The 118,425-nt window shown below is 53.3% G+C and overlaps 9 protein-coding genes, 1 long non-coding RNA gene and 1 pseudogene across 29 annotated transcripts; 6 read left to right on the top strand and 5 right to left on the bottom strand.

Annotated features, from left to right (window-relative positions):
* Positions 1-452: 452 nt before the first annotated feature.
* On the top strand, positions 453-3,418 carry KCNA7 (potassium voltage-gated channel subfamily A member 7). The gene is given in 3 exon segments (XM_033223958.1): positions 453-1,295; positions 1,298-1,407; positions 2,566-3,418. Coding segments are annotated over 3 exon segments (1,368 nt in total). The 5' UTR covers positions 453-853; the 3' UTR covers positions 3,382-3,418.
* An 8,253-nt stretch (positions 3,419-11,671) lies between these two features.
* NTF4 (neurotrophin 4) lies at positions 11,672-16,614 on the top strand. 8 transcript variants are annotated; one of them, XM_033223973.1, is made up of 3 exons: positions 11,672-11,812; positions 12,878-13,001; positions 15,659-16,614. In XM_033223973.1, the coding sequence occupies exon 3, from the start codon at positions 15,671-15,673 to the stop codon at positions 16,208-16,210; it is 540 nt and encodes a 179-aa protein (XP_033079864.1). In that variant the 5' UTR covers positions 11,672-11,812; positions 12,878-13,001; positions 15,659-15,670; the 3' UTR covers positions 16,211-16,614. The 8 variants fall into 8 exon arrangements, with proteins under 8 accessions (XP_033079864.1, XP_033079860.1, XP_033079866.1 ...); XM_033223969.1 differs by having other exon boundaries at positions 12,878-13,124; XM_033223975.1 differs by lacking the exon at positions 11,672-11,812 and adding an exon at positions 11,923-12,075.
* A 2,589-nt stretch (positions 16,615-19,203) lies between these two features.
* On the top strand, positions 19,204-21,417 carry LOC117091547 (annotated as a pseudogene).
* Positions 21,137-23,210, top strand: LOC117091543 (choriogonadotropin subunit beta). Of its 2 annotated transcripts, XM_033223967.1 has the most exons (3): positions 21,706-22,122; positions 22,475-22,642; positions 22,879-23,210. In XM_033223967.1, the coding sequence occupies exons 1-3, from the start codon at positions 22,108-22,110 to the stop codon at positions 23,191-23,193; spliced, it is 498 nt and encodes a 165-aa protein (XP_033079858.1). In that variant the 5' UTR covers positions 21,706-22,107; the 3' UTR covers positions 23,194-23,210. The 2 variants fall into 2 exon arrangements, with proteins under 2 accessions (XP_033079857.1, XP_033079858.1); XM_033223966.1 differs by having other exon boundaries at positions 21,137-22,642.
* Positions 23,211-23,265: 55 nt separating this feature from the next.
* Positions 23,266-44,826, bottom strand: RUVBL2 (RuvB like AAA ATPase 2). 2 transcript variants are annotated; one of them, XM_033223957.1, is made up of 15 exons: positions 44,700-44,826; positions 38,974-39,028; positions 35,619-35,674; positions 34,550-34,691; positions 31,846-31,975; positions 31,625-31,691; positions 29,314-29,420; positions 29,130-29,223; positions 28,585-28,708; positions 28,113-28,207; positions 27,896-28,014; positions 24,583-24,702; positions 24,036-24,165; positions 23,500-23,614; positions 23,266-23,372 (listed from the first exon to the last, which is right to left on the bottom strand). In XM_033223957.1, the coding sequence occupies exons 4-15, from the start codon at positions 34,677-34,679 to the stop codon at positions 23,347-23,349; spliced, it is 1,257 nt and encodes a 418-aa protein (XP_033079848.1). In that variant the 5' UTR covers positions 34,680-34,691; positions 35,619-35,674; positions 38,974-39,028; positions 44,700-44,826; the 3' UTR covers positions 23,266-23,346. The 2 variants fall into 2 exon arrangements, with proteins under 2 accessions (XP_033079848.1, XP_033079847.1); XM_033223956.1 differs by having other exon boundaries at positions 44,625-44,762.
* A 405-nt stretch (positions 44,827-45,231) lies between these two features.
* Positions 45,232-71,227, top strand: GYS1 (glycogen synthase 1). Of its 2 annotated transcripts, none has more exons than XM_033223954.1 (16): positions 45,232-45,551; positions 47,099-47,280; positions 52,854-53,045; positions 54,133-54,318; positions 54,561-54,705; positions 57,320-57,437; positions 57,784-57,904; positions 58,532-58,638; positions 62,569-62,628; positions 62,724-62,802; positions 64,175-64,288; positions 64,563-64,689; positions 68,339-68,434; positions 68,654-68,817; positions 69,526-69,606; positions 69,740-71,227. In XM_033223954.1, exons 1-16 carry the CDS (start codon positions 45,434-45,436, stop codon positions 70,061-70,063), a joined length of 2,214 nt encoding a protein of 737 aa, XP_033079845.1. In that variant the 5' UTR covers positions 45,232-45,433; the 3' UTR covers positions 70,064-71,227. The 2 variants fall into 2 exon arrangements, with proteins under 2 accessions (XP_033079845.1, XP_033079846.1); XM_033223955.1 differs by having other exon boundaries at positions 45,392-45,551; positions 47,044-47,280; positions 69,740-70,560.
* LOC117091548 lies at positions 57,232-65,719 on the bottom strand. Of its 2 annotated transcripts, XR_004440447.1 has the most exons (3): positions 65,661-65,719; positions 57,763-57,916; positions 57,232-57,460 (listed from the first exon to the last, which is right to left on the bottom strand). It is a non-coding gene; the product is annotated as an uncharacterized LOC117091548 (long non-coding RNA). The 2 variants fall into 2 exon arrangements; XR_004440446.1 differs by having other exon boundaries at positions 57,232-57,916.
* A 1,913-nt stretch (positions 71,228-73,140) lies between the features above and the next one.
* On the bottom strand, positions 73,141-75,928 carry FTL (ferritin light chain). Of its 2 annotated transcripts, none has more exons than XM_033223977.1 (4): positions 74,729-75,928; positions 74,421-74,567; positions 73,926-74,051; positions 73,141-73,437 (listed from the first exon to the last, which is right to left on the bottom strand). In XM_033223977.1, the coding sequence occupies exons 1-4, from the start codon at positions 74,828-74,830 to the stop codon at positions 73,285-73,287; spliced, it is 528 nt and encodes a 175-aa protein (XP_033079868.1). In that variant the 5' UTR covers positions 74,831-75,928; the 3' UTR covers positions 73,141-73,284. The 2 variants fall into 2 exon arrangements, with proteins under 2 accessions (XP_033079868.1, XP_033079869.1); XM_033223978.1 differs by lacking the exon at positions 73,141-73,437 and adding an exon at positions 73,444-73,473.
* Positions 75,929-78,668: 2,740 nt separating this feature from the next.
* On the bottom strand, positions 78,669-86,629 carry BAX (BCL2 associated X, apoptosis regulator). Of its 7 annotated transcripts, none has more exons than XM_033223961.1 (6): positions 85,980-86,629; positions 85,342-85,393; positions 85,108-85,254; positions 84,611-84,746; positions 79,539-79,643; positions 78,669-78,984 (listed from the first exon to the last, which is right to left on the bottom strand). In XM_033223961.1, exons 1-6 carry the CDS (start codon positions 86,011-86,013, stop codon positions 78,697-78,699), a joined length of 762 nt encoding a protein of 253 aa, XP_033079852.1. In that variant the 5' UTR covers positions 86,014-86,629; the 3' UTR covers positions 78,669-78,696. The 7 variants fall into 7 exon arrangements, with proteins under 7 accessions (XP_033079852.1, XP_033079855.1, XP_033079854.1 ...); XM_033223964.1 differs by having other exon boundaries at positions 78,669-78,935; XM_033223963.1 differs by lacking the exon at positions 85,108-85,254.
* An 11,169-nt stretch (positions 86,630-97,798) lies between these two features.
* Positions 97,799-113,211, bottom strand: DHDH (dihydrodiol dehydrogenase). 2 transcript variants are annotated; one of them, XR_004440445.1, is made up of 7 exons: positions 113,062-113,211; positions 112,541-112,652; positions 111,734-111,897; positions 105,874-106,126; positions 100,355-100,479; positions 98,190-98,577; positions 97,799-98,096 (listed from the first exon to the last, which is right to left on the bottom strand). XR_004440445.1 is itself a non-coding variant. In XM_033223952.1 (7 exons), the coding sequence occupies exons 1-7, from the start codon at positions 113,149-113,151 to the stop codon at positions 97,987-97,989; spliced, it is 1,005 nt and encodes a 334-aa protein (XP_033079843.1). In that variant the 5' UTR covers positions 113,152-113,211; the 3' UTR covers positions 97,943-97,986. The 2 variants fall into 2 exon arrangements, 1 of the variants encoding a protein (XP_033079843.1); XM_033223952.1 differs by having other exon boundaries at positions 97,943-98,096; positions 98,427-98,577.
* Positions 110,769-111,204, top strand: LOC117091537 (small nuclear ribonucleoprotein G-like). Its single transcript, XM_033223953.1, has one exon. It carries the CDS (start codon positions 110,844-110,846, stop codon positions 111,072-111,074), a length of 231 nt encoding a protein of 76 aa, XP_033079844.1. The 5' UTR covers positions 110,769-110,843; the 3' UTR covers positions 111,075-111,204.
* Positions 113,212-118,425: the final 5,214 nt, after the last annotated feature.

Genomic DNA, 118,425 nt, shown 5'->3' with positions numbered 1-118,425 from the left:
AGACACACAAGAGAGAGACAGAGATGCAAAAAGGCAACTCCAGGCCGGGCGCGGTGGCTCACGCCTGCAACCCCAGCACCTTGGGTGGCCAAGGCGGAAATATCACTTGACGTCAGGAGTACCAGAACTGCCTGGCCAACATGACGAAACCCCGTCTCTACTGAAAAAAAAAAAAGAAAAAAGAAAAAAAATTAGCTGGGCTTGGTGGCACCTGTAATTCCAGCTACTAGGGAGGCTGAGGCAGGAGAATCGCTTGAACCCGGGAGGCAGAGGTTGTTGCAGTGAGCCGAGATCCCGCCACTGCACTCCAGCCTGGGCAACAGAGGGAAACCGTGTCTCAAAAAAAAGAAAGGAAAGAAGGAAAGAAGGAAGGAAGGAAGGAAGGAAGGAAGGAAGGAAGGAGGGAGGGAGGGAGGGAGAGATGGGGGTAGGGAGGAAGAAAAGAAAAGAAAAGAAAAGGCCACCGCAACCGAAGGCTCAGATTCTGACGAGACACACACACGTGGAAACTTGGAGAGACGCAGGACAGGATCCCGGCGGCAGAGGGACAGAGGGAAAGGGGACCCCGGGACGGGAAAGGCGCAGAGCAGGTGCGGGCGGCGGCGGCGGGGCAGGTCGGGTGTCCCGGCAGAGGGCGCGCGGTCGCCCTGTCACCCTCCGCTCCGCCGGGGTCACAGTGCCCCCTCCCCCGCGCCCTGGCCGCCCTGCCGGGCTATTTTTATGCGCGGACACCGGACACCGGGCTGGGGCTGGGGCAGCGGCGGCGGCGGCGGCGGCGGCCGAGGCGGGGCCGCACCGGGGCCGGGCATCGGGGCCACACGTCCGTTCGCGGGTCGCCGGGGCTGCGCGCGCCATGGAGCCGCGGTGCCCACCGCCGTGCGGCTGCTGCGAGCGGCTGGTGCTCAACGTGGCGGGGCTGCGCTTCGAGACGCGGGCGCGCACGCTGGGCCGCTTCCCGGACACTCTGCTAGGGGATCCCGCGCGCCGCGGCCGTTTCTACGACGACGCACGCCGCGAGTACTTCTTCGACCGGCACCGGCCCAGCTTCGACGCCGTGCTCTACTACTACCAGTCGGGCGGGCGGCTGCGGCGGCCGGCGCACGTGCCGCTCGACGTCTTCCTGGAGGAGGTGGCCTTCTACGGGCTGGGCGCGGCGGCCCTGGCGCGCCTGCGCGAGGACGAGGGCTGCCCAGTGCCGCCGGAGCGCCCCCTGCCCCGCCGCGCCTTCGCGCGCCAGCTGTGGTTGCTCTTCGAGTTTCCCGAGAGCTCGCAGGCCGCGCGAGTGCTCGCCGTAGTCTCGTGCTGGTCATCCTCGTCTCCATCGTCGTCTTCTGCCTCGAGACGCTGCCTGACTTCCGCGACGACCGCGACGGCCCGGGGCTTGCTGCTGTAGCCGCAGCTGGCCCGGTGAGAGGCGGGGCGTGGGTGGAGATGGGCGGGGTTTGGGAGGAGATGGGCGGGGTCCAGAGGGGACCTGGCCAATAATAAGGCAGGGCCAGGGGCTGCTAGGGGTGGGCCAGCCAAAGACAGGGTGGGCGGGAGGCGGGGCCTGAGGATCCGAGTCAGAGGACCGGCCCCATCAGAAGGTGGGGTTGAGGTCAATGAGAAACCCGGTGAGCAGAGAGCAGGGCCCTTGGTGCAAGGGGTAGGAGGACAGGAACCTTAAAAATCAGAGCTGAGGGGGCCCAGGAGAGCCTGAAAACTCCGGGGTCTGTGCGGTTGGGAAGGATGTGCTGAGGGTGATGAAAGCCAGGCCCTGAATAACGCCCGCTGAGGGTGCTGGAGCCCGAGGGGTGAGAGTATGAGAAATCTATGGAAAGAAAGCCAGGCTTAGGGGCCAGAGGAGGGGCCTAGTGCTCAGCTTGCAGAGGTCTTTCTTTCTTTCTTTCTTTTTTTTTTTTTTTTCTGTGCCCAGGCTGGAGTGCCATGACGCTATCTTGGCTCACTGCAAGCTCCGCCTCCCGGGTTCAAGCGATTCTCCTGCCTTAGCCTCCCAAGTAGCTGGGATTACAGGTGCAGGCCACCACGCCCGGCTAATTTTTGTATTTTTAGTAGAGATGGGGTTTCACCATGTGGGCCAGGATGGTCTCTATCTCCTGACCTCGTGATCCGCCCGCCTCAGCTTCCCAAAGTGCTGGGATTACAGACGTGAACCACTGCGCCTGGCCTCATTGTAGTCTGGGCTGGGACTGGGGAGGGCAAGGAAAAGCTAGGCACAAGGTGGTGGGGCCAGGGCAGGGACCCTCCCCATCTAGAAAATCAACACTGGAGGCGGGACTTTCAGAGAGAAGAGGTTGCACCCTACTCAAACATGAGTTTCCACGCATGAAGGGGCAGGAGCCACCTCTCCAGCCACCCACCAGGTCAGGAAACCAGAAAGTCAATGGCCCAGGGATGATCCCTGGGATCCTGGGAGGAAGTCTGGAACAACCAGGTCACCGAGGGCCTTGGTGCAGCGGCTACTGACCAATGTGTAAAGAGGAGCTGGGTATTTAAATGATGATTAAGGCTGTCCCCGTGTCCCAGCCCCAGCCTGACCCTCCCTGAACACTTTCCTCCCTGCAGTTCTCCGCTCGGCTGAATGGCTCCAGCCAAGTGCCTGGAAACCCACCCCGCCTGCCCTTCAATGACCCATTCTTCGTAGTGGAGACGCTGTGTATTTGTTGGTTCTCCTTTGAGCTGCTAGTACGCCTCCTGGTCTGTCCAAGCAAGGCGATCTTCTTCAAGAACGTGATGAACCTCATCGATTTTGTGGCTATCCTGCCCTACTTCGTGGCGCTGGGCACCGAGCTGGCCCGGCAGCGAGGGGTGGGCCAACAGGCCATGTCACTGGCCATCCTGAGAGTCATCCGATTGGTGCGTGTCTTCCGCATCTTCAAGCTGTCCCGGCACTCAAAGGGCCTGCAAATCTTGGGCCAGACGCTTCGGGCCTCCATGCGTGAGCTGGGCCTCCTCATCTTTTTCCTCTTCATCGGTGTGGTCCTCTTTTCCAGCGCGGTCTACTTTGCCGAAGTCGACCGGGTGGACTCCCATTTCACTAGCATCCCTGAGTCCTTCTGGTGGGCAGTGGTCACCATGACTACCGTTGGCTATGGAGACATGGCACCCGTCACTGTAGGTGGCAAGATAGTGGGCTCTCTGTGTGCTATTGCCGGCGTGCTGACCATTTCCCTGCCTGTGCCTGTCATTGTCTCCAATTTCAGCTACTTTTATCACCGGGAGACAGAGGGCGAAGAGGCTGGGATGTTCAGCCATGTGGACACGCAGCCTTGTGGCCCACTGGAGGGCAAGGCCAATGGGGGGCTGGTGGATGGGGAGGTACCTGAGCTACCACCTCCACTCTGGGCACCCCCAGGGAAACATCTGGTCACCGAAGTGTGAGGGACAGTTGAGGTCTGCAGGACCTCACACCTCCCTAGAGGGAGGGAGGGAGGGCAGGGTGGAGGGCAAGACTGGGGGGAGGGGATTGGGTTTAGGAAGAGCTAGGTTAAGTGGTAACAAATCGGGAAACACTGAGTCTTGTTGGGTCTTGGGTTGTGTGGTTTGGTAGCTCCTGTGGGTATCTCCTGAAGCAGCAGCGAATGGCAATGGGTTGTGTTGTGTTAATGAAGACTCAATTGGTTCGTATTACACTGAGTTGTGCAAAGCTCATGGAGCCTTTTGGGGTAGTGTTGAGATAGGTTTGGTCATATCATTTTGTGAGTTTCCTCGTCAGTGTGGGGTTTCGTTGGGTTGTGAGTCTGGGTGAGGGTTGTCTAGCTGCATTGTGTAGGATTCTGTGGTTTGGTGGGTCCCCTAAGGCCATGTTGGGTCAAGTTAGATGGTCCCCCATGGCATGGTTGAGATTGATTGTGTGTGGTGTTCAGTTTCATTGAGACATGATGGAAATTGTGTAGCTTTGTGATTCTTCTAGGGCCATGTTATTTTAGGTTCTGTGAACTTGTGAGTCATGTAGAAATGTGAAGAGTCAAGCGGTAGAATTTGAGCTTTCTAGGTAACAATTGGGTTAAGTATGTATGACCAAATTAATCTTGTAGAATTCTACTGGGCTGAATTGTGTAGAGGTGTGTGGCTGGACATTTTTCACGGCCACAGTGAGTTGTGTTGAATTGTACAACCATATGAGACTTGTAAGGCCAGTTCAGTTGGGTCATGCCACTGTTTGAGTCTCATAGGGCCACGTTGAGTTGAGTTCCATTGAGTTGTGTCACTATGTGAGTCCTATAGGAAGTTGGGTTGAGTTGGACTGTGTGAATGAGTTCCATAGGGCCACGTCGGGCTGTTTTGCGTTTAGTGGTAGCACCAGGACCCAAAGGTAATAGCAATGAGGAAGCATCATGTATCAGGGAGCAAATGCGGTGGCGAGGGCTCTGGGAGATGTGCTGAGCTGGCTCCCCAGCTCACTGTAGGGGGCGGGACTGGATTCTGTATCCATGGGATTGGGTGTTCATCCAGAGGTGATTGGGGTGAACTAGGAAAAGGTGGATGCTCCTCCTGTTTACCCCACATCCACTTTATTGTGCTGTTCACCCCCAATCTCCCCTACAGTTTTATGCTCAGACACGGAGGTCAGAACCACAAGGGAAGGGGGAGAGGGGGAGAAAACTGTACTCTGTCCAGACATGATAGAGGGACAGAGCCAAAAGGATGGGGAAAGAGACCCAGAAAAAAGAAGAGATGGAAACCCAGAGAGACAGAGACCCAAAGGGAGCAACATAGAGACTCAGGGAGAGGAAGACAAAGACCTGGAGGGTGGGGTATGGCAGAGATGCAGAAAAGGGGAACAGAAATCCAGAGGGAGAAAGTGACAGAGACCAAGAGCGGGGGATAGAAGCCGGGCGAAGTGGCCCACTCCTGTAATCTCAGCACTCTGGGAGGCCAAGGAAGGGGGATTGATTGAGGCCAGAAGTTCAAGACCAGACTGGGCAACATGGTGAGACCCCATCTCTACAAAAAATACAAAAATTAGCTGTGGTGGCACATGCCTGTGATGCCAGCTACTCAGGAAGCTGAGGCAGAAGGATCCCTTGACCCTGAGAGATAGAGGCTGCATTGAGCCATGATTGCACCACTGCACTCCAGCCTGGGTGACAGAGGGAGCCCCCATCTCAACAAACAAACAAAAAGAGTGGGGGGACAGAGACCCAGAGGGCAGTGTCAGGTGCCCAGAGTTGGAGACAGAACAACAGAGTCTCAGGGAAAGAGAACCACAATAGAAAAAGGCAGAAAAGGCCGGGCGTGTGGCTCATGCCTATAATACCAGCACTTTGGGAGCCCGAGGCGGGCAGATCACGAGGTCAGGAGATCGAGACCATCCTGGCTAACATGGTGAAACCCCATCTCTACTAAAAATACAAAAAAATTAGCCGGGTGCGGTGGCGGACGCCTTTAGTCCCAGCTACTTGGGAGGCTGAGGCAGGAGAATGGCGTGAACCTGGGAGGCGGAGCTTGCAGTGAGCTGAGATCCGGCCACTGCACTCCAGCCTGGGCGACAGAACGAGACTCCGTCTCAAAAAAAAGAAAAAAGAAAAAGGCAGAAAAAGTTGGTGCCCGTGAACCCAAGAGTGACATACAGTCTATTCCATAGAATCACAGAACGATCCTGAACCAGGCCTGTCACCTACCCTCCCCACAGCTCAGGAAGGCTGTCAGACAGGCTGGGGGCCTCACTCTGTTTTCCAGGGGAGAAACCTGAGTCTCAAGAGCAGGGGAGTGGCTTCCCAAGGTCTTGCAGCTTGTCCCCAGGGGCCAGGCAGGCTGTCTGTCTGCTTCACATGTCCCTGTCAGCCTGCTGGGGCACACAGGTCCTCCTGAGTTCCATAGTCTCATTTTTTACAGACAGGGAAACTGAGGCTCAGAGCGGCGGATGTTACTCAAGGTCACAAGGCCGAACATTTTCAGAAGTCTTTCAGAACTCAAAGGGCATTTAGAGGAGAAGGAAGGCTGAAATCACTAACACATATAGGGCTTCCTTTGGTAACAAAGTACTTTACTTGGATTAATTTATTAAAACCTATCCAGTGGTTTACAGACTGTTGTTGTTATTTTTAGCCATACCCACCCCTTTTTTGGGTCAAATAAATCTTCCTTAGAGACACCAGTGGGAAGCATGGGAAGGGAACTGGTTGGAGGAGAACACGCCTCCTCTTGGCAACTCAAAATGCAGCTCAGGAATTCAGTGCGGAAACCCCTGGTTTCATCTGAGCACCTTTTCATACAGCTAAAGAGAAGAAGGCACAGAAGGTGGGAAGAGTTTGATAATGGTGGAAATTAATAGAAGCTTTAGGTAGTCACTTGTCTCTGAAATGGAGAGAAAGCCACATTTAGGGACAGAATGGAGACGGACCTCACCGTGACAAGAGACAAGTCGGACTCCACACAGAGACCTAAAGAGGAGATGCAGAGAGGAACTGAGGCCGGGAGGGAGGAGGGGCCCAGAGCAAAAGAGAGAAATCCAAGGGCGAGGGGGAAGAGGGCAGATGGCCGGGAGGGGGGACAGAGACCCCCACAATGGGAAAGAGAAGCAGTGACCCCAAGAGAGAGGATGCAAGAGACTCAGAGAGAAGGAGACTGCGACCCAGCGAGGGAGGACAGATATCCAGAGAGAAGAAAACTGGGACCCAGAAAGAGGGGGGGACAGACACCTGGGGGGGAACAGAGACCAGAGAGAAGGGGGACAGAGACCCAGAGAGAGAGAGGGACAGAGACCAGAGAGAAGGGGGACAGAGACCCAGAGAGAGAGAGGAACAGAGACCAGAGAGAAGGGGACAGAGAGACCAGAGAGAGGGGGACAGAGACCCAGAGAGAGAGGGGGACAGAGACCACAGAGAGAGAGGAACAGAGACCAGAGAGAAGGGGGACAGAGACCCAGAGAGAGAGAGGGACAGAGACCCAGAGAGAGAGAGGAACAGAGACCAGAGAGAGGGGGACAGAGACCCAGAGAGAGAGAGGGACAGAGACCCAGAGAGAGAGGAACAGAGACCAGAGAGAAGGGGGACAGAGACCCAGAGAGAGAGAGGGACAGAGACCCAGAGAGAGAGAGGAACAGAGACCCAGAGACAAGGGGGACAGAGACCCAGAGAGAGAGAGAGGGACAGAGACCCAGAGAGAGAGAGGGACAGAGACCCAGAGAGAGAGAGGGACAGAGACCCAGAGAGAGAGAGGGACAGAGACCAGAGAGAAGGGGGACAGAGACCCAGAGAGAGAGAGGGACAGAGACCCAGAGAGAGAGAGGGACAGAGACCCAGAGAGAGAGAGGAACAGAGACCCAGAGAGAGAGAGGAACAGAGACCAGAGAGAAGGGGACAGAGACCCAGAGGAGAGAGGAACAGAGACAGAGAGAAGGGGACAGAGACCCAGAGAGAGAGAGGGACAGAGACCCAGAGAGAGAGAGGGACAGAGACCAGAGAGAGGGGGACAGAGACCCAGAGAGAGAGAGGGACAGAGACCCAGAGAGAGAGAGGAACAGAGACCAGAGAGAAGGGGACAGAGACCCAGAGAGAGAGAGGGACAGAGACCCAGAGAGAGAGAGGAACAGAGACCCAGAGAGAAGGGGACAGAGACCCAGAGAGAGAGAGAGGGACAGAGACCCAGAGAGAGAGAGGGACAGAGACCCAGAGAGAGAGAGAAACAGAGACCCAGAGAGAGAGGGACAGAGACCAGAGAGAAGGGGACAGAGACCCAGAGAGAGAGAGGGACAGAGACCCAGAGAGAGAGAGAGGAACAGACCCAGAGAGAGAGGAACAGAGACCAGAGAGAAGGGGGACAGAGACCCAGAGAGAGAGAGGGACAGAGACCCAGAGAGAGAGAGGAACAGAGACCAGAGAGAAGGGGGACTGAGACCCAGAGAGAGGGACAGAGACCCAGAGAGAGAGAGGAACAGAGACCAGAGAGAAGGGGGACAGAGACCCAGAGAGAGAGAGGGACAGAGACCAGAGAGAAGGGGGACAGAGACCCAGAGAGAGAGAGGGACAGAGACCCAGAGAGAGAGAGGAACAGAGACCAGAGAGAAGGGGGACAGAGACCCAGAGAGAGAGAGGAACAGAGACCAGAGAGAAGGGGGACAGAGACCCAGAGAGAAAGAGGGACAGAGACCCAGAGAGAGAGAGGAACAGAGACCCAGAGAGAAGGGGGACAGAGACCCAGAGAGAGAGAGGGACAGAGACCCAGAGAGAGAGAGGGACAGAGACCAGAGAGAAGGGGGACAGAGACCCAGAGAGAGAGAGGGACAGAGACCCAGAGAGAGAGAGGGACAGAGACCAGAGAGAAGGGGGACAGAGACCCAGAGAGAGAGAGGGACAGAGACCCAGAGAGAGAGAGGGACAGAGACCCAGAGAGAAGGAGCACAGAGACCCAGAGAGAAGGGGGACAGAGACCCAGAGAGAGAGAGGGACAGAGACCCAGAGAGAGAGAGGGACAGAGACCCAGAGAGAGAGAGGGACAGAGACCAGAGAGAAGGGGGACAGAGACCCAGAGAGAGAGAGGGACAGAGACCCAGAGAGAGAGAGGAACAGAGACCAGAGAGAGGGGGACAGAGACCCAGAGAGAGAGAGGGACAGAGACCCAGAGAGAGAGAGGAACAGAGACCCAGAGACAAGGGGGACAGAGACCCAGAGAGAGAGAGAGGGACAGAGACCAGAGAGAGAGAGGACAGAGACCCAGAGAGAGAGAGGAACAGAGACCCAGAGAGAGAGAGGGACAGAGACCAGAGAGAAGGGGACAGAGACCCAGAGAGAGAGAGGGACAGAGACCCAGAGAGAGAGAGGGACAGAGACCCAGAGAGAGAGAGGAACAGAGACCCAGAGAGAGAGAGGAACAGAGACCAGAGAGAAAGGGGACAGAGACCCAGAGAGAGAGAGGGACAGAGACCCAGAGAGAGAGAGGAACAGAGACCCAGAGAGAGAGAGGGACAGAGACCAGAGAGAAGGGGGACAGAGACCCAGAGAGAGAGAGGGACAGAGACCCAGAGAGAGAGAGGAACAGAGACCAGAGAGAAGGGGGACAGAGACCCAGAGAGAGAGAGGGACAGAGACCCAGAGAGAGAGAGGAACAGAGACCCAGAGAGAAGGGGGACAGAGACCCAGAGAGAGAGAGAGGGACAGAGACCCAGAGAGAGAGAGGGACAGAGACCCAGAGAGAGAGAGAAACAGAGACCCAGAGAGAGAGAGAGACAGAGACCAGAGAGAAGGGGGACAGAGACCCAGAGAGAGAGGGGGACAGAGACCCAGAGAGAGAGAGGGACAGAGACCCAGAGAGAGAGAGGAACAGAGACCCAGAGAGAGAGAGGAACAGAGACCAGAGAGAAGGGGGACAGAGACCCAGAGAGAGAGAGGGACAGAGACCCAGAGAGAGAGAGGAACAGAGACCCAGAGAGAGAGAGGAACAGAGACCAGAGAAGGGGACAGAGACCCAGAGAGAGAGAGGGACAGAGACCCAGAGATAGAGAGGAACAGAGACCAGAGAGAGGGGGACAGAGACCCAGAGAGAGAGAGGGACAGAGACCCAGAGAGAGAGAGGAACAGAGACCAGAGAGAAGGAGCACAGAGACCCAGAGAGAGAGAGGAACAGAGACCAGAGAGAAGGGGACAGAGACCCAGAGAGAGAGAGGACAGAGACCCAGAGAGAGAGAGGAACAGAGACAGAGAGAGAGAGGGGACAGAGACCCAGAGAGAGAGAGGGACAGAGACCCAGAGAGAGAGAGGAACAGAGACCAGAGAGAAGGGGGACAGAGACCCAGAGAGAGAGAGGGACAGAGACCCAGAGAGAGAAGGGGACAGAGACCCAGAGCGAGAAGGGGACAGAGACCCAGAGAGAGAGGGGGACAGAGACCCAGAGAGAGAGGGGGACAGAGACCCAGAGAGAGAAGGGGACAGAGACCCAGAGAGAGGGGGACAGAGACTCAGAGAGAGGGGTGGACAGAGACCCAGAGGGGGCAGGGCAGAGACCCAGAGAGAGAGAGGGACAGAGACCCAGAGAGAGAGAGGAACAGAGACCAGAGAGAAGGGGGACAGAGACCCAGAGAGAGAGAGGGACAGAGACCCAGAGAGAGAAGGGGACAGAGACCCAGAGCGAGAAGGGGACAGAGACCCAGAGAGAGAGGGGGACAGAGACCCAGAGAGAGAGGGGGACAGAGACCCAGAGAGAGAAGGGGACAGAGACCCAGAGAGAGAGGGGGACAGAGACTCAGAGAGAGGGGTGGACAGAGACCCAGAGGGGGCAGGGCAGAGACCCAGAGAGAGAAGGACAGACCCAGAGTTGGAGGGAGACAGAAATCCAGAGACAGGAGGACAGAGATCCAGACAGGGAGAAGACAGAGATCTGGAGATAGGGGGACAGAGACTGTTTCTCAGCCACTGTGTTTGGAAACCTCATCCCTACTATCCCCTCCAGGACTAGAAGCTAGAAGCTAGAGTCCTCCTGCTATGGGGCAGGATGTAGTGGGTGTTTAGGAACAGGGAAGTGTGGACAAGCCAGAGTGGTGACCCAAACACATACCCAAAGCCTGGGAAGTGCCCCCCCCCCGCCGCCAATAAATAACTGGAGCGGCCTTGTGTGTGAGGAGCAGGAAACACCCTAGCGGGGGACACCCTCCCGCCACCTTGCCATGCTATATTTAGGCAGAGGGGGTGTGGGATGACCCCCGAGGCAGGTGTCCATTTTCCTTCTGAAAATAGCACAGGCAGAGGGAGGCAGAGTCTCAGGGTGGAGGTGTGGTGGGGTGAGGAGCCCGGCTGCCTCATGACTGTCCTGGGACACTCTAGCTCCGATCCCATCCCTGTCTTTCTGAGGGTCTCTCAGGGGCTCTGTCCCCTTCAAGGGAGGGTCTGCCCTCACTCTCTCTGGGCCTCTGTCTTCTCTCTGGGCTTCTGCCCTCCCCCACTCTCTCTAGTCTTGATCCCCCTCTTTCTTTTGGTCTCTCCCCACTTTTCCATGCCTTCATCTGTCACCGCGCACCATTTCTGGAAGGAGCTGATTGTTCTTAAGACACATCTGTCTATCTCTGGGTCCTATGTACCTTGCATGTCTCTTATCCGAGCTCAGGACAAGACCCTCTCCCCGGTCCCCATCCAGGAAATTCCAGGGGAGAGGAGTATGCGGGAGCCCCCACATCCACTGTCTCCCCGGGCCTGGGGCCTTATCACTGCCCAAGCCCAGCTGGTTAATGTCTGGCGTGGAGCTCCTGGGAAGTGGGGAGGAGAGCAGAGAGTGGGAATCTGCCCCGGGATTGACACGCAATTGGCAAAAGACGGCAAAGGAATCTCAGGCCCAGACTCCTGGGGCTAATGGAGGAGGAGGCTGGGGGCTGGACTCCTGAGTCTGAGACGGGGCGGGGTTGGGAGGTGGTGGGGGGAACTGTGGGCTTAGTACTCAGGCGCCTGGGGCTCGGGGGAGAAGTGGCTGGGGTCGCAAGTCCTGGGTCTGAGGGAGGAGGGGCTGGATGCCTGGACTCCGGGGTCTGAGGGAGGAGGGGCTGGGGGCCTGGACTCCTGGGTCTGAGGGAGAAAGGGCTGGGGGCCTGGACTACTAGGTCTAAAGGAGGAGGCGGCTGGAGACTGGGACTCCCGTGACCAAGGCGACCGGGTTGAACGAGCCAGGCCTGGCTTCCAAGGTCCCGGCACGCCTGTGCAAGGCAGGATCCCCCAGCCCCTCCTCTGCCGTCCGGCGCCGCCCCGCCCCCGCCCCCGACCCGGGCCCTGCAGAGCGTGAGCAGCTAGCAGCCGGCGGGCCAGCGAGCGTCCCTGCAGCCAGCGAGCAGGAGGAGGAGCTGCTGCTGGGCCGAGGGCAGCTGGGGGAGCCAAAGAGGGCGCCCCAGGTAAGAGCTCCGAGCCTCCTCCCCCGGGATTCCGGCGTCCTGGTCGCCCTGCCCTCGGGTGGGGAGGGACGGGGGCGGGGCCGACGGGGGCGGGGCTTGGCTGAGGAAACTGAGGCAGGAGGGAAGTGTCCCAGATACGCAGCCGGTTTCCTCTGAGGGGTCTCAGGAGTCCAGACCCCCCACCCAAATCTGGAGGATGAGGAACCCAGAGTCTGCATTTCTTAGTACCCGAGAAGGAGGAGCCTGAATTCCAGAACTCCTGGGTCTGAGAGAGGAGGGCGCTGGGAGCCTGGATTCCTGGGTCTCAGGGAGAAGGGCGCTGGGGGCATGGACTCCTGGGTCTGAAGGAGGAGGGCACTGGGGGCCTGGACTCCTAGATCTGAGGGAGAAGGGCGCTGGGGGCATGGACTCCTGGGTCTGAAGGAGAAGGGTGCTGGGGGCCTGGACTCCTAGGTCTGAGGGAGAAGGGTGCTGGAGGCCTGGATTCCTCCTGGGTCTGAGGGAGGAGGGCGCTGGGAATCTGAACTCCTGGGTCTGAAGGTGGAGGCCCTGGGGTCTGAGGGAGAAGGCAGTCCTGGTTGGGTCAGCCTGGGCTCCTTTCACTCTCCACCCTTCCCCTTTCCTGTACGGAGGAACCAGGGCAGGCAGTCACTCCAGGTATGTGCAGAAGTCTTGGGCGGGCCCTGGCCTGTCCTGTGAGGAGGGAACATTCCAGGAAGCAGCTTGGGGAACCAGGGCTTCTTGAGTGTGGGCCCTCAGGGACCCAGGTGTCCAGGTCAGTTCCGCCCCATCTGGGAGATGAATGGGCTGAGAGGGATGTAATCTCTTCCAGCCTGCTTCATCCACTGCCTCTCCCTTCCCCTCTTCTCCCCTCCCCTCCCTCCATCTGCTTCCCATCCCAGCTAGGAGCCATCACCTGAGTAGAAAAGGGGCCTCTGAAAAGGGGGCGGGGCCTTGACTCCTGGGTACCCTGAACTTCAAGAGGAACTCTGGGGAGGGGGTGTTCAGGGATTTGGCCCCTTCCCCACCTGCCTCTATAACCTGTCTATTCTTTTCTTCCCCTAGGTGGTTGCCCCCTCCCTCTCCTGAGATGTCAGGAAGGAGGGGGCCACCTGTGTCCTCCACAGGGACCCCCGGAAACCTGGGGACTCCCAGCCCCAGAGCTCCGAGGTGGAGGAGGTGCTGACAGGTCTGGTAACCACTGACTGTTTCCCAGTCTTCTCCACGCTACCCTTTCCCAGAACCGCAGGCTTCCAGAATGTTGTAGAGAAACTGCGACATCCACGCCTCCACCAGCCTCTCCCAGCGCCAGGTCAATTTCACACACGGGAAAACTGAAGCCTGTCTCAGAGGGGCAGCGTTTTACCTCCTTAGTGGCAGTTTTGAGGTGAAATGGGGTCTCCCTAGGATTCCAGATTGTGGCCTTTCTCCAAATTGTGGAATGTGGCCAGGCATGGTGGCTTGAGTCTGTAGTCCCAGCTACTCAGGAGCCACAGCAGGAGGATTGCTTGAGCCCAGGATTTCAAGTGCAGTGGGGAAATATAGCGAGACCTGGTCTTAAAACAATTTGTGGCCGGGCGCGGTGGCTCAAGCCTGTAATCCCAGCACTTTGGGAGGCCGAGACGGGAGGATCATGAGGTCCGGAGATCGAGACCATCCTGGCTAACACGGTGAAACTCTGTCTCTACTAGAATAAATACACAAAAAATTAGCCGGGCGTGGTGGCGGGCGTCTGTAGTCCCAGCTACTCAGGAGGCTGAGGCAGGAGAATGGCGTAAACCTGGGAGGCAGAGCTTGCAGTGAGCCGAGATCGCACCACTGCACTCCAGCCTGGGCGACAGAGCGAGACTCCGTCTCAAAAAAAAAACTTTGTTTGGGACCAGGTGCCATGGCTCATGCCTGTAATCCCAGCACTTGGGGAGGCCAGAGTAGGAGTATCACTTGAGGTTGGGAGTTCAAGACCACTCTGACCAACATGGCGAAACCCCATCTCTACTAAAAGTACAAAAATTAGCTGAAAAACTGGCAGGCACTTTTAATCCCACCTACTCAAAAGGCTGAGGCTGGAGGAGAATCCCTTGAACCCAGGAGGCAGACATTACTGTAAGCCGTGATTGAGCCACTGCACTCCAGCCCGGCCAACAGAGTGAGACCCTATCTCAAAAACAAAACAAAACAAAAAAAAGTTTTGAACATCCTCCAAGATTCAAGACTTGAATCCTCCAAGATTCAAGATTCAAGATTCGGTTCCTCAGAGTTGTACAGGAAGGATGGCAGAGTGCAGTTGCCCAGAGTTTAAGTCCTATCTCTGCCATTTGCTGGCTGTGTGACCAGGCACAAATCATTAACCTCTCTGAGCCTGTATTTCAACATTTGTTGCTATTAAGTAATAGTAGTTGAATTTATTTTATTATTATTATTATTTTATTTTATTTTATTGAGACGGAGTCTCGCTCTGTCGCCCAGGCTGGAGTGCAGTGGCGAAATCACGGCTCACTGCAAGCTTTGCCTCCTAGGTTCACGCCATTCTCCTGCCTCAGCTTCCCAAGTAGCTGGTATTACAGGGGCCTGGTACCGCACCCAGCTAATTCTTTGTATTTTTAGTAGAGACGGGGTTTCATCGTGTTAGCCAGGATGGTCTCGATCTTCTGACCTCAAGATCCACCTGCAGGCTGGGCGCGGTGGCTCAAGCCTGTAATCCCAGCACTTTGGGAGGCCGAGGCGGGCGGATCACAAGGTCAGGAGATCGAGACCATCCTGGATAACACGGTGAAACCCCGTCTCTACTAAAAAGTACAAAAAACTAGCCAGGCGAGGTGGTGGGTGCCTGTAGTCCCAGATACTCGGGAGGCTGACGCAGGAGAATGGCGTGAACCCGGGAGGCGGAGCTTGCAGTGAGCTGAGATCCGGCCACTGCACTCCAGCTTGAGCGACGGAGCGAGACTCCGTCTCAAAAAAAAAAAAAAAAAAAAAAAAAGAGCCACCTGCCTCAGCCTCCCAAAGTGCTGGGATTACAGGCCTGAGCAATCACGCCTGACCATTATTATTATTATTGTGGTTTTTTTCTTTTTTTTTTTTTTTCTTTTTGAGACGGAGTCTCGCTCTTTCGCCCAGGCTGGAGTGCAGTGGAACCATCTCGGCTCACTGCAAGCTCCACTTCCCGGGTTCACGCCATTCTCCTGCCTCAGCCTCCCAAGTATCTGGGACTACAGGCACCTGCTACCACTCCTAGCTAATTTTTTTTTGTATTTTTAGTAGAGACGGGGTTTCAATGTGTTAGCTAGGATTGTCTCGATCTCCTGACCTCATGATCTGCCCACCTCGGCCTCCCAAAGTGCTGGGATTACAGGCGTGAGCCACCTTGCCCGGCCTTATTTTTATTTTTGGGACAGAGTCTCACTCTGTCGCCCAGGTGGCAGGGCAGTGGTGCGCTCTCGGCTAACTGCAACCTCTGCCTCTCAGATTCAAGTGATTCTCCTGCCTCAGCCTCCCGTGTAGCTGGGATTACAGGTGCGCAGCACCATGCCCGGCTACTTTTGGTATTTTTAGTAGAGACAGGTTTTCACCATGTTGGCCAGGCTGCTCTCGAACTCCTGACCTCAAGTGATCCACCCACCTCAACCTCCCAAAGGGCTGGGATTAGAGGTGTGAGCCACAGTGCTGGCCTGTAGTAGTTGAATATTTATTATTAATCTACAAGTTGGGCATTACGAAAGTCCTAGATATAGGGTCCCCCAAACTTCTAGAACAAGGACTTCCCCACAATCCTGGAAGGCAAGCCTCCCCTGTCCCCACTGAAGTTTTCACCCCCTTCTCTAATCCCAGCCTCCTTCTCTCTGTCTCCAGGTGCTCCGAGAGATGCTCCTCCTCCCCTCATGCTCCCTCCCCATCCTCCTCCTTTTCCTCCTCCCCAGTGTGCCAATTGAGTCCCAACCCCCACCCTCAACATTGCCTCCTTTTCTGGCCCCTGAGTGGGACCTTCTGTCCCCCCGAGTGGTCCTGTCTAGGGGTGCCCCTGCTGGGCCTCCTCTGCTCCTCCTGCTGGAGGCTGGGGCCTTTCGGGAGTCAGCAGGCACCCCGGCCAACCGCAGCCGGCGTGGGGTGAGCGAAACTGCACCAGCGAGTCGTCGGGGTGAACTGGCCGTGTGCGATGCAGTCAGCGGCTGGGTGACAGACCGCCGGACCGCTGTGGACTTGCGTGGGCGCGAGGTGGAGGTGCTGGGTGAGGTACCTGCAGCTGGTGGCAGTCCCCTCCGACAGTACTTCTTTGAAACCCGCTGCAAGGCTGATAACTCTGAGGAAGGTGGCCCAGGGGCAGGTGGAGGGGGCTGCCGGGGTGTGGACCGAAGGCACTGGGTGTCTGAGTGCAAGGCAAGCAGTCCTATGTACGGGCATTGACCGCTGATGCCCAGGGCCGTGTGGGCTGGCGATGGATTCGAATTGACACCGCTTGCGTCTGCACACTCCTCAGCCGGACTGGTCGGGCCTGAGACCCATGCCCAGGAACTGATCAGGCAGAAAAAGAACAGAGCTGGATGCTGAGATACCTCAGGGGTGGCCCAGCTACTCTAAGGACTCCAGTTTGGGAACTCATCAAATAATCACAAAAGCACAGTTCTCTGATTTTGAGCTCAATCTCTGCAGGATGGGTGAAATCACATGGGTTTTTGGAGGTTGAATAGGAGTTCTCCTGGAGCAACTTGAGGGTAATAATGATGATGATGATAATAATAGCCACTATTTACTGAGTGTTTACTGTTTCTTAGCCCTAATACATAACTCCTCAGATCAACTCTCATGGATTTGATCATTGGTGGCCTTTGGTGTTAAGTGGCTGACTGCTCAGTCTCAGAGGACACCACCTTGCTCATCCTGGAGAGAGGGAGGGCACATTTCATTATGTGGATGGGGAAGGAGAGGAACTGGAACATGCAAGCAGATGGCCAGGGGACCTTGAGAACGTGGTCCACAGAAGGCCTTTAAGTATCTGGGAGCTGGGGTTCAAATGGGAAATCTTCCTTGGTGAGAGGGGGCAGGGGTTGGCTTAGAATATTCTGTTGTGAGGTAATGAGCCCCTCATCACAGGGGGAGTACAAGCAAGGTTGAATGAGAAGTGATCAGGATGCTGGAGAGTTCAGCCCTGGGCGGGGAGCTGGAGTCAGGTTTCTAGCCCTCTTCCCTGTCCCAACCTCTACCCTACATTGGGAAAGAAACAGACCTTAAAATTGTCCAGCTTGATGGCCGGGTGTGATGACTCACGCCCGTAATCCCAGCACTTTGGGAGGCTGAGGCGGGCAAATCACCTGAGGTCAGGAGTTTGAGACCAGCCTGGCCAACATGGTGAGACCCCTGTCTCTACTACAATTACAAAAAGAAATTAGCTGGGCGTGGTGGCGGGTGCCTGTAATCCAAGCTACTCTGGATGGTGAGGTAGAATAATCGCTTGAACCCAAGATGCAGAGGTTGCAGTGAGCCAAGACTGTGCCACTGCTCTCCAGCCTGGGCAAAAGGAGCGAAACTCCGGGCCGGGCTTGGTGGCTCACGCCTGTAATTCCAGCACTTTGGGAGGCCGAGGCATGCGGATCACTTGAGGTTAGGAGTCTGAGACCAGCCTGGCCACCATGGCGAAACCCTGTCTCTACCAAAAAATACAAAAAGTAGCCATGCGTGGTGGCACACACCTGTAATCCCAACTAAGGCAGGAGAATCACTTCAACCCAGGAGGTGAAAGTTGCAGGGAGCTCAGATCGTGCCACTGCACCGCAGCCTGGGCAGCAGAGCTAGACTCCATCTCAAAAAAAAAAAAAAAAAAGTTTTTGGTCAAGGCCTCTGCCTCCTCAACCCCCATTATCTCATCCCACTAGCCCATTCTTCAGACAAGGAAAACTGAGGCTGCCTTCTGCAGCCAGGCCCAGGATCCTACTTACCCCTCCTCCCCCATTCAGGCTTCTGGGGCCCTTCTGTTGGATTTTGCTGGCCCTGTTCAAGGGCCCTCAGTGCACAGTGTCCCCCTGATCCTAGCCAGCGGGCCAGCAAGTTAGAATCTCATGCCCCCACTCAAGCTGGACAACTTTTTTTTTTTTTTTTTTTTTGAGATGGAGTTTCGCTCCTTTTCTTTTTTTTTTTCCTTTTTTTTCCTTTGAGACAGAGTCTCACTCTGTCACCCAGGCTGGAGTGCTGTGGCGCCATCTGGGCTGCAAGCTCCGCCTCCCGGGTTCATGCCATTCTCCTGTCTCAGCCTCCTGAGTAGCTGGGACTCTGGGCGCCCACCACCACCATGCCTGCTCGGCTAATGTTTTGTATTTTTAGTAGAGACAGGGTTTCACCGTGTTAGCCGGATGGTCTCGATCTCCTGACCTCGTGATCTGCGCGCCTCAGCCTCTCAAAGTGCTGCGCCTGGTGACCTAAAGCTCTTTATAGTGAAGAAGTGCCAAGGGAAGCCAGGGACAGACCACAGTCCTTCACTATAGCCTGTCATGTGTTACCCATCACCTCACATGCGTTGTCAACTCTCTCTCTCTCAGGTCCAGCTTTGAGCAAAGGACTTAGGCATGCCCTCCCCCCATCTACACAGACCAGGCCCTTGGGCGGGGTGGGGCATGGCTGCCTCCGTTTCTACATCTCCTTGTTTTCCATCTGTGATTTTGGTCTTTTTGCCACCTTCCTCTCTGTCTTAACTTCCAGTGTCTCTCACCTCTGGGTTAGTACTAATAGCTCCCTTTCCATCGTGGTCTCTTTCTTCCTCCCTGTCTCTCCCCTTTCTTGTTGTATTTCTTTCTCACTCATCAAAGCCCATCTTTTTCACTATGTCCCTGTGCACTTCTCTGTGGGTCCTTCCTCTTTCCCCACCCAGCCTACCCAGTTGGAAGTTTTCAAACAAATCAAAGGCAGACAGGACAGCCGACGATGCCAGCGTGCCAGGGCTGACTCTTTGAGCATGTGCGGGAAGGGTTGGGGAGCCCCGGGAAGTCTACCCCGAGGTGGGCAGGCATGGCAGAGGGAGGAAGCAGCTGGGAGGTTCTGGACACTGGAGCAAAGAGGGGTGTTTCTCATGGATGTCCTGAGGTGCTGGGTGTAGTGCAGGGGGCTCTGTCTCTCTGTCTGGATCTCTGACACCCCCAGGTCTCTGTCCCTCTTTCTGTGTCTCTGTCTCCACCACCCTCTGTGTCTCTGAAATCCTGAACTTCTCTGTCCCCTACTGCCTGCCTCTCTTTGAGTCTCCATCCCCCTCCCCGTGTTTCTCTGTGCCCCTCTTGGGGTCCCTGTCCCTCTGTCTCTGGGTCTCCTTCTCACTCCATCCATCCACATGTCTGCAGGCCCTTCATTGGCTGGGTTCAGAGTGGCGGGTTCTGTCACCTGGGGCAACAGCAACAAGCCAGCACCTGCTTGGCTACAGGGAGGGGGAGGAACCATGGCCAGTGGCACCCTGGCTCTGGGCTGTGGCCCCCCCGCCCCGTGGTCTTCCATCTCTGCAACCGAGATGCCTGGATCCTGGCCCAACTGGCATCTCACCAGCACCTGCGTTGCCCACCGCATTATCCCACCCGTGCCCTTCCCCCCGCCCACGGTGTAGGTGAGCAGACCCTAGGCTGAAGCCCTGCGGGGCCTGGGGACCCAGAAAGCTAGGTGCTGAGTAAAGGGGATTGGGAGCTTGGACTCCTCTCTGAAGGAGGAGGGTCCTGGAGCCCTGGGTCTGAGAGAGGAGGCACCAGGGAAGCTGAATGCCAGGGATTGCAGAGGAAAGGGCTGGGGGCCGACTGGAAGAGGTCAGAGTTTGGGGTGGGGGGTGATACCGACGCCTGAGTCTTTCTAGCTGATGGGCAGCGCCTACTCTCCAGTCCACGGTCGTGGACCCTCTACCTCCGGCTGCAAAGCAGGATTCTCGCATCTGGGCTTTGGACGAGGTCCTCAGCAGATGGGAGACAACCTCTGGCTCGGCCTACGTGCCCAAGACCCATGGCGGGCCCTGCGCCCAGCCCAGAGCCCAGAGCCTGCAGACCCCACGCGGACTGTGGGAATCAAGGATTTAGGAGAAAAGGTAAGGTTTGGGGAGTGCCGGAGTCCGCGGGGGACAGGGCGGGGGACTGCATTTGAGTCCCCTGCACCTTCACATGGGTCTCCGGGTCGCCTTTCCGCAGCTCAGACGCCGCGGCTGGCGCCTCCCACTGACCACAAAGTACCAGCGCAGCGAGACGAGGGCGCAGTACACGGGCTCTCCCGACCCGGACGCGCGCGAATATGTCCGGCCCCAGCCCCTACAACTCGCAGACCACCACCGCGGGGGGCCTTCCCAGGTGGCCGGGTAGAAGCCGGCGCTGGCGAGACGGGGCAGAGTTCCGGGAGCCTGGGACGGGGCCAGAAGAAATCACCGCCTTAGGGCGCGGCTAAAGGGTCTGGGGCGGGATCTGGAGGTTAGAGGGGCTGGGGGAGGGGCTAGGCATTCAGGCCAGGCCAGAAGGACCAGGGACTAGAAATTCACCTTCAGGGCTCCGAAGCTGCTGCGGGGCTAGACCTAGGGCTTTGAATGGGGTAAGAAATCTATGTCTTGGGTATGCCTCCTCCCCCAATCTTGCTCAGGCTCTAATCCCCTGGACGAAGAACCCCGAGCTGTCTGGCCGGCCTTTCACAGTATCCGACCGGGGCGTCCTGGACCGCCGACAGCTCTATCTGACCACCTCGGCGCGGGACTTTCGGTTCTATTCCAAGTAAGCCGGGCTCTCTCTCGGCACCGCCTCCTGCCTTGGCCGGTGCACGCCGAGCCCCTGGGCTGGCTCCCATTCTCTGACCCGGTGGTCTCAGCCTCGAATCCTGTAGCAGCAAGAACCAAAATTCAGGCCCCAACCCCTCCCTCTTTTAGCACCCAGGAGTCCTTAGTGTCAACTCTCAGGAACCGCAGTAGGGACAAGAAGCCTGCACAGCGACTCGAGGGGATTCTGGATCAGAGGGCAGGGCCTGTTTCCGTACTTGAGCCCCCACATACTCCTTCCCAAGGAAGCGAAAGCCCCCGTTTCCTTCGCTAGGATGCGAAAGCTCAGTTTCCAGGACGTTAAGTACCTCGAGGACCCAGGAACGCAGGCTACGGTCCTCACTATCCTGCCCTGCTCCCACAGGACGGAGCTGTCCGGATACCCCCGCAAGGACTCCCTGACCTACTGGAGCTTCGAAGAGACGCCCCAGGTCCGGGGCCACGGCCCGCAGCGGCCGCCCTGTCCGCGCTCCTGCCGGCCGCCCCGACCACCGCGGGTCCGCGTGCCACGCGCCAGGCCGGTGACCTCGGCCGTGCCGCACCGCGGAGCCCTGTCTCTGGCTCAGGAGTCCTACAGTCCCCCGTTGCACCCGCTCCGCCGGCTCGACCGCTTCCGCCCGCTGGAGGCGCCCTGGGGTGGCCCCCACTGGAAGCCCTTGCCGGGCATCCACAGCGTGCCGAAAGCCTACAGCCCCAGAACTCCGGCTCCGGCAGCTGGAAGCCGGCGCTAGTGGGAGCCGGCCGGGCCAGCCCCACCCCAGACACGCCCCCTGGCCTCGGGGCGGAGCCGAGCTCGGGACCTCCGCTCACTAAGAGGGGTCCGGACTACTGTCTATTGGCAGTGTGGGGGCGGGACTAGCCCACATACGCCCACTCGGCTGCGGCATTGCGGGGAGGGGACTAAGTCCAGATAATGTCCTTGGAGGCTGTGGCCCTGCGGGCAGGACACGCACCCTGCGGGCGTATTAAATGAGTTAAATCACCAGAACCACCCACATTTCCGGGGACCGCTCCGGGCATCCTGGCTTGAGGGTAGGGTGGGCAGAGGTCCCTAAGGCTGAGGTGGAGCTCTGGCTGAATCCCTGGTTGGGGGGCATCTGGGTCAAGTGGCTTCCCTGGCAGCACAGTCACGGTGAGGACTGTGGCACAGGAATGCCTCAAGTGGAGGAAGGTTGAGGCTTCAGTCCCGCACCTTTCTCGGGTCACCGCCTCCTCCTGGCTCCCAAGACCGCAGGATAGGCAGAGACAGGTTTTCCTACACCCTACTCCCTGTGCCTCCAACGCCGACTAGACCCTAGCACTCGACCACTGAGTCTCTGAGGTCACTTCACCGTGGTCTCTGCCTCACTCTTGGCGCTGGACCACTGAGGAGAGAGGGCTGGGGCGCTCTGCTGAGCCACCCCTGTGCCTCCCTGGCCTTGTGCACCTCTCGCCCCCGGGGGGATTAGTGTCCAGGTTACCCCAGCATCCTACCACCTCCTGGTGGCCTTGCCGCCCCCACAACCCAGAGGTATAAAGCCAGGTACAGGAGGCAGGGGACGCACCAAGGATGGAGATGCTCCAGGTAAGACTGCAGGGCCCCTGGGCACCTTCCACCTCCTTCCAGGCCATCACTGGCATGAGAAGGGGCAGACGCGTGTGAGCTGTGGAAGGAGGCCTCTTTCTGGAGGGGCGTGACCCCCAGTAAGCTTCAGGTGGGGCAATCCCTGAGGGTGGGTTTCTAAAATGTTGGGGTATCTCAGGTCCTCTGGGCTGTGGGGTGGGCGCTGAAAGGAAGGTGTCCTGGCGGTGGGTCCTGACTAGGAGATGCCGGGAAGGGTCTCTGGGTCCTTGAGGGTGGTGTACCCCAGGGCATGGGAGGGCCAGGGCACGGGGCTGCGGTCTCAGACTGGGCTGAAGCAGTGTCCTTGTCCCAGGGGCTGCTGCTGTGGATGCTGCTGAGCATGGGTCGGGCACGGGCATCCAGGGAGCCGCTGCGGCCACTGTGCCGCCCCATCAATGCCACCCTGGCTGCCGAGAAGGAGGCCTGCCCCGTGTGCATCACCGTCAACACCACCATCTGTGCCGGCTACTGCCCCACCATGGTGAGCTGCCCCGGGCCAGGGGCAGGTGCTGCCACCTCAGGGCTGGGTTCACAGAGGCAGCGGGGGAGGAAGGGTGGTCTGCCTGTCTGGTCAGGGGCTGGGGAATGGGGTGTGGGAGGGCAGGAACAGAGGGCTTCCTGGACTCCTGAGTCTGGGACCTTTGGGGGCAGCTTGGGAGCTCAGCTGAGGCGCTGGCCCCAGGCACATGCTCACTCCGCTATCCACATGTCCTCCAGATGCGGGTGCTGCAGGCGGTCCTGCCGCCCGTGCCCCAGGCGGTATGCACCTACCGCGAGGTGCGCTTCGAGTCCATCCGGCTCCCTGGCTGCCCGCCTGGCGTGGACCCCGTGGTCTCCATCCCCGTGGCTCTCAGCTGTCGCTGTGGACTCTGCCGCCGCAGCACCACTGACTGTGGGGGTCCCAAGGACCACCCTTTGACCTGTGATGACCCCCACCTCCAGGCCTCCTCTTCCTCAAAGGACCCTCCCCCCAGCCTTCCAAGTCCATCCCGACTCCTGGAACCAGCAGGCACCCCGTTCCTCCCGCAATAAAGGCTTCTCAATCTGCACTCTGGGGGTGTCTTTCTGTGGGCTCAGGGCAACCACACACACACAGGGTGGGTCCAGCTTCAAACCATTTTATACAAAGTCACAGTGTCAGAACTCTGGTAGAAAACAGGGTGGGGACAGGGGATGACATCCAGCTCAGGAGGTGTCCATGGTCTCGCCTTCTGTGGGGAGAAGGAAGGCCACAGGGTCAGTGTGGCCCAGGGGCAGGACCTGAGCCTTCTAGGCCGAGCTCCCTCTTCCTCCCTGAGGTTGGCTCTGGCAGTACAAGTGCAGGGTAGGGATTCTTACTGAGTTCATTGAAGAGGAAGGCGTCCTGGTACTCCTTCATGTACTGCGTGGAGCGGGACTCGTCCAGGAAGAGTGAGTAGACCCGCTTGATGTCATCCACCTGCACTTCCGTACCCTGGAGGGGGAGGGCAGGTCCTGAGTTGGGCCCCTCTCCGTGAGACTCACGGCACAGACCCCAGCATATGCCACCTCCATGCTCTAGGCAGCAGAGGGTGGCATGTGAGGGGAGGGCATTCTGGGCCAGATCGCCTGGGTCCAAATCCTGCCTGGCCATCTCCTGGTTGTGGGCACAGTCTCTTCATTCCTGTTTCTTTATCTGTAAGGTGGACCTAACAGCATCTACTTACAGTCAACAGAGATTTACTGAGCACCTACTGGAGGCCAGGTGGGGAGATACAGAAGACAACCTGAGGGATGAAAATTCACTGCCTCTGAAAATGTACATCCTAGGTTGAAATCGGAACCCTGGCAGCCCCTGAAGTAGTGCGTCACTCACTGCCGCCATCTGGCCCTGCTGGCTAATTCGGCCGGCTGACCTTGCGTTTCCGGCACACCAGGCTTGCAGCCGTGATGAGCTGGATGGCGTAGCGCAGTGACGTCTCCAGCCCGATGCGGGTCAGCACTGTGTAGGCGTCCTCACTCATCTCCACATCTTCCTCCTCGCACCTGCAAGCAGTGGGGGACGGGGGTGGCTCAGCCAGGGCCCAGCCTCTGACTGTAGCAAAAGTGGCCACAGCAACCCTCTGGCCCTTCCCCACTGGGAATATGTGGCACCTGCATCTTAGAACCATAGAATGCTGAGGCTAGAAGAGCCACGGAGACAGGGGCTGGGCTGGACCTAAAACCTAGGCCTCCTGACCACCCCCAGGGCGCTGGCCCCCACACCAGTCACGGGTACCTTGCCTCCCTTTCCCACCATGGCTCCTGCTTCCGGATCGGCGGCCACTGTCTGGGTGCCAGATCAGCCCTCTCTCTTGCAGGCCCAGCCACCATGCCAGTCCGCCAGACCTCAGTGTCGGCATTTGTCAAACAGGGTAGACCCCAGCCCCGCCTCTCAGGCGCACGGCCTGGTCCTGCACGCACCGGATGCGGAGGATCTGCTTCGTGTCTTTCTCGCTGTAGGGGGTGGTGGAGACGATAAGCAGCCGGTCCAGCAGGTCTATGGGGATGCCGTGGGGGCTCTGGTAGCTGGTGCCCCGGATTCTGAGGAAGAGGGAGAAAGAGGGGGCTGTCGGGGGATGCTCCCTTTTCATTCCCTTTGCTGGGAACACTCCCACCTCCCATCACCACCCACTCACTGGGCCCAACACCACTTAACCTTTAGCTCATGTCTCCTGTCACATGATGACGTCACCCCCTGATGACGCAGCCTTCCACAACTGTGTCAGTCCCCCAAGGGCACCTTTCCGCAGAGCTGGGCTGCTTTAAGCTAGCTCTCTGCCTCCAGGATTACTGGATCAAGGTCCCACTCCCATGCTCAACACGAAGCTTCACAAAGGAGGGGACAACACCTGTCTTGTTCCCTGCTGCAGCGGGGCCAGCCCAGGGCCGGTGCCAGGGTATACAGTCAGTTCCCCTTATTCACCGCAGTGAGGTTCTAGAAAGTCACCGTGAACACTCCAATTAGCCGATCCTGAGCCACTGCTCCTAGTGGAATACAGGGTTAGGCTCTCTTGAGCCTCTACTCACGGTATTTTCGTCAATCAATATATATATAATCTGGGTCTATGTGTGTTTTCATTTGTGTGTTTCTGTTGTTTGTTTTTGAAGACGGAGTCTCGCTCTGTTGCGAGGCTGGAGTGCCGTGGTGTGACCTCGGCTCACTGCAACCCCCGCCTCCCGGGTTCAACCGATCCTCCTGCCTCAGCCTCCCAAGTAGCTGGGTCTACAGGCACATGCCACCATGCCCAGCTAATTTTTTCTATTTTTAATACAGACGGAGTTTCATCATGTTGGCTGGGATGGTCTCGCCATTCTCTTGACCTCGTGACCTGCCCACCTCAGCCTCCCACAGTGCTGGGATTACAGGACTGAGCCACCGCGCGGCCTCATTTATGTGTGTTTCTGTTTTCATGTGTTTATGTAATATCACTGTTTATTCTCTAACGTGGAGCTCATGTCAACAGCATTCTAACTTGGGCTCAGCGAAGCGTCTGTAACACGCTCTTTCCTCCGTCAGGCATCACAGCCTCCCTACACTTACAATACCAGACAGCACTTCAGCACTGTGCACAGGAGACATTTCAAACGGCAGGATCACCAACAAATGGCCCCAAAAAGTTTTTTTTTGAAAAAAGGCACAAAAACATGACAACACTTTGGGAGGCTGAGGCAGGCGGATTGCTTGAGCCCAGGAGTTTTAGGCCAACCTGGGCAACATGGCAAAACCCCATCTCTACAAAAAAAATACAAAAATAAAAAATAAAAAATAAAAAAATAAAATTAGGCCGGACGCAGTGGCTCACCCCTGTAATTCCAATGCTTTGGGAGGCCAAGGTGGGCAGATCATGAGGTCAGGAGTTCGAGACCAGCCTGGCCAATATGGTGAAACCCCGTCTCTACTAAAAATACCAAAATTAGCCAGGCATGGTTGGGGGTGTCTGTAATCCCAGCCACTCGGGAGGCTGAGGCAGGAGAACTGCTTGAACCCGGGAGGCAGAGCTTGCAGTGAGCCGAGATCGTGCTAATGCACTCCAGCCTGGCAAGAGAGTTAGACTCTGCCTCAAAATAAAAACAAAAATTAGCTAAGTATAGTGGTGCACGCCCATGGTCCCAGCTGATGAGGAGGCTGAGGCCAGAGGATTGATTGAGCCCCAGGGGTGGTGTGTGTGTGTGTGTGTGTGTGTGTGTATGTGTGTGTGGCAGGCACTGAGGCTGCAGTGAGCCATGATCGTGCCTCTGCACTGCAGCCTGGGCAACAGAGCAAGACCCTGTCTCAAAAAAGAAAAGTGAAAACGTAGCACTAAATAGAATACAACAAGGACACTTATTTACAGCATGAGCGCTAAAGGGAGCAGGCAGTGTTGCCTCGTTCACACTCAGCTAGGAAAGTGGGTGCCAGGTGACTTGAATTTGTGGTTGAAAGCAGGGCAGATATTTACTTGCGGATTACAAATAAATCTTAGCAAACGAGGAGATTCTCAGATACGGAGTCTACGAACCATCAGGGCTGCCCGTAGCTGCTGCCTCCCACAGGAGGTGCCCCTGGGCAGTCCCCAGGCCCTGACCTGCAGTTTCTGTGAAAACACCATCAGCCCTGGGGGTCTCTTCCAGTGTCCAGCCACCGAGAGACCAAATTCGGGCTCTGCCACTTTCTAGACTTGTGACCTGAGTAAGTCACTGGGCCTCACTGTCCTGCCCTGTAAAATGGGGCTGAGGTGATATTTACCTTCTGAGCTTCTTCTGCAGATCCAAGGAGTTAAAAGAGCCAAACACAGAGCCAGGCACAGCGGCCCACCATCCTCTGTAGGATGCCCGCTTTGTCCCTTTTGTGGTGCCCACCCCAACCGCCCAGTTTTAGCTGGGCCCACAGCTGCAGTGCTGCAGCTGACAGTCCCCAGCCTTCTTTGCCACCAGGTACAGCCCTGAGCCTGAGCAGTGCCGGGCAATGGGATGTGGGTACAAGGGTGGGGTGCAGCCTGTGGATCACAGCCTATGGGGGCTGTCTGCCTTCCACATCCCCCTGCTTCCTGTGGGCCAAAATGTGGCGAGGTGGAGAAGACAGCCAGCAGGCATGGTGGCGGGTGCCCATAATCCCAGCTACATAGGGTGCTGGCAACACCTGGGAGACCAGGTTCCCAGGCTTCAGCACAGCACAGTACCCTCTGTGTCACAGGAATCTGTCCCCGGCATCCTCAGACCAAACACAACACTAAGAGTTCCCCACGCACAGGGTGCTGGCAACACCTGGGAGATGAGGTTCCCAGGCTTCAGCAGAGCATGGTACCCTCTGTGTCATGGGACTCTGTCCCTGGCATCCTCAGGCCAAACACAACACTAAGAGTTCTGTGAATGAAGTTGTTGGGTCGAAGTAACTGAACAGTGGTAGTTTATGTCGTGTCTAACAGATGTCACTGTGCTGCCCTCAAGATCAGAAAACATCCCACAGCACGCCCGTGAGTGTCCTGCAGCACCCTGGGGCGCTTCCGCACGCACTTTCAAAACTGCAGCCTTGGGGGCCCAAGGAGTAGCAAGACAGAAAGGCAGCAAGAACACAGTCTCGGGCTTCCTCGGGAGCACAGCTGCCTCCCACCCACCTTTTGCGAGGGAAGAGCGCACACCGCAGTCACCAGTCCCTCCCTGACCAGGTGTCAACACAGGCTCCCTGTGGACCCTCTGACCACATCCACTGCCCGGAGCATCCCGTTTTCCCCAGAGGCCCCTGTAGCTGGCTCACCGCGTGATGCCACGGTTGGTGGCCATGATCAGGACGGGCGCCATGTCACTCTCCAGGGCCCGGTTGAGGAAGGAAAAGCTCTCGATGTCCAGCATATGGACCTCATCGATGAACAGCACCTGGGATTGGGGTGTGTGTGAGAGTCGCCACCCATGTCCCCGCTTCCCCAGCCCACCCCCATCCCGCCACCTGCTCCGGCCACGTCCCGGGTCCTCACTCCAGGGATGATCTCTGCCTTGCCCTCCTCACGCCACTCTGCCACCTTGGCATTGATCTGCTCGCGGACTTCTGACTTGATCTCCCCTGTGTCACCTACGTGAGGCATAGGTTACATCAGGGAAGTCAGAGAGGAGGTGGGTTCCAGGGCCACAGTGTGACTAAGACAGAGAAGGATGATGCAGGGGTGGAGAAAGGGGAGCGAAACAAGGAGGGACGAGGAGAATGAAACATCCCCAGAGAGGAGGAACAGAGGCAGAGAACACAGGATGGGGAGAGGGCAGGGCGACACCCCCATCACAGCACCAGCAGCGGGGGACGAAGTGGACTTGCAGGTGGAGAACAGAGGCAGCCACGGGCCAGAGTTACAGGAAAGGGTGCGGAGCAAGTGGGCCACACTCGGAGCTCAGGAACAGAGGGGCCCCGAAGGAGGCTGCCAGGCCTGGGGCAGGGCAGGGCAGGAGGGGCCTCACCTGAGAAGAGCGCCAGGAAGCCCTGGGTGCGGGAGTTGATGACGTCGATCTCGTGCAGGGACACGGTGTGCACCACCTCCTTGCGTTTCTGGAGCTCCCCATCCGGGCACTGAACAAACTTGGTCTATGGGGCGGGGGTGGGAGAAGAAGGGAGAAGACAGGGCAGGGAAGGGTATGAAGGGGGCCCCTAAAGGCCTCTGTCTGGGGGAGATTGGAGCTCCAGGAAATGGAGCTGGGAGGCTAAATGGGGTCATCCGGAAACCCCAGGCCCAGGAGGTAGTCAGGACTAGGGGTGTTCCAGAGAGCTAAGGGTCATGGGGGCTCCTGGAGGACCTCAGAAGCCACAGGCCACATGTGGTGATGTGAAGCTACAGTGCCAGGCTGAGGGGCCCAGCTGTCCTAGGGTTACAGGGAAGACCCAGGAGTACCAGGACAAAAAGTCAGAGTGACAGGAAGATCCAGACCCCATGGGTCACGGGGGTGATGGAGGAGGTGAAAACACCCCAGTGCTGGGGGTGAGGGGATCGCAGGAGTCCCGGCCGCACCTGGGAGCCCATAGCGTCGTAGTCGCGGGCGCGTGTGAAGGAGCGGCCCAGCTTGGAGATCTTGCCTGTCGCCTTGTCAATGGTGATCACGTCCCTACAGAGGGATAGGGGGTGGAGTAAGGAAAGGAATGGGCCCAAGCTTGCCCATTCCCCTGGCTGCCTGGCATGGCCCCTGACTGCTCACCCGGCCTGGACCTTGTCCTTGGTCAGGGACTCAATCATCTTGGTGCCCAGGTCGTAGATGGTCTCCATCTCTGTGGTCTTGAGGGTCAGTTTGCCCACCTTGGAGCCCTGAGAGTGGGGACAAGCCAGGGAAGGGGATCAGAGAGGGCCCTGCTGTTGCCCCAGTGCCCCCAGTGTCCCCAGTGTTGATAAGCTTCTGGCTGTGCTCTGGCCTCTGCTTACACAGCTTCAAAATGGGCACGACACAAGGAAGCTCTTTGGGGAAGAGATATGGTGTGCTCACCAGCCTGACGTGGTGATGGCTCCGCGGGTGAACATGTATGTCCCAATCGACCATACTGGACACTTGCAATGTGTGCAGCTTTCTGTATGTCAATTAAAACTCAATAAAGCTCTTTTTTTTTTTTTTTTTTGAGATGGTGTCTTGCTGTCACCCAGGCTGTAGTGCAATGGTGCAATCTCGGCTCACTCCAACCTCCACCTCCCAGGTTCAAGCAGTTCTCCTGCCTCAGCCTCCCAAGTAGCTGGGATTACAGATGTGTGCCACCATGCCCAGCTAATTGTTTTGTATTTTTATTATTTTTAATGTTTTTTGAGACGGAGTTTCACTCTTGTTGCCCAGGCTGGAGTGTGATGGTGCGATCTCGGCTCACTGCAACCTCTGCCTCCTGGATTCAAGCAATTCTTCTGCCTTAGCCACCTGAGTAGCTGGGATTACAGGCGCCTACCACCATGCCCAGCTAATTTTTTGTATTTTTAATAGAGACAAGGTTTCACCATGTTGGTCAGGCTGGTCTTGAACTCCTGACCTCAGGTGATCCACCCACCTCAGCCTCCAAAGTGCTGGGATTACAGGCGTGAGCCACCGCGCCTGGCCATTTTGTATTTTTAGTAGAAAAGGGGTTTCACCATGTTGGCCAAGCTGGTTTTGAACTCCTGACTTCAAGTGATCCACCCACCTCAGCCTCCCAAAGTGCTGGGATTACAGTCGTGAGCCACCACACCCAGCCAAAACTCAATAAAACTCTTAATAAAAATAGTAAACAAAAAACATGCCTAAAAAATAAAGTCTATTGGCCAGGTGCGGTGGTTCACACCTGTAATCCCAGCACTTTGGAAGGCCGAGGCGGGTGGATCACGAGGTCAGGAGATCGAGACCATCCTGGCTAACACGGTGAAACCCCGTCTCTACTAAAAAAACCAAAAAATTAGCCAGGCATGGTGGCGGGCACCTGTAATCTGCCCAGCTACTCGGGAGGCTGAGGCGGGAGAGTGGCATGAACCCAGAAGGCAGAGCTTGCAGTGAGCCAAGATCGCGCCACTGCACTCCAGCCTGGGCAACAGAGTGAGATGCCGTCTCAAAATAAATAAATAATAAAGTCTATTATAAACAACATGGCCCAAGGTCTCGCAAAATTGCCAAAGGCCACACTTTGACATTCCTATTTTATACCCAAATAAAAGGTGTTTTTGTTGATCGCGAAATCAGAAAACACAGCTATACAAAAAGGAGAAAACAGAAATTGAAAAAACAAAGAAAAGAAAAGAAAAAGGCCAGGTACGATGGTTCACGCCTGTAATCCCAGCACTTTGGGAGGCCGAGGTGGGCAGATCACGAGGTCAGGAGTTCGAGACCAGCCTGGCCAACATGGTGAAACCCATCTCTACTAAAAATATAAAAATTGGCTAGGCCTGGTGGTGCACACCTGTAATCCCAGCTACTCGGGAGGCTGAGGCAGGAGAATCACTTGAACCCGGGAGGCAGAGGATGCAGTGAGCTGAGATCACACCACTGCACTCCAGCCTGGGGGACACAGAGAGAGACTTGTCTCGGGGATAAAAAAAAAAAAAAAAAGAGCAAATCACTTGTATCACGTAAGCTGGACAGGACATGCCTTTTGGCCACAGAATGGGTTTTGAAGTCTGTTGAGAATTCACTAACAGATCTCTCTCGTTATTTCACTACCTCAGTTTCTATTGCTTATAATGTCCCTCATGAGGGGATAAGTCACTGTCAAGTTAACTGACCTCCTACTGTAGGTCAGTTTATTTATACCCAAATAGAAGTTGTTTTTGTTGATCGCAAAATCAGAAAACACAGCTATGCAAAAAGGAAAAAACAGAAATTGAAAAAAAAAAAAAAAGAAAAAGGCCAGGTATGGTGGTTCATGCCTATAATCCAGCACTTTGGGTTCTAGTCTGCAGCTAGAACATTCCATGGGATTCTGACCTCAGTGCACACCTGACATCTACTGTCTCCAACCCTGGCGCTGGAGGTGGCCTCAGCAGGGTACAGACTCACGCAGACTCACCGTTCCTGTTGCCGGTCGATCAATCTGGATCTCCACCACCTCGCCTTCGATGATCTCCGTCTCCTCCCTAGCCAGAGAGCAGATCTGAGGAGACAGCCTGACACCTGTGCCCTCGGGAATCACAACCTTCCCAAAGCTCCGGGACAAAGGACAAGCCGCCCGGGGCGTGGAGTTGCTCCCAGGCTCTGGGGACTGGCACCCGCCTCGGGTCACCTGCTTACTTGATGCGAACGCCGATGGACCGCCGGAAGGCCTGCGTTAGCGCCTCAGTCTTGCTCATCTCCAGGGAGAAGATTTCACTGCCGGCAATGGCTGTGAATGGTGTGTCGGGACCCAGGGCCTGCGCCATGCCTGGGGAGGAGGCAGTCCGGGTAGGTGAAGGCGCTCTGGCCCTAGGTCCCCGACACCTGCTCTGTGGCAAATTAGCTCTTCTCCCACCCCAGGAAAGAGGGTTCAGTGCCATCCTACATGTAAGGACTTGGCTCTGAGCTGAGCAGAGCCCTGGGGAGCGGGAACTGGAGAGAGGGGTTCAGCCACGAGGCAGACAGTGAAAGAGAAGCCAGGGAGGGCAGGTTGCTCTGGCAGGCTTGGCTTAGAATCCCACATTGCCCAGAGGGTACACCCTAGAACCTCGCCACATCTGTCTCCCAGCCTCTATGAGCTGTTTAGCCTCAGAGCTGGGCAATGGGGAGCAGGGACTAAGGCTAAGGGGCTGCCACAATAGTTACAAGTGATGAAGGCAGATTGCCTGGGTTCTGATCCCAGATCTGCCACTTAGTGCAGTCGGCACCGTGTGATCTGGACGGCTCCCCGAGCCTGTTTCCCCCTCGGTCTAATGGGGATGATAACAGAACAGGTGCCGGCATGGCATGACACCCTGCTTAGGAGCAACTATGGGCAGGCAGGCAGGCAGGCACTGGTGCTCAGTGGTAACATGATTGCACAGCCTGAAACCGGCACAGGGCAGGGCGCTCGACCGCCTGTGGCCTGGGGTGGCTGGCAGGAAGCAGGGCTGTCTCCAGCAACGGCTCTGAGCGCCAGACCTTTCCCTCCACCTTCCTGGCCACAAGGTTTGGCCCAATGTGGGGCATGCCCTTACAGACAGGCTGTTGCCACACCCTCCTGCCCAGTGTCAAGTGGTACCTCTTCTTGGTCCCCTTTGCGGATGCACAATGGCCGTCATCACAGAACTCAGCAAGTATCTGCTGAGGACTGAGTGGACGAGCATGGCCCATGCCACCTGGGGACACCAGGGGTCCTCTCTGCCTCCTTCACTAGACTAAAGAGCGTCCCCCCCAGGGCGAGGCCGGCCTCACCCCAGTGCTGCCCAGCACAGGGTTTGGCCTGCAGGAGGCTTTGCCTGGGAGACACAAGAAGAGGAAAGGCGAGGCCAGGCATGGTCACAACATGCCTAAAAAATAAAGTCTACAGGCTCACGCCTGTAATTCCAGCACTTTGGGAGGCCGAGGCAGGCGGGTGGATCACCTGAGGTCAGGAGTTCCGGACCAGCCTGGCCAACAGGGTGAAATCCCATTTCTACTAAAAATACAAAAATTAGTGGGTGTGGTGGCACACATCTGTAATCCCAGCTACTTGGAAGGCTGAGACAGGAGGATCACTTGAACCCGGGAGGCAGAGGTTGCAGTGAGTGAAGATCACACCACTGCACTCCAGCCTGAGCAACAGAGTGAAACTCTGTCTCAAAAAAAAAAAAAAGAAGAGGAAAGGAGAAAGGATGGAGGGAAGGAAGGCACTGTGTGTGCCACATTCTGGGCCTGGACATGCTGTCCCCAGTGTCCGCCCAGGAGCCTCCTGGCCATCCTACTAGGCTTAGCTCAGGTATCCACTTCTCTGGAAGCCTCCACCGACAAATGCCACCACATGTCCCGTTTTCCTACCAAGGTCAGGTGCCTCCTCTGTCACATGCTACCTCCGCTGTAACACGTCACCTTGGAAGGGATCATGTCCATGACCACCTCCTCCAGACCAGGAGCTCTTTGAAGTCAGGCCTTGGTCTAACTCATCTATGGGTCCCCAGTGTCCAGTCCAAGGCCTGGCACCCCAACAGGCACTGCTTTATCTTCACTGAAGACCTGCCTGTTATTCTGATTCTTCCTGCCTGGCCCCATCCTCAGCACAGAGGTGGGAGTGAGTGGGAAGAGCAGTGGGTTAGGAAAAGCTTCAGTGGGGCAGAGATGCTGAAGTAGGGTTTTGAAGGATAAATAGGAGTTCAACAAGGAAGAAGAAGAACAGCTGGGAGTGAAAAAATCATAAAGCACTAGTGGACTGCAACAGAGATGCTGGGTGACTCCTCAATACCCACCTTCCCCTTCTTCCTTAGTTCCAGAACCCTCATTTTCTTTCCTGTTTTCTTTTTTAACATTTTTTATTTTTACAACCTGTTGTCCAACAGAAGAATCTTCATTTTCTTAAGGCAAAAATGGTCCAAATTATGAAATTTTAAAAAACATTTAATGTCCCAGCCTCCCCAAAAACAGAGTGTGATCATATGATTAAATTCTAGTCAATGAGATATAAGCAGAAGCATGGAGGATTTCCAAGATGACTGCTTAAAGGAAGCCAACTCGAGGGGGTTCACTGTCATGCTAACTCTTTTCTTCCTGCTGCCTGGATTATGAATGGGAAGGCTGGAGCTCCGGCAGCCCTCTTGGAACATGACGTCCTCTTGACACTGGAACCAAGTGCAGAGGATGATGAGGCAGGAAGATGGAAGACTTCCTGGAACTACTTAATAAGCCCCAATTGGCCTACCTCTAGATTCTTCCACAGCCGAGAATGAATTGAGTGTTTAAGCCACCGTCACTTTGGGTCATCGGTTAAATGTGGCTGATCCTGACCCTGACCCACATAGGAGGAGTTATTTACCAGGGACTAGGAGAGTTCCTGCCCTGGGAGGTTTCTTACCCATGGCGATGGCCGTCTTCCCCGTCCCTGGCTGGCCAGCAATAAGGACTGCCCGCCCGGCAATCTTCCCCTCCCGGATCATCTCCAGCACCACTCCAGCTGCCCGCCGTGCCGCCAGCTGACCCACCATGCCCTGCGAAGCCTGTGGGTGGGAGGCAGCACATGAGGTGATTTCCTACGGGGCTACCACTGCATTTCTACCACATCCTGGCTAGTGAGATGGAAGCACATATTACTAGCAGGACTTCTGGGAAAAGCCAAAAAAGCTTTCTCCGTTTTTTTTGCGACAAGATCTCACTCTGTCACCCAGGCTGAAGTACAGTGGTACAATCATGGCTCACTGTAGCCTTGACTTCTAGGGATCAAGAGATCCTTCCACCTCAGCCTCTTGAGTAACTGGGACCACAAATGTGCGCCACCATGTCCAGCTAATTTTTAAAATTTTTTGCAGAGATGGGGTCTCATTATGTTACCCAGACTGGCCTCAAGCTCTTAGGCTCAAGCAATCTTCCCACCTTAGCCTCCCAAAGTGTTGGGATTACAAGCATGAGCCATTGCACCCAGCCAATTTTTTTTTTAAGGTGGCAAAGCAATTGCTACCCAATTCCAATTCTTTTTTTTTTTTTTTTTTTGAGCTGTCACCCAGGCTGGAGTGCAGTGGCACAATCTCAGCTCACTGCAACCTCCACCTCCCAGGTTCAAGCGATTCTCCTGCCTCAGCCTCTTGAGTAGCTGGGATTACAGGCATGCACCACCACGTCCGGCTAATTTTTGTATTTTTTGTAGAGATGGAGTTTCACCATGTTGGCCAGGCTGGTCTTGAACTCTGACCTCAGGTGATCCACCCACCTGGACCTCCCAAAGTGCTGGGATTACACGCATAAGCCACCACACCCGGCCTAACCAATTCTTTAGTACCAAGAAAACCCACGTGTGGCTGAAGTTTATGGATATGTAGCCAAAGGTCCAGAAGACCGTAATGTAGTCCCCACACTCCCCAGGGCCCTGGGTACCCACCACCCAAGACCTTCATGGAGAGGCCCTCACACCCCAGCCTCCTCTGCTCTACCTGCCGAGGCTCCAAAGCATCGTCCAGCCCCAGTCCCCGAATGTGGGAGTGGGCACCTATATGAAGGGAAAGAACAAAGACTCAGTTACTAGCCAGCTTGCTGCACGTGTGGCCTGACCCCTCTGAGCCCTGGTTTCCTTCTTTGTCAAAGGGGTGGGTGGGAGTAGGGAGTAGGGGGTTGGGGGAATGAAGGGGCACAGGGGAAGGATATCCCAAATTGGCACCTCCCTAGCAAGATGGCTGAAGGTGGTAAATACTCAATGAACTGGAGCTGCTCTGAGGATGCATCCTAGTTAAATGAAAGTCAATGAGACCTGATTAAGCACATAATCGTACTAAGAACTAACCACAAGGGCTAACGATCACAATTACTTCGTGTTTATGGCTTACACAGCACCCACATGTTCTCAGTTTATTCCATATGACCCTGCAAAAAAAAGAGCCCTGGCCGGGGCCGGGTGCGGTGGCTCATGCCTGTAATCCCAGCACTTTGGGAGGCCAAGGCAGGCGGATCACTGGAGGTCAGGAGTTCGAGACCAGCCTGGCCAACATGGTGAAACCCCGTCTCTCTTAAAAATACAAAAATTAGTCAGGCGTGGTGGCAGATGACTATAATCCCAGCTTCTCAGGAGGCTGAGGCAGGAGAATTGCTTGAACCTGGGAGGCGGAGGTTGCAGTGAGCCGAGATTGTACCACTGCACTCCAGCCTGGGCGACAGAGCAAGCCCTGTCTCAATAAAACAAAATAAAATGAAACAAGAGTCCTGGCTGCTATCACCCTGAAAACACTTCTGGGTATCAAAATGGCGAGAGTCCCAGGACCTATTGATATGAATGGGGAGGGAGCTCACAGAGGTTAGGTCCCAAGCCCCAGCCACACAGCCAGCGAGAGGGGAAGATGGGATGCCAATGCTTTACATTAGCTAAGGGTTAAGCAAACCTCAGCCTGTAGATCAGCCACCTATTTTTGCAAGCACAATTTTATTGGAGCTGGGCGTGGTGGCTCATGGCTATAATTCCAGCACTTTGGGAGGCAGAGGCAAGCAGATCACCTGAAGTCAGGAGTTTGAGACTAGCCTGGTCAACATGGTGAAACTCCATCTCTACTAAAAAATACAAAAATTAGCCTGGCATGGTGGCATGCACCTGTAGTCTCAGATACTTGAGAGGCTGAGGCACTAGAGTCGCTTAAACCTGGGAGGTGGAGGTTGCAGTGAGCTGAGATCGTCCCACTGCACTCCAGCCTGGGCAACACAGTGAGACTCCATCTCAAAAAACAAAACAAAACAAAAAAAACCCAACCAAAAAATCTTTGTGTTGGAACACTGCCATGCCAGTTCATTTACATACTGTCTGGGGCTGCCTTCGCACTGCAAGAGGAGAGTTGAGTAGTTTCAACGAGGAAAGATTTACCATCTGACACTTTAAGAAAGATTTGCTGACACCAGTGCTTGACTATGAGCACCCCAAGGGTGGCTCCTGGGTGCAGTTAGTCTCTACTGGGTCCTCAGCTCCCAAGTAGTGCTTGGCTGTTCATCTTTTCTTTTTTTTTAATTTTTTAAAAATTTTTATTGTTTTTTTTTGAGAGAGGGTCTCACTTTGTCACCCAGGCTGCAATGCGGTGGTACAGTCACATCTCACCACAGCCTGAACCTCCTTGGTTCAAGCAGTTCTCCCAAGTAGCTGGGACTCAGGCATGCACCACCACTGTCTGCTAATTTTTTCATTTTATTTTATTATTTTTTTTAGAGACAGGGTCATGTGACTATGTGACTCAGGCTGGTCTTGAACTCCTGATTCAAGCAGTCCTCCTGCCTCCGCCTCTCAAAGTGTTTGGATTACAGGCGTGACCCATCGTGCCCGGCCATACTTGGCACTTTTTGTTTGTTTTTGAGATGGAGTCTCACTTTGTCACCTAAGCTGGAGCGCAGTGGCATGATATTGGCTCACTGCAACCTCTGCCTCCCAGGTTCAAGCCATCCTCCCTAGTAGCTGGGATTACAGGCATGCACCACCATGCCTGGCTAAGTTTTGTATTTTTAGTAGAGACGGGATTTCACCATGTTGGCCAGGCTGGTCTCAAACTCCTGACTTCAGGTGATCCACCCGCCTTGGCCTCCCAAAGTGCTGGGATTACAGGTATGAGACATTTAACCTAGCCTCAGCACTTTTATTTATTTATTTATTTAGAGACAGTTTCACTCTTGTCACCCAGGCTGGAATGCAATGGCAATGATCTTGGCTCACTGCAACCTCCGCCTCCCGGTTCAAGGGGTTATCCTACCTCAGCCTCTGAGCAGCTGGGATTACAGGTGTGTGCCACCACGCCCAGCAAATGTTCATATTTTTAGTATAGACGAGGTTTCACCATGTTGGCCAGGCTGGTCTCAAACTCCTGACCTCAGGTGATCCACTGGTCTCGGCCTCCCAAAGTGCTGGAATTACAGGCGTGAGCCACTGTGCTCAGCACCCTGGTACTTTAAATAGATGAAACAGTGTTGGCACACAGCCCCGAAGTATTTTATATCAACTACTTTATTGAATCTTACATTAACTGATGAGGTGAACTGTCTTGCAGATTAGGAAACTGAGGCACAGAGAGGAACTAGTCCTTGGCCACATGGTGGAAAAGTGGCAGAGCTAAGCTTCAGGAATCCAGCACTGGGCTTCTAAAACCCATGTTCACAGCCAGGAGCCCTTACTGCCTTGCTCGGAGGCCCTGAATGAGTGAGTCTGCTGCATGAATGAATGCCGTCTCTTTTCTGCCGGTAAAGCCCTTTGTGAGAGCGCACCCTGCTGGCCTCACTGCACCTCAGCTTCCTGCTCTGTGAGCTGGGGCCAGTGATTTCGCTGTTCTGAAAATTCAGTTCCGTCAGCTAACAGTTGTAATATGCACCTCATGGGGTTACTGCAAGGGTTCCACGGGACGCAAACTCGTGCATTCAATGGTTATCTCTTGATCATCTGCTCTGTCAGGTCCTGTGCTACGGACACAGCTAGGAATGAGACAGACCCGGTCCCTGCCCTCAGGGAACTCACCCCACAGTGTGTACTGGGTATACGAGGTCAAACCCAGTAAAGCACCCAGTAAATATCTATGACCTCCAGGCAAATACACCCGGGAACCCTATCAGGATAGCCAAGCTAGCAGCCTGGCCCCCACTGCATCATCTGACCCAACTCTGGAACTGAGGATCCTCCTCCCCCAGCAGACAGAGAGAGAGGGGGAACAGTAGTGGGGGGCAGTTGGTGTGCAGGCCACCTCCCTCTCCATCTTAGGGGTCCTCCATAGGTTTGCTCAATCAGGGCATATGGCAGGCAGGGCTTAGCTCCTATTCCTGACCCAACTCACTCACCGATTCGCTCAATCCTTGTCACGTCACGGATCTCCGGGACTTTGGTTGTGGCTGTCTGGGGGTGCAAGAAGATGTGTCAGAGGACTAGTGTGGTCCCAGCTTTCACCAACGACCCCTCTGTCCCTCCCATGAGATGGTCCTTTCCACTCCTTCCCCTCACAGGTAGGCGATGGGTCAGGTGCCAGTCACCCCCACCCCTCTTGCCTGTTACAGCCTAATGGCTGCTTGGTTGAGCCCCAGGAAGACAAGGACTGTCTGTCTCATCCACAGCTCGGTCCTCAGGGTCCAGCACGTATTTGGTTATTTGGTGAAAGAATTAAGTCCTCCCTCTTTTCTTTTCTTTCTTTATTTCTTTCTGTCTGTCTTTCTTTCTTTCTCTCTTTTTCTTTTTTTTTGAGACAAAGTCTCACTCTGTCACCCAGGCTGGAGTGCAGTGGCCCAATCTCGGCTCACTGCAACCTCCGCCTCCTGGGTTCAAGCAGTTCTCTGCCTCAGCCTCCTGAGTAGCTGGGATTACAGGTGTGTGTCAACACACCTGGCTGATTTTTGTATTTTTAGTAGAGATGGGTTTTTGCCATGTTGGCCAGGCTGGTCTCAAACTCCTAGCCTAAAGTGATATGCCAGCCTTGGCTTCCCAGAGGGCTGGGATTATGGGCATGAGCCACTATGCCTGTCCAAGTCCTCCCTATTTCTTTATTTTATTTTATTTTTTGAGATGGAGTCTGCTCTGTCACCCAGGTTGGAGTGCAGTGGCCCAATCTCAGCTCCCTGCAACCTCTGCCTCCTGGATTTAAGCGATTCTCCTGCCTCAGCCTCCTGAGTAGCTGGGCCTACAGGCACACACCACCACATCTGGCTAATTTTTCTTGTATTTTTAATAGAGATGGGGTTTTGCCACGTTGGCCAGGCTGGTCTCAAACTCCTGACCTCAAGTGATCTGCCCGCCACGTCCTCCCAAAGTGCTGGGATTACAGGTGTGAACCACCGTGCCCTGACAAGTCCTCCCCATTTCTAATAACTGTGAGCTCCATAAGGACAGACACCAATGAGGAGCAGGCATGAAGCTGGACATGGTCTGGCCCCTGCTAATTTCCCAGCATCTCTTGTACCAGGCGGCCCCAGTTCTCAACCACCAGGCCTTGCACATGCTGGCCTGAGTCTAGACTGCGCTCCCTGCTTTCTCGCTGAATTAGATCAAGTGCTGCCCCCTAGAGGAGGCCCTTTCTGACCACCACCCCTGCCACCCTAGTTTTAGGACCTCTAGACATTCAGACAGTTGAAAGTCCTCCCCGGGAGCCTAATCTCACATTCCTAAGGGAGATGGATGGATCAACATTCTCAGCTCCAGTGGACATGAGTCCCATGAAGGGCACAGCCTGTGTCTCTCTTGTTCACCTCGGGGACTCGATGTCTGTGGTTTGCATAAGTGATACTCTAAAGTGTTGAGCTCATTCAACAAGAATACACTGAGGCCTCCCATGTTGACAGTTCTCCAAAGAGAGAAGCCAGCTACCACGCCTTCTCACATGGGAGAGGGAGGTGAGTAAACACCACCTGGGACAATTCAGGAGCCCCTCTGGAGGTCCACACTAAACATGGACACTAGTATTCACAGCAGCCAAAAGGTAGAAACAACCCACATGTCCATCAGCTGATGAATGGTGAACTAAAACGTGGTCTATTTGTGCAACGGAATATTATTCAGTCATAAAAAGGAATGGAGTTCTTTTTCCTTGTTTTTGAGACAGAGTCTCACTCTGTCACCCAGGCTGGAGTGCAATGGCACAATCTTGGCTCACTACCACCTCCGCTTCCTAGGTTCAAGCGATTCTCCTGCCTCAGCCTCCCGAGTAGCTGGGATTACAGGCACCTGCCACCACACCTGGCTAATTTTTCTTTTTTTTTTTTTTGTATTTTTTAGTAGAGATGGGGTTTCACCATGTTGGCCAGCCTGGTCTTGATCTCCTGACTTCAGGAGATCCACCAGCCTTGGCGCCCCAACGTGTTGGGATTACATGTGTGAGTCACCATTCCTGGCCAGGAATGGAGTTCTAATACATGCTACAACGTGGATGAACTTTGAAAACGTTATGCTGACTGAAAGATGCCACACACAAAAGACACGTATTGTATGTGGCTACATGAAGTAGCCACAATAAGCAAATCCATATACAGAGAAAGACTAGTGGCTGCCTAGAACTGAAGAAGGGAGGTATGGGAGGATTAGCGGTGACAGGTAAGTAGCATGGCATTTCTTTTTGGCGTGATGACAATGTTCTAAAATTGACTGTGGAAATGGCTGCACAATTGTGAATATGCTAGAAAACACTGAGCTGTATACTTTAAATGGGTGAATTATGTAGTATGTGAATTCTATCTCAATAAAGCTATTAAGAAGAAAAACAACAGGCTGGGCGTAGTGGCTCCCACCTGTAATCCCAGCACTTTGGAAGGCTGAGGCAGGCAAATCACTTGAGGTCAGGGGTTCAAGACCAGCCTGGCCAACATGGTGAAACCCTGTCTCTACTAAAAATACAAAAATTAGGCCAGGCACGGTGGCTCACACCTGTAATTCTAGCACTTTGGGAGGTCAAGGCAGGTGGATCACTTGAGGTCAGGAGTTCGAGACCAGTCTGGGCAACATGGTGAAACCCAGTCTACACTAAAAATATAAAAAATTAGCCAGGCGTGGTGGCGGGTGCCTGTAATCCCAGCTACTTGGGAGGCTGAGGCAGGAGAATTGCTTGAACCCAGGAGGAGACAGTTGTAGTGAGCACAGATCGCACCACTACACTCCAGACTGGGCGACAGACAGAGCAAGACCCTATCACTAACACATGTGCACACACACACACACACACACAGATACAAAAATTAGCTGGGCGTGGTGCACCTGTAGTCCCAGCTACTCAGGAGGCTGAGGCAGGAGGATCATTTGAACCTGGGAGGCAGAGGCTGCAGGGAGCCAAGATCACACCACTGCACTACACCTGAGAGACAGAGTGAGACTCTGTCTTGAAAAAAAGCAAAACAAAAAAACAATCCTGGATGCTGGATCTTTGCACATCTGTTACATTATTTTCTGACACTTCGGAATGGTTCATAATTTCTTTCTTTTTTTTTTTTTTTTGAGATGGAGTCTCGCTCTGTCACCCAGGCTGGAGTGCAGTGGCCGGATCTCAGCTCACTGCAAGCTCTGCCTCCCGGGTTTACGCCATTCTCCTGCCTCAGCCTCCCGAGGAATAGTTCATAATTTCTAATGAGGAAAAGGAAGCCTAAGAAGCCAGCACGCTAACCTAGGCCACCTATCCCCAACTCTCCTTCTTTCCCACAGGTTTGTGTGTGTGTGTGTGTGTTTTTTTTTTTTTTTGAGACAAGATCTCATTCTGTCACCCAGGCTGGACTGCCGTGGCCTCCACCTCCCAGGCTCAAGCAATCCTCCCACCTCAGCCTCCCAAGGAGTTGGGACTACAGGTGAGTCCCACCACACTTGGCTAATTTTCTTTTTTCTTTCTTTTTTTTTTTTTTTGAGACAGAGCCTCACTTTGTCACCCAGGCTGGGTCGACCCAGTGGCACGATCTTGGCTCACTGCAACCCTTGCCTCCTGGGTTCAAGCAATTCTCCTGCCTCAGCCTCCAGAATAGCTGGGACTACAGGCATGTGCCACCACACCTGGCTAATTTTTTTTTGTATTTTTAGTAGAGATGGGGTTTCACCATATTGGCCAGGCTGCTCTCGAACTCTCGACCTCGTGACCTGCCCACCTCAGCCTTCCAAAGTGCTAAGATTACAGGTGTGAGCCACCATATCCGGCCTAATTTTCTTTTTTTTTTTGTAGAGACAAGGTTTCACTATGTTGCCACGGCTTGTCTTAAATTCCTGGGCTCAAGCAATCTTTCTACCTCGGCCTCCCAAAGTGTGGGATTACAGGCGTGAGCCACTGTGCCCAGCCCACAGGTCTTTCTTTTATTCTTCCACCGGAGAGGACATACAGTTATCTAGCCCAGAGGAAGCCTCCTCCCTCTGGAGCCAATCGTTTAGACTTTCTGGCCATCAATGGTCACAAGCTTTCCCTGTCACTGTGTGAACCTTCCCACCTACTGTCTCCTATAGAAAGCTGGAACGCAGGAACATAGGATATTACCCCCAGACTACAACCAGAAGACTAGGCATCCCCACCCAACAAAAAAGACATGAATCCAGGAATCCCAAATTTAGCTCTGTCAACATAAACAGGCCCCTTACCAAAGACTGTCTGCTACAGAGACTTTCTCTTTCACCGTAAGTCTCTCCAAAACCTTGCTGCCCGCTGGCCCCATGAAAACCAAGATCATTTCAAAACTTAGTACCCACCATCCCCTCATACTTCCAATACTTTCTCCACAGAAGTTCTGGTCATACCCTTTCTCTTCTACTTCCCTATCCACCTTCTCCTCCTCCTCACCCTGGTGACAGCAACAGACTCAAATCTCACCCCCAGCTACCAGCAACTTTCTCTCCTCCCTTCCGCCGTCTTGACTGGGCTCATCATGGAAACTGAGGCACCTGGAAGCCCAGCCCAGTCCCTAAGTTCAGGTCACATCACCTTTTTCTTTTTTTTGGAGACAGAGTCTCACTTTGTTGCCCAGGCTGGAGTGCAGTGGCGCGATCTGGGTTCACTGCAAGCTCCGCCTCCCGGGTTCACGCCATTCTCCTTCCTCAGCTTCCCAAGTAGCTGGGACTACAGGCGCCCGCCACCACGCCTGGCTGATCTTTTGTATTTTTAGCAGAGATAGGGTTTCACCGTGTTAGCCACGATGGTCTCGATCTCCTGACCTAGTCAGCCCACCTCGGCCTCCCAAAGTGCTGGGATTACAGGCTTGAGCCACCGCGCCCGGCCAAAATCATTTCTTTATTCAGGTATTTCTTGCGCAGGTGCCAGGCCGTTTCCTGGCCTCTACTTCATTCACGTGCATTCATTCATTCAAATATTCAAGTGATAATTTATTGAGCATTCACACCGAGACATAGCCCATGCGAAATACTGGAAATATGAAAATGGCCAAAACGGTCGCATGACAAGATCCCGATTTCTGGGTCCCTGATCTTTTAGTCCTCTCCACGAAGACTCTCTTGTTCCTCGACAATTTCTTCCCATTAAAGGCTCACTAGGCGACCTCGCGCTCTCAGACACACACAACAGGTACCCGCCTGTGCTTCCAGCTTGGAACTCAAGTGCCATTAGCACCACTAACAATCCAAGGCTCCCAAATGGCTCGAAGCGCAAGGTCCTACAATATTCCTCATCACACTGGCGCCAAGGACTGCGGAACCCGCCGTTGCGCCAAGAGGATTTTGAAAGTTGGAGTTCCCTATAGCATGATGGGGCAGACCTGAGATTCCGGGATCCCAGCCCCTTCTTTATTTCACTCCCTCAGACCCAGGAGCCCTGGTACCCAGCTCCCTCCTTCCCTCAGATCCAGAAAGTCCAGCCCCCATGTCTCCTTCTCCCCCAGATGTGGGAGGCTGAGCTTCCTCCTCCTTCAGACTCAGGAGTCTGGACCCCCATATCCCTCCTCCCTCAGACCCAGGAGTGAGGGCCTCCAGCGTCCTCCTCTCTCAAACTCGAGACTGCGAGCTCGCTCCTCACCCTCCACTCACCCACACTTACCACGGTTGCCATGATGCTCACCAACCGCCAGTGTCCTAGCGGAAACGGAAACGCGCGAGGAGCGAGATGTTCTACCTCCTCTAGGCTAGCTAGTTCTCCAAAGATCTCGATGGTTCCTCATAAATATGTAAATCCTGTGGGGGCGTGACGGGACTTTAGGTCCTGCCCTCCCACAGAGGCTGCGCTGGAAGACGGGTGTCCGGAACTCCTGGGTCCATTCCCAGTGCCTCCTGGCTCCTCCTCCTTTTGCTCAGCCCCACCACCGCCCCGCTCAGGCTGATTGCAAAATTCTTAGCTGTTCTTTGAGTAACCACACGTCCTCCACGCTCCTTTCCTCTTTATCCCACCCTCCTCCTCCCCCCAACTTTGAGGCCTCCAGCTTCATATTGACAGAGCTCAAGGCCAATCGTTTACGTAGAGCGCAGCGGCAAGCTCCGCCCCCCTGGAGCTCTCACGCCCGAGGCGGGGCCGGGACACAGCGACTCCAACCCGTTTCACCAATGAGGACACGCGGAAATCCCCGCCCCCGGGCGTGAGCCAATGGCGCTGGCTGCGGGGGCGGCCACTGCCTCCTGACGGCTGCGAGGTTTCACTGCAGGGGTGCCACTGGGCTCAGTGACGCTGCGGCCGCCTTCTGCCTAGGTCCGAAGGCTTCGGGGCGGGGGTGCGGTCTTGCAATAGGAAGCTGAGCGTCTTGCAAGCTTCCCGTCGGCGCCAGCTACTCGGCCCCGCACCCTACCTGGTGCATTCCCTGGACACCTCCGGGGTGCCTACCTTGAGGTCCCCGGAGCCCCCTTCCTGTGCCAGCCATGCCTTTAAACCGCACTTTGTCCATGTCCTCACTGCCAGGACTGGAGGACTGGGAGGATGAATTCGACCTGGAGAACACAGTGCTCTTCGAAGTGGCCTGGGAGGTGGCCAACAAGGGTGAGCACGCCAGGCGTCGGGGCCCTTGACGAGAAGGACAGTAGTGGATGCGGGCCCAGAACTCTGAGTTGTAGGAGAACGGGGCTACTAGGGGAACCCTTGGGACCAGGGCAAGGAGGCTGTGACTCCTGTGTCCTTGAGGGGCCGGGAGGCCGGAGGTGGGTGGGAGAACGATGGTTAGTTTGACTTGTGATGAAAGGAGGCTGGAAGCCCAGGTTCTGGGTCCTAGGGAAGAGGGCGCTAAAATGAGACTCCTAGGTCCTGGAGGGAGGCTTCCGAGAGACTAGATACCTGGGTCCTGAACAGGGAAGGGGATGGAGGGATGGGATTTCTGCGTGCAAACCTGGGAAGCTGCCGGGGTTTCAGACCTGTGACCCTAACAGCATAGTCTAGGGGATAAAACTCCAGATTTGAGAGAGAGCTGACTGGGAGATAGGAGGCCTGAGCGGCGATGGGAGGACCTGAGGACCTGGCTGCTTAAGAATAAAGATGGGACGGGCTGGAGACTCTAATCCTTAGATCCTACGGTGGGAGAGGCTTGCGGGCCTGAATGCCTGGGCTTTCAAGGAGCTGAGGGCCTGAGCTATTAGTTCCTAGGAGCAGAGGAGCCCGTGGCCTGGGACACGTGCATGCTGGAATAGGGGAAGGCTGGGAAGTCCTGAGTTAGTCAGGGGCTGGGCCCTAGGATGGGAGGGGCCAGGAGCCCGCTTTTCTGTGTCTTGGGCTTCAAAAAGCTGAGGTTCTGGCCTTGGAGAAGGCTGGGGCTGAAATCCGCAGGAACAAGCCAGTCTCACACCTCAAAGAGCAGGGTCTGGGGGGTTGTTTTGCTGGGTCTTGGAGGGGAAAGGGACTGTGTCTCCCAGGAGCACAGGGGGCCAATGAACACACAGCCAGATATCGCCAGGGCCTGGGCTCCAGGAGGGGAGGAGGCTGGGGGCTGGGGCTCCAGGGTCTGGGATGGGGTCATGGGAGAGGCAGGGCCCTGCATGTTCGTGTCCCTAGTCAGGGAGAGGAAATTGGGAGGCAGGTCAGCAGGGTCCCTGGGGGCAGGGAATGACCATGCAGGCTTCTCTTGGGCAATGGTGAGACGCTGAATTGGCCATGAGGAGGTCTCCTTCATGGGGTTTTGGAGCCTGGCTGTGATTTAAACCGAGCTCCTGTGAGCTGGGAACTCGAGAACCTGGGTCCAGGTAGTCCTCAGGTCTGCCATCCTTAGAGCCCCAGTACCTAATTCCCTGTAACCCAGGGGTCCCAGCCCCCAGCTCCTTCTCTCTCACACCCAGAAGTGTAACCTGAGCCCCTTCCTCCCTCAGAGTCCTGACCCCAGCCCCTTCTCCCTTAGACCCAGGAGGACTGCCCCCCAGCCCCCCTGTTCCCTTCATCCAAGCCTCCAACCCCTACTCCAAACTGCGGGCTCCCAGTCCCCTCTTCCCCCTGAGCTAGCCGTCTGGGGCCTGAGTGCCCCCTATATCCCCGGCCCACCCCACCCCAGGCCCCAGAACTATGGACCTCGGCCGGGGCCTGCCCTCACACGCTTGGGCCCGCAGTGGGTGGCATCTACACGGTGCTGCAGACGAAGGCGAAGGTGACGGGGGACGAATGGGGCGACAACTACTACCTGGTGGGGCCGTACACGGAGCAGGGCGTGAGGACCCAGGTGGAACTGCTGGAGGCCCCCACCCCGGCCCTGAAGAAGACACTGGATTCCATGAACAGCAAGGGTTGCAAGGTGGGACATGGCCCAGCCCAGGGCAGAAGTGGGTGGACAGCCTGACATCCGGGTGGGAGCCACAGACAGAGAGGGGCCAGGGTGGACAACCCTAGCCAGAGAGTGAGGCAGGCTTGGACACAGGCAGGAGGTGTGATAGGACACCCAGACAGATGCAGGGCCTGGAAGTGGGCGGGTGGATCCCAGACATGGGCAAATGGACAGACAGATGGCAAGTGTGAGGCAGACTGAGACGGAGATCCAAGAGGCCAAGGTCCTCACGCACAGAGAGAAAGAGAGCAAGATCGAAAGACAGCCTGGTCGACATGGCGAAACTCGTCTCTACTAAAAATACAAAAATTAGCCAGGCGTGGTGGCGGGCGCCTGTAATCCCAGCTACTCGGGAGGCTGAGGCAGGAGAATCGCTTGAACCCGGGAGGCAGAGGTTGCAGTGAACTGCGATTGGGCCACTGCACTCCAGCCTGGGCGATGGAGCGAGACTCTGTCTCATAAAAGAAAGCCAGTCAGCCAGGCAGAGCTGGGGAGAAGTGGTCCTGGGTTCAGGCAGGAACAGGATTCTGGAGCCTGAAGTTCAAGTTCACCCCTCCACTTGCCCCGTGTGTCCTTGGCTAAGGGACATGCTAATAGCATCTACCTTCTAGAGGTGCCAGGAGGAGGAAGCAGTTAATAAGGATAAAGTGGTTAGTAGAGTTCTTGGCATGAAGTTAGCACAGTGTGCGGACCGTGATTGTCATTGTTATTATTATTATTATTATTATTTTTGAGACGGAGTCTGGCTCTGTCGCCCAGGCTGGAGTGCAGTGGCGCGATCTTGGCTCACTGCAAGCTCTGCCTCCCGTATTTACGCCATTCTCCTGCCTCAGCCTCCCAAGTAGCTGGGACTACAGGCGCCCGCCATCTCGCCTGACTAGTTTTTTGTATTTTTTAGTAGAGACGGGGTTTCACCATGTAGACCAGGATGGTCTCGATCTTCTTACCTCGTGATCCGCCCGTCTCGGCCTCCCAAAGTGCTGGGATTACAGGCTTGAGCCACCGCGCCCGGCCGTCATTGTTATTATTATGATCATCATCATTATTGTTACTAACAGCCAAGCTTGGAGAGTGAGGGGGCCAGGCAGACAAAGGGAGAAGGGTGGATGGAGCCATGGGCAAGAGTAATAGACAGACTAGGGACAGAAGAGAGGCCGCCAGATGTTTCAGAAAGTCAGCCCTTGGCCAGGCGCGGTGGCTCAAGCCTGTAATCCCAGCACTTTGGGAGGCCGAGACGGGCGGACCACAAGGTCAGGAGATCGAGACCACCCTGGCTAATACGGTGAAACCCCGTCTCCACTAAAGAATACAAAAAACTAGCCGGGCGACGAGGCGGGCGCCTGTAGTCCCAGCTACTCGGGAGGCTGAGGCAGGAGAATGGCGTGAACCCCGGAGGTGGAGCTTGCAGTGAGCTGAGATCCGGCCACCGCACTCCAGCCTGGGCGACAGAGCCAGACTCCGTCTCAAAAAAAAAAAAAGAAAGTCAGCCCTAGAAGGAGAGAGAAGCATGGAATATCGGGGAAGAGAGGAGAGGTCAGTGGACAGATCCACAGGACAGAGTCTGAGATGGGCAGATGAGGGATTAGAGAGGAGGGGGAGATCCAGGGCCCCAGGATGAAGATGGAAAGAGACACACTGTTGTCCAAGGAGAAAGCCATCGGGCAGCAGGCTGAGGGACAGACAGGTCCGGGCCGGGGACGGAGAGGCACTGTGATTCCTTCACTCATTCACAGCCTCTGGTTTGGGGTGGGGTCTGGAATCCATTCAGGCCCGACTGTGTCCCTAAGGGAACCCAGAACAGCCCAGTCCCTTCCTGAGGGCAGCTGCTTCCCACGTGCTGGGGGCCTAAGAATATCCCCCCCAGCAAAAGGGCAGACAACAGCTGGGAGGGGGAGGGACCTCAGAGTGAGGCTCCGGGCAGGAAAAAGCCAGGTCGGCGAGGAGTGGGGCTTCTTCGCTGCTGTGGCAGCAGGCCCAGAACCAAGGCCACAGTCTCAGGGAGGAAAGCAGCCAACTGGAGAAATGTGGTAGAGGCAGAAGTGAGACAGCAAGTCTTAGAAACATGGCAGTGGCTAGAAAAATGCAGCCCTTGCCGGGCATGGGGGCTCACGCCTGTAATCCCAGCACTTTGGGAGGCCGAGGCGGGCGGATCACAAGGTCAGGAGATGGAGACCATCCTGGCTAACACGGTGAAACCCCGTCTCTACTAAAAATACAAAAACTTAGCCGGGCGTGGTGGCGGGCGCCTGTAGTCCCAGGTACTCAGGAGGCTGAGGCAGGAGAATGGTGTGAACCTGGGAGGCGGAGCTTGCAGTGAGCCAAGATTGCGCCACTGCACTGCAGCCTGGGCGACAGGGCGAGACTCCATCTCAAAAAAAAGAAAAAAAGAAAAGAAAAGAAAAATGCAGCCCTGGGGCATGGACAGAGGATGGGCTATGTTAGAAATGTGCAGCATGGCCGGGCGTGGTGGCTCGTTCCTGGAATCCCAGCACTTCGGGAGGCCAAGGTGGGAGGGTAGCTTGAGCCCAGGAGTTCGTGACCAGCATGGGCAACATGGTGAAACTCCGTCTCTACTAAAAATACAAAAAATTAGGCCAGATGCAGTGGCTCAAGCCTGTAATCCCAGCACTTTGGGAGGCCGAGACAGGCGGATCACGAGGTCAGGAGATCGAGACCATCCTGGTCTACACGGTGAAACCCCGTCTCTACTAAAAAATACAAAAAACTAACCGGGCGAGTTGGTGGGCGCCTGTAGTCCCAGCTACTCAGGAGGCTGAGGCAGGAGAATGGCGGGAACCCGGGAGGCGGAGCTTGCAGTGAGCTGAGATCCGGCCACTGCACTCCAGCCTGGGCGACAGAGCCAGACTCCGTCTCAAAAAAAAAAAAAAAATACAAAAAATTAGCCAGGCGTGGTGGTGCGTGCCTGTGCTCCCAGTTACTCAGGAGGCTGAGGTGGGAGGATGGGATGTCAAGGCTGTAGTGAGCCATGATTTTGTTTTTTTTTGGAGCTAGAGTCTCACTCTCTCACTCAGGCTGGAGTGCAGTGGTGCAATCTCGGCTCACTGCAACCTCCGTCTCCCGTGTTCAAGCAATTCTCCTGCCTCAGCCTCCCGAGTAGCTGGGACCTCAGGCGCATGCTGCCATGCCCGGCTAAGTTTTTGTATTTTAGTAGAGACAGGGTTTCACCATGTTGCCCAGGCTGGTCTCAAATTCCTGAGCTCAGGCAGTCCACTTGCCTCAAGCTCCCAAAGTGCTAGGATTACAGGCAGGAGCCACTGTGCCCTGCCCAGTGAGCCACGATTGCACCACTGCACTCAAGCCTGGGCGACTGGAGTGAGACCCTGTCAAAAAAAAAAAAAAAGGAAAGAAAGAAAAAGAAAGGAGAGACGGAGGGAGGGAAGGAAGAAGGAAGGGAAGGAGGGAGGAAGGTGGTTGTGTACTACAAAATGGGCCTATGGATAGAGGAAAGAGGTCACAGGTGACAGATATGTGACGAAAGGAAGAGAAACAAGGTGGTAAGGGGAAGAAAAGTGGCAGCGTGGACAGTAAGAGAATAATTACAGGCCGGGTGCAGTGGCTCACGCCTGTAATCCCAGCACTTGGGTAGGCCGAGGCGGGTGGATCACTTGAGACCAGGAGTTTGAGACCGGCCTGGGCAACATGGTGAAACCCTGTCCTTATAAAAAATTAAAAATTAGCCGGGCTGTGGTACCGTGTCCCTGTGGTCCCAGCTATGTGGGAAGCTGCGGTGGGAGGATTGCTTGAGCCTGGGAGGTCGAAGCTTCCGTGAACCATAATTGCACCACTCCATTCCAGGCTGGAGGACAGAGCAAGACCCTGTCTCTGAAAATAAAAAAGGGCCTGGTTTGGTGGCTCACACTTCTAATCCAACACTTTGGGACGCTAAGCAGGAAAATTGCTTAAACATAGAAGTTCACGATCAGCCTGGGCAACATAGTGAGACCCCATCTCCACAAAAAATTGAAAACTTAGCCTGGCATGGTGGCCCACACCCATAGGAGGTGAGGTGGGGGAATGGAACCAGGGAGGTTGAGGCTGCAGTGAACCATGTGCACACCACTGCACTCCAGCCTGGGCAACAGAGTGAGACCCTGTCTCAAAACAAAAAAGAAGCATCCCATGGAAGGAATTAGCATGAGAAAGAAAAGACAGTGGGAGATGCAGATGGTTGGGAAGAGAAATGTGGCAGCAAGTACAGAAACCAGGCAGCAGGTAGGAGAAATTATTTGCAGAGTGGTCAGACAGGGCAGTGGGGGCAGAGAGACAGGACATGTGACATGTGTGGTTATAAGCAGAGAAAGGAGGCAGCGAGTGGGAGAAGGGTAGCAGTTATAGGAATTAAACAGGAATTAAACTGGGTGTGGTAGCTCATGCCTGTAATCCCAGCACTTTGGGAGGCTGAAGCGGGCGGATCACAAGGTCAGGAGATGGAGAATATCCTGGCTAACACTGTGAAACCCTGTCTCTACTAAAAATACAAAAAAAGTTAGCCAGGCGTGGTGGCAGGTGCCTATAGTCCCAGCTACTTGGGAGGCTGAGGCAGGAGAATCACTTGAACCTGGGAGGCGGAGCTTGCAGTGAGCCAAGATCATGCCACTGCACTCCAGCCTGGGCGACAGAGCAAGACTCCACCTCAAAAAAAAAAAAAAAGAAATTAAAGATGAGGCCAGGTGCGGTGGCTCAAGCCTGTGATCCCAACACTTTGGGAGGCCAAGGAGGGCAGATCACTTGAGGTCAGGAGTTTGATACCAGCCTGGCCAACATGGTGAAACTCCATCTCTACTAAAAATACAAAAAATTAGCCAAGTGTTGGGGTGGGTGCCTGTAATCCCAGCTACTTGGGAGGCTGAGGCAGGAGAGTTGCTTCAACCCGGGAGGCGGAGGTTGTAGTGAGCTGAGATTGCGCCACTGCACTCCAGCCTGGGCCACAGAGCGAGACTCCATCTTAAAAAAAAAAGAAAGGCCGGGCACGGTGGCTCAAGCCTGTAATCCCAGCACTTTGGGAGGCCGAGACGGGCGGATCACGAGGTCAGGAGATCGAGACCATCCTGGCTAACACTGTGAAACCCCGTCTCTACTGAAAAATAGAAAAAACTAGCCGGGCGAGGTGGCGGCCGCCTGTAGTCCCAGCTACTCGGAGGCTGAGGCAGGAGAATGGCAGTAAACCCGGGAGGTGGAGCTTGCAGTGAGCTGAGATCCAGTCACTGCACTCCAGCCCGGGCGACAGAGCGAGACTCCGTCTCAAAAAAAAAAAAAAAAGAAAGAAAGAAAGAAAGTAAGCAAGGGGCAGGGAAAATATTGCAACAGAGATGGAAAAAATGTGTGGCAGGAATAAATCATGCAAATAGAAAAATAAAGCTAAGGCAGCAGGTGAGAAATTAGCAGCAGATACGGAAACAGAAGGTAAGGGAGCTAAGGCTTAAGTCTAGACATTTGCCTGCAAATGGAAGAACCACAGAAGCACACATATGCGAGGTTGAAGCCCTGAGCCTCCCTATGGTGCCCACCCCACCCCCTTCCAGGTGTATTTTGGGCGCTGGTTGATCGAGGGAGGCCCTCTGGTGGTGCTCCTGGATGTGGGGGCCTCAGCCTGGGCCCTGGAGCGCTGGAAGGGAGAGCTCTGGGATACCTGCAACATCGGAGTGCCGTGGTACGACCGCGAGGCCAACGATGCTGTCCTCTTTGGCTTTCTCACCACCTGGTTCCTGGGTGAGGTAGGCCCCGTCTGACACGGTCCACCCATACCTGAAACTACAATGACCACCAACCCCTGGGCCAGAGGCTGGGGTTTCTCCCTGGGCATTCTGGGAGCCACAGGGTCCTTTAATCCAAGGATTAGCCCTGGCCTTTGGGGACGTGGACATCCAGGGCCCAGGCTCTACTCTCGATGCCAACTTCATTTACTCCAGTCTTCCAAGCGCAGGGATTCTAGTGCAAAGTGAGGCAGGTGGGCTTATCCAAGGAATTCTGGGAGTTGTAGTTCTCTAGTGTGATATTGCTGGGCTCAGCTCTCAGATGCTGCCCTGGATGCTTATAAATCTCCAGACTGACCTGGTTTTGACCCCCTTCTAGGTTTTAAAAGGCTCAAGAAGCTTAGTTTCCAGGCTGGATGTGGTGGCTCACGCCTGTAATCCCAGCACTTTGGGAGGCTGATGGGGGAAGATCACTTGAGGCCAGGAGTGCAAGATGGCCGAACCTCGTCTGTACTAAAAATACAAAAAAAATTAGTTGGGCATGGTGGTGGGCACCTATAATCCCAAATCCCAGCTACTTGGGAGGCTGAGACAGGATAATTGCTTAAACCTAGGAGGTGGGAACTGCAGTGAGCTGAGATCGTGTCACGGCACTCCAGCCTGGGTGACAGAGGGAAAAAAAAAAGCTTAATTTCCCATGCCCTGAGACAAATAATTCAGGAACTGGCTGCTCCTATGGCATTCTGGGAGTTGTAGTCCTTTTTGCCAGTGTTGCGTGCCGACAGCATACCCTTGAGACAAGGGTTCTTTAGGGATTTGGTCTTTCCAATCTTACCCTGCCAGGACTTAGAAGGCTGGCCAAAAGATCCTCAGTTCTTGTCAATCCCTGGAGGGGCAATTACTTGAGCCCAGGAGTTCAAGACCAGCCTGGGGTGGCTCAGAGATTTACAGGTCCCCATCCGGTGGGGATTGCTGCAGTGGGCCGCCGCCCACTCTGTGCAGTAGTGGTGACAGATTTGCCTCTCCCCGAGTGCTTGTCCCTATTGGGGATTACCAATTCTCTTCCCGACACTCGTGGAGACAGCAGCCCTGTCCCTGTTGCCCACAGTTCCTCGCGCAGAGTGAGGAGAAGCCACACGTGGTTGCTCACTTCCATGAGTGGTTGGCAGGCATTGGACTCTGCCTGTGTCGTGCCCGGCGACTGCCTGTAGCAACCATCTTCACCACCCATGCCACGCTGCTGGGGCGCTACCTGTGTGCCGGTGCTGTGGACTTCTACAACAACCTGGAGAACGTGAGCTGGGACTGTGGCAGATGGGGGACTGCGAGTATGCCAGGGAAACCCAAAGCTCCAGGGGGCCCAAGGGGATGGCCCCCTCTTCTCCCAGGATCCAGGAGTCCAAGTGCCCAGACCCTTCCTACCTCAGACCCAATAATCCAGCCGCAGGCACCAATTTATCTTAGGACCCCAGTGTCTGGACCTCCAGACTCTTCTCCCCAGTCCTTCTAACCTGAATGCTGTCACCTCCCACCCAGTTCAATGTGGACAAGGAAGCAGGGGAGAGGCAGATTTATCACCGCTACTGCATGGAAAGAGCGGCAGCCCACTGCGCTCACGTCTTCACTACTGTGTCCCAGATCACCGCCATCGAGGCACAGCACTTGCTCAAGAGGAAACCAGGTAGGGGCTGGGCTGAAGTCCCCAGACATGAATGAGGTAGGCAGCTGTCTATGCCAAAGCCAGTTGCTCGTCATTCCAAGAAACCCACTGTAAGCTGAAATAGCAGAAACCGAAAACGTATTTCGGCTGGGCATGGTGGCTTATACCTGTAATCCCAGCACTTTGAGAGGCCAAGGCAGGAGGACCACTTGAGCCCGGAAATTTGAGACCAGCCTGGGCAACATGGCGAATCCCTGGCTAAAAAATTTGCCAGACATTGTGGTGTTTGCCTGTATCCCTAGCGACTCAGGAGGCTGAGGTGGGAGGATTGCTCGAGCCTAGGAGGTCAAGGGTGCAGTGAGCTGTGATTGTGCCATTGCATGATTTGGGTGGCCCAGAGAGACCTTGTCACAGCCTGGGTGACACAGTGAGACCCTGTCTCAAAAAATAAAAAAATGCATTTAATATACCTAACCTAGTGAACATCATAGCTTAGGCTAGTATACCTTAAATGTACCCAGAACACTTTATGTTAGCCTACAACTGGGCAAAATCATCCAATACAAACCTATTTTATAATTTATTTATTTATTTATTTATTTTTGAGACAGAGTCTCACTCTGTTGCCCAGCCTGGAGTGCAGTGGCACTATCTCGGCTCACTACAAGCTGCGCCTCCCAGGTTCATGCCATTCTCCTGCCTCAGCCTCTCGAGTAGCTGGGACTACAGGCACCCACCTGGCTAATTTTAATACAAATGTATTTTATAATAAAGTGTTGAATAGGCCGGGCACAGTGGCTCACACCTGTAATCCTAACACTTTGGGAGGCCGAGGCGGGCAGATGGGGAGGTCAGGAGATCAAGACCAGCCTGGCCAACATGGCGAACTCCATCTCTACTAAAAATACAAAAATTAGCTGGGTGTGGTGGTGGGTGCCTGTAATCCCAGCTACTCGGGAGGCTGAGGCAGGATAATTGCTTGAACCTGGGAGGCAGAGGTTACAGTGGGCTGAGATCACACCACTGCACTCCAGCCTGGACGACAGAGCGAGACTCCATCTCAAAAAATAAAGTGTTGAATATCTCATCAAAATTCAAAATTGGACACATGTGGATGTGTGTAACTTTCACACTATCATAAAGTTGAAAAATCATAACTTGGCTGGGTACGGTGGCTTACATCTGTAATCCCAGCACTTTGGGAGGCCGAGGTGGGCAGATCACCTGAGATCTTGTGCTCAAGACCAGCCTGGCCAACGAGGTGAAACCCCGTCTCTACCAAAAATACAAAAATTAGCTGGGCATGGTGGCCGGCACCTGTAATCCTGGCTACCCAGCTACTTGGGAGGCTGAGGCAGGAGAATCTCTTGAACCCAAGAGGTGGAGGTTGCAGTGAGCCAAGATTGTGCCACTGCACTCCAGCCTAGGCAACAAGAACGCAACTCTGTCTCAAAAAAGAAAAGAAAAATCATAACTTGGACCATCCTAAGTCCTAAGTTGGGGGCCATCAGTTACCATTATTTTCCTGAAGAATAGAGAACTACAGCTCCCAGAAGGCTGTGGGGGTTGTGACCTGTATTTGAGGCCCTCTGACTATATACTCTGGAGGCTAATGGGAGGTATAATTTCTTTCATGTTAATTTCAGATATGATAAAATTCTATAATTGACTAATGTAGATTGGTCTTATGAAAGGGAATGGAAGATCAGTGGACTTTGTGTTTGAAAAAGGTAAGGTCGGAACTGGGCATTCTTCCCAGCCCTTGGTATCCCTTCTCAGTGAGTATAAGGTGAGAACTACAACTCCCAGAAAGCCTTTGACTGGTTAGCTCCATTTGTTCCCAGAACTTTGCCCTAGGAGCTGATGGGGGTTGTAGTTTTTCGTTGATATACTTTAATTTCTGTGAGGAAAAGAAATGATTGGGTCCCTGTAAGAAGCTTGGAAGTAGAGGATATATCCTAGGAGAAGCAGGACTTTGGGGATGTTTAATCATATCCATCTCAGAGTGGACTAAGGGGAAACAAAAGAACTACAACTTTCCCAGAATCACCAGTGTGGATCAGATCCCTGGAAGCCATTTGCAGGAGCCAAGGAGACTTATACTTGTGCTTATGAACTTGTGCAAGTAATATTAGGCAAGAAGGCATCTCAGAGTCAGGGTACGTGTGTCACCAAGGTAACTGACCAGCCATGGTGGTTCACACCTGTAATCCCAGCACTTTAGGAGACCAAGGCAGGAAGACTGCTTGAAGCCAGGAATTTGAGATCAGCCTGGGCAACATGACAAGACCCCATCACTACGAAAGTAAAATAAAGAAATTAGCCGGGTGTGGTAGTACACGCCTGTAGTCCCAGCTACTTGGGAGGCTGAGGTGGGAGGATTGCTTGACCCCAGGAGGTTGGAGATGCTATGAGCTGTGATTGTGCCACTCACTGCTCTTCAGCCTGAGCGACAGAGAAAAACCCTGTCTCCAAAGGAAAAAAAAAAAGGCAGGAGGGGGGACCTCAAAGGAACGTTATTAAAACAAAGAAATTGCAAAAGGCAGATAAAGGGTGTTTTCTTCATGTATTCATTCAACCACAACATTGATCTGAATGAACAAATAAAACATGGGACCCTCACCCCCAATCCCAGATATTGTGACCCCCAATGGGCTGAATGTGAAGAAGTTTTCTGCCATGCATGAGTTCCAGAACCTCCATGCTCAGAGCAAGGCTCGAATCCAGGAGTTTGTGCGGGGCCATTTTTATGGGTACGTGGGGCATATACCTAGGTCTTAAGAGAGGAGGGCCTTGGGAGCCTAACCATCTAGGTCTGGGGGAGGGAGAGGGCAGCTGGGGGCCCAGACTCCTGGGTCTGAGGGAGGGGGCACCTGGGTATTCGGCCTCCTTAGTTCTTGAGCACCGGAACAATGGGCTGAGGATTAAAGGAAAGCCCCATCTGAAGAGAAGAACTACAACTTCCAGGAGGCCCCATGATGCCTCTGTATTACCTAAGACATCCTCTGCCCCTACCCATAGCTTCTGGGATTTGTAGTTTTGAGGCCGGGGCTAGTGGGTGAGGGCTTTGGGCCTTACCGTGCCTTGTGGGTTCTTTAGGCATCTGGACTTCAACTTGGACAAGACCTTGTACTTCTTTATCGCTGGCCGCTATGAGTTCTCCAACAAGGGTGCCGACGTCTTCCTGGAGGCCTTGGCCCGGCTCAACTATCTGCTCAGAGTGAGGCCTGGGCTATGAGGGGACAGAGGGAGGGCAAGCAAAGCAGTTTATAACTGGGGAGAATAGCCAGGCGCAGTGGCTCACGCCTGTAATCCCAACACTTTGAGAGGCCATGGCAGGAGGATCACTTGAGCCCAGGAGATGGAGACCAGCCTGGGCAACATGGTGAAACCCCATCTCTACAAAAAATACAAAAATTAAATTAGCCAGGCATGGTGGCTCACACCTGTAGTCCCAGCTACTAGGGAGGGTGAACGGGGAGGATCACGTGAGCCCGGGAGGCGGAGGTTGCAGTGAGCCGAGATCACACCACTGCACTCCAGCCTGGTCGACAGAAAAAGAACACTGTCTCAAAAACAAACAAACAAACAAAACAAAAAATAACAGAGAGAACAGAAACCCAGGAAGCCAGGAAGATGGGGGTAGGAAAGCACCTGTGTGTGTTGGGGTGCCGTGAGGGGAGTATAGAGACCCAGAAAGAAGGGCAGAGTCCAAGTGGCGACTGTCCTATAATTCTCCTTGACAGGAAGGGGTATGGCAGGATCCCAGCAGTCTTGGCAGAAAGGCTGGCTGGACCCAGGCTTCCCCGACATGATCCTGGCCTTCCCTTGCTTTCTTTCTGTGCAGGTGAATGGCAGCGAGCAGACTGTGGTTGCCTTCTTCATCATGCCGGCGCGGACCAACAATTTCAACGTGGAAACCCTCAAAGGCCAAGCCGTGCGCAAACAGCTTTGGTCAGCAGCCCTCACTCCAGACCCCGGCCCAGCCCACTCCCAGCTGTGTACTTTGGGTCCTGTGTTTCTCCTAGAGTCTCAGCCTTTTTGTTTTGTTTTGTTTTGTTTTTGTTTTTGTTTTGAGACACTCTCACTCTGTCGCTCAGGCTGGAGTGCAGTGGTGCAATCTTGGCTCACTGCAACCTCCCAGATTCAAGCAATTCTCCTGCCTCAGCCTCCCAAGTAGCTGGGACTACAGGCACCCACTGCGACACCTGGCTCTTTTTTTTTTTTTGAGACAGAGTCTCCCTCTGTCACCCATGCTAGAGTGTACTGGCATGATCTTGGCTCACTGCAACCTCTGCCTCCTGGATTCAAGCAGTTCTGCCTCAACCTCTCGAGTAGCTGGGACTACAGGTGTACGCCACCATGCCCGGCTAATTTTTGTATTTTCAGTAGAGACGGGGTTTCACCATGTTGGCCAGGTTGGTCTCAAACTCCTGACCTTGTGATCCGCCTGCCACGGCCTCCCAAAGTGCTGGGATTACAGGCATGAGCCACCACACCTGGCCTTTTTTGTTTTTTTTTCTTTTGAGATAGAGTCTTGCTCTGTCACCCAGGCTGGAGTGCAATGGCGCAATCTCAACTCACTGCAACCTCCGCCTCCCGGGTTCAAGTGATTTTCCTGCCTCAGCCTCTCAAGTAGCTGAGTGCCACCACACTTGGCTAACTTTTTATTTTTATGAGAGATGGAGTTTCACTATGTTGGCCAGGCTGGTCTTGAACTCCTGACTTCAGGTGATCCACCTGCCTGGCCGAGGAATCCTCCCTGGGATTCCAGGCGTGAGCCACTACACTTACCTTTTTTTTGTATTTTTAGTAGATACGGAGTTTCACCATGTTGGCGAGGCTGATCTCAAACACCTGACCTCAGGTGATCCAGTCATCTCGGCCTCCCAAAGTCCTGGGATTCCAGGCGTGAGCCACCATGCCTTGCCTTATTTTGTATTTTTAGTAGAGACGGGGTTTCACCATGTTGGCCACGCTGATCTTGAACACCTGACCTCAGGTGATCCAGCCGCGTTGGCATCCCAAAGTGCTGGGATTACAGGGGTGAGCCACTGTGCCCAGCTTAGTTTCTTTTTCTTTTCTCTGATTTTTTTTTGTTTTTTGTTTTTTGTGTTTTTTTGAAACTCTGTCTCAAAAAAGTCTCTGTCGCCCAGGCTGGAGTGCAGTGGCGTGATCTCGGCTCACTACAACCTCTACCTCCCAGCGAACCTCAGTTTCTTCATCTGTAAAACCGTTCATTCATTAGCAGCAGATACTGAGTATCTACTATGTGCTGACTAATTTTTATATTTTTAGTACCAATGAGATTTCACCATGTTGACCAGGCTGGTCTCGAACTCCTGACCTCAAGTGATCCGCCCTCAGGTATTCCAGGTCCTGGGAATACAGCTGTGAACCAGAAAGATAAGATCCCTTTCCTCATGGAGCTTGTGTGCTAGAAAATCCTGTAGATGGAATATACTTTCGGGCAAAAATAAAGCAGAACTGGAATATGAGATGGGGTTGTCAGGACAGGCCACACTGAGAAAGTGTTATTGGGCAGAGACGAGGGAAGGTGATGAGGGAACAAACCCTGTGGGTATCTGGGGAACAGTAAATGCAAAGGCCCTGAGGCATGATTGAGACACGGTGGGTAGGCCCATGGGGCTGGAGCGGCATGTCTCATAGAGAAGGAGTAGAAAGTGAGGCAGGGTGGTGGGGTGCTCCTGTAGTCCCAGCTACCTGGGAGGCTAAGGCAGGAGGATCATTTCAGCCCTGGAGGTTGAGGCTGTAGTGAGGCCTGATTGCGCCACTGCACTCCAGCCTAGGGGACAGAGTGAGACTCCGTCTCAAAAATAGAAAAAAGAAGTTAGGTGTGGTGGCTCACACCTGTAATCCCAGCACTTTGGGAGGCTGAGGTGGGTGGATCACCTGAGGCCGGAAGTTTGAGACCAGCCTGACCAACATGGTGAAAGCCCGTCTTTACTAAAGATACAAAAATTAGTTGGGCGTGGTGATGCACATCTGTAGTCCTAGCTACTCAGGAGGCTGAGGCAGGAAAATCGCTCGAACCTGGGAGGCAGAGGTTGCAGTGAGCCAAGATCGCGCCAATACACTCCAGCATGGGTGACAGCCAGACTCGGTCTCAAAAAAAAAAAAAAAAGAAAGAAAGAGGAGGCTGGGCGTGGTGACTCACAATCCCAGCACTTTGGGAGGCTGAGGCGGGCGGATCACTTGAGGTCAGGAGTTTGAGACCAGCCTGGTCCACATGGTGAAATCCCATCAGTACTAAAAATATAAAAATTAGGCCGGGCGCGGTGGCTCAAGCCTGTAATCCCAGCACTTTGGGAGGCCGAGACGGGCGGATCACGAGGTCAGGAGATCGAGACCATCCTGGCTAACACAGTGAAACCCCGTCTCTACTAAAAATACAAAAACTAGCCGGGCGAGGTGGCGGGCGCCTGTAGTCCCAGCTACTCGGGAGGCTGAGGCAGGAGAATGGCGTAAACCCGGGAGGCGGAGCTTCCAGTGAGCTGAGATCCGGCCACTGCACTCCAGTCCGGGCGACAGAGCGAGACTCCGCCTCAAAAAAAAAAAAAAATATATATATATATAAAAATTAGCCAGACGTGGTGGCGCACGCTTGTAATTGCAGCAACTCAGGAGGCTGAGACAGGAGAATTTCTTGAACCTAGAAAGTGGCTGAGATTGCGCCAGCCTGGGCAACAGAGCGAGACTCTGTCTCAAAAGAAAAAAGGAAGAAAGAAAGAAAGAAAAATACACGAGACCAGAGCTATGGGAGGATTTTAAGTAGAAGAGTGACCGTGGGGTGTCATGTGACACTGCTAGTTTTACTTGTGTGCCTAAATGGTCCTTTTTCAGAATGTTTCTTTTCGTATAACATGGGGCTTAGCATTGCCATCTGCAGGACAAGTACAAGTCCTAATAATAGCTGACATTTCTAGAAGGCTTGCTATGTGTACTTGTTCGCATGACATCATCGGGTCCTCATTGCAAACCTCTGAGGTCGATTCTATTTTCATCCTCATCTGAAATGTGAGTCACTGCGGTCAGAGAGGGAAGGCCAACTGTCCCTGACCACACAGCTGATGTCAGGCACGTGGGATCTAAGCCTTCCAGGGCCTGCCCCCTCGGTCCCCATCCTCCAGCTTGGAGGCCCCAGGGCACGGCTTCCCTGCTCACACCTCAGTTTCCTTGCTACCCTAGAAACCTAAGAGTAGCCGGGCACGGTGGCTCACGCCTGTAATCTCAGCACTTTGGGAGGCTGAGGTGGCCAATTACCAATCAGAGGTCAGGAGTTCAACACCAAACTGGCCAACATGGTGAAACCCCGTCTCTGCTAAAAATACAAAAATTAGCCAGGCATGGTGGCAGATGCCTGTAATCCCAGCTACTCAGGAGGATGAGGCAGGAGAATTGCTTAGACCTGGGAGGCAGAGGTTGCAGTGAGCCAAGATTGTACCACTGCACTCCAGTCTGGGTGACAGAGTAACTCTGTGAAAAAAAAAAAAAAAATTAAGAAATAAACTTCCGGTGTGGTGGCTGAAGCCTGTAATCCCAGCACTTTGGGAGGCCGAGGTGGGCAGGTCATCTGAGGTCCGGAGTTTAAGACCAGCCTGACCAACATGGAGAAACCCCGTCTCTCCTAAAAATTAGCCAGGCATGGTGGCACATGCCTGTAATCCCAGCTACTTGGGAGGCTGAGGCAGGAGAATCGCTTGAACCCAGGAGGCGGAGGTTGCGATGAGCTGAGATCACGCCATTGTACTCCAGCCTGGGCGACGAGCCAAACTCTGTCTCAAAATAAACAAACAAACTAAAGAAGCCTAACAGTAAATGACAGCTGGTGTGTATGTGACCCTGTTGCTCTGCTTCCTCCAGGGACACGGCCAACACGGTGAAGGAGAAGTTCGGGAGGAAACTTTATGAATCCTTACTGGTGTGAGTGCCTCGCCCTCAGCCCTGTGCCCTCCTAGGCCCTGACTAAGCCCTCTCATCACTCCATTCTCACATGCATGCCCCTGCTTGCCTTGCAGTGGGAGCCTTCCTGACATGAACAAGATGCTGGATAAGGAAGACTTCACTATGATGAAGAGAGCCATCTTTGCAACGCAGGTATGGATTGGACCTCTGTGCAGAGAGATGGCAGTTCCCGGCAGCCCCAGAGGCAGCTTGCCACGCCAGCTCAGACCCCACAGATTGCCGGGAGTGCTGCTTTCTCCTGCAGCCCTTTATTAAGGGATCTATTCTGAGATCCACAGAAGGGCATGTGCTGACTGGTACAACTTCACCTACGGAGGCACAACGTGGTGAAATCCCGTCTCTACTAAAAATACAAAAATTAGCTGGGCGTGGTGGTGGGTACCTGTAATCCCAGGTACTTGGGAGGCTGAGACAGGAGTATCGCCTGAACCCGGGAGGTGGAGGTTGCAGTGAGCCGAGATGGTACCACTGCACTCCAGCCTGGGCGACAGAGTGAGACTCCATCTCAAAATAAATAAATACAATAAAAATAAATAAATAAGCTTCCCTTTGCTCACTGACCCCAGAGTCCCAGAGAAGCCACACCTCCCAGCAACCCCCATGGCAGAATAAGCCACAGAAAACCGCCCACCCTAAGTTCCTCCATAAGTGAAGTTGTATCAGTGAAGTGCAGTGGCCGGATCTTGGCTCACTGCAAGCTCCGCCTCCTGGGTTCACGCCATTCTCCTGCCTCAGCCTCCCGAGTAGCTGGGACTACAGGTGCCCGCCACCTCACCCGGCTATTTTTTTTGTATTTTTAGTAGAGACGGGGTTTCACCGTGTTAGCCAGGATGGTCTCAATCTCCTGACCTTGTCATCCTCCTGCCTCAACCTCCCAAAGTGCTGGGATTACAGGCATGAGCCACTGCCCCTGGCGATTGGAGGTGACTTTTCGTAAGGAAACTACAACTCCCAGCAGCCTCCAAAGCTTGCTGCCATATTGGTACAGTCTCCACCCCCATTGACTGAGGATAGTTATACTTTCTTTGGGTTTCTTTAATGATAGAGCCCAGAGTACATAACAAGATAGCTACAACTCCTCTTAGTCGTTGGAGGTAAGGGAGTTGCTAACACTGGCTTTGCCTCAAAGACAGCTGGGAATTGTAGTTTTTTTTTTTTTTTATTGAGACGGAGTTTTGCTCTGTCTCCCAGGCTGGAGTGCAGTGGTGCAATCTCGGCTCACTGCAAGCTCTGCCTCCAGGGTTCACGCCATTCTCCTGCCTCAGCTTCCCAAGTAGCTGGGACCACAGATGCCCACTACCACGCCTGGCTATTTTTTGTATTTTTAGGAGTTTTACCAGAGCCTGGTGGATCCACAACTCCTAGTAATCACTCGGGTTTGCTGCTCCTTGGCCTGGTGGCACTTGTGGCCTCCTTAACTTCCCTGGAGTCAGCATGGCTCATGGGGAAGTAGGGAGTTCTCTGTCCCTTCCATGACCCCCTACCCTTCTTGTGGCTCCTACAGCGGCAGTCTTTTCCCCCTGTGTGCACCCACAATATGCTGGATGACTCCTCAGACCCCATCCTGACCACCATCCGCCGAATCGGCCTCTTCAATAGCAGTGCCGACAGGGTGAAGGTGAGGGCGTTGGGTCAGGGCTGGGTTGGGCACGGCAGAGGGAAGGGGTTGGGTCCTGGGTCTCACACACTCCATTCCCCCATGTGTTTTATCAAATGCGTTGCTGTGGTTAGAAGGAACCCTGGCTTCAAACAGACCTGGATTTGAACACTGGTCCTGCCAAACACATGCTGTGTGATGCTAGACAAGCTTTTTACCCTCTCTGGGCCACCTTGGGATCTCAGGGCTTAGCTAAATAAGGCGCCTGGGCTGAGCCCTTCTTTTTCACTACCAGGTGATTTTCCACCCGGAGTTCCTCTCCTCCACAAGCCCCCTGCTCCCGGTGGACTATGAGGAGTTTGTCCGTGGCTGTCACCTTGGGGTCTTCCCATCCTACTATGAGCCTTGGGGCTACACGCCGGGTGAGTGTAGTGGGCAGGGGACAGCGTGGTCATGGCGTCCTAGTCAGAGCTAGCATGTCCTGGGGCAAGGCACTGGCCTTCTCTGAGCCTGTTGCCTTCTTGGCAAAACGGGAGCAATGGTAGTCATCTGTTCTGCTACAGCACCTGCTTTTGTGACACAATAGCTCATGTATTGAGAAACTAGAAGACTGACTTTTGAGGACTAGTTAGTGTCAAATGGATATCACAGTTCACACCGATTTGTCCCAGTGCATGGGCATTTGGCCCCCCAAATAGCAGCAATGAAATGCGCAATTCACAAACACAGCTGAGTGTGGCCAAGTCTCCTCACAAGACATTCCCAGTGCCCATTGACTCTACCTTCCTCTTGTTGGTTCAGATTAGCCAGTGTTTTTAAAGCTAAATAAGCCCGGGCATGGTGGCTCACGCCTGTAATCCCAACACCTGGGGAGGCCGAGATGGGCAGATCAGGAGGTCAGGAGTTTGAAATCAGCCTGGCCAATATGGTGAAACCCTGTCTGTACTAAAAATACAAAAATTAGCCAGGTGTGGTGGTACGCACCTGTAGTCCCAGCTACTCGGGAGGCTGAGGCAGAGAACTGCTTGAACTTGGGAGGTGGAGGTTGCAGTGAGCTGAGATCACGCCACTGTGCTCCAGCAGTGCAGTGCTCTGGGCGACAGAGCGAGACTCCATCTCAAAAATAAATAAATAAATAGATAGATAGATAGATAAATAAAAGCTAAATAAGTGTCATTTCCTAATTTATTAGTAATTTAACAAGTCTTGCAAACTGTGCTGGCATGATAATTAGGAGTCATGTGGTTGGCCCCAATTCCCCTTTTCCCATAGGGCTTGTTTTATAGATAGATAGATTGATAGATAGTATTAATCTGTTTTTACACTGCTATATATAAAAAAAAAAAATCCAAGACTGGGTAATTTATCATGGAAAGAGGTATAATTGACTCACAGTTCCACATGGCTGGGGAGGCCTCAGAAAACTCAGTCATGGCAGAAGGGGAAGCAAGGAGCTTCTTCACCTGGCGGCAGGAAAGAGAAGTATGTGAGGGGCGGGAAAAATGAACATTTATAAAACCATGAGATCTTGTGAGAATTCGCTCACTAGCATGAGAACAGCAGAGGGGGAAACCACCCCCGTAATCCAATCATTTCCCTCCCTCGACACGTGGGGTTACATTTCAAGATAAAATTTGGTGGTGAGGGGGAACACAGAGTCAAACTATATCATAAATATATATTTAATACTTTTTACTATTTGTTTGTTTTTTGAGATGGGGGTATTACTATGTTGCCCAGACTCACCTGGAACTTCTAGGTTCAGGTGATGCTCCTGCTTCAGCCTCTTGAGTATCTGTTTTCCTCATTACAGGTGCACCCCACTATGCCTCACAGACCTATTATATATATGTGTGTGTATATATATATATATATATTTTTTTTTTTTTTGAGACGGAGTCTCGCTCTGTTGCCCAGGCTGGAGTGCAGTGGCCGGATCTCAGCTCACTTCAAGCTCCGCCTCCCGGGTTTACGCCATTCTCCTGCCTCAGCCTCCCAAGTAGCTGGGACTACAGGCGCCCGCCACCTCGCCCGGCTAGTTTTTTGTACTTTTATTAGTAGAGACGGGGTTTCACCGTGTTAGCCAAGATGGTCTCGATCTCCTGACCTCGTGATCCGCCCGTCTCGGCCTCCCAAAGTGCTGGGATTACAGGCTTGAGCCACCGCGCCCAGCCCAGACCTATTATATTTAGTGCCTATTTTTGCAGTTTACAGAGGTTTTTAGAAACACTTAAATAAGAATTATAGATCAAGCCAGGCATGGTGGCTCACGCCTATAATCCCAGCACTTTGGGAGGCCGAGGTGGGAGGATCACTTGAGGACAGGAGTTTGAGACCAGCCTGGCCAACATGGTGAAACACTATCTCTACTAAAAATACAAAAGTTAACTGGGCATGGTGGCAGGCACCTGTAATCCCAGTCCCTCAGGAGGTTGAGGTGGGAGAATTGTTTGAACCCCAGAGGCAGAGGTTGCAGTGAGCCGAGATCGCGCCACTGCACTCCAGCCTGGGCGACAAAGTCAGACCCTGTCTAAAATAATAATAATAATTATTATTATTATTATAGGTCAGGAGCAGTGGCTCACACCTATAATCCTAGTACCTTGGAAGGCTGAGGTGAGAGGATAACTTGAACCCAGGAGTTCAAGACCAGTCTGGACAACATGGTGAGACCCTGTCTCTATAAAAGATTTTTTTTTTTCCTTTGAAACAGAGTCTTGCTCTATCACCAGGCTGGAGTGCAGTGGCACAATCTTGGCTCACTGCAACCTCCGCCTCCCGGGTTCAAGTGATTCTCCTGCTTCAGCCTCTGGAGTAGCTGGGACTATAGGCGCGTGCCACCACACCCAGCTAATTTTTGTATTTTTAGTAGACACAGGGTTTCACCATGTTGGCCAGGATGTTTTTTTTTTCTTCTTGACCTCGTGATCCACCCGCCTCAGCCTCCCAAAGTGCTGGGATTACAGGCATAAGACACCATGCCTGGCTGTTTTTTTTTTTTTTAAGCCACCATGCCTGGCTGTTTTTTTTTTTTTTTTTTTTTTTTTAGCCAGGCGTAGTGTTGTGTGCTTGTAGTCCCAACTACTTGGGTGGCTGAGGTGGGAGAATTGCTTGAGCTTTGGAGGTCAAGGCTGCAGTGAGCTGTGATCAAGCCACTGTCCTCCAGCTTGGGTGATAAAGTGAGACTTTGTCTAAGAAAAAAAAAAATAGCATTGGGCCAGGAGCACTGGCTCACGCCTATAATCTCACCACTTTCAGAAGCCGAGATGGTTGGATCACCTAAGGTCAGGAGTTCGCGACCAGCCTGACCAGCATGGTGAAACCCCGTCTCTACTAAAAATACAACAATTAACTGGGCATGGTGGTGTGCGCCTGTAGTCCCAGCTACTCAGGTGGCTAAGGCACGAGAATCGCTTGAACCTGGGAGGTGAAGGTTGCAGTGAGCCGAGATTGTGCTACTGCACTACAGTTTGGGTGACAGAGTGAGACCCTGTCTCAAAAGGAAAAAAAAAAAAGCATAAAAATCCATCAAAAAATTATAATACATTCCTTGAACTATTTCTCAAGGTTGTTAAAGGTATTAAACAAGACGCAGTAGATGCTCTGTACACAGGGATACTAATAATGAGAGACCTTATCTTACCCCCCATCAAAATAGACTAAGTCTGTATAAGATACTGGCACAAGAAAGGATCTTACAGGTTGTGAACAATTAAGTAGAATGATGGACCTTGGCCCAATCCTACAGGTTGTGAGAGTTAAGTCAAACGGACATTGGAACGCTCAATAAATTAGCATCCTTATCTCCCAACTATAGACTTTCCCGCATCCCGAGACCTTGGAACAAGAGCAAGTAATTCTCTTTTCTGAGCTTCTTAGCGTCCCCTCTGAGAAACAGGGAAATGCACAGCTTGGTTGTGGGGGCTCAGCGACGCTCTGCACAGCGACGCTCCGCACCGCGCCTGGCACTTGGTACAGGCACTGGTAGAGGGCGCTGTTGAGGCGTCTATTGCGATGAAGACGGTAGGAGATGGGGGAAGCTAAGTGGGTCTCTTTCCTGCCTTCCCGCAGCTGAGTGCACGGTTATGGGCATCCCCAGTGTCTCCACCAATCTCTCCGGCTTCGGCTGCTTCATGGAGGAACACATCGCAGACCCCTCAGCTTACGGTCAGCGCCCAGGCCCCTGAGGATTCCAGAAGGGGGCTTGAGAGCCGGGACTCCTGGATCCTGGGAAGGAGGAGCTTGCACCCTTGGGGACCAGGGGCACCAGGAAATGGGGGGGCTCTCGGGTCCCTGGGAGAGGAGGGGGTCCTGGTGCCACAGAGTCCTGGAGACAATGAAGATCTCCCCAGGACATTTTCTGAACCCAGGTCCTGGCCTCCGCAGGTATTTACATTCTCGACCGGCGGTTCCGCAGCCTGGATGATTCCTGCTCGCAGCTCACCTCCTTCCTCTACAGCTTCTGTCAGCAGAGCCGGCGGCAGCGTATCATCCAGCGGAACCGCACGGAGCGCCTCTCCGACCTTCTGGACTGGAAATACCTAGGCCGGGTAGGACCTTCCCCGCCCCCGCACTTTCTACCCTCTCCTGGGAAATCAGCCGCTCCTGGCTCTGGGTCTTTGGTGCAGGGTGAAGGGTCTCATCCTACTTGCAACAGTTGCTGTCCCTTTAAGCAATGAACCAGGCCGATCGCGGTGGTGGCTCATCCCTGTAATCCCAGCACTTGGGAGGCCTAACAGGGAGGATTGCTTGAGCTCAGGAGTTAAGAGACCAGCCTGGGCAACATTTTATTTCTACTAAAAATAAAAAAAAAATCAGCCGAGGGTGGTGGTGCGTGCCTCTAGTCCCAGCTACTGGGGAGGCTGAGGTGGTAGGGTCTCTTGAGCCCCGGAGGTTGAGGCTGCAGTGAGCCTTGATAACCCCGCTGCACTCCATCCTAGGGTAACAGAGCAAGACCCTGTTTAAAAAGAAAAAAAGAACATTGGTCAGGCATTCTCATTTGCATAAAGGTGTGGCCAAAGAGGTGCCTGCTTGAGAATTCGGCCCCTGTTTGAGGGGTGTGGCTCAGAAACTGTCCATCCATAGGTCTGCTTATTTCCATAAGGGGTGGAGTCAGATGGATTATTTGCATGGGGCAGGCTCAATGGTGCAGCAGGGTGTGCTCATCTGCATAAAGGGTATGGCCAGGAGCCCCATCATCTGCCTGGGAGTGGGGCCTGGCTCTCACGTCCTCTGCCCCCTACCTTCCTTTCCCCTAGTACTATATGTCTGCCCGCCACATGGCGCTGTCCAAGGCCTTTCCAGAGCACTTCACCTACGAGCCCAGCGAGGCGGATGCGGTGAGTGGACCCTGGATTTCTGCTTAGCCAGGAGCTAAAGGGCTGGGGGTTCCTCCTGGAGTGGGAAGGCCTAGAGGTGGCTGGATGCCTGGGTGGGACTGTGAGGTATTTGCACCCATATCCCCGTATGCAGGCCCAAGGGTACCGCTACCCACGGCCGGCCTCGGTGCCACCATCGCCCTCGCTGTCACGACACTCCAGCCCGCACCAGAGCGAGGACGAGGAGGATCCCCGGAACGGGCCTCTGGAGGAAGACAGCGAGCGCTACGATGAGGACGAGGAGGCCGCCAAGGACAGGCGCAACATTCGTGCACCAGAGTGGCCGCGCCGAGCGTCCTGCACCTCCTCCACCAGCGGGAGCAAGCGCAACTCTGTGGACACGGCCACCTCCAGCTCGCTCAGCACCCCCAGCGAGCCCCTCAGCCCCACCAGCTCCCTGGGCGAGGAGCGTAACTAAGTTCCCCCCCACCACACTCCCTGCCTGTCCTGCCTCCCTGCTCCAGAGAGAGGATGCAGAGTGGGGCTGCTCCTAAACCCCTGCTCCAGATCCGCACTGGGTGTGGCCCCGCAGTGCCCTCCCTCAGTCCGCCAAACTCCAGCCCCTCCACCTCCACTTTCCAAGTTCCTGCACTCCAGAATCCACAAAGCTGTGCCTTTCTCTGATTCCAGAGTGCATAATCCGCGCCCTGGAATCCCCTGGGCCTGGACCGCTCCCCAGAGGCCAGGCATCTGCCATTACTCTGCGGTGGTGCCAGAGGTTTTAGGAAACCTGGCATGGTGCTTTCAGGTCTGGGGCTCTTAGAGCCCCTGTAAGGCTTGCAAATTCTACAGCATACAGAGCAGGCCACGCTCAGGCCCGGCATGCGGGCCACCAAGTGCTGGAAACCACGTGGTGTCCCTGCGAATGGGGCAATCAAGTCCAGAGCCGGGGCACTTTTCAGAGTTTGAAGGTAACTGAGAGCAGATGGTCTTCCATTTCAACTCCAGAACTTGGGCTCTGGGATGGGCTCATGTTCTAGCCCTCCCTGGCATGTCAGAGCCAGGCTCTGCCTGGTGGATCCCTCCATCCAGCTCCTGTCATCCCCTACACTTTGGCCAAGCCAGAGGTGGCAGAACCACTTGGCTGCTCATTCCTTCTGGAGGACACACAGTCTCGGTCCAGATGCCTTCCTGCCTTTCTGGCCTTTTCTGGACCAGATCCTACTCCTCCTTTCTTTATCTGAGATCTCCCTCCAGGGAATCTGCCTGCAGAGGACAGAGCTGGCTGTCTACCCCCACCCGTGACCTGGCTTATTCCCAACCGCTCAGCCCACTGTGAAACCACTAGGTTCTAGGTCCTGGCTTCTACATCTGGAACCTTACCACGTTGCTGCATACTAGTCCCTTTCCCATGATCCGGAACTGAGATCACTGGGTTCTATAACCCCCACATTTACCTCGAGGCTCTTCCATCCCCAAACTGTGCCCTGCCTTCAGCTTTGGTGAAAAGGAGGGACCCTCATGTGTGCTGTGCTGTGTCTGCACCGCTTGGTTTGCAGTTGGGAGGGGAGGGCAGGAGGAGTGTGATTGGAGTGTGTCCGGAGATGAGATGAAAAAAATACATCTATATTTAAGAATCCCAGGTGTGGTCAGACATGAATACTTGGTGGGCCTGGGTCTGACGTCCCCCCAATGCCACCCCTTCCCTGGTCTGAGCTCATCCTCCTATTCTAGAGAGACTTGGATTTTACTGTTCTAAAATTCCAGTGTCATTCACTGAAGGTACCTCTGATTGCTTACTTGGGCCTTGATTTGCAAGTGGCAAAAATTTGGCTTAAGACATCTTTGGCATAAAGGGGCTATGTGACTAGAAAGAAGATCTACAGGACAGCTGTGAACCTTGTGTAGCTTTTTTTTTTTTTTTTTTTTTTGAGATGGAGTCTGGCTGTGTCACCAGCCTGGAGTGCAGTGGAGAGCCATCTCGGCTCACTGTAACCTCCACCTCCTGGGTTTAAGCAATTCTCCTGCCTTAGCCCCCTGAGTAGCTGGAACTACAGGAGCACGCCACTACACTGGGCTAATTTTTGTATTTTTAGTAGAGGCAGGGTTTGACCATGTTGTCCAGGGTGGTCTCCAAACTCCTAAGCTCAGGTGATCTGTCTGCCTCGGCCTCCCAAAGTGCTGGAATTACAGGTGTGACCCACCGTGCCTGGCCACTTCTTTTTTTGATAACAGGATCTCCCTCTGAATCCCAGACTGGAGTGCAGTGGAGAAATCATGGCTCACTGCAGCCTCAACCTCCCAGGCTCAAGTGATCCTCTCACCTCAAACTTCCAAGTAACGGGGACTATAGGCACGTGCCACCACACCTCGTTACATTTGTTTATTTTTTTTAGAGAATAGGGGGCTCCCTATGTTGCCTAGGCTGGTCTCAAACTCCTGGGCTCAAGTGATCCTCCTGCCTCGGCCTCGCAAAGTGCTGGGGTTACAGGCTTGAGCCACCCCACCCCAGCCCCAGGGGAAGAAGAGGAGGAGTCAGAGCTGACATAGCAGTTTTGCAGCTAGGACTCAGCAGATGCTTTTTAAGGCCTGTTTTCAGCTTTTTCAGTTCCCGCTTGGAGAATCCGGCCCAAAGTTTCACATCCCATTTCTATGATGAACCCTAAACACCTTGTCCAGCATTGCTTGGGCATCACATGTGCCTGGCCGCTCAGCTCCACTTGTCAGTTCCGCAGTGTGCGCCTCACATTGGGATTACTGAAGCTTGGGCCATAATCTGTAAACTCTGGAGCAAAGACCTCAGTGAGCCTCCTGGTTGCCATGCAAGTTGCATAGCAATAGCCTCAATGTGCCCATATAAAGGGCCTAATAATTTCAGCTGCCTTCCAAAATTGAAGGGTTTTTTTTTTTTTTTTGAGACAGAGTCTCACTCTGTTGCCCAGTCTGGAGCGTATTGGCGCGGTATCAGCTCACTGCAACCTCCGTGAGGCAGACATGTTTTTTGTTTTTTTTTGAGAGGGGAGTTTCGCTCTTGTTGCCCAGGCTGGAGTGCAATGACGTTGATCTCGGCTTACCGCAACCTCCACCTCCCAGGTTCCAGCGATTATCCTGCCTCAACCTCCTGACTAGCTGGGATTACAGGCATGCACCACCACACCCAGCTAATTTTATGTTTTTAGTAGAGACAGGGTGTCTCCATGTTGGTCAGGCTGGTCTGGAACTCCTGACATCAGCTCATCGGCCCACCTGGCCCCATAATCACTCGTTAAATAGTGCTGTTTCTGGCTGAGACCGAACACATCTGTTTCCAGGTACCAACCCAGGTCTTAATTCAACTCCCTGGAGGCTCTCTCTATCATCTGGGAGGGACAGTTAACAGCCAAGCAAGCAGAGAACCCTCAAGTTCAACACTACCCAGATAGCTTCTTGTCTTAGAAGAGATAAGAAAATGGGAGATGGGGCCAACTCCTCTTTCACTGGCATCCCCAACCCAGCCAGAAGCTTTATGAGAACAGATCCCACCTCATCTTCCATACCACACACAAAACCACCAGCTGCATCAAAAAGCTTTATTTCCATTTGGTCCAAGGCTTGTTAGGGTCGTTAAGAAAGCTGCCTAGTGGCTGAAGGGAGAGGCTTAGGCAGAAGCCCTATTATTTTGCAAGGGGCCCTTCAGAAGTCGCTGGGCTGAGAAGGCTCTTAGTCGTGCTTGAGAGTGAGCCTTTCGAAGAGATACTCGCCCAGCCCAGCCTCCGGGCCGGCCAGCCTGTTGAGGTTGGTCAGGTGGTCACCCATCTTTTTGATGAGCTTCACTTCCTCATCTAGGAAGTGAGTCTCCAGGAAGTCACAGAGCTGAGAGAGAAGAGGGAGAAATTAGAAACCCGATCCCTGGAAAAGAGGGAGAAAGAGCTGCCAATTGCAGATTAAAATATGACAGGTGTTAAATGAGGCTCTGGGCCGGGCGCGGTGGCTCAAGCCTGTAATCCCAGCACTTTGGGAGGCCGAGACGGGCGGATCACGAGGTCAGGAGATCGAGACCATCCTAGCTAACGCGGTGAAACGCCATCTCTACTAAAAAAAATACAAAAAACTAGCCGGGCGAGGTGGCGGGCGCCCGTAGTCCCAGCTACTCAGGAGGCTGAGGCAGAATGGCGTGAACCAGGGAGGCGGAGCTTGCAGTGAGCCGAGATCCCGCCACTGCACTCCAGCCTGGGCGACAGAGCGAGACTCCGTCTCAAAAAAAAAAAAAAAAATTAATGAGGCTCTGAAGGGAATCTGCCCAAAGAGAGCAAAGGCTTGAGGGGTATGATTGGGTAGCCATGGATGCAGGGGGTACGTACATGGGGATCCGTGTGGGCAGAACCCAGGGCATGAAGATCCAAAAGGGCCTGATTGAGCTTTTTCTCCAGGGCCATGGCGGCTTTCATGGCATCCGGGGTTTTACCCCACTCATCTTCAGCTGGCTTCTATATGGAAAGGAGAAATGGCTTCAGAATACACACACTCGGCACATGGAACTAAACTTACATTTCCCAAGAGTTGGTGGGGGTCAGAGGCCCAGGCCACAAAGACATGTGATAGCTTGTATTTATCACTCTCCGCACCCCGTCCTAGCTCTTACAGCTACACGTCCTTAAGACTACGCAGCGGTGTGGACAGCCGCGTCTTGGGGGTACTGCACGACGTGCGCCTCTATTTCCAGCCGTAAAAGGGCTCACAAGACCGAACTCAGTCTCCCCGAAGCCCTCGCGACATCTAAGCCCTCAAATCAAGGTTCCTCGCGCGCACGGCCTGCTGGGAGATGTAGTCCATTACCCTACCCACACACTAGTTACCTTGACGTCCTGAAAAAGAGCGCGACCGCCACGCTGGTTTTGCATCTTCAGGAGACGCTCGTAGCCCTCGCGCTTCTCCTCGGCCAATTCGCGGAAGAAGTGGCTCACGCCTTCCAGAGCCACATCATCGCGGTCGAAATAGAAGCCCTACGGAAAGAGATGGAGGGAACAATGCTTAGCGGGAGGCGAGGCCAAGGGGGACTCCGCCCTCTGTGTACTCGACCGGACAAAGAAGGCCGGCGCCTGCGCTGAGGGCCGAACGTGCGCAGCTGGGGGAAATTAGGGCCAGGGGCGTCCTGGGGACTCACCAGAGAGAGGTAGGTGTAGGAGGCCTGCAGGTACAAATTGACCAGGCTGTTGACGGCTGCCTCCACGTCGGTGGAATAATTCTGACGAATCTGGGAGCTCATGGTTGGTCGGCAAGAGGGAGCTAACCACAAAAACGGTGCTGGCAGGTCCCAGAATCAGGAGATGGCCGAGAAGTGGTCCCGGAGGTTGCAAGTGGAGATGAAATCGGAGGGCGCTCGGAGGCTGGAAGAAAGAGTCCCCGGATCTGTTCCGTCCAAACACTGTTGAAGCAAGAAACAGACCCGCAGGACCGCCGAACTGCGAGGGGACGTGGCTAGGGCGGCTTCTTTTATAGTGCGCTGGCCCTCGGAGGCGGGGCGCTCGGAGCGGGCTACCGGCCAATCTGCGGTGGCAGGAGGCGGGGCCGAAGGCCGTGCCTGACCAATCCGGAGCACACAGGAGTCTCAGCCCCCGCCCCAAAGCAGGGGGAAGTCACGCGCCTGTAGCGCGAGTGTGTTGTGAAATGGGGGCTTGGTGGGGTTGGGGCCCAGGGGCTGATTCGAGGAATGGAGGGTTTCGTGGGCGGGGGGCTGGGGGCTGGGGTCCCTCTGGGAGGCCATCGTTTTATGGGAGCATTAAGAGTCCCGTGAAATGATGACCCTGGGGTCCTGGGGGTGCCTCGGGAAAGTAAGTCAGATTCTGGGATTTTGGAGGGCATGGATTTTTCTGGAACCTTGAGTTGGGGGGAGGGGCAACTCAGAGTTGCAGGGAGGACCTGTAGTTGCCTGAGGTTTGTGCTGCGAGATAAGGAGTCTCTGGATCCTTGGGAAGCTTGGAAGGCAGTGAGATGGTATTTCTGGACCCCTGGGGTTCTCTGGGAGACGGAGGGGTGCGAGGACTGGAGTCCTGGGCTTTACAGAGGTGGGAGTTCACGATGCAAACTCTATATTTTGGAGCCCTCCCCGGGGCGATCTTTAGGTCCTTGAGGTGCTCTGCAAGTTGGAAAGGGCAGTTGTTCTGGAGCCGTGGGGTTCACCCCGTGCGGGAAGCCCAGGAGGAGCATCGTATGAGGTAGGGTGACTTCTGGAACCCTAGACAGCCCTCTGAAACCCTCCAAAGACTGGCTGGGACTTTGGGGATACCTTGGAGCTCTTTCAAGGGCCCAGTCGTTTTCTGGCAGTGAAAATGGGAAGGAATGAAATGTCTGTTTCCAGCTTTGCGGTGTCTCTGGGACTGCATGTCCTGGGGGCTGTTTTGGAGGCAACTCATAGACTGCGAGAATTCTCCTTGGCCCTGAAAACAGTGTCTCTGAAGTTGCCCTCGTGTCTTGCCTGAGGTGTGCTCTTTCAGGCCCACAAAGAGAAGCCCTGCGTTGTGGACAAACAGTCTGGGGACCTATGGACGAGACGTCTGTCTTCAACTAATGCGTATTTTTTAAGTGGACCTGGTCCATGTTGATTTCTGGGAGACGGAGTCGGCGCAAACCTTGACCCTGCTTAAGTGCCCCGATGGAGGTAGCCCGTGCGCTGGGCAGGGAGCTGAAGCCACTGGGGCGTGGGGTGTGAGGTCAGGCCCCGCTCTACAGAGGAGCCGCTCCGAGCAGCCCAGGTGGGGCAGCCCCTGACTGAGGGGCTCTGCAGATGCCTCGCTAGGCCGGTATCTGGGGTCCTTGTTGCAGGCAGCGACTGCTGAGTCATGCTGAGCTCAGCGCGGGAAGGGGCCCCCGCGGGAACGGATGGGGGTGGGGCCACTCGCTGACCTCATCCCCTTGGCACTCCCCGAGTTTTTTGGTGGGACCCTCAGAACTAGACCTGGCTCAGACCCAAATCGGGCCCCCTCCCCCCAGATCCCCCCTTGTTGGAAGCCGGCTGTGTGCTTTGTCTCCGTGTCTTTTTGGTTCCCATGTTTTTTTTTCCCCCTGGGATCCCGCCTGTGGCCATATTGTCCCCTCACTCTGGGTGGTGGCTCAGTGGACACTCATTGATCCTATTCTCCTCTCTCTCCCCTCACTTAGGGTCTCTGGGAAGAGTCCATGGAGGAGGGGCAGCCGCCCAAAGCACCCTGTTGACTGTGGGACCCGAGTTACTCATTTACCAAATGTCATACCTCAGCCCAGAGACCTTTAGTCCCGAGAGGGGCCTTGGGGCCCATAGGTGGAGGTAGAGGAGGGGCTGAGAGAGATAGGATCTGAAGACCACAGAGAACGTGGGGTGGGGACACAGAGGCCCAGAGAAAAAGAGACTCAGACAAAGACCCTGGGAGAGAGGGGGAGGGACAGAGACCCAGAGAGAGAGGGACAGAGAGAGAGGCGGACAGAAACCCAGAGAGAGGGGTACAGAGATCCAGAGAGAGGAGGGGACAGAGACCCTGAGAGGGGGACAGAGACCCAGAGAGAGGGGTACAGAGATCCAGAGAGAGGGGGACAGAGATCCAGAGAGAGGGGAACAGAGATCTAGAGAGAGGAGGGGACAGAGACCCTGAGAGAGGGGGGGACAGAGACCCAGAGAGAGAGGGAGAGAAACCCAGAGAGAGGAGGACAGAGGTGGGGGGGAGCAGAGGCAGGGAGGTACAGAGACCCGGGGGTAGGGGGGACAGAGGCCCAGAGGGCCCGGGGGGAGTAGAAATCCAGAGTGGGGGTACAGATCCAGAGTGGGGGACAGAAATCAAGAGAGAAGGGGGGACAGAGATCCAGAGAGAGGTGGGGTCAGAGACCCAGAGAGAGAGGGTGACAGAGACCCAGAGAGAGGGGGAACAGGGACTCAGAAGGGGACAGGGACTAGGTGGAAGAACAGAGACCCAGAGAGAGGGTGGGACAGGGATGGGGGGGGGACAGAGACAGGGCAGGGGAGAAGAGACCCAGAGAGAGGGGAGGTACAGAGACCCAAGAGAGGGGGACAGAGACCCAGAGGGAGGGGGACAGAGACTCAGGGTGGGGGGACAGAGACACAGAGATGGGGGGCCACAGATTCAGAGGGGGGAACAGAGATCCAGAGAGAGGAGGCCAGAGGTCTGGGGATGAGGGGTGGAAAGAGCCCAGAGAAAGAGGGCCAAAGGTGGGGTGGGAACAGAGACTCAGAGAGAGAAGTGGGGACAGAGACCCAGAGATGGGAGGGGGTAAAGACCCAGAGGGGAATGACAGAGCCAGAGAGAGGGGGCACCAGAGACTCTGTGACTGAGAACCCACATCCTCTGACCCCCTTGTCTTCGCTCCGCCCTTGTCTGAGGTCACTGGGCCTCTGAGTTCAGCAGCTTCTTCCGGGAGTTCCTCTCCAGGGGGGCCCCACCCAGCTGTGGGGCCAGACCAGGTTCCTTCTCCTCTGCCCTGCCCTCCAGCCTCTCAGTCCCCAGCCAGGTCCCTTCCTCTCTGTCATCAGCCCAGCTCAGGAGGCCTCTTCCGTGGGCCCTATTTCCCCGGTGTCCTCAGCCTGCCACCTTCCAGTGACATCACCACCAGGCTCCAGAGCCCTTCCTGCTTCCCTGGTCCTCCCATCCCTCCTCCTCCCACCCCCATTCTCCAGCTCAGTAAAGGTATGGCCTCCTGAGGACCCATGTGTGACACTCCAGGCTCTGGTCCCAGGCCCTGGAGGCTTGCTTTGCAGCCAGCTGTGCTGTTCTTCCCCCTACACACACACGCCTGCTCAGGTCTCACAGGCCGCTGCCTCCGTCCTGCACAGATCATCCTGGGCTGCGACAGATGTGCTACCAGTCACCTTCCTTTCCCTTCAGGACTGTAGGCTCCTGCGGGGCAGGCCCGGGACCAACTCATCCCTAACCCACAGACCCCACTGGGCACCTCAGAAAAAGATGTCAAGGGAGTGCAGAGAGCCCCACGTCCCTGAGTGGCCCGAGCAGGTATCTCTAGGTGAGCAGACGGCAGGCCTGGCATGGGGTGGCGGGCAGGGCCTGCTCTCCTGATGTGCCAGGGAGCGGGGCAGAGGCCCAGTGACTCAGATGCCGCAGTGTGTCCCGAAGGAGGTTTATTACCCCCTCAAGACCACTCTTCCCCACCCCCCCAATAATTACAAAAGTAAGAAAAATGCCCATGTCCCCCAGTCCCCACCCCTACCAGAAAAATGCCATAATTTATGGAGGAAAAAACACAGTTCAAGGCAGCTGGGGGCCTCAGCCCATCTTCTTCCAGATGGTGAGGGAGGCGGTGAGTACTCCAGCCACCAAGATGGTCACGGTCTGCCACGTGGGCGTCCCAAAGTAGGAGAGGAGGCCGTCCTGGAGACAGGGACATCAGTCGCTTCAGCGACTCAGCCAGGGGCAGCCCCTGGGCAGGCACAGGCAGGATCAGGGAGGGAGGAGGAGGTCAGAACGCAGGATTGTGGGCAGGGGACTCACATGAATGGGCATTAAAGAGCTGGGATCAGGCCAGGCATGGTGGCTCACACCTGTAATCCCAGCACTTTGAGAGGCTGAGGCAGGAGGATCGCTTGAGGCCAGGAGTTTGAGACCAACCTGGGCAACATAGCAAGACCCCTTCTCAGTGGGGAAAAAAAAAAGGAAAGAGTTGGGGTCAGAGGATCATCAATGAACTTGAGCAATTCCGGAGGCAGTGGAGGCTCCAGGGAGGGCAGAAGGCACTAATCAAGTCAAGGTCACAGTGAGGTCAGAAGTCACCAGGAGGTCAGCGGGATAGATGAATCAGGGATTGATCAGACACATAAGGAAATGCATTATAGACCACATCTGATGATCCGAAGATGGGGAGAGGGCACCACTATGACCTGCTCCAGAAGGCCCAGGGTCCCAGAGGAGTGGCGGGTGGGCAGGGACAGTGGGGCAGGGGCGGTGGTTGGGGTGAGGAGGGTTGAGGAGTCTCACCCAACCACCCTGGTCTTGGATCCAGCCCAACAGCCGCTCCCGGAGGAAGTCCAGTGTCCAGCCCATGATGGTTCTGATCAGTTCGGGCACCTTGGTACACAGGGCCTGTGGGGAGTGGAGTGGGTGTTAGGGACTGAACCTTGTCCCCAGTGCCTGGCGATAGTGGCCCCAAGCCTCCTTTCCCAATTCTTTGCCTCCCCTCAAAGATTTCTGCCACCCACAATTGAAGTCGGCTTCAAAAATTGTAAACATGGGCCGGGCACGGTGGCTCAAGCCTGTAATCCCAGCACTTTGGGAGGCCGAGATGGGCGGATCATGAGGTCAGGAGATCGAGACCATCCTGGCTAACACGGTGAAACCCCGTCTCTACTAAAAACTACAAAAAACTAGCCGGGTGACGTGGCGGCACCTGTAGTCCCAGCTACCCGGGAGGCTGAGACAGGAGAATGGCATAAACCCGGGAGGCGGAGCTTGCAGTGAGCTGAGATCCGGCCACAGCACTCCAGCCTGGGTGACAGAGCGAGACTCCGTCTCAAAAAAAAAAAAAAAAAAAAATTGTAAACATGGCCAGGTGCGCCAGCTCATGCCTGTAATCCCAGCACTTTGGGAGGCCAAGGCAGGTGGATCACTTATGGTTGCGAGTTCAAGAACAGCCTGACCAACACAGAGTAATCCCATCTCTACTAAAAATACAAAATTAGCCGGGCATGATGGTGCATGCCTGTACTCCCAGCTACTTGGGAGGCTGAGGCAGGAGAATCGCTTGAACCCGGAAGGCGGAGATTGCGGTGAGCCAAGGTCGCGCCATTGCCCTCCAGGCTGGGCAACAAGAGCAAAACTCCATCTCAAAATAAGTAGATAAATACAAAAATCAGTTGGGTGTGGTGGCAGGCACCTGTAATCCCAGCTCCTTGGGATGCTGAGGCAGGTGAATCGCTTGAACCCAGGGGGCAAAGGTTGCAGTGAGCCCAGATCACACCACTTCACTGCAGCCTGGACAATAGAGCAAGAGTCTGTCTCAAAAAATAAATTAATTAATTAAATAAAATTGTAAACAAGATCATGTTACTCTCAAATGCCCTACCCCTGAGCCTTCTGTGGCTCCCCAGTACCCTCAGGATGAAGACCTGAAGGCACAACGCAGCCCACAAGCCCTGTGTGCAGGCTCTAGCCTGACCTCGCTCCACCTTTCCACTTCCTGTTTTGTGCCTCACTGAGCTGCTTCCATTTTTTTTTTTATTTTTTAAGATGGAGTCTTGCTCTGTCACCCAGGATGGAGTGCAGTGGCGCAATCTGGGCTCACTGAAAGCTCTGCCTTCCGGGTTCAAGCAATTCTCCTGCCTCAGCCTCCCAAAGAGCTGGGATTACAGGTGCCTGCCAACATGCCTGGCTAATTTTTTTTTTTTTTTTTTTGAGATGGAGTTTTGATCTTGTTGCCCAGGCTGGAGTGCAATAGCGCAGTCTCGGCTCATTGCAACCTCCACCTCCCGGATTTAAGTTATTCTCCTGTCTGAGCTTCCCAAGCAGCTGGTACTACAGGCATTTGCCACCACACTGGGCTAATTTTTTTTTGTATTTTTAGTACAGACAGGTTTCACCATGTTGGTCAGGATGGTCTCAAACTCCTGACCTTAGGTGATCTGTGTGCTTCAGCCTCCCAAAGTGCTGATGTGAACCATCGCGCCCGGCCCCATTTTTTTTTTTTTTTTTTTTTTAAATTCCCATCAAATTCTTCCTGCCTCGGGACCTCTTCATGTGCTCCTGTTTCCGCCCAAACAGGCCTCAACCAAGCAAATTCTCACCCTTCAGCGTTCAGGGCAAATGTCACTTCTCCAGAGAGGAATTTTTTTTTTTTTCTTTGAGACAGAGTCTCACTCTGCCGCCCAGGCTGGAGTGCCGTGGTGTGATCTCGGCTCACTGCAAGCTCCGCGTCCCGGGTTCACACCATTCTTCTGCCTCAGCCTCCCGAGTAGCTGGGACTACAGGAGCCCGTCACCACGCCCGGCTAATTTTTTGTATGTTTAGTAGAGACAGGGTTTCACGGTGTTAGCCAGGATGGTCTCGATCTCCTGACCTTGTGATCCACCCACCTCAGCCTCCCAAAGTGCTGGGATTACAGGCATGAGCCACCGCGCCCGGCCAGAGAAGACTAGCCCCTGCCCATGGATCCCTGACTTTCTCTCCCAACTTCCAAGACTTCTCCTTCAGCCTTTATCTGGCCACTTCTATTCTGTCATCCCCGCTCTGTAGGTGGCCCCACCGTCACCTGCACTACTATTCCCCTCACCTCCGACGTTCAAGCCCCATCAGCTCAATCTTGAAAACACATCAAGAAATATTCCTCTCGGCCGAGCGTGGTGGCTCACGCCTGTAATCCCAGCACGTTGGGAGGCTGAGGCAGGCAGATCACCTGAGGTCAGGAGTTCGAGAACAGCCTGCCAACATGGTGAAACCTCATCTCCACTAAAAATGCAAAAATTAGCCAGGTGTGGTAGCGGACGCCTATAATCCCAAGCAACTCTGGAGGCTGAGGCAGGAGAATCGCTTGAATCCAGGAGGTGGAGGTTGCAGTGAGCCGAGATCGCGCCATTGTACTCTAGCCTGGGTGCAACAGAGCGAGACTCCATCTCAGGGAAAAAAAAAAAAAAAAGAAAAATCCCTCCCATTAGCTGGTGTGGTGGGGAGCGCCTGTAATCCCAGCATCTCAGGAGGCTGAGGTAGGAGAATCACTTGAACCCGGGAGGTGAAGACTGCAGTGAGTCCAAGTCACGCCACTGCACTTCAGCCTTGGTGACAGAGCAAGACCCTGTCTCAAAACAAACAAACAAACAAAACTTCCAAAAAGAAATATCCCTCCCTGTTGGAGACCAGCCTGGACAACATAGCGAGACCCCATCTCTATAGAAAAAGGCTAATGCCACAGTTAGTGGGGCATGGTGGCATGCTCCTATAGTCCCAGCTACTTTGGAGGCTGAGGTGGGAGAACTGCTTGGTCCTAGCAGTTTGAGGCTGCAGTGAGCTATGATCACTACTACACTCCAGTCTGGGCAACAGAGCAAGACCCCACTTCTTTAAATCCACCCCCCCACCTCTGCTGCTACCACCCAGGCCTGGGCTTGTCATCTTTCAGCAAGACTATGACAGGTGCCACCTCTCCAGCCTCCTTGCTTCTGCCCTTGTACCCCATGATCTCTTTTTGGCCAACAGCCAGGATCATTTCACCACCTCCCCCACCATATTTCCTTATGAGAATCTTCATAAAGGAAAGTGAAAAAAATTCCACAGTTAGCAGCCATATAACCGCCACCTAGGTTCTACAATGAACATTTTGCTATACAGACAGTCCCCAACTTACGATGGTTCGACTTACAATTTTGACCCTACTATGGGTTTATCAGGGCATTGAATGCATTTTCAACTTATGTTATTTTCAATTTATGATGGGATTACTAGGTACATGTAACACCATTGCAAGTCAAGGGGCATCTATACTTCCTAGAATAATCCCTTAAATTTATAAATCAGGTCACGTCACTTCCGTATTTAAAACCAGCCAGTCACTCCCATCACACTCAGAGTAAATTTCAAGTCTTTCCAGGCTGGGCGCGGTGGCTCACGCCTGTAATCCCAGCACTTAGGGAGACCAAGGTGGACGGATCACTTGAGGCCAGGAGTTTGAGACTAGCCTGGAAAACACAGCAAAACCCCGTACTAAAAATATAAAAGCTAGCCAGGCATGGTGGTGCGTGACTGTAATTCTAGCTACTTGGAAGGCTAAAGCATGAGAATCACTTGAACCTGTGAGGTGGAGGTTGCAGTGAGCTGAGATGGTGCCATTGCACTCGAGCCTCGGCAACAAAGCGAGACCCTGTCTCAAAAAAAAAAAAGTCTTTCCAGCAGCCCAAAAAACTCCACACAATCTGCCCCTGCCCAACTGTGCCCTCCTTTCCCACCGTCTCCCCCAGCTCACTCTGCTCCAACAGCACTGGCTTCCTCCCTACCGTCAGAAGGCTTGGTCCTACCTCAGGGCCTTTGCACTTGCTGTTCCCTCTACCGGATGCCTCTTCCCCCAATCACTATAGATCAATGCATCCTTCTTGTCATTCCAACTCTGGCTTTAATGTCACCTGCTCTTAGAAGTCTTTCCTGTCTGGTTGCAGTGGCTCATGCCTGTAATCCCAGCACTCTGGGAGGCCAAAGTGGGTGGATCACGTGAGGTCAGGAGTTCAAGACCAGCCTGACCAACATGGTGAAACCCTGTCTCTACTAAAACTACAAAAAAAAAAAAGCTAGCCACGGATAATGGTGCACACCCATAATTCCAGCTACTCAGGAGGCTGAGGCAGGAGAATCGCTTGAACCTGGGAGGCAGAGGTTGCAGTGAGCCAAGATCGTGCCATTGCACTCCAGCCAAGGGAACAAGAGCAAAACTCCATCTCAAAAAAAAAAAAAAAAAATAGGCCGGGCATAGTGGCTCACGCCTGTAATCCCAGCACTTTGGGAGGCTGAGGCAGGTGGATCACGAGGTCGGGAGATCAAGACCATCCAGGCTAACACGGTGAAACCCCGTCTCTACTAAAAATGCAAAAAAAAAAATTAGCTGGGCGTGGTGGCAGGCGCCTGTAGTCCCAGCTACTCGGGAGGCTGAGGCAGGAGAATGGCGTGAACCTGGGAGGCAGAGCTTGCAGTGAGCCAAGATCGCGCCACTGCACTCCAGCCTGGGCGACAGAGGAAGACTCTGTCTAAAAAAAAAAAAAAAAAAAGAAGTCTTCCTGACCATCTGCTAAATCACACTGCCCCCTTTACTTCGCCCCTGTATGTGAAGTCCCTGAGAGCAGGATGCAGCCTGCTTTGTACAGTGCTGTGTCCCAGGTGCCAGGTACAGGCCTGGCACATAGCAGGCCCAGTAAATGCTTGTTGAATGAATAAAAGAAGCCGACACCCAGCGCACAGCCATCTCTCTCCATGCCCTCTGTGGTCACTGGGCCACTGCAGGGGGTTGATCCCACGATCCCTAGATCCTCACAGGTCTGAGGGGAGCACCCCGGGCTCACTGCCCTGCAGCTGCCCACCTTGAGCACCAGTTTGCTGGCAAAGTAGAAAAGGGCGACAACACGGCCCCAGTTGAAGTTGCCGTCAGAAAACATGTCAGCTGCCACTCGGAAAAAGACCTCTCGGGGGGAGTCTGTGTCCACGGCGGCAATCATCCTGCAGGAGAGAGGAGAACCAGTGCTGGGGAGCCAGCATCAGGCTGATGGTGGACATCCCCACATCCACCGCACACTAAAGATGAGGAGACTGAGGCCCAAGCCAGGCTGACATGAAAAACAACAGGCCAACGGGGGGCAAGGGAAGGGGACAAGACACACATTGAGGAAGGTGGGAAAAATGACTCCCTGAAGGAGGGTTTTAAGATCCTGGCGGAGAGGACGGCTGGGAGCCCAGAACGCTTGCGCTGAGTTGTAGGGCCAAGACTTCTAATTCTTAGGGGAGGAGGAGAATGCGGGGCTGAGACTCCTGTGTTCTCAGGGAGCCCAGTGGCTGGATTTCTGGGTCCCGGGGCCCACACCTCTGCAGCTCCATGTTACTGTCCAGTTCGTCCCCGATGCGCTTGAGACACTCGCTCAGCCTCTTGGTGGACGCATCCTGAGGCACTGGGTCCAGGGCCAGCTCGGGTGTCTCCCCCCCCATTCGCCCTGCTCGATCCTGGATGAAACTAGAGTGGGGATGGAGTGAGGGTGCAGAATCAGAACGGGGTGTCACTCCTCAAATCTGTGCCACAATAATCAGACCTCAAACTCACCCCTGAAGCAAAAGGGCCCCTGTCTTCATGATCTGCTCAGAGCTGGTGGGCCCTAGAGGAGAAAGGAAGGGAAGAGGTGCCTGGACTCTTGGGTTCTAGGGGATCAGGAGGCTGTGGAGGCTCACGGTCCCTGAAGGAGGGCAGAGCTGGGGACCCTGGACTTCTGGGACCCTAGCAGATGAAGTGACGGGGGGGCCCAGACAACTGAGTCCCTGATGGAGAAAGGCCAGGAGGCTGGGCCTGTATCCTACATTCTCCCTGGGGAAAGAGGGTAGCGGAACACTAAATGCATCCGGACCCCTGGCCTGAGGGGGCAGAGGCGAGACCCGCCCCTCCCACCAGTGCCAGAGGCAGGAAGTGGTGCGGGCGACAAGCCCGGGCCTGCCCGGGGGCTTGGCTTCCGAGATCCCCTAGTTCTCGGGGGTCCGAGAGCGCCAGACAGGCAGGGATCGGGGCACGGGGATCAGAGAGCCAGGAACCTCCGAGGACGGAGGGGGCTGGAGTGTGGCAGCGCCCGATCCGGGAGTTTCTGCCCCTCAGTGCTTGGAGATCGCACAGCCCCAGGCCGAGAGGAAGGATCTTGGGACCCGCCGGCGAGGGGGCTCGCCCTCCTCCCGCCCGTCTGCCTCCCGCCTCACCCCCGCCTCTGGGCTGCTCCCCGGACCCGTCCATCACCGCCGCTCCCGCCGCCGCCTCTCGCCGGGTCCGCGCGGGCGGCCGCAGCGCGCCCCGGGTCACGTGAGAGCCCCACTGAACGTGCGTCCCTCACGTGGCCGCCCCGCAAAATGGCCGCTGCCCCGCAGCGCCGCCGGGTCATGTGACCGCACCTGCCTCGCTCCCTCGGGAGGCTTGGTCCAGTCACGTGACTGTCCAATGAGCATCTCCCAATAAGTGCCAGCCATGGCGCCATCCAACAGACGCCCGTCCAATCGCAACTCTGATGTCTTCATTTATCCAGGCACCATTTTTAGAAGTTTCGGGCAGTGTTTGCGCTCTCCCCAGCGCAGAAGGAATAGCAAGTGCAAAGGCTCAGAGGCCCAAAATAGCGTGCTTCCAGGCAGGACGTTCTAGATGACTAAAAACTGAGTGGTTTTGTTTTTGGTAGAGACCTGGATCTCGCTATATAGCCCACGCCCAGGCTTGTCTCTTAACTTGTGAGCTCAAGAGATACCCCCGTCTCAGCCTTCCAAAGCGCTGGGATTACAGGCATGAGCTACCGCGCCAGTCCTGCTTTTCTGTTGTTTGTATGTTTGCTTGTTTTGAGTCAGGGTCTGGCTGTGTTGCCCAGGCTGGAGTGCAGTGGCCCAATCATGACTCACTGCAGCCTGGAATTCCCGGGCTCAAGCCTCCCACCTCAGCCTCCTAAGTAGCTGGGACTACACCACCCCTGGTTAATTTTTTTAAATTTTTTTGTGGCGATGAGGTCTCTCTATGTTGCTCAGGCTGGTCTCTGAAATCCCAGGCTCAAGCGATCCTCACATCTTGGCCTCCCAAAGTGCTGAGATTACAGGCTTCAACCACCCTACCCAGTCATGACTCGAGTGTTTGTGTTTGTATAAAAAGAAAAGGAATACGAAGTTCAAAAGGTGACAAAAACTAATCTGTGCTGATAGATCAGCAGGGTATGGAAGGGAGGGGCCACAAGAGAGACTCCTCGGGTGCCCCAAATATGCCATATTTTTATCTGAATGGTATTTGCATGGGTATACACTTATATTATTATTATTATTATTATTATTATTATTGAGACAGAGTTTCACTCTTGTTGCCCAGGATAGAGTGCAATGGCACGATCTCGGCTCACTGCAACCTCTGCCTCCCGGGTTCAAGCGATTCTCTTGCCTCAGCCTCCCAAGTAGCTGGGATTGCAGGCATGAGCCACCACGCCCAGCTAATTTTGTATTTTTAATAGAGACGGGGTTTCACCAAGTTGGTCAGGCTGGTCTCAAGCTCCTGACCTCAAGTGATCCACCCGCCTCGGCCTCCCAAAGTTCTGGGATTACAGGCGTGAGTCACTGTGCCCAGCCAGGTATACACATATTTACAATTCATTGAGCTGTACACGTAAGACTTGTGTGCTTTGTGAATATTATGACGTGTCACTTTAGAAAGAAAATAATAGCAACGAAGGAAAATTCAGAAAAATGAGCTAGGATCAGATGATAAAGGGGTTGGGCCTATCAGAGAAGGGACTTGATCTATGTCTAGAAGGCAGCTGGGAACCATGGGAAAGTTTTGAGCAGGCAAAGGGCAGAGTCAGACTAGGGTGTCAGGAAGATCTCTTGGACTTCCTTCTTTCTCAAAAGAGCTCCTGGTTGGGTACAGTGGCTCACTTCTGTAATCCCAGCACTTTGGGAGGCCGAGATGGGTGGATCACCTGAGGTCAAGAGTTTGAGACCAACCTGGCCAACATGGTGAAACCCCATCTCTACTAAAAATTCTAAAGTAGCCAGGTGTGGTGGCAGGCACCTGTAGTCCCAGTTACTCGGGAGCTGAGGCAGGGGAATCGTCTGAATCTGGAAGCAGAGGTTGCAGTGAGCCGAGATCGTGACCTTCCACTCCAGCCTCAGTAACAAGAGGGAAACTCCAACTCAAAAAACAAAAACAAACAAACAAAAAAACTCCCATAGCACCCAGGATTTATAATGCTTCTCACAGCTGTAAATGTGTGCAGTGCTTTAATTTAATTTGGTCTTTTTCATCCACCTAAAATTTCGACAAGGTTAATTTGTCCTCAATTCTCCCAGAAACCAGCATGTTCCTTGATTCATAGTTATCTCTCAAAATGTGTTATTCAATAACTGCATGACTGAATGTTGGAGAGCATACAGAAATAAGACATTGTCAGCCAGGCGCGGTGGCTCACGCCTGTAATCCCAGCACTTTGGGAGGCCGAGCTGGGCGGATCACGAGGTCAGGAGATCGAGAACATCCTGGCTAACACGGTGAAACCCTGTCTCTACTAAAAATACAAAAAGAAATTAGCTGGGCGTGAGTGGTGGGCACCTGTAGTCCTAGCTACTCGGGAGTCTGAGGCAGGAGAATGGGGTGAACCCGGGAAGCGGAGCTTGCAGTGAGCCAAGATCGGGCCACTGCACTCCAGCCTGGGTGACAGAGCGAGACTCCATCTCAAAAAAAAAAAAAAAAGAAAGAAGACATTGTCTGTCTCTGACATTCAGAGACTTCTCAGAGGAGGTATTTCCCTTTGATCTTGAAGGATCATTTTGATTTGAAAACTGAAGAAAGGGGCTAGGTGTGATGGCTCATTCCTATAGTCCCAGCACTTTGGAAGGCCAAGGCAGGAGGATCACTTGAAGCCAGGAGTTCAGGACCAGCCTGGGCTGTACCATGGTGAGACCCTGTATCAACTAAAACAAAAAAAAGAAAGGTGGGTGGGGGCCGGGCGTGGTAGCTCACTCCCATAATCCCAGTACTTTGGTAGGCCGAGGTGGGTGTATCATCTGAGGTCAGGAGTTTGTGACCAGCCTGGCCAACATGGTGAAACTTCGTCTCCACTAAAAATACAAAAAAAATTAGCTGGGAGTGGTGGTGCGTGCCTGTAGTCCCAGCTGTTTGGAAGGCTGAGGCAGGAGAATCGCTTGAACCTGGGAGGCAGAGGTTGCAGTGAGCCAAGATCGTGCCACTGCACCCCAGCCTGGGCAGCAGATCGAGCCTCTATCTAAAAACAAAACAAAACAAAACAAAACAAAAAAAACAGTGCATGCCTGTAGTCCCAGCTACTTGGGAGGCTGAGGTGAGAAGATTGTTTGAGCTTGGGAGGTCCTGGCTGCAGTGAGCTGTGATCAATTGCACCACTGCAGTCAGACTGGGTGACAGAGTAAGAGCCTGTCTCAAAAAGAAAAAGCCAAGATAAAGGGGGAGGGTAGAGTTTAGGTGACAACCAAATGATAGCTTAGAGCAAAACAAGGTCAACATCGGGTCAGGACTGTCAAGTGAAACCAGTGTCCTGAATCATTGGAAACAAGAAGGTACATGTGAAATGTTGCATCCAGAAACCCTTTATCTGAAGCGCTGCACCTGCTTTGGAAATCAAGGCTGCTACTCTGTATCAAGTGGATTAGATCCTCCAAGCAAGAGTCAGATGTTTCATTTTTACTGATAGAGTTTCCAACAATTTATGAATTTAGAGAACAAAGTCTCTCCATGGGTAAAAAAAAACCATGTCCTTGGCCAGCATGGTGGCTCATACCTGTAATTCCAGCACTTTGGGAGTCCAAGACGGGCAGATCACCTGAGGTCAGGAGTTCGAGACCAGCCTGGCCAACTAAACCTTGTCTCTACTAAAAATACAAAAATTAGCTGGGCATAGTGGTGTGCTTCTGTAATCCCAGCTACTCGAGGAACTGAGGCAAGAGAATCACTTGAACCCAGGAGGCAGAGGCTGCAGTGAGCAGAGATCATGCCATTGCACTCCACCTTGGATGACACAGCGAGACTTCATCTCAAAAAAAACAAACAAAGCATATCCTTGAGAGACATAGTGTCTCTTGTTAACTTGGCAGCCAGCTTTATCTGTGTTACTCCAGTTCAGTGAGATAGCCCTCCTCCGACCCCAGTTACAGAGAAGGAAAGAAAGGGCTTTTAATGCAGCTACACGCCTCTGAACAGTACAATCACTGAGTGAGGGAATATACTTTTTTTTTTTTTTTTGAGACGGAGTCTCGCTCTGTCACCCAGGCTGGAGTGCAGTGGCGTGATCTCAGTTCACTGCAAGCTCCACCTCCCGGATTTACGCCATTCTCCTGCCTCAGCCTCCCAAGTAGCTGGGACTACAGGCACCCGCCACCACGCCCAGCTAGTTTTTTGTATTTTTTTTAGTAGAGACGGGGTGTCACCGTGTTAGCCAGGATGGTCTCGATCTCCTGACCTCGTGATCCGCCCCTCTCGGCCTCCCAAAGTGCTGGGATTACAGGCTTGAACCACCGCGCCCGGCCGGGAATATACTTTTTAGCTAGCTGTGAAGTCAAAACTGTTTGTTTTTATTTTTATTTATTTATTTTGAGACAGGGTCTCCCTCTGTCGTCCAGGCTGGAGTGCAATGACACAACTGTGGCTCACTGCAGCCTCAACCTCCTGGGGTCAAGGGATCCTCCCACTTCAGCCTCTGGAGTAGCTGGGACTACACGTGTGCACCACCATGCACTGCTAATTTTGTATTTTATGCAGAGAGAGGGTTTTGCCATGTTGCCCAGGCTGGTCTCAAACCCCTGGGCTCAAGTGATCCATCTGCCTCAGCTTCCTACAGTGTTGGGACTACAGACATGCGTCACTGTGACTGACTAAAACTTTGTGTGTGTGTGTGTGTGAGATGGAGTCTCACTCTGTTGCCCAGGCTGGAGTGCAGTGGCAAGATCTCGGCTCACTGCAAACTCTGCCTCCCAGGTTCACACCATTCTCCTGCCTCAGCCTTCCGAGTAGCTGGGACTACAGGCGCCCAACACCACGCCCGGCTAATTTTTTGTATTTTTAGTAGAGACGGGATTTCACCATGTTAGACAGGATGGTCTCGATCTCCTGACCTCGTGATCCACCCGCCTTAGCCTCCCAAAGTGCTGGGATTACAGGCGTGAGCCACTGTGACCGGCCAACTCTTTGTTTTTGTTTTTGTTTTTTGAGAGGGAGTCTTGCTCTGTCTCCAGGCTGGAGTGCAGTGGCACCATCTCAGCTCACTGCAAGCTCTGCCTCCCGAGTTCAAGTGATTCTCCTGCCTCAGCCTCCTGAGTAGCTGGGACTACAGGCGCATGCCACCACGCTCCGCTAATTTTAGTATTTTTATTAGAGACGGGGGTTTCGCCATGTTGGCCAGGATGGTCTCGATGTCTTCACCTCATGATCCACCCGCCTTAGCCTCCCAAAGTGCTGGGATTACAGGCATGAGCCACTGCGCCCGACCAAACTCTTTATAATAATAAAGATGCTGTATCACAACTATTAAGCCCACCTCAAAGATGGCACCTGAGGAGTCTCACCTCCAGGTATTCATGCTCCTGTGTGGTCTCCACCCACACTCAATAGAGCTAAACAGTGTGACCAAGAGGATACTGTGGAAATGACAGTGTGTGATTTCACAGGTTAGGTCAGAAAAGTCACTACAGCTTCCACCTCGTTCCCTTTCAGATCACTTCCTTTAGGGAAAGCCAGCTGCCACGTTGTGAGTGTCAGGCCTCTGAGCCCTAGCTAAGCCATCACATCCCCTGTGACCTGCACGTAGACATCCAGATGGACTGAAGCAACAGAAGAGCCACAAAAGAAGTGAAAATAGCCTTCACTGATGTCATTCCGCCACTGTGATTTGTTCCTGCCCCACCCTGATATGATATAATCTCTCCTGCCCTTAAGAAGGTACTTTGTAATAGTCTCTCTGCCCTTGAGAATGTACTTTGTACCCCATCCCAAACCTATAAGAACTAATGATTGCCGGGCGCGGTGGCTCAAGCCTGTAATCCCAGCACTTCAGGAGGCCAAGGTGGGCGGATCATGAGGTCAGGAGATCGAGACCATCCTGGCTAACGTCGTGAAACTCTGTCTCTACTAAAAATACAAAAAAATTAACCCGGCGTGGTGGCAGGCACCTGTAGTCCCAGCTACTCAAGAGGTTGAGGCAGGAGAATGGTGTGAACCCGGGAGGTGGAGCTTGCAGTGAGCCGAGATCGCACCACTGCACTCCAGCCGGGGCGACAGAGCGAGACTCCATCTCAAAAAAATAAAAATAAAAACTAATGATAGGCCGGGCGCGGTGGCTCAAGCCTGTAATCCCAGCACTTTGGGAGGCCGAGACGGGCAGATCATGAGGTCAGGAGATCGAGACCATCCTGGCTAATACAGTGAAACCCCGTCTCTACTAAAAAATACAAAAAACTAGCTGGGCGTGGTGGCGGGCGCCTGTAGTCCCAGCTACTCGGGAGGCTGAGGCAGGAGAATGGCGTAAACCCGGGAGGCGGAGCTTGCAGTGAGCTGAGATCCGGCCACTGCACTCCAGCCTGGGCAACAGAGCAAGACTCCGTCTCAAAAAAAAAAAAAAACTAATGATAATCCCACCACCCTTTGCTGACTTTCTTTTTGGACTCAGCCCGCCTACACCCAGGTGAAATAAACAGCCTTGTTGCTCACACAAAGCTCGTTTGGTGTTCTCTTCACATGGACGTGTGTGACAGTGAGGACACTCAAGCAGTCATACTCTGGTGGAACATGGGTGGCAGGAAACCAAGTCCTCTGGCCAGGTGAGTTAATCACTTTGGAAAGGGATTCTTCAGCCCCAGTCAAGCTTTCAGGTGAAGATAGCCCTGACTGGTATCATGACTGCAATTTTCAGGGAGCCCCTGAGCTGGAGTCACCCACCGAAGCCAGCCATTAGTTTCTTTCTTTCTTTCTTTCTTTCTTTCTTTCTTTCTTTCTTTCTTTCTTTCTTCCTTCCTTCCTTCCTTCCTTCCTTCCTTCCTTCCTTCCTTCTTCCTTCCTTCCTTCTTCCTTCCTTCTTTCCTTCCTTCCTTCTTTCTTTCTTTTCTTTCTTTCTTTCTTTCTTTCCTTCCTTCTTTCTTTCTTTCCTTTCTTTCTTTCCTTTCTTTCTTTCTTTCTTTTTCTTTTCTTTTTTTTTTTTTTGCGATGGAGTCTTACTCTGTCACCCAGGCTGGAGTGGAGTGGTGTGATCTCGGCGCACAGAAACCTCTGCCTCCTGGGTTAGAGATCTCTGCCTCCTCAGCCTCCCAAGTAGCTGGGATTATAGGAATACATCACCATGCCCAGCTGATTTTTTTTTTTTTTTTTTGAGACAGAGTCTCACTCTATCACCCAGGCTGGAGTGCAGTGGCGCGATCTTGGTTCACTGCAAGCTCCGCCTCCCAGATTCACGCCGTTCTCCTGCCTCAGTGTCCCGAGTAGCTGGGACTACAGGCACCCACCACCACACCCAGCTAATTTTTTGTATTTTTAGTAGAGATGGAGTTTCACCGTATTAGCCAGGGTGGTCTCGATGTCCTGACCTCGTGATCTGCCTGCCTCGGCCTCCCAAAGTGCTGGAATTACAGGCATGAGCCACTGCAGCCAGTGATTTTTGTATTTTTAGTAGAGATGGGGTTTAACCGTGTTGGCCAGGTTGGTCTTGAACTCCTGACCTCAATTGATCTTCCTCAGCCTCTCAAAGTGCTCAAATTACAGGCATGAACCACTGCACCTGACAGAGGCTGGGTAATTTATAAACAGAAGAGGTTTGCTGGGTGCAGTGACTCACGCCTATAATCCTATAGCTCTTTGGGAGGCCAAGGTGGGCAGATTATCTAACGTCAGGAGTTCAAGATCAGCCTGGCCAACATGGTGAAATCCCGTCTCTACCAAAATTACCAAAAAAGAAATTAGCCAGGTGCAGTGGTGCACATCTGTAATCCTAGGTACTCGGGAAGCTGAGGCAGGAGAATCGCTTGAACCCAGGAAGCAGAGGTTGTGGTGAGGTGAGATCCGGCCACTGCACTCCACCCGGGCCACAGAGTGAGACTTCATCTCAAAAAAAAAAAAAAAAAAAAAAAGAGGTTTAATTGGCTCATAGTTCTGCAGACTGTGTACAAGAAGTGTAACACAGGCATCTGCCTCTGAGGAGGCCTCAGGAAGCTTCCACTCATGGCAGACGAAGGGGGAGCAGGTGTCTCACATGGCAGGAGAATGAGCAGGAGAGAGTAGGGAAGGTGCTACACTGCTAAGACCAGCTCAGCGGTGGAGACCCTAACCCAGCAGCACTAGAGGAATTAAAGACACACACAGAAATATAGAGGTGTGGAGTGGGAAATCAGGGGTCTCACAGCCTTCAGAGCTGAGAGCCTTGAACAGAGATTTACCCATGTATTTATTGACAGCAAGCCAGTGATAAGCACTGTTTCTATAGATTGTAGATTAACTGAAAGTATTCCTTACAGGAAACAAAGGGATGGGCCGAAATAAAGGGATGGGCTCTGGCTAGTTATCTGCAGCAGGAGCATGTCCTTAAGGCACAGATCACTCATGCTATTGTTTGTGATTTAAGAATGACTTTAAGCGGTTTTCTGCCCTGGGCGGGCCAGGTGTTCCTTGCCCTCATTCCGGTAAACCCACAACCTTCCAGCGTGGGCGTCATAGCCATTACAAACACGTCACAGTGCTGCAGAGATTTTGTCTATGGCCAGTTTTGGGGCCAATTTATGGCCAGAATTTGGGGGCCTGTTCCCAACACTACACACTTTTAAACGACCAGATCTCGAGAGAACTCACTGTCGTGAGAGTGGTACCAAGGTGATGGTGCTAAACCATTCGTGAGAAAGCTGCCGCAGGATGCCATGAGCCAATCACCTTGCACCAGGCCCTGCCTCCAAAACTGGAAATTAAATTTCAAGATGAGATTTGGGCAGGGATTCAGATCCAAGCTACGTGTCAGTCACCATCTCATTTATTCCTCAGCAGAGGAAAGTTAGTAGTACCCCTTTACTGATGAAGTAACAAAGAGGCTGGGAGAGAGTATATTTAGGGACACTTCCTACCCAGACACTGTTCGTTTCCTGAGGTCACAGGCGCCGTCTGGCTCCAGTGCCCAGGCCTACACTTAATTGGTGAAACTGTTATGGGATCTTTGGGGTGTTGCTTTTCTGGCCAGAAACCTCTGTGGTTGGTGGTGCCTTTGCCCTAGTTCTTGTCCTGTGTCCAGGAAGAATGAGGTACGCAGACAAGAGAAGGGTGAACAAGACAAATAGGAGCTTTATTGAGTATTACAACAGCTCAGAGGAGACCCACAGTGGGTAGTTCCTCTCTGTAGGCAGGTTGTCTCTGCTCAGCTCTCAGCAGAGAGGCGGCCCTGGAAAGGGTAGCTCCACTCTATAGCTGGTCATCCTGTTGTCTCTCTGTCCTCTGCCTGCTCTGGCTGAGCCTGGGGCTTTTATGAGCTTCAGAGAGGGGAAGTGCATGCTTATTGGTCCATGGCAGCCATGGGCGGGCCCAGGAAAAAGCACCATGAGTTCCCCTTTCAGTCCACAGGACTGGCATCCTGGCCCCCAGGCTTCAGATCTGCCCTGGCCTGAAGGTGGTGCTTCATGGGGACCTGCCCCCCTCTGCCCAGGAGCCTGTCTGCCTCCCATGGCCATCCATGGTGCCCAGGCTGCTGGCACCAAGGGGCACCTTCAGGCCAGCGCCCAGCCACCCTTAGCACCCCTTCAGGTTCCTCTCTTGCACTCCTTGGCACCTAATGTCTGGAGGAGGCGGAGGTGGCAGGGTGCTCGCATGTTAGCACTGCTCTGAGCATGTGCACACCTGGCAGACAATGTCAGCACCTGGGCTCAGCCCCAACCCCACTCTGAGATCGGAGCAGGAGACGGGGTGGGGAGAGGCCAGGCAGTGGTAGCAGGCACCTCTGAGCCTACAAGGACAAAGGAGGCCTTACCAGGCCTCTCAGGAGTGCAGGGATGCCTGGGTCTACAGCTCTGGTTTGGGGGGCTGCAGTTGTGTCCTGGGGGGCGGGGCTCCTGCCTGCACTGTAGAGCAGGAGACCCACAGCCACAGACACAACTGGGTGGGGCTCCTGTCTACTCCCAGCTCCCAATAGCACAGGGGTATCTGGGTTGCAGCCACGGCCTGGACAGCTACAGTTGCTCCTGGGAAGCTCTCACCGCCCCGAGCTTGGAAGGGGCAGGGCTCCCGCGTGTCCCCAACTCCTGCTGGCTCCATGAAGCATGGCACCTGACTGTACCCCTGTGCAGCCTGAGGTGGGGGCTCTGGGTCCTCGCTAGGACTGGGCTGGCATCGGAGGCAGGGGAAATATGGCTGTGCGCTCCTCCTGTGACCCTGGCACTCAGAGATGGCCTGGAGCTCCCCCTCACCTGGCACAAAACCCAGCCCAGTCCCATGGGGGAAGCCCCCAGGGAAGCAGACTGCAGCGGTGAGGGGCTGTCCATCTCTTTCTGTGCCCCCCGCCGGCAGCAGCCAGTGTGATGGCAGCAGCTGTACCAGACAACCCACTGCTGCCATAAAACCCAAGCCAAGGAAAGTCAAGAGACAGAGAAAAACAGAGTCCTGGGCTGATGCCTGCCCTGCCCTGAAGGCTTTAATTACCAAGCACTCCATTCTTTTTTTTTTTTTTTTTTTTTTTTTTTTTTTTTTTTTTTGAGGCGGAGTCTCGCTCTGTCGCCCGGACTGGAGTGCAGTGGCCAGATCTCAGCTCACTGCAAGCTCCGCCTCCTGGGTTTCCGCCATTCTCCTGCCTCAGCCTCCCAAGTAGCTGGGACTACAGGCGCCCGCCACCTCGCCCGGCTAGTTTTTGTATTTTTAGTAGAGACGGGGTTTCACCGTATTAGCCAGGATGGTCTCGATCTCCTGACCTCGTGATCCGCCCGTCTCGGCCTCCCAAAGTGCTGGGATTACAGGCTTGAGCCACCGCGCCCGGCCAACACTCCATTCTTGTGTAGGCTTTTTTTTTTTTTTTTTAGAGATGGGGTCTCACTATATTGCCCAGTCTGGTCTCAAAACTCCTAGCCTCAAGTGATCCTCCTGTTTCAGCCTCTCAAAGTGCTGTGATTACAGGTGTGAGCCCCCATGCCTGGCCTTGTGGAGACATTCTGAGTTGTGTTTCTGACACTTTCCAAAGGAACAGCCTGACTACTATACTGAATTCAAGGAAAGGCAATTACAGGCAGGAAGAGCAAAAAGAACAAAAGTTGAGTAGCTTTCAGGAGTCCAGAAACAGACTGATTTCTGAGATGAGAAATCAGGCTGTTTTGCAAAAGTCACTCCAAGGCAATGAAGGTCACACCCCAGAGAGGCCATGACAGGCAAACGGTGGATCTGCCCATAGGTGTCTGTACCAGGTGCTTCTGGGAATGTGTTCCTGACCCTGCACATTCCTCCCTCTCCAAAATCTTTTTTTTTTCTTTTTTTCTTGAGACTGGGTCTCTCTCTGTCACCCAGGCTGAAGTGCAGTGGTGCAATCATGGCTCACTGCAGTTTCAACCTCCTGGAATCAAGTAGTCCTCCCACTTCAGCCTCCCAAGTAGCTAGGACTACAGGTGCAGGCCACCATGCCTGGATAATATTTTTATTTTTTGTAGAGACAAGATCTCGCCATGTTACCCAGGCTGGTCTCGAAATCCTGGCCTCAAGCAAGCCTCCCACCTTGGCCTCTCAAAGTGCTGAGATTACAGGTGTGAGCCGCCACGCCTGGCCTTCCCACATCATTCTGCCCGAATTATTTCCTTTTTCTTTCTTTCTTTTTTCTTTTTTGAGATAGTTTTGCTCTTGTTGCCCAGACTAGAGTGCAATGGTGCAATCTCGGCTCACTGCAACCTCCGCCTCCTGGGTTCAAGTGATTCTGCCGCCTCAGTCTCCTGAGTAGCTGGGATTGTAGGCATGTGCCACTATGCCCGGCTAATTTTGTATTTTTATTAGAGATGGGGGTTTCACCACGTTGGTCAGGCTGGTCTCAAACTCCTGACCTCAGGTGATCCGCCCTCCTCGGCCTCCCAAAGTGCTGGGATTACAGGTGTGAGCTGCCATGCCCGGTCCCGCCCAAATTATTTTCTAGTGACCCTTTGATACTGGGTTCTCCAGCTTCTGCCAAACCACTACCACGAAGATGTAGGATCTCTATAGGAACGACGTTTTTATTTATTCAGAGATACGTCAGCGTTTGTCTTGGGGGAAGGTGACTCCAATGGCCTTCCTCACCTCCTCAAGGATGTCAGCCAGGAGCTCACTTTCTACCAGGGGAATCACAGGACTTTCTTTCAGACCTGCGGGGAAAGTGTAGTTAGGGACCCCCCACTACCCACGCACCTGAAACCCAAATAACTACAATTCCCAGAATTCCATGTGGTACAATATACTTGGTTCAGGCAGATGGATGCTGCAGGGGTTCCTGGGAGATGTAGTTCTTTTTTTTTTTTTGGTGGGGGAAGCAAGAGTCTTGCTCTGTTGCCCAGGCTGGAGTGCAATGGTGCAATCTCAGCTCACTGCAACCTCCTGGGAGATGTAGTTCTAAACAGCAGGGTGACAGAGCAGGTGGGAAAGAGCCCAACGTTCCTCTACCAGCCTGGTGCCCGCCACCCCTCCAATATCCTTACCCTTGCGCAGGCACTCCCGGACATGCTTGGCCTCATAACTCATGCCTGCCCCGTTGTCAAAATTGCAGTCTTTTGGGACCGGGGGCAGCAGGAACTCCTTATGCTCCCCCTTCACCACCAGCTCGGTTGGGCACCAGCAGGGGTTGAGGAGCTGGAGGGAGAGAGGAAGTGGCGCTGCTGTCTTCACCAATGGTGCTCCTAGGGCTGCCCCCAGGAACATGCCAGGTGGTGCGCAGGGGCCTCCCTCTTGAACCTGGTGGCAAAGGGCTTGTCCCATCTAACCCCAGGGAGCTCTGGACCCTCCCTCATTTCTGGTTGCTAGAAGTTTGTTCCTTAGCAACGCTGCTGTCACACAAAAATCCCGTCTATCTCCCCAGGAGCAAACGTCTCCCTAACCTTAGGAGGTTAGAAACAAGGTGTTCTTAGGGCCTAGAGAGGAGGATTTATCTTCGTGGGTCTGTGAATCATGTTTTCTTCTTATTTCTTTTCTTTCTTTTTTTTTTTTTTTTGAGATGGAGTCTTGCTCTGTCGCCCAGGCTGGAGTGCAGTGGATCGATCTCAGTTCACTGCAACCTCCACATTCTGGGTTCAAATGATTCTTCTGCCTCAGCCTCCCGAGTAGCTGGGATTACAGGTGCCCGCCACCATGCCCGGCTAATTTTTTTTTTTTTTTTTTCCGAGACGGAGTTTCGCTCTTGTTGCCCAGCCTGGAGTGCAATGGCACGATCTCGGGTCACTGCCACCTCCACCTCTCCGGTTCAGGCAATTCTCCTGCCTCAGCCTCCTGAGTAGCTCAGCTTACAGACATGCACCACCACACCCAGCTAATTTTTGCATTTTTAGTAGAGATGGGGTTTCATCATGTTGACCAGGCTGGTCACAAACTCCTGACTTCAGGTGATCCACCCGCTATGGGCTGCCAAAGTGCTAGGATTACAGGTGTGAGCCACCATGCCCAGCCTGTATTTTTTTTTTTTTTTTTCAGTAGAGACGGGGTTTCACCATGTTGGCCAGGCCGGTCTTGAATTCCTGAGCTCAAGTGATCTGCCCTCCTCAGCCTCCCAATCACGCTGGGATTACAGGTGTAAGTCACCATGCTTGGCTATAGAATGGGGTTTTTTCCTAGCAACAGGGTCCCAGGAAGGCCATTTAAGCTGACCTTTGGTAACACCCAGATCCTCCCCTGAATGTGCTCCCAAAGTTCACAACTGTCCACTAAGCGTGGTTGAGAATAACTGGCTTCTCCTCCGGACTGAAGATATACATTTGAGACAGGATCTCACTCTGTCACCCAGGCTGGAGTACAGTGGCACAATCACAGCTAACTGCAACCTCAACCTCCAGGGCTCAAGTGATCCACCAGCTTCAGCCTCCCAAAGTGCTGGGATCACAGGTGTGACCACCATGCCGGCCAGGTGTATATATATAAACTTTTTGAGATGCAGTTTTGTTCTTGTCACCCAGGCTGGAGTACAATGGCACTATCTCGGCTCACTGCAACCTCCACCTTCCGAGTTCAAGCGATTATCCTGCCTCAGCCTCCCGAGTAGCTGGGATTACAGATGCTTGCCACCACATCCAGCTAATTTTTGTATTTTTAGTAGAGATGGAGTTTAACCATGTTGTCCAGGCTGATCTCGAACTCCTGACCCAGGTGATCTGCCTGCCTTGGCCTCCCAAAGTGCTGGGATTACAGGTGTGAGCCACCGTGCCGGCCAGGCCCAAGGATATTTGACAGCGCAATAGGTTAATCCTAAGTAAGGAGAGCTAGAGGCCCAGAACCCACCTCTTGGCTTGGTTAAGGAGGATGAACTCTTTAGCAATTATGTGAAATTGGCTGGTTAAGCCCTCATCTAGCTCTAGAGGCCATTTGTCCCCCCTCTATGTTAGGGGCACAATCCCCAGCGCTTGGGCCCGCCGCGCCTCACCTGTGCCATGCCCTTGGTGCCGCTCACGGAGGCCGTGTTGGAGAGCTGTGCGGTGATGCTGCAGGTGAAGCTGCCGTGGACCTCTCCTGGGTACTGCAGGAGCACCGTGACAGTGTCGTCCACACCTGGAGGGAAGTCCCGGGTCAGAGCAGAGGGCTCTCAGGGCAGAGTCTCTGAGACTGCACGGACCTCAAATCCTGCCTGTGAAACTTTGGGTGAGACACTTCACTTCTTGCATGGCAAGGCAAAAGAAGGAAGTGCTGGCTGGTGGCGGTGGCTCACGCCTGTAATCTCAGCACTCTGGGAGGCCGAGTGGGCGGATCACGAGGTCAGGAGATCGAGACCATCCTGGCTAACACAGTGAAACCCCCTCTCTACTAAAAATACAAAAAATGAGTCAGGTGTGGTGGCATGTGCCTGTATTCCCAGCTCCTCGGGAGGCTAAGGCAGAAGAATCGCTTGAACCTGGGAGGCGGAAGTGGCAGTGAACCGAGATCATGCCACTGCACTCCAGCCTGGGTGACAGAGTGAGACACTGTCTCAAAAAAAAAAAAATGAAGTGCTACAGCATGGATGAGCATTGAGTACACCATGCTAGGCCAGGCACGGTGGCTCACACCTGTATTCCCAGCACTTGGGGAGGCTGAGGTGGGCGGATCACCTAAAGTCAGGAGTTGGAGACCAGCCTGGGCAGGATAACCCTGTCTCTACAAAAAATACAAAAAATTGGCCAGGCGTGGTGGCTCAAGCCTGTAATCCCAGCACTTTGGGAGGCCGAGGCGGGCGGATCACGAGGTCAGGAGATCGAGACCATCCTAGCTAACGCGGTGAAATCCCGTCTCTACTAAAACTAAAAAAAAAAATTTGCTGGGCGTGGTGGCTGGTGCCTGTAGTCCCAGCTTCTCAGGAGGCTGAGGCAGGAGAATGGCGCGAACCCGGGAGGTGGAGCTTGCAGTGAGCTGAGATCGCGCCACTGCACTCCAGCCTGGGTGACAGAGCAAGACTCCGTCTCTCTCTCTCTCTCTATATATATATATATATAAAATAAAATAAAAATACAAAAAATTAGCTGGGGCTGGTGGCGACTGCCTATAATCCCAGCACTTCGGGAGGTTGAGGCAGGAGGATCACCTGAAGTCAGGAGTTCAAGACCAGCCTGGCCAATATGGTAAAACCCTGTCTCTACAAAAATACAAAAACTAGCCAGGCATAACGCCAAGTGCCTGTAGTCCCAGCTACTCATGAGGCTGAAGCAGAAGCAGCGCTTGAATCCAAAGGCAGAGCTTGCAGTGAGCCGAGATCACGCCACTGCACTCCAGCCTGGGTGACAGATCGAGACTCTCTCTGCCCGCCAGAATAAAAGAAAGAAAGAAAAAGAAAACACCACGCTAAGTGAAAGAAGACCAGAGATGGGTCAGGCACAGTGGCTCACACCTGTAATACCAACACCTTGGGAAGCCAAGGTGGGAGGATCTCTTGAGGTCAGGAGTTCGAGGCTGCAGTGAGCCAAGATGGTACCAGTGCACTCCAGCCTGGGTGACAGAGTGAAAAAAAAAAGTCATATATTGTATGAATCCATTTCTATGAAATGTTCGAAATTGGCAAATCCATACGTAAGTCTTTCTTTTCAGGAAAAAAGATTAGTGGTTGTTTAGGAATGAGTTGGGGGAGGAGAGAATTGGGGAGTTACAGCTAAAGGTATAAGGTTTTTTCATCTTTTCATCTACCTCCATCCTGGGCTACAGAGCGAGACTCCGTCTCAAAAAAAAAAAAAAAAAAATCAGTCTAAAATTGTGGTGATGCACCACAATCCCCAATATACTAAAAGCCATTGCATTAATTAGAAACTTTTTTTTTTTTTGGTGGGTCTTGCTATGTTGCCCAGGCTGATCTCGAGCTCCTGGGTTAAAGTGATCTTCCCGTCCTGGCCTCCCAAAGTACTGTGATTACAGGTGTGAGCCACCACGCTGGGCTGGAGGCTACATCTTTCTGATTCAGAGTTCTTCCTCTGTACAAACTTCTGTTTTATAGGCTTGTGCAAATAGGCTTTCTCATCACTAAAAAGGGGTTAATGACAGAACGCACCTCACAGTGTTGTTACAAGCATTACGGTAAATGATACAAAGTGCATAAAGCACCTAAGAGGCTATTTATTTTTATCATTTTTTATTTATTTATTTTTATACATTTTTTGAGATGGTGTCTCACTCTCTCAACCCAGGCTGCAGTACAGTAGCACGATCTCGGCTCACTGCAACCTCCACCTCTCAGGTTCAAACGATTCTCCTGCCTCAGCCTCCCGAGTAGCTGGGATTACAGGCACCTTCCACCACACCCAGCTAATTTTTATAGTTTTAATAGAGATGGGGTTTCACCATGTTGGCCAGGCTGGTCTCGAACTTCTGACCTCAAGTGATCTGCCTGCCTTGGCCTCCCAAAGTGCTGGGATTACAGGCATGAGCTACTGAATCTGGCTATTTTTATTTTTATTTTTGAGACAGAGTCTCCCTCAGTCGCCCAGGTTGGAGTGCAGTGGCATGATCTTAGCTCACTGCAAGCTCCGCTTCCCGGGTTCAAGCGATTCTCCTGCCTCAGCCTCCTAAGTAGCTGGGACTACAGGTGCACACCACCATGCCTAGCTGATTTTTGTATTTTTAGTAGAGACTGGGTTTCGCCTTGTTGCCCAGGCTGCTCTCGAACTCCTGGCCTCATGTGATCTGCCCACCTCAGCCTCCTATAAGTGCTGGGGTTAGAGGGGTGAGCCACTGTGCCTGGCCCCAAGAATTAGCACTTGATAAATGGAATCTGTTGTTTCAACTAGTACTTAGCATGGAAATCATTCAGATATTCCACTGAGTTTTCCAAAGTGCTTCCTTCAAGCTATTGTTTTGTTCTGGCTTTTCATTGTTTTCTGTGGTACTGTTTGCAAAGATGGCCAGTATAATTTCCTCTATGAGTGTCAGTTTTCTTCTTCTGTCAAGAAGTACAGTCTTGGCTGTGCACAGTGACTCACACCTATAATCTCAGCACTTTGGGAGGTGGAGGCAGGAGGATCACTTGAGTCCAGGAGTTCAACATTTATGTCCAACCTGGGCAATACAGCGAGACCCCGTCTCTACAAAAAATAAAAAATTTAGTTGGGTGTGGTGGCTTGTGCCTGTGATCCTAGTTACTCAGGAGCTGAGGTGGAAGATTCCTGGAGCCTGGAAGGTCAAGGTTGCAGTGAGCAATGATTGTGCCACTGCACTCAGCCTGAATGACAGAGTGAGACCCTGTCTCAAAAAAAAAAAAAAAAAAAAAAAAGGCTGGACATGGTGATTTATGCCTGTAATCCCAGCACTTTGGGAGGCCAAAATGTGTATATCACTTGAGCTCAGGAAGTTGAGACCAGCCTGGACAACGTGAGGAAACCCCATCTCTACCAAACAAAAACAAAAACAAAAAAAACAGCAGGCGTGGTGGCCTGCATCTGTATGCCCAGCTACTTGAGGGGCTTACAGAGGAGAATCATTTCAATTTAGGAGATTGATGCTGCAGCATGCCAAGATCACACCACTACATTCTACCCTGGGTGGCAAAGTGAGACACTATCTTAAATGAAAAAAAAAAATACAGTCTAGTTGCCCATCTCTGAAAACTGAGCTGGCCATGTAACTTGCTTTGTCCAATGGGTCAACAGCAAATATGGTGTAATTAGAGGCCTGAAAAGTGCTCGCACATCAGGAATTCTCACATCATGATGTGAACGGTATCTAGCCAGCTGGATAGGCCAGGTGGAGGAGAATCAAGGCTTCCCAGACAGTCACCTACCACCTGTAACACATAAATGAAGCCGTACCAGACTGTCCAGTCCCAGCTGAACAGCCAACTGACTGCAGCTGCAGGAGTAAGACGAGCAGAAGAACCATCCAGCAGAGCCCAGCTGCAATTTGCCAATGCACAGAATCAAGCTAATAAATGATTGCTATTAGAAGTCACTAAGGTTTTTTGTTTGTTTGCTTGTTTGTTTTTGAGACAGGGTCTGGCTCTGTTCCCCAGGCTGGAATGCAGTGGCACCATCTCAGTTCACTGCCACCTCTGCCTCCCAGGCTCAATTGATCCTCCCTCCTCACCTTCCAGAGTAGCTGGACTATAGGTGCACGCCACCATGCCCAGCTAATTTTTTTTTGCACTTTTAGTAGAGACAGGGTTTTACCACGTTGGCCAGGGTGGTCTTGAACTCCTGGCCTCAAGTGATCTGCTCACTTCAGCCTCCCAAAGTGCTGGGATTATAGGCATGAGTCACCATGCCCGGACTGAAGTCACTAAGTTTTGTGGTAGGTTTTTTGTTTTTTGTTTTTTGCTGCTGAATGTAACTTTAATAAAGCATTAAAGCATGAATTGCTTCTTGCTTCTTGGGGTTAAAGGTCAAAGAGGAAGGGCATCACATCTGGCTGGCTCATGCCCTGTTGGATACTTTCCAGCTGAGTGGAAGCCAAGGCAAGGGCCTCTTCTGCAAAATGGGGCAACTTTTTTTTTTTTTGAGATGGAGTCTCACTCTATTGCCCAGGCTGGAGTGCAGTGGTGCCATCTTGGCTCACTGCAACCTCCACCCCCTGGGTTCAAGCGATTCTCCTGCCTTAGCCTCCCAAATAGCTGGGATTACAGGTGTCTGCCACAATGCCTAAGCTAATTTTTGTATTTTTAGTAGAGATGGGGTTTCATCATATTGGTCAGACTGGTCTCCAACTCCTGACCTCAGGTGATCCGGCTGCCTCGGCCTCCCAAAGTGCTGGGATTACAGGAACGAGCCATGGCGCCTGGCCAAGTGGGGTAGTCTTTTATGTAGCAAAGGATCACGTAGATAACTTCAAAAAATAATAATTTTATATTTATTAACTGCCATTTGCCTCAGCAGTTACTTCATTCACTCCCATGACAACCGTATTAGTGACACTTTACCAGTAAAGTGATTAAGATTCAGAGATGTTAAGTCTGCTGGCTAAGATCACATAGCAAAGTCCCAGGATAGTGCTCGCCTGCAATCTTGACTCTAATCCTCTCTGGCTTCATGAAAAGTTGTTCTTGGCCGGGCGCGGTGGCTCAAGCCTGTAATCCCAGCACTTTGGGAGGCCGAGACGGGCGGATCACGAGGTCAGGAGATCGAGACCATCCTGGCTAACACGGTGAAACCCCGTCTCTACTAAAAAAAAAAAAAATACAAAATTAGCCGGGCGAGATGGTGGGCGCCTGTAGTCCCAGCTACTCGGGAGGCTGAGGCGAGAGAATGGCGTAAACCCGGGAGGCGGAGCTTGCAGTGAGCTGAGAACTGGCCACTGCACTCCAGCCTGGGCGACAGAGCGAGACTCCGTCTCAAAAAAAAAAAAAAAAAAAAAAAAAAAAAAAAAAAAAAAGAAAAGTTGTTCTTCTAGGTGTCTGATCTAATTCTCATTAAGTTAGAGACTTGTCCCCAGCTCAGTGCTTCCACAGGGAGTCAGAGTCATTCCCATTACTATGAAATATTCCAGGATAGATGGTACCTGTCTCATGACGCCTTCCCACAACGGAAATCTTCTCTGGCTTCTGCCCTCCAAAGACCATGGAGATGAACTGGACACAGTAGATGCCCAAGTCCAGCAGGGCACCCCCGGCCTGGGCCCAGTCTACGGCCCGGGGAACATGGGTGAGGTTCTTCCCAAATTCTGCCCGAGCCACCCGGAGGTCTCCTAGAGTTCCCTGGGCCAAAACAGACCTCAGAGCCTCGGAGGCAGGAAAGAAGCGAGTCCAGATGGCCTGCAGACCACAAGCAAAGGAGTTAACGAGCCAGTTCTAATCCCTTCGGGGGTCCCAATCGTGGGGGATACCCACTGCGACCCAGTCTCCAAACACAGCCCATCAGACCCCAAGTTGTATCCCCCTTGCTCCTGACTCTCTTGACTTTTCTTCTTTTTCCTTTTTATTTTTTTTTTTTTGAATAGAGATAGGATCTCACTATGCTGCCCAGGCTGGTCTGAACTCCTGGGCTCAAGCACCCCTCCCCACCTCAGCCTCCCAAAGTGCTGGGATTACAGGCAGGAGCCACCGAGCCCTACTGACTTTTGTTCTTTTTCATCTGGACCATTGCCCCAGTCTCCTCATGTTAGGGGCTGAATTATGTCTCTCTCCCTCCCACTTCTACCCGGCCAAACACAATTCATGTGTTGAAGCCTTAACTCCCTAGTACCTCTGAAAGCGACTGTTGTGACCACAGGGTAATCCCAGCTACTCGGGAGGCTGAGGCAGGAGAATCGCTTAAAGCCAGGTGGCAGAGGTTGCAGTGAGCCAAGATCACGCCACTGCACTCCCGCCTGGCGACAGAGTAAGACTCTGTCTCAAAACAACAATGACAGCCAGGCACGGTGGCTCACCCCTGTAATCCCAGCACTTTAGGAGGCCGAGGCGGGCGGATCACGAGGTCAGGAGATCGAGACCATCATGGCTAACACGGTGAAACCTCGTCTCTGCTAAAAATACAAAAAATTAGCTGGGCGAGGTGGCGGGCGCCTGTAGTCCCAGCTACTTGGGAGGCTGAGGCAGGAGAATGGTGTGAACCCGGGAGGCGAAGCTTGTAGTGAGCCGAGATCATGCCACTGCACTCCAGCACTCCAGCCTGGACGACAGAGCAAGACTCCATCTCAAAAAAACAAAAACAAAAAACAAAACAACAACAACAATGACAACAAAAACCAGAGTTCTGCCTCTTGGAGCACCCAGTCTAGAGAGACAGAGAATAGGCGACTAAGGGATGAACAAAGGAATACCAAGGACACAAATAAAACGGAGGCTCCTTCACGCAGTAGGGCCGGGGCAGTGACACCCTGAAGAGTTGACATTCCAGGGGAGATGGAAGCTCCGTGGACTAGGCAAAGGGCCCAAGAAAGAATGTCATGGGCAGAGCCGGGAGAATGGGCAAAGGTCCCAAGGCTGCACTCCAGAATTTTTCTTTTTTTTTTTTTTTTTTTTTTTTTTGAGACGGAGTCTTGCTCTGCCACCCAGGCTGGAGTGCAGTGGCCGGATCTCAGCTCACTGCAAGCTCCGTCTCCCGGGTTTATGCCATTCTCCTGCCTCAGCCTCCCGAGTAGCTGGGACTACAGGCGCCCGCCTCGTTGCCCGGCTAGTTTTTTTTTTGTATTTTTAAGTAGAGACAGGGTTTCACCGTATTAGCCAGGATGGTCTCGATCTCCTGACCTCGTGATCCGCCCGTCTCGGCCTCCCAAAGTGCTGGGATTACAGGCTTGAGCCACCGCGCCCGGCCTTTTTTTTTTTTTTTTTTTTTTTTTTGAGACGGAGTCTCGCTCTGTCGCTTGGGCTGGAGTGCAGTGGCCGGATCTCAGCTCACTGCAAGCTCCGCCTCCCGGGTTTACGCCATTCTCCTGCCTCAGCCTCCCGAGTAGCTGGGACTACAGGCGCCCACCACCTCGCCCGGCTAGTTTTTTGTATTTTTTAGTAGAGACGGGGTTTCACCGGGTTAGCCAGGATGGTCTCGATCTCCTGACCTCGTGATCCGCCCGTCTCGGCCTCCCAAAGTGCTGGGATTACAGGCTTGAGCCACCGCGCCCGGCCAGACTCTGTCTTAAAAAAAAAAAAAAAATTCTGGGCCGGGCGCGGTGGCTCAAGCCTGTAATCCCAGCACTTTGGGAGGCCGAGACGGGCGGATCACGAGGTCAGGAGATCCAGACCATCCTGGCTAACACTGTGAAACCCCGTCTCTACTAAAAATACAAAAACTAGCCGGGCGAGGTGGCGGGCGCCTGTAGTCCCAGCTACTCAGGAGGCTGAGGCAGGAGAATGGCGTAAACCCGGGAGGCGGAGCTTGCAGTGAGCTGAGATCCGGCCACTGTACTCCAGTCCAGGCGACAGAGCGAGACTCCGCCTCAAAAAAAAAAAAAAGACAGAGTCTTGCTCGTGTCGTCCAGGCTGGAGTGCAGTGTCCGGATCTTAGCTCACCACAACCTCGGCCTCTGGGGTTCAAGCGATTCTCCTGCCTCAGCCTTCTAAGTAGCTGGGATGACAGGCGCCCGCCACCACATCTGGCTAATTTTTGTACTTTTTTAGTAGAGACAGGGTTTCACCATGTTGGCCAGGCTGGTCTTGAATTCTTGACCTCAGGTGATTCGCCCGCCTTGGCCTCCCAAAGTGCTGGGATTACAGGCGTGAGCCACCGTGCCCCACCCACACCAGCAATTTCTAAAAATGCTGACGCAAGAGTGTCAGGGCTCACAGGGCAAGGGCGGGGCCAGACGCATGTGGTCCAGGTCCATCCAGGCTCCGAGCAGTGGAGAGGAGCGTGAACACGGGCCTGGGGGCACCGGGGAGCCAGGAGCAGGCTCTAAGCCTGGATGTTGTGACAGTAGGCTACTGGTGCCCCCAAAGATATCCATGTCCTGATCCTCGGAGTCTGTGAATGTGTGACTTTACAAGGCTAAGGGGTCCTGGTGGATGGGATTACATTAAAGACCTTGAGGTGGGGGCTGGGCACGGTGGCTCACGCCTGTAATCCCAGCTCTTTGGGAGGCCGAGGCGGGAGGATCACTTGCAGTCAGAAGTTCGAGACCAGCCTAGACAACATGGTGAGACCCCGTCTCTACTAAAAATACAAAAATTAGCCAGGCGTGGTGGTGGGTGCCTGTCGTCCCAGCTACCTGGGAGGCTGAGGCAGGAAGATCGCTTGAACCCGGGAGGCAGAGGTTGCAGTGAGCCAAGATCACGCCACTGCCCTGCACTGCACTGCAGGTTTGTAGGGGGCTCCTTGTAAGGAAAGAGACCACTACTACTCCTGCTGCTCTCCTCCCCTCACCTTGCCTAGTTCACAAGACAGGAGAAGAGAGAGTGAGAAACAAAAGTAAGATAAATAGCCAGACAACCTTGGCACCACCACCTGGCCCTAGGAGTTAAACAAAGTAATAATAACACCAACCCCTGGCCTAAAACTACTTATGTTATCTGTAAATTCCAGACACTGTATGAAAAAAAAGCATTGTAAAGCCTGTAATCCCAGCACTTTGGGAGGCCGAGACGGGCGGATCACAAGGTCGGGAGATCGAGACCATCCTGGCTAATACGGTGAAACCCCGTCTCTACTAAAAAATACAAAAACTAGCCGGGCGAGGTGGCGGGCGCCTGTAGTCCCAGCTACTCGGGAGGCTGAGGCAGGAGAATGGCGGAAACCCGGGAGGCGGAGCTTGCAGTGAGCTGAGATCTGGCCACTGCACTCCAGTCCGGGCGACAGAGCGAGACTCCGCCTCAAAAAAAAAAAAAAAAAAAAAAAAGAAAAAAAGCATTGTAAAACTTTTTGTTCTGTTAGCTGATGCGTGTAGCCCCTAGTCATGTTTCCCACGCTTGCTCCCTTTATCACAACCCTTTCACGTGGACCCCTTAAAGTTGTAAGCCTTTAAAAAGACCAAATATTGGCCGGGCGCAGTGGCTCAAGCCTGTAATCCCAGCACTTTGGGAGGCCGAGACGGGCGGATCACGAGGTCAGGAGATCGAGACCATCCTGGCTAACACGGTGAAACCCCGTCTCTACCAAAAAAATACAAAAATCTAGCCGGACGAGGTGGTGGGCGCCTGTAGTCCCAGCTACTCAGAAGGCTGAGCCAGGAGAATGGCGGGAACCCGGGAGGCGGAGCTTGCAGTGAGCTGAGATCCGGCCACTGCACTCCAGCCCCGGCGATAGAGCGAGACTCCGTCTCCAAAAAAAAAAAAAAAAAGACCAAATATTTCTTTCTCGGGGAGCTCGGCTCTTAAGACACGAGTCTGCCAACACTCCCGGCCGAATAAAAAACCTCTTCCTTCTTTAATCCGGTGTCTGAGGAGTTTTGTCTGAGGCTCGTCCTGCTACACTTGGTCCTTCCAACCTCTACCTGGAACCCCACCCAAACTAAGCCCATTGCCATTCTATACCACTTTCACTCTTCGCATCTTTTTCTTTTTTTTTTTTTTTTTTTTTTTTTTTTTTGAGACGGAGTCTCGCTCTGTCGCCCAGGCAGGAGTGCAGTGGCGCGATCTCGGCTCACTGCAAGCTCCGCCTCCGGGTTCACGCCATTCTCCTGCCTCGCCTCCTGAGTAGCTGGACTACAGGCGCCCGCCACCGCGCCCGGCTAATTTTTTGTATTTTTTTTTTAGTAGAGACGGGGTTTCACCATGGTCTCGATCTCCTGACCTTGTGATCCGCCCCCTCGGCCTCCCAAAGTGCTGGGATTACAAGCGTGAGCCACCGCGCCCGGCCAATCTTTTTCTTAAAAACTGACAGAAGGGCCGGGCGCGGTGGCTCAAGCCTGTAATCCCAGCACTTTGGGAGGCCGAGATGGGCGGATCACGAGGTCAGGAGATCGAGACCATCCTGGCTAACACGGTGAAGCCCCGTCTCTACTAAAAAATACAAAAAACGAGACGCCGGGCCTACCGCGGGAGCCTGAGGGAAGCCGTGCATTCCGTTCCAAGGCGTCTGTGAGCCCGCGTAGTATACGCCATGAGCAAAGCTCACCTTCCCGAGTTGAAAAAATTTATGGACAAGAAATTATCATTGAAATTAAATGGTGGCAGGCATGTCCAAGGAATATTGCGGGGATTTGATCCCTTTATGAACCTTGTGATAGATGAATGTGTGGAGATGGCGACTAGTGGGCAACAGAACAATATTGGAATGGTGGTAATACGAGGAAATAGTATCATCATGTTAGAAGCCTTGGAACGAGTATAAATAATGGCTGTTCAGCAGAGAAACCCACGTCCTCTCTCCATAGGGCCTGTTTTACTATGATGTAAAAATTAGGTCATATACATTTTCATATTAGACTTTTTGTTAAATAAACTTCTGTAATAGTCAAAAATGCCTTCTCAAATGTTCTGAATATAGAATATTAGCTCTCACTCCAATTTTTTCTAACATGAATTTTCCTGGTTGACAATGATTTCAAAGGGTTTTATGCATTAAAGTGGAATAATCGTATTAAATGTGAAACAAGAAAAAAAAAATACAAAAAACTAGCCGGGCGAGGTGGCGGGCGCTTGTAGTCCCAGCTACTTGGGAGGCTGAGGCAGGAGAATGGCGTAAACCCGGGAGGCGGAGCTTGCAGTGAGCTGAGATCCGGCCACTGCACTCCAGCCTGGGTGACAGAGGGAGACTCCGTCTCAAAAAAAAAAAAAAAAAAAAAAACGGACAGAAGATCCAAGCAATTTCACTAAGTCTTGCCGTGTTTACTAAGGGCCAAAAGCAATGGCTCTCGTGGTAATAGATGCTGCCAAGGAGATTCAGATACATCCTGGCAAATGCACTGACCCCGCCCACCCACTGGCAACCATATTAAGTAATGGTAAGCACTGCTATACTAGATGTTGGAAGGGCTCCTCTGCCCTCACCTCCATAAGGAAGAGGCCTCGGGATCGGGCCTCCGTGACCATCTCACGAACTTCCGCCGCGTTCACCCCCATGGGCTTCTCGCACAGAACGGCCTTGCCCGCCGCCAAGCACAGCATCACTGCCGCCTTGTGCTGGGGGTGCTGGGTGCCAACGTAGGCCACCTCTAGGGTGGGAGTAAGTAGGTCAAGAGGTCAGCAGCGCCACCCACCCAGACCGCCGAGCTCCGCCCACAACTTCGAGGCCCTGCCCTAGCACCCAGGGACCAGGTGGTTCGTCACACCCAGTCTCCCCTGGGGAGCTGTCCTTAGGAAGAAGCTGTTACCTCTCGCCATTCTCTCTCTCTTTTATTTTATTTTAATTAATTAATTAATTTATTTATTTATATATTTATTTATTTATTTTTAAGACCAAGTCTCACTCTGTCGCCCAGGCTGGAGTGCAGTGGTGCGATCTTGGCTCCCTTCAACCTCTGCTTCCCGGGTTCAAGTGATTCTCCTGCCTCAGCCTCCCGAGTAGCTGGGATTACAGGTGCGTGCCATCATACCTGGCTAATTTATTTTTATTTTTTGTAGAGATTGGGTCTTGCTATGTTGCCAAGGCTGGTCTCGAACGCTAAATGGAGTTTAACACCTACTAGACAGCCAGTCCCAGACCAAGCCCGTTTTACAGTTCGCCTCCCAGCCAAAGGTCTTGACAGAACCCAAAGGGACTGGCCCATTCTGAGGAGCCTTGCATTTTACACGGGGCAGCCAGGGGGCAGCGCTTCAGGGGCGGCAGCCAGCACTCCCATCGCCCTCGCCACTCACCCACATTCGGGTCCTTGGCCAGCTCCTCATAGGAGCCGTAGGCCTTGGGGATGTCGTGTTTCTGTGCAAACTCCTTCGCACGGCTCAGGTCGCGGGCCGCCACCGCCACCACCTGGAGGGGGGCAAAAATTGGATTTAAGGGGTTGGGGCAGGCGTGGAAATTGGATGGAAGGGAGGCGAAGGAGGAGGCTACCACCAGGAGAAGGGGAAACGTGGTCCCGGGGGAAGAGATGATGGGGGCTGGACATTTGGGCCCTGGGAAAGAGAGATCTGGGGGAAAGCCATTATTAAATCCCCCAGTATCTAAATTATCTTCACAGTAGCTCACATCAAGGCCTTTCCAAACCTCAAGACACTCAGGTTTGCAGAACAGAGGTGGAGACGGAGGTAGCAAGGAAGCAGACGTTTCACTGCCATGACGACTCACTCACTAGTCCGGAACCCTAAACTCCCTGCTCCGTTAGACTCTGGAGTCCCAGCCCCCCGCCTCCTCTTTCCCAGAATCCGGAGGGCGGGCGGACCTGGTGCTCGGAGCGAGGCAGTGTCTGCAGCACGGCCGTGAAGTCGCTGGAGATGAGACCGACAGACACGATGCCCCAGCGAACCGCCATCGTTGCGATGCGGGGCCCATGAAACCTTCGGGCTCTCGAGGCGCCAATTAAGTACCTGACGCCCCGCCCACCCTGGGGGCGGGTCCCCATCCTCCGCCCCCATTGCTCCTACGCCGTTTCTCGTTGGCTCCAGTCGACAGAGAGATTATTTAGTTTTAGCTTCCCCATTCGGCGAAAGCACCATTTAGCTCCGCCTTACAGAGGGAACCACATCTAGATATCGCTTCTGCAGATCTCTATCCTATGACTTCAGGCTCGCCGGGTACGCCGGGGAAGGATAGCGTGGGGAGGGGAAGCTTGCTTCCTTGCCGACACCAGTCCTTGAAGAGTTAGATTTAATGTCTTGCCCTCTGGACTTTGTGGCAAAACTTTACCCTGACTTTTTTGCTCTCAAAGCCACGCATCATTAGGAGTCGTTCAGAGGGAGAGAAAGGATTGTAACAGCAAACTTAATAATTATTACTAATATGTATAGAGCACCTGTAGGCCAGCCCCTCAGCTCCGCGCTTTACCTTCCTCCTTCCTAATTTCTCCCCGCAGACCTGGGAAGTAGCTTCTACTGTCCCCAGTTCACAAAGGGGGAAACAGACTCCAAGATCCCTGGTCATTTTTTTGGAGGTCTCACAGTCAGGAGGTAAAGACCTGGAAATTGGCTGCTTCCAGAAGCTGTAGCTTTAGAAAACAGGCTACTTTCCTTGTTAAGAGCCCAGGAGCCTGGCTGACTGGTTTCAAAACACTCCTTACCCCTTCTTGGTTGTATTGCTTTTGAACAAGAGGCCGCCCTCTCTGGTCCTCACTTTTCTATTCTGGAAAGCAGAGATCATAACATCTACCTACATAGGGTTGTGAGGAGGATTCATTGAGCTCTGTGGTCTATTACGTAAAATATACTGCATTATTATAATTATTATTGATAGAGGTTCTCACTCTGTCACCCAGGAAGGAGTGCAGTGGCACAGTCACAGCTCACTGCAGCCTCAAATTCCTTAGCTCAAGGAATTACCTCCTGCCTTAGCCACCCCAGTACCTGGGACTACAGTAGCTGGGACCCAAGTAGCTAGTGGCTACTACACCTGGCTAATTATTTTATTTATTAATTATTTTAGAGATAGGGTCTCACTCTGTTGTCTAGCTGGAGTGGAGTGGTGTGATAATAGCTTACAGCAGCCTTGAACTCCTGGGCTCGAGCTATCCTCCCACCTCAGCCTCCTGAGTAGCTGGGATTATAGGCATGTGCCCCATGTACTGCTATTTTTTTGTTTGTCTGTTTGTTTTTTTTGAGACAGAGTCTCGCTCTGTCCCCAGGCTGGAGTGCAGTGGCATGATCTCAGCTCACTGCAACCTCTGTCTCCTGGGTTCAGGTGATTCTCCTGTCTCAGCCTCCCAAGTAGCTGGGACCACAGGTGCCCTCCACCACGCCCAGCTAATTTTTTTATTTTTAGTGGAGACGGGGTTTCACCATGTTGGCCACGGTGGTCTCAATCTCCTGACCTTGTGATCTGCCCACCTTGGCCTCCCAAAGTGCTGGGATTACAAGCATGAGCCACCGTGTCCAGCCCGCTAATTATTATTATTATTTTTTTTTTTTGAGACAGAATCTTGCTGTGTCATCCAGGCTGGAGTGACCATGCAGTGGCATAATCTCGGCTCACTGTGACCTCCACCTCCCGGTTTCAAGCAATTCTCCTACCTCAGCCTCCTGAGTAGCTGGGATGACATGTGCCCACCACCACACCCAACTAATTTTTGTATTTTTACTAGAGATGGGGATTCACTGTGTTTGCCAGGCTGGTCTCTAATTCCTGACCTCAGGTGATCCACCTGCCTCCCAAAGTGCTGGGATTACATGCGTGAGACACCATACCCAGCAATTTTTTGTACAGAAGTCTCACTTTGTTGTCCAGGCTGGTCTCCCAATTCCTGGGCTCAAGCAATCCTCCTGCCTCAGCCTCCCAAAGTGCTGGGATTACAGGTATGAGACACTGTGTCCAGTCGATTTTTAAACTTTTTATCAGGGCAGGGTCTTGCCAAGTTTCCCAGGCTGGTCGGGACATGGTTATTCCTAACTGGCTGGCCAGCTTCACACAGGACAGGATATTAGTCACTTTCTCTTACTTGGTAGACAATTAATTAAGACCTTTGTGTCACACACAAATTCACAGACTTCAAGTTTACACAAACTGCTGAATAGAAACACAAATGGGACCAGGCATGGTGGCTCACGCCTGTAATCCCAGTGCTGTGGGAGGCCCAGATGGGAGGAATGCTTGAAGCCAGGACTTTGAGACCAGCCTGGGCAACAAAGCAAGACCTCATCTCTACCAAAAAAAGGGGGAAGGGGACAGGGCACGGTGGCTCATGCCTGTAATCCTAGAACTTTGGGAGGCCATGGTGGGCGGATCACTTGAGGTCAGGAGTTCGAAACCAGCCTGGCAAACATGGTGAAACCCCCCATCTCTACTAAAAATACAAAATAATTAGCTGAGCATGGTGGCGGGCGCCTGCAATCCCAGCTTCTTGGGAGGCTGAGGCAGGTGAATTGCTTGAACCTGGGAGGCAGAGGTTGCAGTGAGCCGAGATTGCACCACTGTACTCCAGCCTGGGTGACAGAGACTCCGTCTCGAAACAAAACAAAACAAAACAAAACAAAAAAAAGTTTGGGGAGAGGGAAATCCACATAGGACACAATATCATTACTAAGTAGAAAAAGAAAAAATAATTTAATAATAAATATCAAAAAATAATTTTGATACTCCCAGGTATTTGTCCTAGAGAGAAAAAATAACATGTTTGCACACAAACCAGTACACAGTTGTTCATGGCAGCTGTACATGGCTCAAGCCCAAATGTCCTTTAAGCTGCCAGTGGATTCAACAAAATACTACTCAGCAATAGAAAGAAATGAACTATTGATACAAATAACAACTTGGGTGACTGGGCTGAGTGGAAAAAAAAACATTAGCCAGGTGTGGTGGCACATGCCTCTGGGCTCAGCTATTCGGGAGGCTGAGATGGGAGAATCGCTTGAGCCCAGGCAGTGGAGGCTGCAGTGAGCAGACCAGGACTCCGTCTCTAAAAAAAGAAAGGAGGGGGTTACATACTGAATGATTCCATTTATATAACATTCTCAAAGTGACAAAATTATATATAGTGATAGAAAACAGACCAGCTGTGAACATAGGTGATTAGAATTTAAGAGAGGATTTTGTTGTTATTATTGTTTCGATACGGAGCCTTGCTCTGTAACCCAACCCGCAGTGCAGTGGCTCAATCTTAGCTCACTGCAACTTCTGCCTCCAAGGTTCAAGCAATTCTGCCTCGGCCTCCCAAGAAGCTGGGATAACAGGCGCCCACCACCACACCCAGATAAATTATATATTTTTAGTAGAGACAAGGGTTCACCATGTTGCCCAGGCTGGTCTTGAACTCCTGACCTCAGGTGATCCACCTGCCTCGGCCTTCCAAAGCGCTGGGATTACAGGCGTGAGCCAACACACCCGGCCAGGAGGATTTAAATAGTAAGGGTACCCCAAGGGAGTTTCTCTGTGGAGGTGGGACAGTTCTGTTTCCTGATGGTGGTGATTAATGCTCGAATCTTAAATTCATAGAAGTAGACACCTAAATTTTTCAGAAGTGCATATGAACCCATATGGTCTTGAACTCCTGGGCTTAAGTGATCCATCTGCTTTGGCCTCCGAAAGTGCTGGGACTACAGGCATGAGCCACCGTACCTGGTGCTGAAACCAGCTTGGTCGTGGAGACCCCAAGCCAGCGGTGCTAGAGGAATTAAGACAAAGACGCAGGAATATAGAGTATAAAGTGGGAATCGGGGCTGACAGCCTTCAGAGCTGAGAGCCACGAACACAGTCTGACCCACACATTTACTGACAGAAAGTCAGTGATAAGCATTGCTTCTACTGATTATAGATTAGCTAAAAGCATTCCTTATCGGAAACAAAGCATTCTTAGCAAGGAGGAGAGAAACAGGCCCTGGCTGATTATCCGCAGTAAAAGCATGTTGTTAAGGCACAGGCAGCTCCTGCTATCGTTTGTGGGTTGAGCAGTTTTCCGCTCCAGGCGGGGTCAGGTGTTCCTTGCCCTGCTCCAGTAAACCAACAGCTTTTAGCAGTGTGCGTGACAGCCATCAAGGGCGTGTCACATTGCTGCAGAAATGCTATTTATGGCCAGTTTCTTTTTTTTTTTTTTTTTTTTTTGAGATGGAGTCTCGCTCTATTGCCCAGGCTGGAGTGCAGTGGCCGGATCTCAGCTCACTGCAAGCTCCGCCTCCCGGGTTTACGCCATTCTCCTGCCTCAGCCTCCCAAGTAGCTGGGACTACAGGCGCCCGCCACCTCGCCCGGCTAGTTTTTTGTATTTTTTAGTAGAGACGGGGTTTCACAGTGTTAGCCAGGATGGTCTCGATCTCCTGACCTCGTGATCCGCCCGTCTCGGCCTCCCAAAGTGCTGAGATTACAGGCTTGAGCCACCGCGCCTGGCCTATGGCCAGTTTCTTTAAGGCCTGTTTATGACAGGGTTACGGCTTGCTACCAACATGTCCCCTCTTTTCGTTTTTGCAAAGCGATAAAGGCATAGGCAGCTTTGTCACGGTGAGCTACTTCTCGCAGGATTCAGGATCCGCATCTGCAGACGACACAAAGACAAACAACACAGATTAAAAGCACAATCGTCCTTGAAATCACAGAGCCTCCAAGTGCCTTGATCCATTTTAACGGGTTAATAGCTGCGAATCCGTCCGCAGCTCCTTCAGGCACTTTAGTACTTGGCATTAGTGTCAGATGTGCCTCCGAGGCTTGAAATACTTGTTCCTTCAGTTTTGCAATATCTAAAGATAACTTTCCAGTATGACCCTTCGAATGTGTCTTAACCCTTTGCCACTCGTGCTCTGTTTCATTACACAGATGAGGAGTAAGGCAAGAATCAGAAGTATCTCGATCACATTGTAATTGCATTCTATATTCTAGACTAACTACTCAATCTCCTAGCCACATTACAGTTTGTTGGAGATCGTTGATTTGATTAGCTAGTTTCTGGTCTATATTAGTTTGGGAATTCCACAGCAAAGCAGAATTTTTCTGCCAATTATTTATTTATTTATTTGAGACTAAGTCTTGCTCTGTCGCCCAGGCTGGAGTGCAGTGGCGCGATCTCTGCTCACTGCAAGCTCCGCCTCCCAGGTTCACGCCATTCTCCTGCCTCAGCCTCCCCAGTAGCTGGGACTACAGGCGCCTGCCACCTCGCCCGGCTAGCTTTTTGTA

This window comes from Trachypithecus francoisi, unplaced genomic scaffold (genome assembly GCF_009764315.1).
Source record: "Trachypithecus francoisi isolate TF-2019V2 unplaced genomic scaffold, Tfra_2.0 Lachesis_group12, whole genome shotgun sequence".
Taxonomy (NCBI): domain Eukaryota; kingdom Metazoa; phylum Chordata; class Mammalia; order Primates; family Cercopithecidae; genus Trachypithecus; species Trachypithecus francoisi.
Note: the sequence above shows the minus strand (reverse complement) of the source record. Positions and strands in the feature narration are given on the sequence as shown.

What these genes read in the sequence shown, in the direction of transcription:
- NTF4 (XM_033223973.1), top strand. Translation starts at nt 15,671, where the DNA reads ATGCTCCTCCTCCCCTCATGCTCCCTCCCCATCCTCCTCCTTTTCCTC.
- LOC117091543 (XM_033223966.1), top strand. Translation starts at nt 22,412, where the DNA reads ATGGGAGGGCCAGGGCACGGGGCTGCGGTCTCAGACTGGGCTGAAGCA. An exon ending in CCGGCTACTGCCCCACCATG is followed by an intron (nt 22,643 to 22,878) that starts GTGAGCTGCCCC and finishes CATGTCCTCCAG; the next exon opens with ATGCGGGTGCTGCAGGCGGT.
- RUVBL2 (XM_033223956.1), bottom strand. An exon ending in GACAAGGATTGAGCGAATCG is followed by an intron (nt 35,675 to 38,973) that starts GTGAGTGAGTTG and finishes CCCTTCATATAG; the next exon opens with GTGCCCACTCCCACATTCGG. An exon ending in ACCAACCGTGGCATCACGCG is followed by an intron (nt 24,703 to 27,895) that starts GTGAGCCAGCTA and finishes CCTCTTCCTCAG; the next exon opens with AATCCGGGGCACCAGCTACC.
- GYS1 (XM_033223954.1), top strand. Translation starts at nt 45,434, where the DNA reads ATGCCTTTAAACCGCACTTTGTCCATGTCCTCACTGCCAGGACTGGAG. An exon ending in TGAACAGCAAGGGTTGCAAG is followed by an intron (nt 47,281 to 52,853) that starts GTGGGACATGGC and finishes ACCCCCTTCCAG; the next exon opens with GTGTATTTTGGGCGCTGGTT. An exon ending in GCCTTGGGGCTACACGCCGG is followed by an intron (nt 64,690 to 68,338) that starts GTGAGTGTAGTG and finishes GCCTTCCCGCAG; the next exon opens with CTGAGTGCACGGTTATGGGC.
- FTL (XM_033223977.1), bottom strand. Translation starts at nt 74,830, where the DNA reads ATGAGCTCCCAGATTCGTCAGAATTATTCCACCGACGTGGAGGCAGCC. An exon ending in CCTACACCTACCTCTCTCTG is followed by an intron (nt 74,568 to 74,728) that starts GTGAGTCCCCAG and finishes CTCTTTCCGTAG; the next exon opens with GGCTTCTATTTCGACCGCGA. An exon ending in CTGCCCACACGGATCCCCAT is followed by an intron (nt 73,438 to 73,925) that starts GTACGTACCCCC and finishes CTTCTCTCTCAG; the next exon opens with CTCTGTGACTTCCTGGAGAC.
- BAX (XM_033223959.1), bottom strand. Translation starts at nt 86,251, where the DNA reads ATGGCGCCATGGCTGGCACTTATTGGGAGATGCTCATTGGACAGTCAC. An exon ending in GGAGCAGCCCAGAGGCGGGG is followed by an intron (nt 84,747 to 85,979) that starts GTGAGGCGGGAG and finishes TCTCTCCTGCAG; the next exon opens with GATGATTGCCGCCGTGGACA. An exon ending in TCCAAGACCAGGGTGGTTGG is followed by an intron (nt 78,985 to 79,538) that starts GTGAGACTCCTC and finishes GTGCCTGCCCAG; the next exon opens with GGGCTGCCCCTGGCTGAGTC.
- LOC117091537 (XM_033223953.1), top strand. Translation starts at nt 110,844, where the DNA reads ATGAGCAAAGCTCACCTTCCCGAGTTGAAAAAATTTATGGACAAGAAA.
- DHDH (XM_033223952.1), bottom strand. Translation starts at nt 113,151, where the DNA reads ATGGCGGTTCGCTGGGGCATCGTGTCTGTCGGTCTCATCTCCAGCGAC. An exon ending in GGCCAAGGACCCGAATGTGG is followed by an intron (nt 111,898 to 112,540) that starts GTGAGTGGCGAG and finishes CTCCCACCCTAG; the next exon opens with AGGTGGCCTACGTTGGCACC. An exon ending in CCGGGAGTGCCTGCGCAAGG is followed by an intron (nt 98,097 to 98,426) that starts GTAAGGATATTG and finishes CTTTCCCCGCAG; the next exon opens with GTCTGAAAGAAAGTCCTGTG.